Here is a 144,179-nt window from a genome sequence, read left to right on the forward strand (position 1 = left end):
ACGGAGTATAACCTTTAAAAATTGTGAATCACTGTATTGTACACCTGTAACTTATATACCATTGTACAGCAACCATACTTCAATTTAAAAAAAAAAAAAAACTTTTTTAAATAAAAAATTTGAAAATGAAAGAAGCATGGGCTCCAGGCTCAGACAGCCCTGGTCCGAGGTCCTGGCTGGCCACCCTCAGTGGTGCGGAGCGGCGGCTTCTCCAGGAGGAGTGAAAGGCATTTGACGTTTCGCCTCCACCCAGGCCGGCCCTCCCTCCACAAAGAATAAACAGACTCTTTCTGGTCTCCAAGGTCTGAGTCCTTCTTTTTAGGCTCTAAGACCTTGTTGTAGCAGGAAGGCAGTAGGATACACTTTTCTTACTTTACACAATGTCAGGGTCTGGAGATATGAAGACAGACCTATAGGGAAATGAGAAAAGGACTCTGAATCTAGGGGACTGGCCTTAGAGAGGCCAGTGGACTAGGGCAATGGCTCTCAGCTGGGCGGCCCTGCCCCCAGGGGACATCTGACCTTGTCGCGAGACACTTCTGGGTGTCACGACTGGGGGCTGCTACTGGCATCTGGTAGGCAGAGACCAGCGATGTGGCTACACATCCTACCATGCACAGGACAGCCCTCTCCACAATGAAAACAATCCAGTTCAAACTGTCAGTGCCGCGGAGGCCGAGAAGCCCTGGGCTGGGGCGGGGGGCGGGGTGGGGTGGGAGGCTGTGACAGGCAGCTTGTGAGCTCCCAGGAGCGGAGGCCAGGGCCCCGGTCTGCTCAGCCTGGAGGTGGGTCTTCGCTCTGCCTGGGCTTCAAGACCTTCTCCGCTACCTAGCTGGTCCCCAAGTCAGGATGTTTCCCCAGAAACGCCCCCAGGGCACAAACAAGCTCCGGGAGACAGGGATGGGGACAGACCAGGACACCTGAGCACACTCTGAACTGGGAACAGTGGAAAGTGTTCAAACAGAGTTCCCTGGCAAGGTCTGTGGCGACAGAGGTTGCTGGAAGATTGTCGTGACCGGCTGGGACTCAGCTGATGTCTCGAAAAGCATCAAAGCAGAAGTGACTCCAACCAGCTGCTCGTGTCGGTGATTATTTGGCTGCCTATGAGACAGTTTAAGAGATGATTTGTGAATTTAAATTTTAATTAAGGCAGACGCCCTTGGGGACCTCTGGAGTTCAAGCATGAAAAAGAAAAGTCTACAGCTGGAAGGAGAGGGCTCAGAGGGCCCCAGGGCCTGGAGGAAGTGCATTCGTACCTGTCCCGTGGTCTGGCAGCCTAAGGCCACTACTCACACTAGGATTGAGAGTCAGGGCTGAACAACTCAACGGAACTGTGCAATTTGGTGTTCTAGAAATTTCTGTAAGTAAAATAATAAAAGTAAGGAAAGCATGCAAATTTTCCACCTCTTTCTTAAGTTCTAACCTTTAAAATGAGCTACACTGCCCACTTCACTAACACTGGACCCAGCATTAGAATTTCTGGGATCTGGTCTCCACTCCATCACCGATGCCCCAAATGATCTTGGATGCCCCATTAATCATGCTGAGTTTGGTTTTTCCATGTAGGATGAATACTGCCACCCCTGCTTACCTCACAGGGCCATTTGCAGCCTCCATCCTAGGGGAGATGAATCCATTTTGCAATAGGCACTCTCTGGCAGGTCCACCCCGCTCACCTGATACCCCTTGAGATCTGGCAAAAGCACTCTTTTATTTCTCAAAGATGCTAGGGCCAAAGGAAAAAAATTTTAAAAAAGCCCAACCTGAGACAAAAGTACAACCCTGGCAAAAAAATGTGCAGACAGCATTCTCCCTCAGGGCTAACTACACTGGATCATAGAGACATGTGTTCAAGTCCTAAGTCCACCACACACAGTTTTTTTGATTATGCTAGCAACAAACATAACAGTAAATTTTTCATTTTAACCATTTTTAAGTGTCCAGTTCGATAGTGCTAAGCATGGACACACTGTTGGGCACCACATCTCTAAGACTTCTACATCTTGCAAAACTGACACTCTGCACCCACTGAACACTAATTCCCATTGCTCCCAGCTCCCAGCCCCTATCTCTCCATCTCCTGTTCCTATGACTTGGACAGCTTCAGATACTGCACGTGGGTGGAATTATGCAGTATTTGTCCTTTTGTGGCTGGATTATTTCACTGAGCTTAATGACCTCCAGCTTCAACTGTGTTACAGCAAGTATCAGGTCTTCCTTCATTTTTGAAGGCTGGATAATATTCCTTTGCATGTATGTATCACTTTCTCTTTATCCACGCATTTATTGATGAATATTTGAGTTGGTTCCACTTCTTTGCTATTGCCACTATGGCTACAATGAACATGGCTGTACAAAGACCTCTTCGAGATTCTGCACTTTTTTAGCATTTTGGTGTTTTATTTATCCTAAGTTTGTTTTCCATGCTGTATGATTCTATTTATTTATTTTCCCAGCTTTACTGAGATATGATTGACAAATGAAAATTGTATCTATTTAAGGCATACAGCGTGAGATTTAATGTACATATACATTGTGAAATGATAACCACGGTTGAGTTAATTAACACATCCCTCACCTCACATAGCTACCATTTTTTTGTGGACACTTTAGATCTGCTCTTTTAGCAAATTGATAACTCACAGAGAAAAAAATGTGACAATGAGTGTGTATATGTCCATGAATGACTGAAAAATTGTGCTGAACACTGGAATTTGACACACTGTAAAATGATTATAAATCAATAAAAAATGTTAAAAAAAAAAGTACGCAATACAGTATTATTAACTACAGTCACCAGGTTGTATGATTCACCTTACAACGGAAAGTTTGACAAACAAGCTCTCCTTTAATCAATATCTCTCCATTCCCCATCCCCCAGCCCCAGCCCCTGGAAACCACAATTCTGCTCTCTGGTTCCATGAGTCTGACTTGTTTAGATTGCAAGAAAATGTGGTAAATATATACAGTGGAATAAAAAAGAAGGAAACTTTGCCATTTGTGACAACTTGGAAGAAATTGGAGGACATTATGTTAAGTGAAATAAGTCAGACGCAGAAAAACAAACATCGTATGATCTCACTTCAATGTGGCATCTAAAAAAGTCAAGGTGCCGCCTTGAATTTTGAGTAGCACGCATCCAGCGGGGGGGGGGGGTCGCTGGATCACGTGGGAGATCTATTTTTTATTTTCTGAGGCACCCCCTTACTGCTTTCCATAGTGGCTGCCCTATTTTACATTCCCGCCAACAGGGCACAGGGTTTCCGATATCTCTGCATCCTCGACCGCATTTGTCTTTTTCTGTTCTTTTCAAAGTGGCCATCCTAATGTGTATGAGGTCACTACAGAGAGTTTTGAGAAACTCAGCATCCCTCTCTGGGTCAGGACAAGGGAAACCAGCCGAACTGGTTCGGGAGATCCTTCATCTTGCTCTCAGCTCTAAAAAAAATCTCAGTTGGCAAATCAGTTTCAGGGTGGGGGGTCAAATGAGATCATGGACATGACAAAACCACCTTTGTCAGTGGAGAAGGGCTACAGAGCTGTTGGAGGCCAGATCATGTAGAGGCTAAGCGAGCGGGTTTGATGGTCAGACTACCCAAGGTTCCGTGCTCAGACATGCTGACCACAGCCGTGCGTGACGTCGTCCATTTCTCAGCAGTGAGGTGCAGGCGCTCATCACCCCACACACACGCCAGAAGGGTGCTGTTCCTTGCTCAGAGTGGGAGCTGAAACTATTCCAATAACAAATGAGGCTCCGAGAACTGCACACTTTACATAGGCTGATTATACAGCCTGTGACTTATATCTCAATAAACTGTTTGTTTGTTTTTTTTTAATGAGGCACCTACAGTTTCTTCCATAAGGTCCAGGTACTTACTGTTAAGGGAAACACAGAATCCCAGAAAGGACTTGGCCTCCAGGATCAGACACACCTGGACACTTTTGAATCTCAGCTCAGCCTCCTGGTTATTGGGAGATTTTAACCCTCTCTGAGCTTTTTCTGGTTTACTCAGCTGGAACACATGGATTTTTTAAATTACTGTTCAAGATTGTCCTAACACATATAATGTATCTGCCTGCCATGTGATAGATGTTCGAGACATGATAACTACGATTTTTGTGTTGCCATCCTTCCCTAAGAAACGTGGTCCTCCTGAAGGTAACAGTGTAGCCCAAGGGCCTCCAGATGTAGGAGGAAGAGGTGGGAGAAAGCAGGGCGAAGGCTGGGTTTTGTGTTCACAAACACTCCTTTCCCAGAAACAAGGCATTTGTCAAAGTGGTGTACCAGAGTCTTATTTACTGTCAAAACACAAAGGCTAATTACATTTGAAGAACAATGGGCTACAAGAGCAGGCGACAAGCCTGTTCAATTAAAGGGGAGAATGGAAGGGCGGTGTCTAGCATACAGTTTTTTGGACATCGGATTGGAGTGGTTTAATTAGCCATCGCTACGGACTTTGGATCATCTGTTGTTCTAGAAGCCATTAGTCATCTGTAGCTTTTAAGCGTATCATTTCGGTTCTCTCATTGAACAAATGCTTTCTGAGCGCCCGATCCACGCCAAGCACTGGGCTCAACACTGGGGACACAGCACAGTGTAGTGGAAGACAGATGGCTTGGCCCACCGATGCGCATCTTGAACTGATTCTGTCTCCAACGGAGCTCTAGTTTTTTCCAACCCCGTGCCCCTCCGCCGTCTTCCATCTTTCAGTAAAAGACCTCTGCCTCTGTCCCGCTGTTCATGTCCAAAACCATGGAGTCATCCTTGAGTGCTCTCTTCCTACGTGACCTCACCTGCAATCTATCAAGTCCTGTTGGATCCAGCACCATGAGAGCTCTTGATTCCATCCTCTGCTCCGCAGGCTCATGGCCACTACCCCCAGTCCAAGGTACCAGCTCAGCAAAGGCCACCCTTAAGAAAAAAAGTGGCTTTGTTTTACAATAACTATCAATGGGCCATAACCTTTAAAAATTGTGAATCACTATGTGGTACACCTGTAACTTTTATGACCTTGTACATCAACTATACCTCAATAAAAAAAAAAAAAGAAAAAAAAGTGGGTTTTTTTCTGTGTCTATACCTGCATCCCATTGCATTGCACACAACATCTGGGGAGATCTTTTAAAAGAATCACATCACGAATCATGAATCACATCATGCCGGTCCTCCGCTGACAACACTTCACATCTTCCCACTGCTCTGATACTGGATTCCAGAATCCCTGATGTGGCCTCCAGGTTTCCACATGCTCTGTCCCCACCTCCTCCCATAACCTCATCGCAGAATTCACTCCTTTTTTTTTTTTGACGGAGGAGGGAGGTAATTAGGTTTATTTATTTATTTTAGAAGAGGTACTGGGGAATTGAACCCAGGACCTCATACATGCTAAGCATGAGCTCTACCACTTGAGCTACACCCTCCCCCCAGAATTCACTCCTGATTATTGACTCAGCTCATCAAGCCTTTTCTTGCTTCCAGGTTTTTGCCCTGCTGTTCCCTGGGCACTGTTCTTTCTCCATTTATTCACAAGCCCGGTTCCTTCCCATCTTTTAGTTGGAATGTTACTTCCTCAAAGACTTCACTGTGTAAGCGACTTCTCCCAGCTACTCCCTAGCTCACACCTATTTGTTTCTTACACAGCATTCTCTCCACTGATAACCATCTGGGGCATCTGTTGGTTCATTGGACATCATTTTCCCGCCAGTCCCGATGGAAGGGCCTTTGTCTGTCTCATTCACAGTTGTACTCCCAGTGCCTTGAACAGTGCCTGGCACATAAACTCCCAACAACTAACCATTAATTGGCCGGATGAATGGAGGTGATGATGTGCAGGGCAGTCTAAGAGCTCAGGAGAGGATGTAAAAAGCTCCAGACAGGATGGAGCTGTCAATGAAGAGGTGCTATGAGCTAGGCTCAAAACGTTGAAAAGGAGTTTTCTTGATGAACAAAGGCAGAAAAGCAGGAGCAGGATGAGGACAGAGGACTGACAGAATGGAGGGTAAAATGCCTCACAGCCGAAGATCTACTACTGAACGCGCCCCAAGGCACAGAGTCACCTGGAGAGAGTGAAATTTACAACTAATTCCAAGCTCAGTCACCACCTCACGAATAGGGGGACGGAAATGAGAGTCAACGCTCCAGCACCTGGGAGAGAGTGGTTCAGACTCAGAACATAACGGAGTCCTGGGACCACTTCATGGGGCTTAAGCTGCAAGAGGTGATGAGTCACATTTTCTGGTCCCAGGGTATCGCGAGGTGAGAATCTCATTCTGCAGCTGAGCCTTGTGGAAGAATAGGATCTCACCCCATCCCTCTACAAATGGAGTGTCTATGATCCTGGCTCAGGTTCCCTGGGACTTGCAATCAGTTCTTCCTCAATTCTTGCCTACACTGCAAATCTCAGTGGAGATGTGAGCATGTCCTGAGTCCTGCCCCCATGTTAACCTGGTTAATCTGTAACTCGGCTGGCCAGCCTTGGATAACTACATATTGAAAGCAGGGTTGGGTGCAGGCTGGGGAGTAGCAAGAACTGAATCTATAATATAGGAGACAAGAAGTAGGGCATTTTATCCTGGTATCTGTGTAGGGACTTTAGGCAGGGGAGTGACCAAGAGATGATGTGAGTACAGTTGCTCTGGCCACAGAGCAGCACTTGGACTAGAGAAAGAGAGACCAGAGAAATGGGGTGCAGGAAGGAAAGCTGGACTTCTAAGTTATATTTGAGAAGTAAAACTGATAAGGACTGGGGTGGTCACTGGATGTGAAAAGAAGAGACAAGGGAGGAATCTGGGATGATGCCCGAATAGCAAGCTTATATCATTGGGTAAATTTAGCCGTTGATCAAAATGGGTGACTTCATCAAATAAGTAGACTCTGGACACTTCAGAGACTTTCTAGGTAACACTTTTCTCCTTGGATTTCCATCACAGCAAGGATCTCTACGTCTTCCAGTGGTGGGCTTCATTATTTGTGCACAACGATTTGTACCCTACCCACTCTTACCAAGCTTTCCCTGCCCTGTTGTCACTGGGCCTGGCAGCCAGGGGACCTGTCTTGACCAGTGGAAGGTGAGCAGATGTGAGGCACACCATATCCAAGCAAAAGTTGTAAGTACACTCCTGCGGTTTGGTTCTGCCCCTCTTGAGCTTCCATCACTCAGCAAGAGATCAGCGCGCCCCAGACGATGGTTGTTCCTTGAGAAAACACATGGAGCAGGGCCAGCCTGGCCCAGCCCAGGAGAGCCAGGGGCAACCTGCAGCTCTGACAGAATATAAGCTAGAAACTTACACCTCTGGGATTGGAGGCTGTTTGACCAATTAGAACACTGCAACATTTGGGCCATAGAGATTGGTCTGAGGATAAACATGTGACCCAGGTTCAACCAATGAGAGTCTTCCCTGAAACTTTTGCTGGCATTATCAGGACAAAGGAAGAGAAATTCTAATAACTTACCATGAATAAAGCAGGAAAAGCTGACTATGACATTTCCAAAGTCTCAGTGACCTCCTGCAAATGACTTACTTTCTCTGGTTTCTAATTTCCTCATGGGTGGATTTGCACTAGATGATTCCAAACTCCTTCCTAGTTAAAAACTGTGGGGTTTTGGTTAAGATTGTGTCACTTTTCTAGAGTATAGTATTGTTTGGGGGTTCAATCTTTTTTTTTTTTTTTCCTTTTCCAACTACACAAGTTAATTAGGCAAACTTACAAAACTCCAGACAGGCAGTTAACAATGCCAAACTAGCTAGCACAAGAGCAGAGAGCAAAGGCCTGGGATGGTTTAAGCTGCTGCAGCAGAACTTCTATTCTGAAGTCCCAGAGATTAGGGGAAAAAAAAAAAAAAAAAAAAACCTATAGAGCACAAACCCGCCGCATTCAGCGGCCCTGGTTATTTATATGAGCATCTCCCAGTTCGAATTCCATGTTCAAATCAAATTTCACTGGTTTATGCCTTCTTCAGCAATTACTTAAAGGCAGTTTACCTCTCTCTGGAGAAACATAGTACAAAGGCCTATAGACAAAATCTCGTTGACTCAGAGGAATATACACAAACTCCAGGCCTGATGCTGCAGAAGTCACTTTGCCCATGGAAGTGAACACTGATGGGCCCCCTGGCTGTTTTTCAGCCTCGCTGATGAGAAAGCATTCTCTAAAGAGGAGGGTGAGGCCCGTGGAAATTGAAGGGGAGGGATAAGCATGGGGGGTGGCGAGGAAGGGACGGACCACCCTCTCTTCACAAAGTTCCTTCTGTGGGGGGTGAACAGACTAACAGCCAAAGCTGTCCCCACTTCAGTGGGATTGAGAGAAGTCAAAGGGGGACTGGGAGACCGTGATCATTTCTGCACCAAAAACTTTCTGGGTTCTTGAAAACTCACCCTAAACAAGATAAGCCCCACCAAAAAAACTATGCCATGGGCAAAATTTATCTTCATTGTACCATCATCTTGTCCTTGTTCACTTTTCACCGTCTGGACAGATTCTCCCATCCTCCACTAAAGCAGCATCATTTGTTCATTCATTTACTCCAGGGAGGGTTCTCATTGGTTGGGCTTGGGCCACATGATCACCCTCAAGCCAATCACAATGGCCCAGGACAATGAAGTGTTATGAGTGGTCAGGTCATGCTTCCATTAACTTGTTTCCCTAGTCACTAATTTTATCTTACATTTCCTTCCTCACTCAGTTGTTCAGTGTGATGAACCTTATCTTGATTTGCCTGCCTGACACCTACCAACTTTTCTTTTAGTAACAGCACTTTGGATTTATAGAGAGGGTTAGTTCCCCACTGTTCCCGGCACATAGAGTAGGAGTGAATGCTCTGCTCACACCCTCTACTCCATTTCCTCCATGCTAGAGTTAAACACCTGACACAGACCTGACCAGTCAGAACACTGCAATATTTGGGCCATGCTGATTGGTCTGAGGACAAACATGTGACCCAGGTTCAACCAATGAGAGTCTTCCCTAAAACCCTGCTAGAATTATCAGGACAAAGGAAGAGAAATTCTAATAACTTACTGTGAATCAACGGATCAAGACAGAAAGCAGCAACATAAATAAAATATTCTAGTTGTACAAAACATAACATAAAGAAGAATGGGAGCTGTGATTTTTGGTGTGGAATCTACCACTTACTAGTTTGGAAAACCTTGAGCAAGTCATCTTAATGAACATGTCTCCTCATCTGAAAGATGAAAATGATAATGACCATTCTTGTGCCTAATAGTCTATGAATATGCCACGCCTGCTCTCCCATCCAAGTGGCTGGAAGCAAAGAACTTTGGGATGGTAGACTTGCAAGATGGAAGCATCCCGGACCTCTGAGTCACTGTTCAATGAGAAAAGCCAAGGAGAGCCGCCTGAACCACTCCGATGGTGATGCGAAAGAGATGCGCATCTTTGCTGTGTTAAGCCAGAAATATGGGGTTTATTTTACTGCAGCATAGCCAAGCCTAGACTGACTAATGTAATAGCCAGGGGTCCAGTTATTCACAGATGCCTGGCAAGTCTATGATATGAGGCCATTTTGCCCAGAGGTGACTTTGAATGATGTGTTCTGAGGCAGGCATATGGTAGCAAAGGAAACAGATACTACTTCTGCAGCCCAGTATCTATTTCCAGGACACCTCAGTGGTTTGTGAGAATAAGAATATTTGAAATTGGGGCTCTCTCTATAGTCCACCCTAAGTATGTGGGGATTATGAAGTAATTTCAGTGTATCACCAGGAAAAGATAAGGACCAACCATTGAAAGGGACACATTTGAACAACCCACCTAAGTAAAATGGCACACTGAAAAAGGAGGCAGGCAGAGGTGAGGCAAATTTGGAATCTACAAGATTCTTAATATCTTAATTGGTAATATTCTCGGCAGTGGAGGAAATATACGCACAGTGATTGAAATCATGAGCTTCCGAATTAGCTTAATGCAATGAGGATTAAATGCAAAGAGTTAATGGAACAAGGTTTGAATTCCATTTCTGCTACTTGACTAGTCGAGCAAGTCGCTTTATCTCTCAGCCTGAATTTTCTCATCTGAAATACGAAGATTGAGAGTCCCTACCTCTTGGTGAGTTGTAAGGATGAAATTAAATGATCCATATAAAGTGCTTAGTACACAGTCAGAGCTCAATAAATTATCATAATGATATTATTGGCATTGTAAAATGAAGACTGGACAGAGAGGAATATCTGGAGGAGATGAAGAAATTAAAGGAGAGAGATGATGATATGGTAGTTGGGGAGGGGAAGCCATTAGCAATAAACAGAAAGGGCAATTAGAAGATGACCCTTCCACAAGAAGAGGCAGGAAGCCCTCCATGCAGAGGCACGACTGTCTGAAATCCAGAGGAGCAGAGGCAGCAGGGATGAGAGCCCAGAGAGAATGTAACAGAAGGAAGAAAAAAAAAAGTGAAATGGGCTTTATGCCAGTGAGCCCCAGAAAGAGAGGAGAAATCCAGGAGCAGATAAAGAACAGAGTCAGAGATGAGAGGACGAAGTAAAACAGGATTTTGAGGGAGGAGAGCTAAGCCTTCAAAGGAATCCTTGAAGGATTAAATAGCAGCACAGAAATGCAGGCGAAGCACAGCTTAAAGCAGAAATGGGTACTAGAAATCGCTTATAAACACAGAACAGGAGACATTACAATGATTGCACAGGTCTCTGAATTTCAAAAAAGCTCAGGCAGCCAAACATTTCTTTATTAACTTTGGCACGAACTCATCTGGCAGCAAAACTGGACTAGAGCGGACATGAGGCTTTATACCCTTTATCCCACGTCCCAGTTAGCACGAGCATTCACGTGTGTCACCACAGTGGTGAGCCGATCCCGAAGGGCAACCGCAGACCCCGGGCGGCGGTGGGTAGAGGGGGGAGGAGGGGAGGGGAGGGGATGGGCATTGCAGAATGCATGGTGTAGGCACCACATTCCCAGATCAGGGCTTGGGAGCTTGTATTGGAAGACAGAGACTGGAAATGAAAAACTTGTTTCTAATAGCAGAGCTAATGAAAACTACCATCTTTTGAGTGTTTACAACATACTGAATGTCATCTATTCAATATCTCATTTAATTCCCACAACATAGCAAGGGCCCGTCTTACTCTCTGTGTGCAGGCATGGCAAGGGGGCTTACAGAAGTGAAGTCACTTGCCACCGGTTTATGCAGAAGGCAGAATTTAGGACCCAAACCCAGCTGTATGACTTCAGAGCTTGCACACTTAAGCACTAGGCTATGGGCTTCTCTCCTTAACTGTAGGGGAAAAAAAAATGGAATTAAGTGTTTCTTGAGCACCCACCATAAGAGAGCCCTTCCCAGACATGATCTTGTGTAATCTGTATAATAACTCAGTAAAGTCATAGCATGACCCCCCACCTAAGGAGCTAAGCAACTTGTCCAGAAAGTCTCACCGCTAACTGACCAGATACCAATCCATTCCACTCTCCATCCATTGTGACAATACCCAAAACGAGCTGGTGAGAGTCTTGTTCCAAAGAACGGACAGAAGAAAGGGACCAGACCCTGTAGAACAAAAAAATCTCTGGGATGATAACAGTCATGGTGCTGAGGGCTGGTTTTGGAGTAAGGAGGGCTTTGTTCCCCCATAACCTCCATCAGCAACTCCCGCATCCTGATATACACAACTGACACCTTCTCATTCTTAAGTGCTGTAGAAACGTACCTCTAGTCCAAACCTTCCTTCCAACTCGACTCCTAAACCCATCCTTCATAGAAATTCTGACCTTGGATAACAGACATACAAACACTACAAAGTATATCATAAAACGGGGAGAAAAATGTCCCAGGAGGGTAAAGAATCTAATAAAAAGAAATGAGGGGATAAGACAGAGGACGGTCAAATAGGGAAAATTCAACAAGGAAATGATACGCAAATGCTGTGAAAATTCTACCAACTGTGATGATAGGAGAGACTGAAAACACTCTTCATGGTTTTATCAAATTTGGAAGCCTCGAAATGACAACAGGGGACACAAAAGGCCGAAGATCTGGGTCTTTGCGTGGCCTCCACCATGTCATAGTTTGATCATGAACAATTAATACAGCTTCTCTAAATTTGATCAAAGGCTCTCTGTTTCTTGCAACCACACAACTCTTAGCTATATGCGTGTGCGTGTGTCCACGGGTGCAGGGCTTGCGACGTACAAAGGGGAACACTGTCAACTTTTCTACTTTGTTACTGTTTCCAATCAGGCGATTAGGTGGGCCATTTTGAACATGATTTTGAGCATGTTTGTCTGAACATTCCAAAATAGTACATTTGCTTCATGCTCTAAATACAGCAACATCCACTTCCTCCCGGACATGTTCGCCAAGCCGAAATATTTTGTCTGTAGAGATATGCCAATTCCAATGTTTTTGGGTTTTTGGGTTTTTTTGGGTTTTTTTTTTTTGGCTTCAACAGCTTGGCAACAGTGTCTTTAGAGAGTAACATGTGGGTATCAGCCAGGATAAGCTGGTTGAGGTTGTGATAACAAAGATGCCCAAATCTCACTCACTTAAAACAATCAAAGTTTATTTCTTGCCCAGAGTTCGACCCCTAGCTTGCTAGGGGCAGCTCTGCTCATCTTAGTTAATTCAGGGCAGGCTGACAGAGTAGCTCCCATCTCAGACACTGCCAGCGCCATGCCAGCGAGGGGGAAGACTTCCGGAGAGTCGTGGACTAACCACCCCATGCCAGATCGGCGAACGTCACGTCCACTCACAGGTCATTGGTCAGGATGCCTTAGCAGGTCTCCTCCAACCACAAGAAGCCAGGAGAAGTGTTCCAGTCAAGTATCCAATAGGGAGGAGAACTAGAAATCTGCACTGATCAGCGGTAATGACTACCTCCCTCTGGGGAAAAAAAAAAAAAGTGGCTTGATAAACCCACAATAACCAAGCCTTGTCCCAGGCAGGTGAGCAATTCAGAAGTGTGATCTGAAAAAATGAACAACACAACAAAACGCAGAAGCAAAAACCAAGCTACAGTGTTTCCAAAGCATGTTTTTCTAACTTCACTGTACTTTGAGGTATGATTTTTAATTTACATTACAGCTAGAACAAGGGTCATGTTCTAAAATTAATCGCATAGTGTGGCTCTTCACTTTTTCACTTCTTTCTTACATAGGAAGAACCTATGTAACTTATTTTGGCAAAATAATGTTAGGTAAATATGGAAAATATTGAATTTTTAAAAATTTGCATCTTGATAGCACTTTTTTTTTTTTAGGGCTTACACTGAGGGAAAAAATAATTTTAGGTAAATATGGAAAATACTGAATTTTTTTAAAGTTTGTATCTTGATATCACTTTTTTTTAAGAGCTTGCATTTAGGGGAAAAAAGTGTGGTCTGAGAAGGGAACTTGCTTCCAGTAACTGAAGGATTAGAGGAGCGGGTTAGGAAAGGAAGAAAGACACGGGGAAGAGCAGATTTGAAAGCTGTCTAAAAGGCCACCTTACCAGAAACTGGATTGTCTCAAGTTACAACGTGCAGGGATGAACCTGGGAGCAGATTTATTTTATTTGCAATTCTCAAGTCCAAACTTACAGGTAAAGGAAACAGGACTTTCTGTATTTTGCAGTTACAAATCGGCATTATGTGGGCTTTCCCTCCGGCTCTGAACCCCCACCCCTGGAACTGGCAGGAAGGCTAGCCTCTCACTCAAGGCTGAGACAGAGGATACGGTTTCATGTTGCAGGGGCATTAGAGAGTGTCTCCCCAAGCATCAGCCCCCTTGGGTACCACCAGGGTACCAGCTGCTTCAGTCCCCATGGTGCCTTCAGTTCTAAGGGTTCTACGGTTTATAGACCACACCCAGGGACTGAGGACCCTTGGCAGGCTAAGGGCACCCAGTTCCCCTGGGAGCATCAGCATCCTTCCCCTGAGGAACATCCTGAGGGGGCCGGGCTCAGTCCCCACTGCTCTCTGATCCAGAGACCCCTCTTCCTTCCAGTCTCATGGGATCTTTCCTCCGCAGCTCCCTGCTTCTCCAGTACACCCCACCCCTCTGGGACACCTGGCATCAGTGGGCTCAGCTTCTATAAAAACAGGAAACTCCGTTGCCTTTAGACTGCATTTGCTTAGACTGCCAAAAATCCTGAATCATGAGATAATAGAGCAAGAGCGAGGATATCGGGAGGAACGCACATTTGGAGGAGGAAACAAAAGGAAAAAGACATTCAAGCCAGTGTGACTCGAATAGAGTGGGTGAAGGAGGGAGAAAATGAGTGAAAGAGGAGACCGAGTTAGTGCCTGGGTTCAAATCAGCAAAAAAAAAATTTTTCAATAATAATGACTACCACTTATACAGTACTTACCAGCTACCTGCCAGGATAGTTCTAACTCCTCGTAACAACCCTACAGGGTGGCCCTATTATTATCTCCTTTTCACCAGTGAGGAAATGGTGAGTCAGAAGGGAATGATCATTTGCCTGAGCCAGTGGCAAAATCAGGACTCAAACTCAGGCGGCAGATGCCTCCAGAATCTGAATCCTTAGACACTACACTGTACTGCCCCTCAGAGTAGAAAGTCACAAAAAAGGAGGGAGAGTCAAGAGAATGAGACGACAAGCCATAGGCTGGGAGAAAATATTTGCAAAAGACACATCTGTTAAAGGACCGTTATCCAACATACACAAAAACCCTTAAAACACAACAGTGAAAAAATAATAGTAATAATTTTTAAGTGAGCTAAAGACCTGAATAGACACCTCACCAAAGAAAACAGACAGAAGACCAAAAAAAGCATATGGAAAATGTTCAACATTATATGTCATCAGAGAATTGCAAATTAAAGCAACAATGAGATATCACTTCACACCTAATTGAATGGCCAAAATTCAGAACAGTGACACCATCAAATGCTGGCAAGGATGTGGAGCAGCAGAAACTCTCATTCATCACTGGTGGGAGTGCAAAATGATTTGGTTGGTCACTTTGGGAGACAGCTTGGCATTTTCTTACAAAACTAAACATGCTCTTATCATATGAACCAGTAATCACACAGTGTTTACTCGAAGGAGTTAAAAACTTCCGTCCAGACTAAAACCTGCACATAGATGTTTACAGCAGCTTTATTCATAATTGCCAAGACTTGGAAGCAACCAAGATGACCTGCAGTGAACGGATAAAGAAACTGGGGTACATCCAGATAACGGAATTATTCAACACGAAAAAGAAATGAGCTACCAAGCAATGAAAACACACGGAGGAACCTTAAATGTATATCACTAAAAAACAATCTGAGAAGGCTACATTCTGTATGATTCCACCTGCATGACATTCTAGAAAAGGCAAAACTATGGAGACAGTAAAATGAAAGTAAAAGACAGTAAAAGTGGTTGCCAGAAGTTAGGAGGGAGGGAAGGGTGCATTTGTGGAGCGGAGAGGATTTTGACGGCGCTGAAACCATTCTGTACGATACTATAATGACAATATGTGTCATCTGTCAAAATCCATAGAATCTGCAGCACCAAGAGTGAGCTCTAATGTAGACTCCGGACTTTGGGTGATAACGATGTGTCAGTGTAGGTTCATCAGTTGCAATAAATGTTCCATTCTGCTGCAGAATGTTGCTAATAGGGGAGGCTGTGCGTGGGAAGGGGCAGGGGATATGCGAGAAATTTCTGTATCTTCTGCTCAATTTTCTTGCGAACCTAAAACTGCTCTAAAAGATAAAATGTATTTAAAATAATAATTAGAAGTGTGTGTGGTGGGGGTGGGGGGCTCCTAGCTCCCTGGAGGCAGAAGAAAAAGGTAAAATACAGGAAGATGGATGCAGATTCATTTTTTGACAAGAAAATACTGCTACATAAGGGCCCATGCACTTGATTTCTTTCGCAAGTATTCACTGGATGTACCTATACTCTGAGAGACAATGGTGATAAGTCAGTAAAGAGACAAGGTTCCTACTGGCATGAACTTACACCTCACTCCTTCTGAGAATGTCTCATATTCAGATCCTTCAGAAAGAGAATCTAATTGGGCTAATTAATCATAATCCTGTACAGAGGCAGGATTCTCACAAAAGGCCACCTCGTAGGCTGTTTTTGGCTCAGGTGCCAGTCGCTGCCCAGCTACCTGTGGTCAGGTGGAGGGTTCACCTGACGCTAAGATGGCATCTCAACAGGAGCCTCTGAAGGGAGCTGTGCTCTGAGAGTCTTAGAGACACCATTCCAGGAAAACTGTCGTCTTAAAACTCAATCTCGGTTACTCTACTCAGATTTCTATTTGACAGGAGCTCAGAGGAGAAGCATTAAATTTGAGGGGAAGAAACGCAGACAAAGAAACACGTAGTTATATAGAATGGAAAACCCAACCCCACAATTAGATTCCAGCTCTTTTATACCCAAGACAAGGCTCTGTGAACACCAGTTATGGGAGATGTATTCCAGCCCCATCTCCAGCTTTCAGTACCATCTGCTCCCTTTGTGTGAAGGATTGTGATTTTGTCCAAGTAAAAATATAAACAGATTTCTAAAAGCGCCCATTAATAAAGGAAACTAAAAGGCAAGAGAAAAATTCGTCTGATTCCCTGGTTCTGATGTATTAGGTGTCAGTGAAAAACCAGGGCTCTTTGACGCCAAGCGGAGGGAGAGGTTTTGAAATTGCTGCCCTGCCTCCCCATCCCCGCCACACACACACCCTGAAGGACAACTTTGCTGGACAGTGGAATTGATTGGCTAGTGTTTCTGGCTAAAGGACAGTCTCTTATAACTCTTTGGCTAGTGGAAATGACCAGCTAGGACCTAAAACAATTTATGAATTTCCCCAGCATACCTGGAATTCTTCCTTTCCATCTGTTGCTGCTGGGTTACTTTATTGTTGTCCATGATGTCATGATTTTTGCTGTGGTTCATTTGGCACGAATTAAGTCCTTTCCCCCCACCACGTGTGGCTTAGACAACGTCACTAGAAAAACAGCTTGGAGAGCTAGATTGATGGATGTTACTGCGTATAAATCACTAAATCTGTTTAGCGGCTGTTTGATGGCGCATCTCCCCCTGGTGTCCCCTCCCCCTCTTCCTAATAGTAATGCAGGGTCTTCTATGCCTTGAACACAAGGGAGAAAAGCCCAGAGATCCAATCACCCTTTCAGTAAAGTTCTCATGAGCTTTGAGACCTGAGAAGCAATACTGATCTATGTCTCGATGGCTTGAGCCCGGATGGGAGAGGAGAAACTGACACTTGTCTGAGTGGAGAGGCTCTGGACACAGGCAGAACTGCTCCGGGGGCCTGATGGCCCAGTTAAGTGTAAGGATGGGCAGAGGGAAGCTCTCCCCCTTGCAGCAGGGGGACACAACAGCAGGGACTGTGGCACATTTGTGCAAGAACCCACGGTGCCCACAGCGCCCAGCAGAGCGGCAGGGAATCAGACTTGTCGTGGAAGACCTCAGCAGCAGTGCAGCAGAGAGTGGGTGCCCTCAGATGGTCTGCAGGGCGCACTTCGGGGAAAGACTTGGACAAAAGAAACTGAGTGGGGTTGTTTCCTATACACATGACACATTCCTGGAGGGCTTCTGGAAACTCATGGGGGTCCAGCAGGAGGAAGCAAAAGCTATGAGCCCATGTCGCCTGGACATTTATCTTAAAGTGAGTTTCTTCAATGGTTAAAAAGAATCAAGTTGTGGAAATGAAATACAGAAAGCATGTCTCACCATGTCACTCGCTATTCTGCCAAGAGCCCGCCCTTCTGAGGTGCCTTGGGTTATCATAACCCTATATTTAAATTTTAATTATAACAAAAATTGTCTCAGGTCCAGGAGGACGTGTGAAAAACCAATCATAAACACTTGCCAACTCGGTGCTGGAAGTTATCTGCTCCAAGAATAGACTCTTTGGCTCAATCTTGGAAGGAGAAAGTGGGAAGGTTTCATTCCAAGACCTCACACCAGGCTGGTTGGGCAAAGCTAAGCAGATTCTGAATCACCCAGACTGCATTTAGCATCCATCAGATCTTCCCAGCCAGGGTCCTTTGATTCCTGGGTTTCATGGAGCAAATCCTGCAGCTGATAATCTGGGTATGGGTCACGACCGGACCCTTCCAAACGCCAGTTCTGACCTGGAGTAGATGCAAGTTCTCTCCTCAGAAGGACCAGAAACAAGATGAGTACGCATAATTTCTGACAACCCGAACGCAACGTACGAAGGTTCGACATTAATCAAACTAAATTCCTCAGGATGAGGAAATCAGCCAGATGCCAACTAGTAGGTGGGAAACATAAGTTCTCACCACCCGAGAAGCATTAAATTAAGGTTGAGAGGCTGAACTTGGAAAGCCAGCCAAGGCACCATCCCAGGAGGCTGAATTTGGAAATCAATTAGGGGGAAAGAGAGGATGGGAGCCCTGCCACAGCTTAGCTGCAGCCGGGGGAGAGTGCAGCTTGACTGACAGCGTTATATTGGTGTCGTGTAGCATGTGTCTCCACCTCCGTTAACTTCATGGAGAGAAATAGATAGAGAGGAAAGAAAGACCTAGACTAAGCAGGGAAAAAAAAATTGTCCACAAGCAAACTTCAGAGGAATTGGGGAATTATAGATGGCAGTCCGGCTGAACAGCAAAGGGACAGCTCCTGCTCCAGAGGGGCGGTGGCTTTGTACGGACTGACCTGCGTGCTCAGAATGCTTCATCTGTGTCCAGCTGCCAGTACTTTGGGGTCGGATGACACCAGGGGAAATTGCTTGTGGGGCAGGGAGAAATCATGCTGTTTGGAGATCAGTTTTAGAGGCTCCTTCGCGCTCTGCTCTTATTAGCTGAGACAACAGGTCTTAAATAGTATGAATAACTTGCAGGACAGGAGTTCTCTGGATTTGGGGAAGCAGGAAAGGCCTTATGGCTGTGCTTGATGACCCTGCTCTGCCCCTGGCCCCTGCTGAGCAAAGCCTCAGGCAGGCCCTGCACGTGGCTGCCTCGCTCCGTGTCACATGACTTGAGGACGTATTCACACCTGATTGGACCAGGAATAGCACCTGAGGCCAACATAGCCCTCTGTAGGATGGAGCGGGGGAGACCAGGAGCAGCTGGGGAGCCCCGCTGGGGCAGCCGTATTCAGTAGAGGCGGCTGGGGGACCACCCAGGTCTCCCTCCCAGGTTCCCATCTTCCCCGCTACTGGGAGTGCTGGTGCCTAACACTTCTCAGCTGCCTCCTCCCTCTCTGGGAATCGCCCTGAGTGGAATGGAGTCACCTCGCCCAAGGTCATGTCCCCCCACCCCCACCCTGAGGGCAACCCGCATCCAACGATGGGCCGATGTCAAGGTGTAAAGTTGTAACCTGCTTGTCTGAAGGGAACCACTCATCCCAGCTCAAGGCGCCATGGGGTCCTCTGAGGCCTTTGTCAAGACTGCATCGCCGTGCAACTCCTCCTCTACCCTGCTCTGTTTGCTTAACTCCTCCGTGCTGCTTATCCTAAAAGCTCTCCCTCCAAAATTCCTTGAGGCAAATCTCCATCTGAGAGCCTGTTTCCAGGGAGCCAGAACTAAGATGCCAATCAATCAGATCTTCTGTCTTAGGAAGGTTGACTTGGAAGATAAATAGACAGATAGATAGATAGATGATAGACAGACAGACAGGTAGATAGACAGACAGACAGAAGAGAGGGGCTGGGTAGAAGCCCAGAGGCATACAGAGACTGCAAGAAGCAATAGAAGCCATGAATGTGCAGAAGTCATCCATCCATCATAAAAATAGCACGACTCCCAGGTGCATTATCCACTCCCATCAGGGTGACCACTGGAGCTTTTTATTTTCTTTTCAAAAAACTTTGTAATTGTAGTAAGATACACACAGCACGCAGTTTCCCGTCTTGCCCATTTTTAAGTGTGCACACAGTTCCGTTGGAGCTTTCTGTTTCTTTCCTTCTTCGTGCAGCACACCCCCACCTGGAGGGAGTTTCTGTTTCTAAAAGACCCCAACCCCACAGGTCAGAGCAGAGGCCCTCGAGATAAACAGACCTAAGTGCAAGTCCTCATTCTGCAACTTTCTGTTAATGGGACTTTGGGCAAGTGGTTAGACGCACTGAGCCTCGATGTCTTCATCTGTATAATGGGCGTGGGGTGGGCAGGGCGGGGCACAGTGACTGGGAAATGCAGCCAGACAGAGGGGCTCATCTGCACACAGAAACAGGATCCTGGGTGAGTCTCTCCCTGTCCCCGAGCCTCAGTTATCTCACCTGCAAAGCGGGAAGTTACAGTGCCACCCTCGTAACGCCGTACCAGGACCAAGTGACTTAACCCTTGCAGCATTCCTAATACTGTAAGTTCTTTTTTTTAATAGATTAATCAAGTTTTATTTCTTCTTATATTTCTTTTTCTTTTCTTTTTCACTATAGAAGTATAGTTGATTTACCCTAACACTGTAACTTCTTAATCATTGGAATCTACTTTATAATTGAGTTTTTAAACTCTGGTTAAAAATAGCCAGAGTTGAATTAGGAAATTTGTGTGGGTCTTAAAAGGTGTTTCTCTGCTAGGGAGGAATAAGGCTAAGGCTCAACCCTAGGTAGCAGGAAGGGCTCTCCTTGCCACTTGCAGAAAAAACACCACCCTCCCCAGGTTGAAAAGCTGCCATGGTACAGATCAAGGTCTGTCTTCCCACTGCTCCTCCCATTCAGCCGCAGTGACTTTTGAGACCAAGCCCAGGATTTAGATGGAAGCTTCCACCTGAGCATCCCGGCAGCGACTCCTCCTGGCCCCAGATTTCGGAGCAATGAATAAGGCTCCGAGGCAATGACCTGGCAGGGGCGGCCGTCTGGCAGAGTGGCAGGCTGGTGGGGCCGGGGTGGGCAGTCCAAGTCTGCATTTCTGCTTCCCGTTGTAACGGACACACAGATGACAGGAAAAGACTCTGCTGGGTCCTAGTCCTTCCGCCTCCCACCTCACCACCCTCCCCAACAGCCTTTCTCCTAATCCTTCTTTCTACTTTGCTGGCCTTTTGCGGCTCAATCCGTAAACATTGAAAAACACATCCCTGGCACACACTCCATCACCCCTGTGTCACGTATGTGATGACATCACAGAGAGTCAGTCTGTCCTGTATCCACCATCCTCCCTGTCTCTTTGGCCTCTCTTCCGCTCCTTCTACTTCACCAAACAGCAGGATCATTAATTTAATATCTAGTGTGAGGTAGGGTGTTGGGGCAGATGTAATCAAATAACCTAATAAAAGAATACTGACTCAAAAAGGAAACATAAAAAAAACAAAAACAAAAGACAACCTACAGAATGGGAGAAAGTATTTGCAAACAATGAGACTGATAAGGGATTAATTTCCAGAATATACAAACAGCTCATACAACTCAATAACAAAAAAATAAACAATCGAATCCAAAAAATGGGCAGAAGACCTAAACAAACATTTCTCCAATGAAGACATACAAATGGCCAATAGACACATGAAAAATTCTCACTATCACTAACTATCGGAGAAATACAAATCAAAACTACAATGAGGTGTTACCTCACACCAGTCAGAATGGCCATCAATCAAAAGTTCCACAAATGATAAATGCTGGAGAGGCTGTGGAGAAAAGGGAACCCTCCTACACTGTTGACTGGAATGTAATTTGGTGCAGCCATTATGGAAAACAGTATGGAGGTTCCTCAAAAAACTAAAAATAGACTTATCATATACTCCAACAATCTTACTTCTGGGCATATATCCAGAGGTGATGCTAATTTGAAAAGATATATGCACCCCAATGTTCACAGCAGCACTATATACAATAGCCAAGACATGGAAACAACCTAAATGTCCATCAGTAGATGACTGGATAAAGAAGTTGTGGTCTATATACACAGAATGGAATACTACTCAGCCATAAAAAAGAATAAAATAATGCCATCTGCAGCAACATGGATGGACCTGGAGATTATCATATTGAATGAAGTAAGTCAGGCAGAGAAAGAAAAAATATCATATGATATCACTTATACGTGGAATCTAAAAAAAAAAGACACAAGTGAATTTATTTACAAAACAGAAACAGACTCACAGACACAGAAAACAAACCTATGGTTACCTGGGGAAAAGAAGAGGATGGAGGGATAAATTAGGATTTTGAGATGTGCAGATACTAACTACTAATATATAAAATAGATAAACAACAAGTTTCTACTGTAGAGCACAGGGAACTCTATTCAATATCTTTTAGTAACCTATAATGAAAAAGAATGTGAAAAGGAATATATGTAAATATGTATGTATAACTGAATCACTATGCTGTACACCAGACTTTGTAAACCATTGTAAACTATACTTCAATTTAAAACATTTTTTTAAAGATTACTGACTCAAACTGCAATTGTGTCTCTGAAAGAATTCATTCTGTGAATGTGTATCAAAAGGGAATCTAGTCTAGACTGAGGATGGGAGTGTCGTGTTGGGGAAAGTGTCCCCAAGACTTTATCCAAAGTCTGAAGAATAAAGTAAGATAAACCTATGCTAATAGCTTTATCATTCCATTTCACCACTGAGAAAACTGTTTTTACATTGACAGTTCATACATGGCAGGACTAGAATTTAAACCAAGCTTTAACTCCAAAGCCAATTCCGTTAAGCACTGTACCATAGATGTATCTTTGTATTCAGAATAAAATGAGTAGTTCAGTATTTAAGAGCATTATTCAGATTGTCAAGCACTACTCTTGTCAGATGAGACTTTGATCTCAATATTTTAAGTAAAACTGGAATTTTGCTGGGTGTGCAATGTTTCCCAAACCACCTGACCGCATGAGAATGGAGACATGTTCTAAATGTTTGAATAAATACATCTGGGGTGGAGTCAAGTATGCTGTTTCCCAAGTCACTTAGAAAAGAAACAGAAGCAAAGGTAAAGAACTAATGGCAGCATCAGCTACACCAGCAATAAAAATAGCAATTAAAATCAATTTTTGAGCCACAATCAAAAAGCCCCACTCCATCCCCCGCCACATCTCTTCAAAACAGATGATAAGTTAATTTCCAGCTCTTTGCAATTCATATTGTCTGTTCTCCAAAGGAATTCCACAGCACAGCATATCAGCATGGATAATTATATCACGCTTATAAAGCATTTTGTAAGGAAAAATTGCTGGTGGAGGAACAGGCCAGTTGCTAGCAAAAATAAGGAGGCACAAGTTGGAGGATGAGAGAAAAACAGAAATCAAGATTTCCCCCCACCCCAAATTCAACCTTTCTAGACTGTGATTGAACTAATATGCACTCTCATTTAATTCTCGTTTGAAAACACACACACACACACAAAACCAGAAACCTTAGGGCATAGACGCTGATTGGTTGGGGGATCTTTGGCTGCAAGCAACAGAAATTGACACAAGCAGAGAAGGAATTTACTAAAGAGTTCATCAGGGGGAAGACTGAAGAGCTAGGACTTAAACAGAGATGCTCCTGGCAGAAGAAATTGTTCATCATTCTCACCTCAGTGCCCTCCTCCAACAGGACTGAATTGGCACCTACGGAGGTTGCATCTCTCTGCTCAGAATTCCATATCCTAGGTCACATGGCCTGCTCCTTGTCTGTTCCTGACTCTTAAAAGGAAGTGCCTGCATAAGGGCTTTCCAAAGGGAAAAGGGCTTGTGTATTACTGCCCCACAGTGATCGCATCATCACGGAGAGATGATAATTCCTCAAAAGGCAGATTGATTTCTGTAAGGAAGTGGGACTAGAAAACAGGCAGCCAGAAGGAAAGGAAGGAAGGAAGGAAGGAAGGAAGGGGGAAAGGAAGGAAGGAAGGAAGGAGGAAAGGAAGGAGGAAAGAAGGGAGGAAAGGAAGGGAGGAAGGGAGGAAAGAAGAAAGAAAGAACGAAAGAAAGAAAGGAAGGAAGGAAGGAAGAAGGAAATGCTTACTTCCAGTTGCTACTAGTTGGACAGACGGGGGCTCAGGGAGATGCAGCAATCCACCTGCAGAGCCAGGATTCAACCCGAGGTCCAACTACAGGGCATTCCCCACTGTTCCAGCTGACATTCACGCACTGTGCCACTCGGTGGCTCTCGGCTTCTATATCACTTCCTCCAAAAATTAGGTATAAATAGAAGATAGCTGTTCTATCAACTAAATATCTACTATGAAGATGACGTGAGGAGGCTATGAGCCCGGATAATCCACGCCCCCTCTTCACCTAACCATTCTGGTCAAGGAAGCCCATGCACAAACCACCCCATGCTAAACGAATCATTCTGGCCTCTTCCCTTTCCCGGTAGCCCGGGTCATGAGGCGCAGCCACGCGCTCTACACCGTGCAACATGAGCTTTCACGTACCCAGAGCACAGAAGTATGGCACACATGGGTAAGAGGAAGCAGGCACCTCTGGCTCCAAAGTGGGGAGTGTGAATGGGAATGGGTCCCACCTTTCAAGAAGGCAATCAGTACGCCTGTGTCGAGAGTGTTAAATGTTCACACTCTTTCACTCCACTATTCCAATTCCAGGAATCTGTTCTAAGGAAGCAGTGAAGTACAGCAATGTTCAAAGCAGCGCTGCTTATGAAACTAAAAATCAAAAACACTCTAAGTGGTAGGGATGTACAGAAATGTTTAGCAACCACAGCTAACCCGCACGGACATTTATTCCGGATATTGTGTTCATCTCATTTCTGGTGACCAGGAGAAGGCACTTCACAGAGCTCTAGCTAAAGGGACAGTAACTGACCAAGGGCCCAAGTGCTGCCACTGGAAATCTATCACTATAATTCATGGAAGCTAGGCAACCTTGGGCTGCTTCCAGCCAAAGTCTGAGAGCTGCAGGATAGCAAGACAGGACATCCCGGGAGACACGAGACTCCTCTGACAGCCAGCACTGGCTCACAATATCCCTGACAGCCTGTGAACCTTCCTTAGACTGCGTGACAGTCTAGGATGCTTCCACCCACCCTCCCGTCCTTCCCTCCTTCACTCAGGGTCAGACTTGCACTGTGGTCCAATGGTTCCCCCAGCCTTCTCCAGCTCCTCCATGCTTTCCTTTCACGAAGGTGTCCCCTAATAAAATCCTTGACCCTGTCTTGGTGTCTGCTTCTCGGGGCACTGGAACTAGCAGAAGTGAGGCCAGTCTCAGTAGACAACAGGCAGTAGGGTGGGGATGAGACTGGCTCATCCACCGCCTGGTGGGTGGAGATGGTCTCCTGGTTGGTAAGTGAACATGGGTCGTTTCCATCAGGAGGTGGTGGCTGAATCGCTAAGGAAAATTTCACTAATGGTGGCCTGGGAAAATGTCCCAGTGGAGGGAAATGCTGTGGGAAGTGGAGGGACACAAGCAGTCTAGAAATAGGGGGCCAGCAACGCAGAGTTGTCCGGTTACTGCCAAGTTGCACTGATGCCCTGCAAAAGAACACGGACAGGTTGAAGGCTGTTAACAAATAGTTAATGGCAAAGTGTGAGGCCCAGAAAGCCTTTGCCATCAACGAGGGAAGAGCAGACACAGGCTAATAACCTAAGTGCTCCAAGTTGCAGGGCTCCGGAGATGTTCGAGCGCTCAGCCACGGCAGGTCTGTTATGCAAAGGTTAGGGGTCTGGTAGGGGCAAGCTGGAACCCTGAAGCACGGGACGGAGACACCTGGATGGATGCCCACCAGGGTATGGAGGCTATGGATGCTGCAAACTCCGCTGGCATCTCTGGCTTTGCAGGGGGGGTGGCCCTCTATCCTCTAGTAAGAGCTCCATGGTACTGGAAGGTGCTGCGGGAGCTTCGCCCTCACAAGGCAACAGGTGCTCCCCATCAGAACCACCCTCACCTCCTTCCCTGCTGCTAACTAGGGCTGAAGCCCAGGATGAAATGGCTGGAGAGATGCTGCGTTTGACGAAGGAGGAGAGAGAATATATACCTAAAGAACTGAAAGAATTATCGAGCATGGACAGCCCTGCTGCTTCCCACAGGCTGCCCCAGCCAATGCCTGTGCCCGTCCAGGTTGTTGAGACAGACCTGTTTCCTGGGAGACACTGGACTCCTATGATTAATAAGGATACAGAGATAGATATGGAGATAGAGAAATAGCTATGACAGGAGTTTAATTTCCTATCAAATAGAATACACTCACGTGCACACACACAAAAGGAGAGGAATCCAAGAGAAATGAGTGCCTTTCCACCGAAAGACATTTTCAAGGATGTTTGTTCCTTTATTCATAATAGCTCAAGACTGGAAACAACTCAAATGTTCACCTATGGATAAATAAACTGTGGGAAAGGATACAACAGAATCACAGTTAACAGCAGAATAGTAATAACAAAGAATATAGTCACACAGTATAACGAGATGGATGCGTCTCCCCAGTATATAATGTTGAGTCAAAGAAGCTGGACCCACAGGGAATATTCCGTCTGAATCTGTTTATATTAAGTTCAATATCAAGGAATCTATTGTGCGAAGGACCAAAGTAAGGGTTCCCTGGGACTGGGGTCAGGGAAGTGAGTATTGATTGAAAAGACAATGGGGGTGGGGGGAGGGGATTGTTAGAAATGTTACTTATCTTGATCTAGGTGGTGGATGCATCAATAAGTAAGTAAAAATTTATTAAAAGTTGGACACTCCAAATTTGTGTACTTTATCATACGATTGCTATGATTCAACAAAAGTTTAAAATGCAATACAAAGGAGAGAAAAATACACCAAAATGTTAACACTGGGTCTATCTCTGCTTGATGGAATTAAGAAGAATTTTTTATTTCCCTCGTTACAAGTTTCTGCCTTTTCTCAATTTTCTACAAAGGGTGTATTTGTCAGGAAGCAAAAGCAATAGAAGTCATTCTTAAGAAGGGAAATGTATCAGACGGTGATGTGCAAACGTCACCCGGATGTCGGACGTGTGACACTTTACGTGCAAAACTGATACCGTGAACTGTCTGAGTCACAGGAACGTTACTCTTTGTCCTGTTTGTGCCCAATTCATCACACAACTGAAGCAATCACAGCATTGACAGCATAGCTGAGTAACTCTCTCTGGGTCCTGTTCCCTAGAAATTAAACCTTGAGTCTGTAATTTGGAACCCAAAAGCCTTGGTACTTTAAGTATTTAGGCCTCCTGCATAGTGTTCCTTAAAAAAGAACCAGCAACACCTCAAATCAAACCACAATTATAGACCTGTAAGCGTAAAGCCATTATTATGTCTGGGCAAATACCTCAATTTCACTTGCATTTTAATAGTTGTTTTCTGATCCTGAAGTCGCTAATGCTTTTGTCGCCTCTTAATGACTACTCTTAGCAAACAAGCCTTGTGCCTTACAATTAGTGATTCTTTCCCTAATTATGGCTTTTTTTCAATTTTCACATGAGATGACAAAAAATTCATGTTTTGCCCCAAAACTAGCTTATTAGTTAATGAAAATTTGTCTAATAGCAGCCTTTTAGATACCCTGTCAAAATCAAACGCAGCATTCAGAGAAGAGAGAGGTTGCTTTCGTATTAACATTCAAAATTAATTTCTGGGTCGAGGCTGGGAGTGAGATGCAGGAAGCATAATTTCTTGCAAAAAGATTAAAATAGAAATTCTTTCTGGAGTCCATGGAATTTAAAAGCATTAAATATTTTTCTCTCCTTCCTCCCTCCCTGTCTCTCTCTCTTTCTCTCTCTCTCTCTCTCTTTCTCTGTCTCCCCTCCGTCCTTTGTACCTTTTTCTTTGCCTATGATATACAGATCTACACCCCGTCTTTGAGATTCAATCTGCAGAATGGAAAAGGATTCATCTCCGGCGTTAGGGTCTGGTAATTTCAATATTGCTATGTGATCAACTATCAAGGCACCTAATTTTCCACCCAGGGTTAGATTATTTAATTCACTTCCGAACACTCCTTAGATGTATTTGGTATGCCGCAATGCTTTTGCAAGCCAGGACACAGTGACCTAGGACAAATAGCCTACCCGTTCTTTGGGTTTTGAACCATAAACATGGCATGCCAGGAACAGAACAGAATCTAATATTGTCCCCTAAACGAGCATCTCTGTTCTCCCTGGCAGATGCAGTCTGGTTCACTTGGCTGGGTTTGTTAATAATATGGAGGGAAAGCAAACTTTATCAAAAAGTAGTGACTCATTTTTTCCTCATCGAGTAAAATCCAGAAAAGATTGAGGCACGACCCAAACAATTTACATCTTAAATGTTCATGCCCTGGCCCCAGCCCTGAAATGACATTTAAATTGTGCCTGGGGAATCTGTTGTGAGCAAACCACCGAGGCCCACTTTGGAGGGCTTCAAAGGCTGGCGAGCGGGGAGGGAGATGGAGACCTGTTTTCCATTTCAGAGATTTACGAGGAGGCAAATGAAATCCGCTCCTACTCTCAGACGTGGCCCCCTGGGAAAGGGAACATTGTCTGAATCAAGTAAATAAGGCCCTCTGTGTCAGCAAAGGCTGTGATGGATGAAATTAATGTTCAAGTGATCTGGAATTTCTCAGACAGGTTCTTTTACAGAAAAGTTTCTCAACCTCAGACCCACTGACATCTGGGGATGGATAATTTTACTACGGGAGCTACTTGTGTGCTGTAGGATGCTTACCAGATCCCTAGATGCCAGTAGCGTCCCCCAGTATGTGACAGCCAGAAATGTCTCAGACATTGCCAAATGTTCCGGGGGTGGGGGAGAGGGGGAGGGAGGAAGGAAGACAAAAATCTCCCTTGGTTGAGAACCACTGTTTTAAAGACAAAGAAGTCATTGTCTCTACTTTATTTATCCTAAACTCAGCGAGATAACTTTGTTTTGATTTTTTTTTCCTTCCAGCATGTTTTAATTGATCTGTAATTGACCTAGGTAGGTTTACAGTGTACAACATGTAGATTTGAGACATTTATATATTGCAGCATCGTGTCACATAGTTATTATTGCCCTTTGTGGTGAGACCAGTTAAGATCTACTCTCTTAGCAACTTGGAAGTCTATAATACAGTATTGTTGACTATAATCGCTCTGCCCTGCATTACATCTCCAGAAATTATTTACCAACTAGTTGTAAGTTTGTACCCTTAGACAAGAGCTCCCCAATTTCCACACACCCCAACCCCTGGTAACCACAACTTCACTCACTGTTTTTATGAGTCCAGCTTTTTTAGATTCCACATTTAAGTGAGACCATATAATATTTGTCTTTCTCTGTCTGATGGCTCTCTCAGCATAATGCCCTCAAGCTTCATCCGCGTTGTCACAAATGGCAGGATTAATTGATTTATTATTTGCCAACCATCTATTGAGCATCTACTATGTGCCAAACACTGCTCTACACACTTGGGGTACATTAGCGAAGAAAACAGGAAAATATCCCTTCTTTCACAGAGTTGACATTTTTGCAGTGGAGACAACCAACACACAAAATAAGTACAAGTATGGCTTATTAAGTGATGGCAGGAAGGAAGGAAGAGACGGTAGAATAGGGGAGGGGGATCAAGAGAGCTAAGAATGTGGAGTGGAGGCAGGTCATGACGTCTGAAAAGCAACATTTGAGCAAAGAATTGAAGGAGGTAAGTGAAGAGGAAGAGAGAAAGGACGCATTACAGCCAGAGAGAACCATCAATGCAAAGACCGTGAGATGGCAGGGGAGTTGACAAGTGCCTAGAGCAGAGCGAGTGAAGGCGGAGTAATAGGAGATGAGGTCAGAGGGGTGGTGGGGACACATGCAATCCTGGAGGGCCTCATGGGCCATTCTAAGGACTTTGGCTCTTAACTGAAGTCAAATGAGGAGGTTGTGGAGCAAATGAACAACATGACCTCACATTTGAACAGCCACTGCCTGCTGTGTTGGGAATAGATTGAAGAGAGACAGGGGAGAAGCAAGAGAATCAATTAGGACGTCATTGCCGTAACCCAAGTGAAAGATGATAGTGGCCAAGCCCATTGGAGGCAGGGAAGAGGCTGAACTTTAGATATATATCAAAGGAAGGGCAGAAGAGGATTTTCCACAGGACTGGGCATGAGAAGCAAAGGAAAGAGATTTTTGATCTCATTGTTTGGAAGGATGGAGTTGCCATCAACTAACACAAGGAAGGCTAGAGTAGGTTTGGGTGGGGCAAGAGATCGGAAGCTTCATTTTGAATGTGTTGAGTTTGAGGTGTCTATTGGATATCCAAGTGAAGTTTAGATCTATAATTCTGCAGTTCAAGAGAGAGGTCCAAACTAGAGAAATAAGTTAGAGTCTTCACCATAAAGCTGACATCCAAAGCCATGAGGCTGGATGAGCTCAGTATGGACTCATGGGTATTTATTTTATGCATTGGGTTCTAATCCAATACAGCTTGATTTTCTTGCTCAGATTGTCCCAGATTTGGCGGCTGGGAGCTCATTCCGTTGGCTCCTGTACCTCTTGGACACACTCCCATCATTTTGAGGTAGTTTCTTTCTTCTTTTTTCTGTTTCTTTCTTTCTTTTGAATTTTTTCACTTGCTGCCAACCTAGATGCTCCAGGCTTATCTCGTGTATTTCCTGCCCAAGCCCTAGAATCAGAACCTCTAAGGAGTCTGGCTCAAAAGAGTGGGGTTTTTTTTCAAGATGGAAGTAATAATTGTCTGTTTATATAATGATGAGAATTATCTGGAAAGGAAGAAAAAAAAATGATGTAGGAGGAGAGGGAAGAATAGATGGAGTGATGTTCTTAAATAGTCAAAGGGAGGAGGGCTGCAGGGCATCAGTGGAGGAAATGTCTCTAGATGGGAGCACACACAGTTCCCCTATGGGCACGTGTGGGAAGTCAGAACGACTGAGCGCCAACGTCAGAACGTGGGGAGATGAGGTTGTGGGAGGCAGTGTGAGCCCGCTTCTGACCGCTTCGTTTCTTCCAATGAGATAAGAAGCATGATCATCAACTGAGAGCGCGAATGGGGAGGAGATGCGGTTTGAGAAGACAGAAGAGGTATAAAATAACCACTTAAGAAAGGAAGAGAATCAATGGTAAACAGTATGGCTATTCCTCAAAACGTTAATAAGAGAACTACCATATGACCCAGAAATCCCACGGCTGGGTATTTAACCAAAGAATTGAAATCAGTAACTTGAAAGATATTAGCATTCCAATGTTCCTTGCAGCACTATTCACAACAGCCCAGATCTGGAAACAACCTCAACACCCATCAATGGATGAGTGGATAGAGAAAACGTGGTATATACATACAATGAAATATTATTCAGCCTTCAACAAAGAAGGAAATCCCGCAACGTGCTGCAACATGGATGAACCTTGAAGACATCACACTGAGAGAAATGAATCAATCACATAAGGACAAATATTGTGTGATTTAGATATTTTAGGTATTTAAAATAGCCAAACTCATGGAGTCAGAAATTTAAATGGCAGCTGCCAGGGACTGGGAGGAGAGGGAAATGGGGAGTTGCTAATCCATAGGCATAAAGTCTCAATTATGCAAGTTAAATAAGTTCTAGAGATCTTCTGTACAACATTGTGCCTACAGTTAACAATACTACATTGTACCCTAAAATTTAAGAGGGTATATCTCATGTTAAATTATCTTACCATAATTAAATTAAATTACAAAGAAAGCAAGAGAGTGAATGGATGGGGATAAGTGCAGCGTGGTTGCCTGGCAGCGTTAAGGGCCCAGTTGGGGTACCTGGCAAGGTCGCTGCAGTTTGGTGTTTCTCCAGCCATGTTCAGCTTTCTCAAGGGCAGGTGCAGAGTAGACAGAGTTGAATTTAACCAAGATTATGACTTTGCCAAGCACACAATGCAAGAGAGGGACTGAGGAGTCAAGAGCGTGGGCAGGGAGGTGACTGTAATTATCGGCAATGGCTCTGAGCTGGGAAAGGTGGGGGAGAGAGGACGTCAAGGAGCTGGTGAAACAGCAGCGGTTTAGAGCCCCACATAAGTAACCACAGGTAGACGGAAGTCAAGGACAAGGCTTGAACTCTTGGCTGCTCTACCACTTACGAGCTGTGTGACCTTGTGCAAGCTGCTAAACCTCCCTGTGCCCTCACTTGTTAAAGACATAAGACAGCCTGCCTCCTGGACTATTGCGATAAGGACCAAATGAGACAATGCTAGTGAGATGCTTGGAACAGTGGTGGTCCCTGGACCATCAGCCCCAGCATCACCCAGGAATGTCAGGAAAGAAAATCCTCAGGCCTTTCCCCTGACACCTACTCTGAGGACAGGGCCCAGCAACCTCTGTTTTAACAAGCCCTCCAACTAATTTTGATGCCTGTTCAAATTTGAGTATCATTTGAACAATACCACTTACTTATAGCAAACACAGTGACTTACCATTTTCATTATCATCACCATCATTACTGTTGTTGTGAAATAGCTTTCCAGGGCAGTGGAGTGCTTTATTATTATTTTTCCCAGTGAGATAATCATAAATAGCATTTATTAGTCATTAATAAATTTCCAAGCAATAATCTAAGCACTTTACATGCACTGTTTCGGCTAATTCTGTCAACAACCTCTAAGGTAGATTTTACTATTATTATTCCCAATTTACAGATGATGACACTGAGGATCAGATTAAGCAGTTTGCGGAAGGTCACCCAAGCAGCTGGGTAGCAAGATTTCAATTCAAATTCAGGGTTCCCAGCAGCCCTGAAAATCAAATTTACTCTTTGGAACTTCACTTTTAGTCTTTCCAACCAAGGGTAAAGAGAAAGTTGTTGTTATCGACAATACAAGTGATGTAATAACAATTGTGTGAATTTTGAAGAATGTTTAAAAAGCATTATGAGTTTGATAAACCACAGTCTACTAACCAACTACGACAGAGGAAAGCATTTTCAATCAACAGATGTCAACAGAGGAATATGATAGCCCTACCGTGTAATAATAAATGAAGTCACTAAATTTTTCAGTAAAGGAATAATTTATCCAAAAATTTTTTCATTTACAAATACATGTATAAAGTGAACATAGTCATTCTCTAGAGCATAAAAAAAATAGTTGGCATTAACATTTTGAAAGGATGACAACAGTCAATGACACTGGTGAATTTCAATTCAGATTCTTGATCAAAATAGTCATGCTGGTATAGGAATCACAAACAGCTTTAGGTTTGTTTTGCGTCTAGGTTGTTTTAGGTTCCATTTATTTAAGTAGCTTTGTATAAGAGCCATATTTTTATTTCTTTTTGATAAGTTAAAGTTATTTTTGAAACGTTAGGGCTTTCCCCTCCAGGCAGTTTTCTCCTTTTTTTTTAATAGTGGAATCTATTTCACAAGGAAAAGGAGTAATAAGGCTTCCAATAAATCAGAACTTGATGGTAACACTACAGTGCCTCCTCTGGGTCACAAAATCATAGAATTTTTTAAAGAAAAAGAACAAGCACTCAAATTTAATGTAGATGAAAAGCCATCCAACCTCTCCAATTTATTAAAGCAATAAAATGCAAACAACACATATCATGTTTTACTTAACAAAGATGAAATGCCAAAATAGGATGGGTGTGTTCATAGAAAACATTTCCTTGGTTGGCAATTGGCAACGTCTATTAAAATTCCTTGTCACGGTAACTTCAGTTCTAGACCAAAGTCATAGAATCTTAGAGCTGAAGGATAATTAAAGCATCCAGACCAACTCCATCACTTCTAAATGAAAAAACCGAGGCACAGGGGCTTCCCAAGATCACACAGCCAGACGTTGGTAAATTCCTTTCATCTTTTTCAACATTCCCCCTAGAATGTTGGCCCAAGATCTTCTAGTCTTGAATTTAAAATCTCTTATCTTCAGAATAAGCCCAAGATTCCTAATGCCTGAAGTTTTATGTAACATTTTCACCAACTTTCTTCATTCTACCAGAACCACTGAAGGAAATGTCCACCTACTGATTAAGCAAAATGTTTCATGACAATATAATGACAAATTTGAATCTGTCTTATTTAAAACCCATGACTTGTCTTTATCACTAAAACAAACAAAAAGTCATTGAAATAAATAACAAACACTTAAAAACGTATCTGCTACCATGCTGTTCTCTAAAATATAAAGCTTCTGGAATACAAGAACCTTATCTTGTTTTCTATCTTCAGAACCAAGAACAGTGCTCACCACCCAGTAAGTGTTTAATGAAGTCAACCATTGAAGAGGTAGGACTTCAAACTATCATGGAAAAAAAAAAATTCTTGGAAGCTACTCCAGATATAAAAAGTATTAGTGAAAAACAGAATGTAAGACACTATAATCCACCTTAAAGTTAATGTCAGGTTGCTCTAACCCCTGGGCTCTGGAAATTCACAGCCTGGCCCAGGACATCTGTTCCCTGAGCCATGTTGCTCAGGCCACTTACTCAAAGAATCCAAGCAGATTTCCTTCCCTGTGGGGATGTTCTTGGGCTCCGTCCAGCTGCCCATGAAATCCCATATCATAATTGAGGCACCTAAGAATGTTTTTGTCCTTGAGTCAGAAAATTGGCTTTGATGAAGAAAAGTCCATTCTCCTCGCGTGAAGTGCCTTGTCGCCTAAGTGTGAGGAGAAAATGGAAATCGGTGTCTTGTTCTGATATTTTATGGGATGTCCACATTCCAGTGGTCAAATCTTCCTTCTGAAGCCAGAAAAGACCCCAGTCTCTGTTTCTAAGAGATCATGAGAGCATAAACTGATCACAGCTCAATATGCTGGTCACAAAGGCACGGCCATCACCTGTTTATTTCTTACCCATTGAACCCTCTTCTTTATGATACTGCTTGGGACAAAAGGCCATCTCAGCCTCATCCAAGCCCTACAAACACCATCTAAGAGAAGTTAATTAGACAATGGGTGGTGTGGTGGAAACTCCCTCAGACTGAGTCCCAGATCTGCTTCTTGCTAGCTGTGTGACCTTTAGCAAATTGCTTCACTTCTCTGAGCTTTCACTTCTTCAGCAGCAAAGTGAGAATAATTCCAGTACCTACCTCATAGGACTGCAACATATCCTCAATGAGATACTATGTGTCATTTTCATTGCTAACTACTCCAGGCAGTCGGCTATGACTGTTGTCCTCACCGCCTTTGGCCGTCTCCACCTTGATACATTTCATCCCATTTTTCATCTTACACAGAGGGCTCTCCCCCCCTACCCCACCCATAGCACCTCACTACCTCCATGATTACAAGCCTTAAAAAAATCTTTCTCTAAGTATCCCAAATAATAACAATGTCAGGGAATATTTACTGAGGGCCCATTCTGCGAGTGGCATTGGCTAAGCGGGTTGTATGTGCTATCTTAAGTCTTCACACAATCCTGCGTGGTAGGTTGCAATACGGACTCCATTTTTCTAGAAATGAAAACTGAACTTCAAAGAATGAAAGGGCTTTTCCGAGATCACCCAACTAATAAGGGATGAAGCTGTGATTTACACCCAGGTAACCTATCTCCCAGCCTTTTCTTTCCTTCAGTACTCTAAAATTTTCTCTCCTTCCAGAAATCCATATGTAGCGCAACTGGGTTTCACTGTCCTCTAAGTTTCCACGTGATTTAATATTAAATCTTGAATGAGGCTACTTGGTCTTTGAGAGTGGGGCCACCCTCCTATCCGTGGGTCCAGCAGGACCCCTAGTCTGATGCCATATGTCTAGTCAATCCTTGCTAGTTGAATACCTCTAGCCACTGTCTTCCTCTTTCCAGCAGCCACCATGAAAAGAAATTATAATTGTTTAGGATGACCTCTTTCTCCACCACCCTCCCTCTTGCTCACTCTGATCCAGCCTCACTGGCCTCCTTGCTCTTCCTTAAACACACCAGGCACACATCCACCCCCAAGAGCTTTGCCCTTGTTGGTTTTACTTTCTGAAATATTCTTACCACAAACATACATGTGGCTTACTCTCTTGCCTCTTCGAGACTTTGCTCAAAAGTCCCCTTCTCCAGGAGACCTTCTCTCAAACCCTGTTTAAAATCAAACCCTCCTCACTTCCTCAAGGAATCAAAAACAGAACTACATATGATCCAGCAATCCCACTTCTGGGTCTATATCCAAAGGAAACAAAACCGTCCTCTTGAAGAGATATCTGCAGTCCCATGTCCTTCACAGCATTATTCACAATAGCCATGGCATAGCACCAACCAAAGTGTTCGCTGACGGATAAGTAAATAAGAGGAAAGTGGTACCTACTTATGATGGAATATTATTCCACCTTTTAAAAGAAGGAAAGCTGGGCATTTGCAACAACATGGAGGGCGTTATGCTAAGTGAAATAAGCCAGGCAGAGGAAGCAAATACTGCATCGTATCACTTCTATGTGGGCTCTAAATGAGTCAATAAGTCAAACTCATAGAAACAGAGAGCAGAAAAGTGGTTGCCAGGGACTAGGGGTGGGGAAACTAAGGAGAGTTTAGTAAAAGGATACAAACTTCTGGTTACAAAGTGAATAAGGTCTGAGAATCTAGTGAAACAGAATGACCGTGGTTGATAACACTATATCATGTAATTGAAATTTGCTAACAGGGGAGAACTTAAATGGTTTCACTAAAAAGAGGGAGAGGATGAATATGTAGGGTGGGGGATGATGTTAACTTGATGGAAGAATTCTTTCACAAGATGTACATACATCCAATAGTCACATTGTACATTTTAAATATTTTAAAATTTTGTCAATTATACTCCAATTTAAAAATTTTTTAATTAAATAAAATTGTTCCCTCCTCCACTCCCTCTTTGCTTTCGTTATTTCCCTCCCCTTGCTTAATTTTATCCATGGAACACATCACCTTCCAATATACTGTATGCTTTTCTTTTTTGTTTTGCTTAACATCTATCTCTCCCCACTAGACTATAACTAGCGAAAAAAAAAAAAAAGAAAGAAAGAAAAAAAAAAGAGCAAAAACATAGAAGCGGAACCCCAGTCCCAGTGGTCTTTCTACCACACCATCTTAAATGACCATTTCTGTTGCCCCCAGAACAGAGGCCTTACCCCTTCTGTTGCTTGCTCTCTCCCCAGCACCCACAATATGACCTGGGATACAGTAGATGTTCAATCAATGCACGTTAAGTATCCCTGCCCCGCTGCGTGGCCTTGCCTCCTCCCGCAGCAGACATTCTGCAAAGAAAAACACAATTTCTCTTCCACTTTCTGGGTCTTTCAAGCAGCCCTGAGGAACAGCCCTATTCTTCCGCCAGCCCAGAAGTTACTGAGAGGTCCATCTTCCCCACGAGGCAAAGTCAGGCCTTTGGTTGTGCGTCCAGGCCAGGAATAATGTCTCACAAGGCAGCCGAGGCCACGCGGCCTTCATGGAGGACAATAAAAATCAGCGGGAAAGCCAGCCAGCCTCAACCGGAATTACACAGTTTGTGACTGCAAAGTACGAGCCTGTTTCTCCCAAAGAAAAACAGCCTGGAAAATAAGCAGACCTGCAGTCGGAGGAGTATTACCCGTTCAGCAATGAGCCCTCCCAGCCTTCGCACCTGGACAGTGACCGAAGCCTGCAGACCACACTGGCCGGGACCCTGCACTCGGGCTCTCGAAGCTGAACGCAGCATGCTACTCATTTTTCCAGTCAACCATGAAAGTGCCTTTTATTTGCAGCACGGTGCCTGTTTCACCTGGAAGCGTCAAGGTTTTAGAAGCCTCTCCCCACCATCAATGTCCCCAGGGTTCACGGAGGGTGGATGTAACCTCACTCAAAGGGACATCTTTATCCTCATGAGAAAAGAGACTCTGCCGTCTGGTGACCTCCCTAACTGATGTCTCCAGGGACCCTCCGGTGCTCTCCATCCTGGCAGAATCGGGGTGCAACGTTTCAGATGGCAGAGTCCCAGCACTGGCTTTTTCACTTCATCATTAGACCTTTGGCAAGTCAATCAACCTCTCTGGACCTTCCTTCCACTGGGCACTTATTATTGTGCTAAGAAGAAAGAAGGAACGTCCGTTGAAGGCAGAGCCAGAACTCAAACCCAGCTCTTGAAGCCCCTCGAAGCCTGTGATCTTAACCGCTGCATCCCGTTGCTTCCTTCATTCATCTCGGCAGCCCGGTTCTCCTCCCCTAAAATCTTAGTTTCTCTTCTCTCGAACAAGGATGTTTTCTTTTCAAGTTATGTGGATGGTTTTGGCATAACAACACATTTCCTCTTTGATACCATCCGAAATAACCACAGTCACTACTGTGCATCGTGCTTCAGATTAAAAAAAACAAAAAAAAAGGCAAGGGTAAACATTCTGTGTTTCCAAGACTCAATTTACACAAATTGCATCTTAGATGAAGCAGGCCCAAGAAGGCATTGTGTCTGGAAAGAGTAAGATGATGAAAGCTTCAGAAAACAGCCCAAGCACAGGTCGGAGAGCTTTAAAAATGGAATTAGCAGCAAGGGGGTGGAGAGTGTCACCTGTGAAACATTCTCCTCTTTTACAATGTCGCTATTCTCTGGTTTAATTAGAATCAGATAGTGTGCAATATAGTCATCACCTGATGACATAATTCCGTCAAACACGGAAGAGTAATGTTCAAGTGACTGAAGCATGAACATAATTCACCTCAAGCAAGGGAGAGAAATTGTATTAGCAAAATGCCGCCAGATTCACCAATTAATTTGCTATATTATGCATGACAGGAAACAGCATAGCACAGGGGGAATTAAAAAACTTGATTTTTCTGAGTTAGGGAGGTAGCAGTGGACATGCTTCCCCACAATTTATTTCTGCAACAGGTTCATTATTTGATCAAGAATTGGCTAAAAGGGGATTCCTCAGGGTAGAACAAGAAGGCAGCAATGAGCTGGTGGAGTCGGTGTACTTATCCAGTTAGCAGATGTCAGAACCACTCTGCTTCACCACTAGCTATCTTCATTTATAGACTTCTTTCTCCACTGAAGCACTCATCTGTATCCTGCTTCAATACAAACTCAAGAAATGGGCAAATTAGCAGATGTGTCCCTTGGCCAATTCATCAGTACAAGTTAATAGTCTTCAACTCTATTGTGTTTCCTTGTCTCCCATAAATTACTGGCTTTCTAATTGCCTTCTAGGAAGGCAAACAAAATAATAACAAATTTTTATTGCCTTACCTTGAAGAGACAGACACTCACAGGGCTGAAAACTTAATTACACCCTTCAGCCTATATATATTGATAACAATTTGGATTGAGATCAATAGTGCACGCCTTCAAATTATTATGCATAACTTTTTTACATGGTGATTAAGATTTTAAACTCTGGATTCCGATAAACCTGGGCTCAAATCTTGGCTCTGAATAATCATGGTCAGGTCACTTACAAGTCTTTCTAAGCTTCAGTTTTCTCATACTCTGGAGGTGTAACAATTCTATCCACCACACTGCGATAATACTCATCAAGGATTTTGTTGAGGAACCTGCCACCTTGTCATTCTGCCATATTGCTGCTTCTGTGGCTTGAGACCCGGCTAGCGGTGGAATGAGCTGAGCACAGCTGGCCTCTGCTGGAGATCCCACTGTCCTGAATGGAATAAGCTCCTCCCCTTTGTTCACTACAGCTCAGCAGAGACCATTCTGAGAATTGGCAGGAAATTTGAATGGAATGGAAAGAAAGCACAACACCAACTAGTAAGATGTTCTATTTTAATGCAACTCAATCAATAATGACATTAAACGTAAGTGGTCTAAATACACACATTAAAAGAAAGAAGTTGACAGACTAGATTTAAAGAAGTGAAACCCAATGATATGCTGTTTACAAGGAACCTGCTTTAAATATAAAGACATAGATAGGTTAAAAGCAAATGAATCAAAAAGGATACGCCATGCAAGTGGTATTCAAAACTATATATTAATTATGTGTATGTACTTAAAAGAAGAGCTTCAAAACTCATGCGACAAAAACTGAAAGGAGAAACAGACACATTCACAAGTTCATTTGGAGACTTTACAGCTTCTCTCCCAGTAATTGCTAGAACAAGTAGACAGATAATCACTAAAGATGTATAAGACTATCAACCAAGTTGGTCTAACTGACACTTACAGAAGACCCTATTCAACAACAGCAGAACACACATTCTTCTGAGGTTTACGTGGATCACGCAACAAGTTACTCTGGGCCATTAAACAAACGTTACCAAGTTGAAATGATACAAAGTATGGTCTGTGAGCATGATTGAATTAAATTAGAAATCAATAACATAAAGATATCTAAAAATTTTACAAGTACTTGGAAATTAAACAGCACCATTCTGAATAACCCAGGGATCAAAAAAAAAAGGCATGATGGAAATTAGGAAATATTTTGAATTTAATAAAAAAGAAAAGTTGACATATCAAAATGTGTGGGACAGAAAAAAACAATGTTTAGAAGGAAATATACACCATTAAATACTTATGGCAAAAAATAAGAAAGGTTTCATATCATGGTCTAAGCTTACATCTTAAGAAACTAGAAAAGAAAAAAGGTAAATAAATCAGACTCAAGGCAAGCAGAAGGATGGAACTACTAAAGTTAAGTGCAGATCAATAAAGCTGAAAACAGAAAAGCAGTAGGGAAAAATCACTGAAACCAAAAGTCAAGTCTTTTACAAACAAATCAGTAAATTTAATAAGCCCTTAACCAGACTGATCTGGCTAAGGAAGGAAAAAAGAGAGATGATGTAATTTATCAATATCAAGTATTGAAGGGACAGCACCAAAGACACTGCAGATGCAGACCCTGCGGATATTAAGACGATAGCAACGGAATATTATGAACAGCTTTATGCCAATACCTTCAACCACTTAGATGAAGTGGACAAATTCCTTGAAAAACACAAGCTACTGAACTCACTCAAGAAGAAACAGAAGATCCACACACAAAAACCCGTTGCATCCTGTATGCCAGCAAGGCACAGTCTGAGAATGAAGTTATGACAACTCCATTCACAGCAGCATCAAAAAGAATAAAATACTTAGGGATAAATTTAACCAAAGAAGTACAACTGAAAACTATGAACACACTGCTGACAACAATTTTAAAGTATTAAAATAAATAGAGAGAAATTCCATGTCTCAAGGATCGGAAGACCTGAAATGATTAAGACAACAGTTCTCTCCAAACTGAGCTACAGAGTCAACATCATTCCTATCGAAATCCTAGGAGACTTTTTTTTTCTGAGAGCTGATACTAACCTGCATATTAAAAAGGAGAGGACCTAGAATCTCCGCAATAACTTTGAAAGAGAAGAACAAAGTTGTATTACTTGTACTTCATAAGCTTTAAAACTTACGATGAGCATTTACAATGGCATCAAAGGACATGAAACCCTTAGGGGAAAAAAAAAAGTATATGCAAGATCCGAATCCTTTAAACTACAAACACTGATGAAAGAAATCAAAGATAAGCCGAATAAATAGCAACATAACCTGTGTTCGTGGGCTGAGGGACTCACTGTTGTTAAGTTGCTAGTTCTTCCCAACTATAAATTCAACGCAATTCCAATCAAATTCCCAGTAGGAATTTTTGGTAGAAATCGACAACCTGATTCTAAAATTTATACAGAAAAGCTTAAGAACTGGAATAGCCAAAACAATTCTCAAAAAGATGAACATGGTTGGAGAACTCATGTTACCTGATTTCAAAACTTACTACAAAGCTACAGTAATTCAAGACCGTGCGGTGCTGCTGATGAGATAAACACATAGATTAATAGAACAGAACAGGGGTCCCAGAGATAGACCCACACTATATGGTCAACTTATTTTTCATAAAGATGTGAGACCAATTTAATGGTACTGAAATAATTATCCGATATTCATATGCAAATACATCAGTCTTGACCCATACACCACATCATCTGCAATGATTCACTCAAAATAGATCATAGACTTAAATACAAAACCTAAAATTATACAACTTCTGGGAGAAAACATGGCAGAAAAATCTCTGTACTCTTGAGTTAAGCAAAGATATTTTAGATTTGATACCAAAAGCATAATCCATGGGGGAAAAAATGGTGAGATTGACTTGACCAAAATTTAAAACTTCTTTTCAATATCCACTGCAAAAAAATGAAAAGGCAAGTCACAAACTGGGACATACAAAATACGTATCTGATATTTGGACTAATATTCAAAAATATATAATAAATGCTCAACATCCAATAATAAGAAACAAGCAACTCGGCAAAACATGGGTAAAAGAGTCGAACAGACACTGCACCGAAGAAAATATGTGAATGGCAAATTAGCTCCCCTAAAGCAGCTCAACATCATTAGCCATGAACTAAAACCACGAGGAGACACCACTCCCCACCGATTAGAAAGGCCTTTGTTTTTAACTGACAATACCATACGGTGGCGATGCTGTGAAGCAACTGGAACACTCATACGTCGTAAGTGGGAATGCAGAGGGCCACAGTCACTTTGGAAAGCATTTTGGAAGTTTCTTGCAAAGTTCAGCATACATTTATCATATGATTCAGCAACCCTACTCCTAGGCTAAAGCAAGTGAAATAAAAATGCATCTTGTCACAAAATCCTGTGTGCAAAAATTCTGGCAACCTTTTCATAGTCAGTCAAACCTGGAAACAACCTAAATACCCTTCCGCTGGTGAATAGATAGATAAATTAGGACATAGAGCTATACCGTGGACTCTGTAGTGAAAAGGAAGGAACTACGGATACACGCAACAACTTTGTGAATTTCAAATGCTAAGTTAAAGAAGGCCACGTGCCATATGATTCCATTTAAATGACATTCAGGAGGGGGAGAAACTATAGAGACAAAACAGATCGGTGGTTGCCAGGGGGACGGGGCAGAGGGAGGGGCTGACAACAGAGACACAGGAGCCAGTTTGTGGGGGTGGATCAAACGTCCTAAATCTTGATTGTGTTGGTGTATGCGTGTGTTTGTCAAAATTCACAAAAGAGCAGAGTCGGAGGACCAACACTTTCTGATTTCAAAACTTAACTACCATTTACAACAGCACCAACAGACATGAAATAGTCATATCTCAAAAAGGTTGAGTTTTACAGTATATGAATTGTATCTCAATTTTAAAATGATGAATTTTCTTATGTGTAAACTATACCTCAATATTTTTTAAATGTGATGTCTATTTCTCATCCTGTAACATAAAGTAGTATCTAGAACCCTGTCTGGCCCATAATAGATCTTAACAAATATTTATGGATGGACACAGTCATTGTTACTAGAACTGACTTTTCATCACTGCAGTGGCTGTGGTTCTTGTCTGCTCAGCACCTCACTCCCTACTCCTCTTCTGATAATAGGTCCCACCTCCTTGGCCACAACAGTCTGGCCTGCTGTCGTGAGCACGTGACACAAATTTGAACAGTGAGAAAATATCCTCAGGACTTTTTCCAACTGAAACTAGTGATAAAAGTACATTTTCCTTCATGGTCACAGACAGTGTGTCAGATCAGCCAGAAGCAATGCCTTCTTCCAGCGGAGAAGCTGGTCCAGAGCTTGAAGCTGACATGAAGGAGAGAAACAGAAACAAGAGCAAGAGCGAATCAACGATGTGAGTCCTTGGACCCTGTCCTGAAGCCAGCATCACTCCCGCCTTTCCCTAGGTCTGGTGATATGAGTCAGCAAATATCCCCCCTTTTTCAATAAAACTAGTTTGTATCACCCACTATCAAAGATTTTGAAAACCAGGACTAACAGCAATAATAAAGCCAACATTTATGAACTGCTTACCCTCTAGCAGCTGCATTGTAACCACTGACTACATTCAATCCACCCTACAAGGCTATGAGTTAGGCATAATTTTATAGATGAGAAAACTGAGGACACTCGGAGATCAAGTCATTTGTCCACGGTCTCACTCCACGCAGGAGGTACAGTTAGTGTCCATATGGCAGGTATAGCACTGGTTTTTCTATACTTTAAACCTCTGAAGGGGGAATGCCGAATCTGAAAGAGGTTTACAGCCACGGTTCTCAACCACAGCTGCACTGTAGAAATGCCTGGGACACAAAACACAATCCCATCAGGCAGGCCAAACCAAAATCTCTGGGTTAGGACCTGAGCGTCAGTATTTTGAAAAGCTCCTCAGTGATTCCACCGTGTGGCTAAGGTCAAGAACCCTGGCTCAAGGTTTAAATTTGTCTTTACCACCAAAGACGTGCCCGCGTCCCTCCCTGCCCGGTAACAGAGAGCATAGAAATAGACTTGATCTTCCGCAGAATTAAACTGGAATCCAGCACTGAATTAGGATTTCAGGAATTTCCAGAGTTAAATGGGGAGCTCAGATCAAAAACTTTTTTCAAGGCAGAAAAATAAGACTTCTGTGCAGGGACTTTTAGAGAAAAAAAAAGAGAGAGAGAGAGGTTTTCTACGTTGATTTTTATAGTGTTGTTTATTTGGGGCTCTAAGGGAGGTAGTCAGAACAGTATAACCCTAAACTTTATTACACCCCGAGTGATGGAGGGCTTCTGCCAATACAGGCAGCTATCAAAACAGGAGAGATGCAGGAAGGATATTACCTGAGCCTCAGCGAGACCATAATTACTCCATGTCTGGGTTTTAACACCTGGATCCTGGCTCTTACATTACAGCAGTAATAATAACATATGTTGCCCAGGCAGTGGGCTTTCTGCCATATTTTCACCCCATTTTCAGAGAATGTCTAGAAGGACAAAGCCCTTTTCTTTGGGGGAGGCTTGCAGAAAGATACAACTGGGGATCTGTCACTGCGTTTATCCATCAGTCTGCTAGTGGGTTGTGAGGAACTAGTTCAACACTCCATTTCCCTTCTCTTTTCCTGCAAGGAGAGTTGCTACTGATGCTCTCAGTTTGGCCTTTGAGACAGAAATAAAGCTGTCCCTTTCCCCAGCCATGAGTTTTATTGTGTTCTCTTGATGAGACGGAGCTATGTGGGGTTCTAGCCCATGGGACAGGATCCATCCTTCCAAGCGGACGTGAACTTACACTAGCCTTCCAGCTTTATGACTCCAGGATTCATCCCAGCCCTGCTGAGGAGGCAGCCCCACCCTCAGGCCACTCTCTGTAAAGGCCCCTTTTTCATGTGTTAAATGTGTGTGCACTGGTGGGTGGGGAGTCTGGTGGTAGAAGCCAGTGGGCATGGGGGGTGGGGGCGGGTCCAGGTGAGATCTGGACGCAGGCAGGCTTGGCTGGGTTCTGTCTTAGTCCCCTCTGGCTGCTATAATAAAGGAGCACAAACTGCATGGCTTCAATGAGAGAAATTCATCTTTTCCACTCACAGTTCTGGAGAAAAGAAGTCCAAGATCAAGATGTCAAAAAAATTCCGGTTTCCAGTGAAATTTCTCCTCCTGATTTGCAGAGAAAGCTGCCTTCTTTCTGTGTCCTCCAGCGGTGGAGAGAGAGAGAGAGATCTCTAGTGTCTCTGTTCTTATAAGGACACCAGACTCAGACAATATTGCCCTCTGGCCTTATAAGGACACCAGTCCTATTAGACTCAGGCATCACCCTTATGACCTCATTTGACCTTAATTACCTCCCTACCTCCAAATACAGTCAAGTCACATTGGGGGTTAGGGCTTCAACATATGACTTGGTGGCAAAGGGGAGGAGGGTGGGGGACACAGTTCTGTTCATGAAAAGATCCGTCCCAGCTCCAACTATCTGTGTGACTCTGAGAAAGTCAATCAGCCTCTCTGGGCCTCATTTTCCTCATCTTGTCAAATAGAGATAATAGAACTAATTTACAGGGTGGCTTTGATGTCTGGATGAGGTGATGCTTGTAGAAGGATTAGCACCGTGCCTCTCACATAGTAAACACTTCAAAAAATTGCCACTTTTATTTAGATTGGCAACTGAAGTTCAAGCAAGAGTGGACTCAGTGAAGCAACGAAGTGATTTTGGATGTATTTGGGGGGGTCCCGTGTTTCCTCCCAGCCCCTGGTCCCACTGCAGAACCCTCAAGGACCCAACCTTTCTTCTCCAGGCTGAAAATGAAGTCAGGATCTGCTCCATCCATTCTCCTCTGTTGGAGCTCACATTTCCACTGAGACATCATGGACTTTGGAGTCAGGGAGACCTGAGTTCAAATCCCGACTCTGCCACTGTTTAGCCTGACACTACACAAGGCGTTTATTTATCCTTTGTCTTAGCTCAGGCTGCCACTAAAAAAAAAAAAAAAAAAAAAATCCAGACCGGGAGGCCTAAAAAACATTTAGTTCTCACAGATCTGGAGGCTGGGAAGTCCAGGATCAAGGTAATGGCCCATTCAGTTCCTGATGAGACCCTCCTGGCTGGCAGACAGCCACCTTCCCTCTGTGTCCTCAGATGGTGAATTGAGAGCGAGAGCTCTGGCCTCTTCCTCTTCTTCTAAGGGCACTAATCCCATCCTGGGGGCTCCACCCTCACGATCTCCCAAAGGCCCCCAAAATACCTTCACATGGGGGTTTAGGGCTTCGACGTGCAAACTTTGGGGGAAGCAGGGGACACAAGCCTTCGGTCCACAGGCTCTCTAAGTCTGTATCCATCAGGGCTCTTTCCATCTCAAGAGACAGAAAACCCAGATCAAAACTGGACCAGGCACAGAAGCGATTTTGTTGATTCACAAACAGAACAATCCAGAGATACTCTGGCTTGAGGCGTGTCTGGATTCAGAGGCTCAAATGGTAACAACTAGAACCATCCCCTCATTTTCCACCTTTTTTTTCGGTGTTGGTTTTATTCTCCCACAGACTAGGATGCCTCCATCTCCCGTAGTCTCACATTCTATAGACTGAGCCGCCTGACCCAAGAAAAATGACAGCATGTTCCCTGAGTCTCCAACAAAAGCCCACATCTGGCTCTCAGTGGCTTCACACATCCCTCTCTGAGCCCATCACAGGGGCCAGAGGGGTAGAATATTCAGATTGGCCAGTTCTAAGGCACAAGGAGCTGAGAGAGGGTCCATTCTACTTGAGCTGCAGGCTAATAACAAAAGAAGGGGGAAATGTTGGATAAGAAAAGACATGACCCCTGCAGCATATGACCTCCACCGAGACCCAGTTCCCTAGTCTACAAAATGCGAAAATGGTATCAAACTTCCAGGTCTTCTGTGAGAACAGAATTAAATAATGTATGTTGATAGAATACCACGTGGCTCTAACAGCCCAAGAGGGACTAAATAAATTATTTATTGCACACACACACATACACACACACCCACACACATCCTTGTGTTCCAACATTTTAATTCCATGAGGCCATGCCCTTGACATTCTTGCCTTCCCCTTCTGTGACGATCATACATCTCCTGTAAACCACAGTGGAAATGAGCGGACGAAAGTACTGCTCAGGCATACGGGCGCTCCTGAGGCAAGATGTTAATTAAAGAGACCAGAGCAGGGATGAATCACTCTTCCAAAGGGATATCTCCAGAGCCACCCCAGAGAGAGAGACCAATGCCCTCTAAATGCTTTGGAAGAGGAAGCCACCAGGGTCTCCAGAATTCCCCCTTGAAATGCAAATGGACCTACGAAGGGCTTTATCTTAAACCCCAGCTAATAGCTCCGTTATCACTTAGCGCAGCAGCAGGGATTATCTGAAATCGGGCCGGATGGGGACTCTGGAGGGAGAAGGGAAAGGGGGGCGTATCAGGTGACAGCAGAGGGAGGAGAGGGTGCCTAATTTCTGCTCTCAGTTTTTCCTGGGGCGTGGTTTCCATACACATCTCACTCAAATCTGGGCTGATGAGCCATTTAAAAGAATAAACAGCTTCGAGAACATTCCTGAAGTGCCAGGCTCCATGCTAGGCACCCAGGAGCATGGCTTTACTCAATCCTAGCTCCCACTGTGCCCCAGTGCATGGCCTTGGGCAAGTTACAGCAGCTCCATGAGACCCCCTTTTTTCAGCCAAAACATCTAACAATACGTGACTAACGTGCATTGAGTATTTACCATATGCCAAGCATGTTTTACATGTATTAACTCATCTAAGCTGTATACAATCCCTATGCAGTACTACGATCCTTTCTATTTTATGGATGAGATTACTAAAATTCAGAGAGATTAACTAACTTACCCAAAGTCACACAGCCAGGAACTGGTGGAGCCTACATTTGAAAACAGGCAAAGTCCAAGCTCTCGGCCCCTCCCTTGCCTCTTAACACTGAACTCAGCGAAGAGAAAGCTTTCAATCACGTCAGCCTTTGTTGCTATTTCTCTATGTTAATAGGGAGAGATCAATAATGGAGAAATTTCCATCATCAATACCATCATTGTCAGAAGATTTGACACGAATATTTTCATTAGGGAAAATAAAATTAATAGAATGAACTATCTTGTATTCTTTACATCTGTATCACTTAGAGGTATTTAAAAGCAAGCAGTAGAAACCTACCCTAACACAGTCAAGAAAGAATTAATGTTTATTGAAAGGATGCTTGGAAGATCACAGAAATGAAGGAAAGACACAGATACAGATGAAGATATAGATATAGGTGGATATGTTACCCGGAAAAGGGGCTCCTTCCACAATGTTTACGTGTATCAAACCATCATGGTGTACACTTTAAATATCTCACAATTTAATTTGTTAATTGCACCTCAATAAAGCTGAAAATTTTTTAAAGAAATGAAGGGGAGCAGAAACTCATCAACAGTCTCAAAAGTAAATGACTTTGGAGGGGAGGGTATAGCTCAGTGGTAGAGCACGTGTTTAGCATGCACAAGGTCCTGGGTTCAAACCCCAGTACCTCCATTAAAGATAAATAAATAAATAAACCTAATTCACTACCTCCTTCCCCCATCCCCCCCCAAAAAACCCAAAAAGAATTAAATAAAAATGTGCAGAATCATTTAAGAGAATTCAAAAAAAATTTTTTTAAGTAAATGGCTTTGCTTCAGTCACCTCCCAGCTCTGTATGTCTTGGTTCAAGACTCAGATTCCCAGAAAAGGGAGCTTGGATTGACCAGCCAGGGTCATGGATCCAGCCCTCTAGCCAGGGGGCGGAGTTCCATGATTGACAGCCCCATCAGAGCCCTCGCAACGCAAGAGGGGTAGTTCCTGGGAGAAAGCAACACTGAGCAAACAGAAACAACCCATGCCACACAGAGCTGCTCCCATAGTACCGGGGTTCTTTCCAAAAGTGACAGAACCTCCTGGGAGGAGAGGTTCTCATCTAAGCTTTAAGATCTATCACTGGAAGAGCTTCCAGACAGGCACAAAGCGCTCAAATAACAAAGATAATGATACACTCGGCTAAGAGTCTGAAGTGTCTCAGACCCTCTGTGAGATTCAAGGCCAGAGCTGGGTAAGGACCTTCAAGGTACTTAAGCAGTTTCCCATGGTGCAACACCTAGAAGAAAATACTAACTGGATTGATGGGGCACGTTATTGATAAACCCAATCTCCATGTGTCACAATTCAATACGCTGAAGGAGAAATGAATGGCACTGAAGGCTCTGTATTCACTAGGCCGACCCTGAGCCTGATTTATGTGTTGAGTGCAAATTGCTCCCAGCGGTACCCAGAATGATGGGTCTAAACTACCTCTTGTGTCTTTGCTTCTTGACTCCTTCCTCTGCGTCTGAAAGGATTCACTAGGCAGTACGACCTCTGCAGTGTCATCATTGCTTGTTACATCTGTGCTGAGAGCTGGACATAATGGTGTACCGGAGAGGGAACCACACCCCTGGCATGGGACACGGCCATTGCTGGACAATATTAAAACACTTTGGAAGGACTAACAACTGTCCATAAAATAGATAAACAGTAAGTTTCTTCTGTACTGCACAGGGAACTATATTCAATATCTTATAGTAACCTATAATGAAAAACAATATGAAAACAAATATATGTATGACTGAACCTTTATGCCGTACACCAGAAATTGACATGACATTGTAAACTGACTATACTTCAATAAAAAAGAGAGAGAGAGGACAGATACCAAAAATAAAAAACAAAAAACAAAAAACCCACTTTGGAAGGAGAGATTATTTCCGTCTTTCCATCATGAGGGTGGCTTTCAAGAAATGGTGAGCCATTTATTTATGTGTGTATTCTTCTAACATTTATTGACAACCATTAAGAAATAGACTCTGCTAGGCACTATAGTTACAAAAATATGTACGAGGTAGCTCCCACCCTCAACGTTACTCACAGACTAGTGGAGAATGAGGATATTAGGGAAGGTACTAAAATAAGAGGAAAAAGACCCAGGCTCTCACTGCATCTGGACCACCTATCTGTTCAAACTCAAGCACATCCCTTACTCTTTGATCCCCAGTTTTCTCATCTGAAAGCTGCAGACAATAGTAAACCTATACCTGGACCGAAGGCCGTTAGGAAGCTCAGACCATCCAGAGCACACAGAATTGTGGGCTTCACAGCACTCTGTGAATTCAGTATGAGTCTCACATTCATGATCATTATCATACATTTCTTGAGCATCAGTTATTCGCAGGCTCATGCCAAAGACTTAAAAGTTGCATCCGCCATCGCGCTTTGGTCTTCAAGCAAATATATTCCCACTCCGCTCCGGCTGTAGAACAAGATACCGCACCAGGTGGCTTGAACAATGGGCATTTCTTTTCTCACAGTTCTGGAGGCTGGAAGTCCAAGATCAAGGTCCGGCAGGGTTGGTTTCCGATGATAGGTCTCTGCTTGACTTGCAGGCGGCACCTTCTTGCCGTGATGACTTTTCTCTGTGTGCGTGCAATCTTGGTGCCTCTTCCTCTTACTAAAAGGACACCTGTCTATTGGACTAGCCCCCACCCCCACCTTATGATCTCTTTCGATTTTAATTACCTCTTTAAAGGTCCTATCTCCAAAAACAATTACCTTTGGGGATTAGGGCTTCAACCTACGAACTAGGGAGAACACGATTCAGTTTGTAAAACTATTCAAACTGACTAAATCAATAGCAGCGTTACTTATTATGACCTAACAGGAAGCTCACAGGGTACTGGTGGGAACTTCAGGTTTGGCTGATGCAGCAGCTCAACACTGACATCGGAAACCCAGAATTTCTCTGCACACTGTGCCCCTGCCCAACTCCACAGCGTGGGTTTCACCCCCTAGCCTGGCTTCCCTCACTGACAGGACTGACCACAGAAGCCGGGCAGTGGGATGCTTCAATTCCAGTACAGTGAAGGAGGAAAACTGGACTTCTTTTCCCAGAAGCCCTCAGTAAGGCTCTTCTAGCATCTCATTGGCCTAGATTGGGCCAATGGCACGGGCCTGCCCACCCCTGAGCCAATCACTGACGAGGAGGATAGACTGACTGTGGTCTGGATAAACCACCTGGAGGGAAATGAATGTGTGGGGTCCATCACAGTGCCCTCCATGCTTCTTGTCCTCAAGGGGTTTATATTGTTAAAAATGCAAAGGCAAAGGTACCTTTGAAACGGGGATGCTGGTAGGGTAGATTTTTCTTTTTAATTTTTCATTTCTCTGCATATGTCTGTATGTTCTCTGTGACCATATGGTCAGAAAAGGCAACGGTTGGAAGTTGACTTCAAATGAGGAAAAGAAGATTGTTTGAGATGGTGCAACCACGAGAAAGTTTTTAACCTCTTCAGAGAAGAGGAAAGGAAGCCCTTTCTGAGCTTTCATGCACCAGTCACTGTGTGTGTTACCAGTCTGTAGTAACTGGTTTATCCTCACACCCTGCCTAGAATACTGGTAGGAAAATCATTACTCTCGCTGTAGAAGAAACAGGCCCAGAGGTTCAAAAAAATAGGTTCAAGGTCACACAGTAGATGGTGGAGTCAGAACCAGAACCCCAGTGTGTCTGACTCCACATCCACATTATTTCCAGCACATCATGATGATTCCTAAAGACAGAATCTTTCCCTCCACAATTTCCTCCCCTTTTACAATAGCTACAACAATAAGTATGATTTCCTGAGCGCTCGCTATGTGCCAAGCATTGTACAGAATACTGAAAATACGATAGCAGCCAAAAATATCATTTGTGAAAATTTAATAAACAGAAACCTCATTTATAATAGAGTCAGGAGACCAGAAGGGGGAGCTCTCATACCCTACCACTCAACCTCAATTGCAGACCCAGTGGGAAGAGCCAAGCCTTGCATCTGTGACAGGAAGACGGCTACTATTTTACTACTCAGCCCAGGGAAGGAAGAATTTCTCCTTGCCTAGCAACAGCCCAGCCAATGAGAGACTGTCACAATTCAGCCGATGAAAGCCGCTACACTCTGAACTCCCAGTTTCTTCCAATGGACTCTTTATAGCATTTCCTCCCAACTCCCCCTTTTCCTTTATAAAAGAATGGTCCACTTCTTTGTTCTCTGGACTTGCCTGTGGTTTGCTATACATTGCCTGTATTGAATTGCAATTCTTTGCTGTTCCCAAATAAACCCAATTCACTGATAAAATAACTGACTTTTATTGCTTTAGGTCAACACATGGATTTAACCCCTTCCCTCCCCCCAAAAAAAAGAATGCACTAGGGCTTCATGGAGAAAAGTAAAACTCTTATAAAGACCCTTTAAAAAAAAAAACAACCAACATTAACCCATGGCTTTAATACAGTTCTAAAGAAAATTCCAGCAGAAATTTTTTAGAAATTTGAAAAATTGATTCTAAAATTTATACGGAAATTTAAAAGCTGTGACTATCTAAGGTAATTTTGAAAAATGGGAGTAGAGCAAAGGTTTATTTTACTAAATATTAAGACATATTATTAAATCATAGTTTTTTTTCTTGCTTTTTGTTTGTTTTAATGAGGGGGAAGTAATCAGTTTATTTATTTCTATTAGGAGGAGGTACTGGGGATTGAACCCAGGACCTCATGCATGCTGAGCATGTGCTCTACCACTTGAGCTATACCCTCCCTCTTAAATCATAGTTTAAGTGTGGTATAAATAGATCAAAGAAGCTGCATAGAGATTCCAGAAACACTCCTACATATAAAGGAGATTTGGTGTCATACCCCATTTAGGAAAGAATGAATTATTTTGTAGAATTTCATGGTTCACTATATGGGAAAAATAAAATTGGATTCCTTCCTTCCCACCTGAATGTGAAAAAAAAAAAAAACAAACTATAGAAGTAACAAAATGGAGGAGATAATCTTGGCAACTTGGAAGTGGGCAGGTTCCAAAGCAAGATCTAAAAAAAGCCAGCCATAAGGGAGAAATGTGAAGTGTGTGACTACATTAAGACTGAGATTTCTGCTCAGAAAAGGACAACCTCCACGCATTTCACAACTCGTGGACTGTGAGAAGATGTCTAAAACGGGGCTGACATTGATAGCCAGAGAAACGTCTACCCACAAAAATCAAGAAAATTTTAGGAAACCAATAGAAAAATGTGCAAAGTCTATGAGAAGAAAATTAACAGAAGAGGAAACACTAATGGCTAATAAATATATCAAGAGATGCTCAACCTCATGAGTAATCAGAGAGAAGCAAATTAAACCAACAATGATGTATCACTTTACACCCATCAGATCGGCAAAAATTACAAAGTCGGAGACCACCAAGCGCGAGGGACAAGTGTAAAGTAAGCAGCCATTCCAAGTAGCAGCCCCTCAGTACTCAGTGCAATTCACTAATCATCTGTCAACAATCCCTTGCCTGGATGTGCACCGCCGAGAAACTCTCCCACAAAACCACGAGGACGCATGCATAAGGATGTTCACCGTAGCTTCCTTTATGATAGCAGAGACTTCGGTGGCCTTCATCACTAGGGGAATGGATAAGCAAATAGTGGTCTATACATATGTTGACCCCAAGGCCACAGTCAGATTTTATTTCATTCGATTTACATAGAACAAATAAAGAGAGGTCAAAATATAGTGCTGAGAGGGGAGAAGTAAGGTCTGGGGATCCAAGCCATTTATGTAAATTATTCAAAAACATACAAAAACAACTCTATACAGTTTATCAATTATGTACATTTATCTGCACTTGACATATGAAAGGAGAACTGAGAAAGTGCATGTTCTGTATACTAAAATGAGTGCTTATGCAGTTATAAAATTCTGGCTTTTGAAATGAAAAGAAAAAAAAGTGAATGACGGGCCACAAATGGCAAAATATCCTTCTTTCTTATGGGTGAGTTGTATTCCATTATACTTATATGCTGCATCTTCTTTATCCATTCATCTATTGAGATGCACGTAGGGTGCTTCCATATCTTGGCAATTATAAACAATGTTGCTGTCAATAGTGGGGTGTATGTATCTTTTTGAATTAATTCTTATTTTGTGGTTGGCTTTATTCCTTTGATAACTATGTAAGTTTAAAAAACTAAAGCTCTGAACGTTCTTAGAAACAATGAACAGTACATAGATGTAAATTTTAAAATATGTGCAGTGTATTGTGTGTATGTAGTTACATGCAATACATTGTAAATGTGCAGTCAAATTGTAACAATTCTACCTAATAAAACTGAAAAAAAAAAAATGAGTGCCTATGGGATGGGAGGAGAGAGTAAGGAGGCCTGGGGATGGAGGAGAAAACATAATGAAAGGAAATAAAAACGTGAGAAGCTTGCTCCGACCAGTGAATGCGACCCAGTCTACTCTGTGGCCCTGCGGTACCAACCATGCTCACCGGAATGGTGGGGAAATCGCTTGATGTGCATTATCTCATTTAACTCTCACAAAAATGCTAGGAGGTAAGTATCATTGTTTGTCCCATTTTTGCTTTGAAAACTAAGTCTCAGAGAGGATGAGGAGTTTGCCCAAGTCCACGGAGTGAGATTCGAACCAGAGCCGTGTGTCTCCGGATCCTGCACTCCTAGCACCACTGTCTACCACCTGTGTTCAGAGAAGGCCTCTATGTTCAACGTGATGGAACATAATAAAGGCAAGGATATTAAATTACTTCTGATACGGGCTTATTTTTAGTCAAGTAGCAACACCTGATCCAGCAAAACAACAACTTGAGCCCAACAATTTCACAGCTTCTAATGAAAAATAAAGCCTAAGCAAAAACCATTTCCTGTGGCCCATTTTTTTTTTGTGTGTGATGCAGCAGCTTGTACCATGGACCATCATTTCCCGAATGAGTTGCCTAAGATTTTCAATGCCAAGTGTACAGTTGTTTAAGAGTCAAAATCCGGATAAACTCAGCACAACACTTTGCTTCACCTTAATGAAAACCCCAAGGGCAAACTTCCCTTCCAAAATTATATTATAGCAGAAAATGCAGTCTTGGAACTCCCTGAGGACCAAATATTGATAGCCTTAGATAATACATGGCACATTATCGATGCTTGATAAAGGTTGAGTGGATAGGTAAAATGAGTGGCTTGTCGGGTGGAGGATGTGTGGATGAGAGAGTGGATGGATGGGTGGATGGATGGGAGGATGGGAGGGTGGGTGAGTGAGTGAGTAAATTATATGCATTCTTGGCTCCACGGCAGGGATTTTTAACTAATGACATAACCAAGATGTGTCCCTAGGTACATCAGGGTGATTATAGTATTTCACCTTCTTCCAAAAAAGAAAAACTTGTCCTTGAAAATAATAGCGCTATTTTAAGCTGGTATTTCTCTTAACTTTCAGAAAACTCATTAATCTGCCAGCAACTCCTCCAGAAGTACAAGCAGCCTGGAGGGTGACAGCAGTGTGGCTTAGTTCAAAAACCATCCTAGAGACCCCAAAGGCTTTAGAAACTGCTTCTTGCGTTTTCTTCCCCACCATTTTTGCCTAGTTTTAGTGTTGAGAGGAAAAATAAAGAGAAAACTCACCATTAGTTTAACAGAACATCAGAGCTTTCAAACAGGGAGAGAGCTCCAGCAGACCCTGGGCTCAGCGCTCGTGTTCTTAAACACCTTGGGAGTTGTCTTTCCTTGAGCTGTCCTTTGGACAAGTTGGTTCCATCTAAAAAAGTCCCAGCTTCTGCGGCTCCATATCTAACTCACGCCTCTCAGCACACACTGAGCGTGTGTGCCTGCCTTTACGGTCTCCGTACACAGCCAGAGTCACCAGAATTCCATGTCACATGTGTCTGTGATATGGACCAGAGCTCAAGAAACCGGAGACCAAAAGACGTAAAAAATTACAATTCAGATTCCTAAACCAGTCATTTCCGTTTCCATAAAAGATTTCCCCACCGCGGTGATCTTCACCTGAGCTTTGTCCGGCGCCGTTAAGCAAGGTCCTGCCTATAAAGAACAGATTCAGTAACACAAATGCAGCTTCCTCCCACACAAATGTCTATGCTGTTTTCTGCACGGTAATCCAGCCTAAGATAACATTCATTAACCCACCTACATCGAAATGTACGAAAATGCCAAAGACTCCCCTCTTCAACTTATGTCTTTCTCAATTCTCAATTGAAAGAGGAAATTTCAGGATTATAGGATTATAACTTTATGAATGCCAGCTAGTTCCTGGCCTCGGGGAAGTTCCTTAACCTTCCTCAGTTTAAATTTGCTCATGTGCAAATGGAAAGAAAATACTCATCTTACAAAGCTGTTGTAAAGATTCCTTTTTTGGGAAACAGTTCTTGAGAACCGACCCTAGGCAAGGCCCTAGGGTGGGGACTGGGGATCAAAGATAACACTGAGTGCACGAGGTCAGGAAGTTCACGGGCAAGAGGGAGGCTCAGACAAGCAGTTACAGCACAAGTGCTGGTGCAGGAAGGAGGAAAACTAGACTCAGAGCCGTTCAGGCTGCGTTGAAATCTTGCTCCCCTGCTTCCTCATTGTAGGACCCTGGGGAAATGACTGCACCTTCCTGAGTCTCAGCTTATCCACGGAGATAATAATGTCTTTCCCCTGATTTTATAAGGATTAAGTTAGATACTACTTGATAAGACACTTAGCACAGTGTCCAGACCATAAAAAGTATGGAGTAGACAATGACCTTGTGTTATAGGAGGGGGTGGGGCGTATAGTTCAGTGGTTGGGCACATGCTTGGTGAGCGTGAGGTCCTGGGTTCAACTCCCAGTGCCTCCATTAAGGAAAAAAAAAATTTTTTTAAATAAAAAAGAAAGCAAATCAAAAAAATGTTATGGAAACACAAGACCGTAGGAGTGTATGTAAGCCAAGCACAGCATTTGATATGCAGAAGACTCACTATAAATGTTAGTCCATTAGCCCTTATCCCGGTCCATGTCGTCTCTTCTCCCACAAATAAGGTCATTACCCAGTTGGAGCAAGGCAAGGGAAGAGCTAGAAAGGGACCCAAGATCTCAGCGGTCCAAAGCTGGGAGAAGATGCTAATAGCTGACTGCCTGGAAATCTCAGGCGGGACTCTCCCTGGGGCCGAGAGAAGTACAACTTCATTCATGAGGAACCACTGAAGTACTGGGCAAGGTAGAGAGGACAGGGCAGAGCACAGGCGAATACCACAGCTTCAGAGCATGGATGTGGGACAGCTATGCCTAATTCTAGCAATGGGAATCCTTGGAAAGACAGGAGATCTGCTGGGCTGAGACCCTCTGCTGAGCTGTGGACTAGAGCAGTCGCTCCAGCCTGAAGACTGTCCATCATCCCGAAGTGACCACTGACGGCAGAAGGAAAGAGAGCTGATACCACATCATTACCTCGGATATGAGTAATGTTGGTGCTGAGCACACTCTCCTGTGCATGGAACTCTACTGAAAGCTGGAAAACAGAAGTGTTTAAGCCCCTGTTGGCGGCAAGTGGCAGAAACCCAACTGAAACTGATTTAAGCAAAAATAAATAAATAAACAAATAAAATTGATCAGCTTGCCTAATTGATGGGTAGGACTTCAGGCAGAGCTCGATTCAAGCATTTAAGTGGTTATTACCAAGAATCTGTCTTCCCCCATTTCTTGCCTGTTTTTCTCTGTCTTGTCTTCCTTCAAGAGAGTGCTTCCCATGGAGAGGAAAGATAACCCGAAACAGTTTTCTAGCTTATTCTTCTAAGAATTCCAATCAGAAAGTGTCCTCTACCCCAGTCGTTGTAGTAAAAGTCCCAGGATTCTCACTGCCTCTGCTTGGTCCAACCTGAGTGACGATGTTTCGATTGGCCAGGTCTGGGTCACATGCACACCTCTAGCACGAGGAATAGATCAGGCCCACCTGAGCCACCTGCCCTGGGGCACGAGTCTGTGGACAGGTGAAAACTCCAGAGAGCCACTCTACTTTCCCACTGCTCTTTCTCTAGGCATCCTTAGAACATCTGCGAACACATTCAGAAGTCAACCAGTCTCAGATGATGCCAGCAGGGGTAAAACAGAGCAACAGACTCAGAAATGCCATTACGGCAGTTAATTATGTGAAATTTATCACCACGATTGATCATGCAGCATTTAACCTCAAGAACACCAAGCCTCCAAGTCTTTTTTGACAAACGCGAGGCAGGGTTTATAAAGACTAGCAGATAGGACTGTGACTTACAAAATGAAAAAAGTAAACAAGAAACACAATTTGATACGATTTAATAAAAGATCTGTTCCTACCCCTTCTCGTGGGAATCTCAGCACATTTTCTTTCCACTGACAGTTATTATCTCTACCTTTATTGAACAAAGGCACTGGGACACAGCTGCCGAGGATCAGTAAAAAAAAAATCATTCTTTTATTAATCAGACTGTTATTAGCAGGAAAAAAAAAAAAGTCCATGTTTGGGGGTTTGCTTTGAAGTTACAGGCCATTTCAAAGAAATGTGGCTGACTCGGGCCAGCTTTATTTCAGGCAATTTCATGATCAAACGTCCTATTAGGTTGTTTAAAATTTTTATAGAGATTGTAAATCAGAACTATTTTCTATTTGCCCTAAATATGTAGGTGCTACAGGGAAAGCAGATCAAATTAAAGGGTATTGTGCGCATTTTTTTTACTGGGGTCTCGCAGGGATATAAATCATTCCACTCGCACCACGGAGCTCTTCAGTAACACACGTTTGCGAAATCATCTAGTGCTTCTCCAGTGCCCTCATGAAAGGGATGCTTTAGGTTACAACAGCAGTGCCCAGTTCTTCTTCAAATCAGGGACCACGTGCCAAGATTCAAAGAAAACTCAAAGTTTCCCCAGACATCCTAGAGGAAGAAGTTTTGAGCTACTTTATTCCATTGCTTCAGCCCCAACTAACACCGTGGGACAAGAATCAGAAGACAGGAGAAACAAAGATCTGTAGACGTGTTGGAAAGAATCCATCTTTCTTTTTAGAAACAGAGGGTCAATATCCATCAAACTTTAAGATGCGTATCCCTCAGTCTAGCAATTTCTGTTTAGAGGTTTAACCTACTGATAGACTCACACATGGGCGTAAAGATTGATGTTCCAGGATGTTTAATGCAGCCTTGGTTACAGTAGCAAAGGATTGGAAACAATCCAAATGCCTTTCAACATGGCTCTGATTAAATAAATTATGGCACAGCCTCACAATGGAAAGCGATGTAACAGTGAAACAGAATGAGACAGTTCTAGCTAAACTGAAATGGAATTACCTCTAAAATATGCTGTTAAATAGGAAAAAAGGGATGGCGCCGGGGAACAAGCATGGTAGGATGCCATTTTGTATTTTTTTAAATGTATGCAAATATTTGGTTGTACACACAGAAAATATCAAAAAAAAAAAAAAAACAGAATTTGCCTCTGTGGAGGGAAAGGGGGGTCAGCCTTATTTCATCTGTTATGTCTTTTAGTACTCCTTTTTTTTTTAGCACTGCTTTTTAAAGCTCTTACCATGTATGCATATGTAATTTTTTAAGTAAAGTTTTAAACAAAAATAAATGCGATGCCTTACATTAAACCTAACAAGAAACAAAAGATTTCTTGAAAAAAAATAGTGAAACTATTCAGACGTATTTGTACAATTTCTTTGGGTGGTGTGATAGATTGAATTTTATTTTCCAAATCTTCACTCCCTCCTTGAGAATGGGCTACCCTGTATATTTCAGGCTACAGGCCACATTCTTTTACAAAAGGTGCAGAACCAGCATGACTGAGTGCAGGAAACAGAGCCCAGGGTTGGAGCTAAAAGAACACATCTAGTCCACTCATAAGCCTACACTTAGCTGGTCTGGCTGACCGGCTGGCTGGTCTCGGATGACCTCAGCTAGGACAGTGTGTCTCCGATCCAAGTGGGCTGCTGTCCTCCAGCAGGTTAGCTCGGGCTTGTGCACAGGATGGCTTAAGCAGAAGTCCAAGGGGTTGGATGAAAGTGTGCAAGGCCTGTGGAGGCCTGCGCCTGAAACTGACACAACACCACTTCCATTACATTGTATTGACCAAAGCAAGTCACAGGTCTGGCCTGGATTGGAGTGGGGACAGAGACTCAATCGCTAAACAGAAGAGTTTACGAAGTCATATTGCAAGACGATATATGCCTACAGGAAGGGGAGTCATTGTAGCCATTGTTACAAGCAGTTTTCCAAAGAACTGTAGTCTTTATTCTGTGTGTGTGGCAGGGGCAGTGAAGACCCAGCTAAAAATTAGGGATTCTACTACTGTGGAAGTAAAGGGGAACAAATTTTGGGGGACAGCCTGCATTCTCTAAGCCCAGTTCCAAATGCACTTCCTCCCCCTGGGAGCCTTCGCTGAATCATCGGCTAGAATTCCGACCCCTAAGGCTTTTTCCCTGTATGTTTCATGGTCCTTGCATGACTACCTGGGGGGATGCTGGCCCGTCAGTGTCTGTGCGGGGTGACAGAAGGGGAGCCCTTAGTCACCTTTGAAGCCACCGTGAGCTTGGATGCCATCTTCACTGAGATACCAGCACTTCTGTTGAAACAAGTGCCTTTATTATTTGAAAGTAACAAAGCTCTTGTTTAAACAGCGGGAGTATGGAATTTTTACTCTTGTTTTCAACAGACTCATAAGAGATACAAAGAATCCACATGATCCAAGGACAATAGGTCAAATACTAAAATCTGGAAGACGTCCCCTGGCACCCAGTGCATAAATAGACATACACACTCCTCATCAGAGAGGGCGTTGGAACCAGTCCATGGATTCGTTGGCATTTTCTTTCTCCCTTTGTAATTTTTTTTTTCTCTCGGTATGACTGGAATATAAATCAGTAGCCTGGAGTCTTTCTGGTTAACAAGGTTCTCATTTGGGAGGGTGCAGCCTAGGAGGCCATTAAAAAGAGAAAGAAAAGCTTCTTCTATAAGCATTTCCTGCCAGCTGCTGAGGGCTGGAGGGGAGGGAGGGCGGCAGGGTGACAGCCCAGAACAGGACCATGAAGGCAAGAAAATCTGTAAAGAGTGAGAATTCTTGGTCCATGTCTCTGGCAGATGATCCATGAATAGAAGCCCACTGTGTAAAAAGAAGATCCCTGGAGGAGGAGGGACAAGGGGGAAGAGAACCTTCCACTGATCCAAGTGGGCCACTGCTGTCCGAAGTGCAGCAGGAAAGCGAAGTCCCTGCAGGTGCTTGCAAAACGTTTAATACTAAACACCTGGACTTTAAAAGCTGGAAGAGGGGTGGCCTCAGGCCTCGGCATCCTCCGTCTACTCCTAGAAGAAGAAGAGCATACGGTTGCTGGGCTGTCACTACGTGCCAGCACCACGCGAAGCATCTTACACGCACTAGTTATCTCAGTTAACCTTCGCCGCAGCGTCACGAGGCTGGAGCTATTATTATCCTCACATTCCCAGTGGGCCTGGGGATGCTCCTAATTTGTCCAAGGTCATTTGGTTCACCAGCAGAAGAGCTAGAGTCTGCACCCAGGTTCTCTGACTGCATAGACAAGACTCTTGGACTTCTGCACCGTCCTGCCCTTTTACACCGTGACAGAGAGAAAGAGGAAATAAGGCAGATGGTATCATAGAATCATCTGTCCCCGAGATGATCCAGGGGTGGAGACAGTCTCCTTCAGAGAAGAGCCCCCACACTCTGGGAGAAGACACCGGAGAAGCTACATGTAAGAATTAAGCAGCAACACCAACAATCATAAAAGGAGTAATTATATTGTGCCAGGCATATATATATATATATTTATTACATAATATATATTATCTCACTTAATCCTCTGACATAAGAATTGTTGTACCCATTTTAGAGATAAGAAATGTTAAGTCCCATGTCCGGGATCTCACAGCCAAGGAGCAGCAGAGCTAGAATTCAAACACAAATTTGAAGCAAAAGAGCAAGCCTGTTTCCAGACCTGAGGTGCGTCTCTAAGTAAGTGGGTGATGTAGTCACTGCTTTATTTATCTTTCAAATATAATTAATATTCACTGTGTTTGGGGACTTTTTAAAATTTCTGAGATGGGGAAGGGCTAGAAAGAAACCCTTTACATTTCTGTTTGACTACAGGAGAACAGATGCTGAGATGAGGAGGACGTCAGGAAGGGAGTGGATTGGAGGGACAATGTGAGAAACGTACACGGTCCCCGTCTAGGCACTTAGATCTGACGTCTTTGATGGAAGTTGGTCTGTGAGTGGGTGAGATGGGAGGCAGGCCAGGGTTGAAAGGGGGAGAGTACAGAAAAGAAGAGGCAAGAGTGGAGCTAAGGAGAAGGGTGGAGCCATGACCACGTGTGGATGGCTAGGGGATGCGGGTCTCCGAGGCATCAGGGTGGTGTAATGATGGTCAAGACCTGGGACACTGGGCTCAGACTGCCTGGATGCAAACCCCAGCTCCTTCCCCTATGACTCTAATTATCTTAAAGCCCTCTGCCTCGCTGACATTTGCTTTCCTGGTCAGTAAAAGAGGGATAATTACCATTCCCTCTCATAGAGTTGTTGTGAGGATCAAGTGAGGAAATGAAAGTAAGTGCTTGGCAAGGTGCCTGGCTCCACGATCAGTACATGGTGATTATTTCTATAATGCATCCCCAGGGCTCCGCTAAACCTGGGGTTGAAACAGGGAGGAGTAAAGTTCACGGTAGTGATACGAATAATAATAATAACAATGTATTCTTGTATGTGAGACAGGAAGGAAGAGGTGCAGGGCACAGCCATTCAAGGAATGACACAGCAATTAACACCAAGATGGTGGAGATTCAACTCTCAATAGACCTTGAGGTCCAAGACGGCGGGAGATTTGACTTCCAGTAAACCTCAAGCTTCATTATACGCTCATTGTAATACATTAGCATACAAAATGGCACACGCATGGGCAACAGGACAGGGCCAAGGCTGACCATAAAAGGTCAAAAAGTGGGCAGTGGCTCAATTCCTAGGAATTCCAGCCCCTTCCCCAAAGTAGTTGGAATAACCCTCCCACTTGTTAGCATATGAAGTTACCAAGCCCGTAAAAGCTAACAGCCCCCTACACCTTGTCGCCCGCTCTCCCTTCTGAGTGAGACGGCCCGCACTCTGCCTATGGAGGGTGTATCTTACTTTAAACTGAGCACCCAACCCCATACCTCATGGCTTTTCTCTTGCTTCCTGAGACAGCCTGCACTCTGTCTATGGAGTGTGTATCTCTCTGAATAAATCTACCTTTACTCAACTGTGGCTCACGCTTGAATTCTTTCCTGAGCCAAGCCAAGGACCCACACTTGGTGAGGCACACCCCAGAGACTCAGTTGAGACCTGGGACGTGGCCATCCCCTCATCCCACATTTTCCTGTATTGTATGTATTAGTCACCTATTGCTGCCTAACAAGTGACCCCCAAACTTAACAACTGAAAACAATAAACAGTTATTATCTCACAGGTTTTGTGGATCAGGATTCTGGGTTTAACTTTTCTGGATGCCTCTGGCTCAAGATCTCTCATGAAACTGCAGTTAAGCTGTCAGACTCCATGGTCCCATTTGAAGGTTCAACTGGGGGCTCTTCTTCCAGGCACCTTTACGTGACAGTTGGTGGGCTTTGACCCCTCACCACATGGACCTCTCCACAGGACTGATTCATGATACAGCAGCTGGCTTCCTACAGGACAAAAAAAATCTAAGACAGAGCATCCAAGAGAGAAGTAATAGTTTTTTAATAACTTAATCTCAGAAATGACAGCCCATCACTTCTGCCATATTCAATTAATTACAAGTAAGTCAGTAAGTCCAGCCCACCCTATAGGGGAGGATGTTTCACAAGGGCACAAACACCAGGAGGTGAGGGTAACAAGAGGCCACCACAGTAGGACACCTGCCACCTAATGTTTTCACAATCAGGTCACAAGAACCTTCAGTCATCATATCACCTAATCTCTTAACATATGACCTGCTTTCGCACTAAAAATGATGGTGTGAATTGAGTTCTCCATTACTCTCAAGAATGTGGAATCAAGCTAAAAATGTGATTTTCAAGCTTTTTGGTGACAGATATTTTCCCCGAATAAAATCTTCTTCGAGAGATGGATGGATAAACATTTTGTTTCATATTTGTAAAATCAAATATGACTCAGCCAAAATTTGAAAACAGAAAAGAAGTGCTGATACACACAAGAACACAGGTGAGCAGTCAAAGCATTATTCTGAACGAAAGACACCTAACCCAGGAGTACATACCACATGATTGCATTTGCAGGAAACTCTAGGAAAGAAAAATATAATGTATTGTGATAGGGATGGATCAGTGGTTCCCCGGGACCAGGGGTGGAGGTTAAGAATTATGTGGGAAGAGGAGCGAAGGAATCATTGTGGTGATAGAAATGTTCTGTATCCTCATTGTTAAATCTTATTAGTCTATACTCTTAAAATGGGTATTGGTGATTATAAAGTGTATCTCATAGAACTGAAAAATATTGACTGACCTGATCGCAATAAGGATGCGTATCTATCCTGTTATAAAAAACCAATGAGAGGGCTACGGATAGTCAATGCTCACGATGTATACTGAACCACAGAGGACGATTAATTCAATGCTGGGAACCTGCTCTCCCAGTGGAGGACAGGCAAGGACTCAGTCTTTCCACATGGTGCCGTGTAAAACCACCGCACATACCCCTTTTATACCTGCCATAAAAATCTGCCTTCGTTCTCATGGTTTCTGGAGTAACTGGTGCCTCTGCAAAGGAAAGATACTTCTCTTCTACCCCTTTCTCTTTCCATCTCCTTCTCTCTCTCTCTCTCTCTCTCTCTCTCCTCTTCTTCCTCACTCCCTTTTCCCCTTTATTTACCTCTGCCACGCCTTCCCCACTTCCTTCCTTCTTTTCTCTTTCTATACATCAAATCAGACCCGAGTGACTGTTCTGCAGCTTTTCTCCCACTTTGTTTCTCTTGGACAACATTCTAGACCGATCTGCCTTATCCTTTTTAATGGCTACGTTGCATTTTGTTGTATGGATATTCTAAGGTGCATTTAGCAAGTACTCTGTGGATAGAAATTTACCCTGTTTCCAGTTCGGGCTATTTTTTTCCCCTTTCTAAATTGTTTTATTGTCATAATTGTTTGAGACAAGAAGGAATATCTCCCACTGGTAAAGAGATGCCACTGCCCCCTTAGAAAAGTCCAGCGTCCATCCCAGTCGACATGGTATGCGTATTACTCATCCTGAGTACAGTTGTGCTGCAGCCACCGTTGAAACTTTTTTTCTCAGGATCCATGGAGATGGAAGCAGCCTATCTGGCCCTCCTGGGATGAACTTCTAACACCCACGTAAACCTCCTAGAAGTGAGAACCCAGCAAACATCTTGAACATCTCTGAAGGCTGTGAAAATATATTGCACTTGAGCTGTTATTAACATGTGATAACTCATTAAAACCGACTAATTATCAATAAGCAGCATGTTCCTTTCACACTCCACATGAATCGGCTCCATTCCAAAATGATGGCTGAATTAAACCCAGAGAGTCAGCCAATGGCCTCTTCCTATAGCCTTGCACATTCTTTGGGCTAGTTAATTCCCCTTTCTTCATCAACTGCTCGGGAAAATAAATGAGCAGGTGATACACTTCCTCTACTTGACATGCAAGACTTTCTGTGAAATATGATGGTAACAATGTTGATAATAATAATGGCCAATGCACATTGAACCACTTCCTATAGGCTACGTGCCTTACACAGATGATCCCATTGAATTTTATTAGTATAATATGAAAATAGGCACAAAGAATGTAAACAAAGAGTGATCATTGCTCAATATGATGCAGCTGGTATGGGTGTCCAAGGTCTGCATACTCCCAAACCCCAGGTTTAGAGTGAGAGGAATTGGACCTGATCACCAGGAGAGAAAGAAAGAAAGAAGAAAAAGAGAGAGAGAGAGAGAGAGAGAAGGAAAGAAGGAAAGAAGGAAAGAAGGAAAGAAGGAAAGAAAGAAAGAAAGAAAAGAAAGAAAAGAAAGAAAAGAAAGAAAAGAAAGAAAGAAAGAAAGAAAGAAAGAAAGAAAGAAAGAAAGAAAGAAAAGGAAGGAAGGAAGGAAGGAAGAAAGAAAAAAGACTTCATGCTGGCATGCCCCGAAGTTGGCTGTATATGTTTCCACTGTCTGGTACACTGCTTATGTTCCTGAGTGCAAGCCCCTACTGCTCGCCACATGACAGGTCAATAAATTAAGAGGTGAGGTGTTAGGGCAAGGAAGAGTGACTTTATTTGGAAAGCCAGCAGACTCAGAAGATGGTGGACTGGTGTCCCAAAGAACCATCTTGCCCAGGTTTGGATGCTAGTTTCTTTTATAGAACAAAGAGGAGGAGGTAAGGAGGTAACATTAAAAAGGAGGTACATTGTTGCAAATACTCGGTTCCCACCAGACTCCTGAGGGGATGTGTTAATTTCTTCTTTCCTGTAGGCATTCATGGGTGGGTCTGGTCAGGATGTTCCCTGTGAGCTAAACAAAGGTGTTTTAGCTTAACCCTTAGGCATGGGAGATGGGCCATCATGCATACTTTAAGCTACAGGCAACATCCCTTTAGTGATTACTTGCAGCAAAAGCAATAGAATACAAAGGTTAAAGTAAAAGAAACGGATCCAATATGGAGTCAGCTCTGTTCTTCCCTATTACACTTAGCACATACTAGATGCTCAATAAAATTTTTTTCACATGAATGAAGAAAAATGGGACTTCTTATGGATTGTTTTGAGGGTTCCAGGAAATGACATATGTACAAAGCATTGTCCCTTGGCTGGAGTAATTGACTCATTTTCTACCCCATAAGTAGTCAGGTGGGATAAGTCAGCATCGGGAAATGCATGTTTATATAAGATGATCCATCTTTCTTCACAGGCCACGCCTTTCAGAGAAGGCTGAATGGGAGCCCAAATGCATAGAGGAGACCTAAGGAAAGAGCATGTTCCTCCCCTAACACCACAGGGAGCATCTTGTCTCACACAGGGATGTCATAACTAACCCTCCAAATGAACATACCCTGCCCCGCAAAAATTCCAAAATGAAATAAACAGGAAGCATGACAGTTCATGAAATTATGAAACCTAAGTCATGGGTTGATTTATCCTGCAGTCTTGCAGACATCACAAACCTTTCAACAGGATCAAAACAAAGATGTTCTTTCCATAATGGGTAAGTTAAATTGATTGTGGTATAACTGTAAAATGGAATATTTTTAAACTACTAGAAAGTGCAATCAACATGTATTTAAAGCCACTGAAAGATTTTTTTTTTTTTTTGGCGTATAGTCAGCTTACAATGCTGTGTCCATTTCTGGTGTACAGCAAAATAGTTCAGTCATACATATACATACATATATCCGTTTTCATATTCTTTTTCATTATAGGTTACTGCAAGATATGGAATAGAGTTTCCTGTGCTCTACAGTAGAAACTTGTTATTTATCTATATTATATATAGTAGTTAGTATCTGCAAATCTCAAACTCCCAATTTATCCCTTCCCACCCTGAAAGATGTTTTGATAATTAAATGAACAAAGCCAATAAAACAGAAGATGTGGTATAATCCCAGTTTTTCATAAGGCATAAAATTTAAGAAAAAGAGGCTGGAAGAACATAGAATAGAGCAAAATGTGAGCAGATTTTTAATGTAGTTAAGCTTCTAGGTGATTTTTAATATTTTATTTGACATATCTGTGTTTTTAAATTTTTACATAATAAATCTATACTGACTGGTGGATTAAAACTAAACTTAAACCTATTGAGATGGTCATGTTTATTTAAAAAGAGGCCTATAGGGCAGAATTCAGTCCTAGCCCAAAGCAAGCCCAGAAAGGGCATTTGAAACTGAATATTCAGCCAGGCTGTGCCAATTACCAAAGGATCCCAGAGAACTTGGGTAAGAATCAGAAATTGTTGAAAATGGTGGAGAAGTTTTTAAAATTCCACTCTGCTGAGAAGCATAATAACTCCTCTCCCAAACTCTATTATAACTAATTTCAAATATGTCAGTGAAACGCATGTCACTTCTGGATATTTAAAAGCATCCAGATGCCCAATACCGGGTAGGAAAAAAAAGAAGAAGAAGAAGAAGATAAAAAGCTAGTGTTTGTCCACATTTTCCAGTTCAGGTGGCATTTCAGCAGCCTTGCAAAGAACTTTCCTTGGCGTAGGAGCTCTTGTCTAGCTCTCTTTGGGCAATTTGATCTCCCCAAAGACTCTAGTACCATGGTATGGGAAATGACCGAGTCCGGAAGTCAGGAGGGGGTGCCCAGCTCTGCTGTTAGGGCTGTGTGACCTTGGGCAGGTCCACCTTCATGTCTCATCTGGTTGATCTATTCAACCCAAGCACTAAGATTTTCTCCCCCTGGGATTTTGAAACTTGGAAACTGAGTCTGGGAATTGAGGCACATTCATGGCAGAACTCGAGAAGTCAACCATGAATTCCACCTGCTACCGAGCTCTCCAGAGCTTTGCCGGTATTTCCCTCCCTAAACAACTCTCCCTTCCTTCCGTGATAGCCCCTACCATCCTAACAGTCAATGACTGATCTTCCTTGTAGTAGCCAGAGTCCATTTCTGTTGCTTGGAACCAGCTGAGACTTCACTACTGTGGCTCAGATGGAAAGAAGTCCTCCCTGCCCAGCGTGGAGGCAATTGGTCATTCAGGCAGAGGAGTCTGACCCACAGGAAAAGGCTGCCACAGAGAGCAGCTGTCATCCCTGTGCAGAGAGGCAGGGACCCAGCAGGGCAAGCTGTCACACTCAGTAAAGATTCTCAAGCCGCCCAGCCGCACGCTCTGAGTACCCAGGCGTGAATCCCCCTGGGGTGAGGGAGCAGAAAGGAGTGACAATGAACATGACTTGTGGTCTACATCGCCCAGCTCTGCACGCCCAGCTGACTGTGTGCCCACCTGAAGCCACACCTGGTGGTAGCAATCAGGGAGCAATTCTGCTCCCCAGGCGACATTTGGCTATAATGTCTGCTGACATTTTTGGTTATCCCAACTTGGGGTGGGGTATTACTGGCATCTAATGGGTAGATACCAGAAGTTCTTGCTTCCCATTATTGCTGTAACAAGTTGCTACAAACTAAGTGGTTGGAAACAACACAAATTTATTTTCCCACAGTTCCAGAGGTCAGAAGACGAATGTGAGTCCATGAGGTTCCCCTCCATCTGGAGGCTCTGGGGAAGAATCTATTTCTTTGCATTTTCCAGGTTCTCGAGGCTGTGTGCATCCCTTGGCTTATGGCTCTGTCCTCCCTCTTCAAGGCCAACAGCCCCAGCATCTTCTCCTCCCTCTCTGCTTCCATCATCACATCACCTTGTCTCTTATAAGGACACATATGATTGCATCAGGCCCACATGGATCAACCAAGATAATCTCCTGCATCTCAGAATCCTGAATTTAAGTCATATCTGCAAGGGTTTTGGTTTGGTTTGGTTGTTTACTATGTGTAACGTAACATATACACAGATTCTGGGAATTGGGAAACAGAAATCTTTGGGGGCCATTATTCTATCTCCCACACCAGGGGTCCTGCTGGACATCCTACAGCCCCCACAACAAAGAATCATCAGGTTTGCAAAGTCAATAGCACAGAGGGTGAGAAGCCTGGATGCTCCCCGCCAGCCATGTGAGCCGATTCCCAACCTAAATCTCCTCTTGTGTAATCTAATGGTTCTGTTGCTCTGGCAAACTCTGACTAACATGATAGACGTTAAAAAAAAAAAAACAAACTTTAATGATAAATACCAAATGTTTATGGTAGATATTTCTGGGTAGTAGGATTTTAATTGTTTTTTATTGGTTTGTTTATTAATCTTTGTAGCTCCAGTGCCACTCAGCTCCATGCTAGCACATACGAGGTGCTCAGGAAATATTTGCTGTTGAGGTGAAAAAGTACCACCAGCGTGCGCTTAAGCTAAAGCATCAGGGGATTCATTGGATATAAGGAAGGCGTTTCTACCATAATAATGGGCAGTAAAAACAGGAAAACATAATTAAAACAGCATCTAGAATTACCTTTCTTGAAGATATTTTTTAAAAGAGTGGAGCCATCTTTAATAAGTCACAAATCCATGAGCTGTAAAAATATATATATTTTATATGTATATATATATTTGATTATATAAAAGTTTTTTTAAAAAAAGTCTGCAGACCCAAAACTATGATAAGCAAAGTCAAAATACAAATAACAAACCAGGAAGTAATGTTTGAGATGCTGAGCGTAGAAAAAGGCTAATTTCCGTAAAGTATAAAATCAGTAAGAAAAAAAGCAGACCAAAAAAAAAGTGAGCAAAACATAAGGACAATTTGTAACAAAAGAAATGCAAGTGGCTCCAAACAAATGGAAAAATGCTCTATTCGTAAGTGAAATGCAAATTAAAACTATGCTGAGATATCAGTTTTCACCTATCAGATTGACAAAATTAAAAAGAACCTGATAACCCACTGTGGTTGATGCAGCTGGAGGGAAACACTCTCAGACATGGCTGGGGTTGGGGTGTAAATTAGTACAGCTTCTGCAGGGAACATTTTGACAATATCTATTAAAAAGTGTATCATTTGGCCCAACCATTCTACTTTTAGGAATCTAATCCACAGACGTATTTGCACATGAGCAAATTACACAGGTATCAGATTATCGACTGCAGCTTGTTTATAATTGCAAGAGTGGAAACAGCCCGAACATTCACCAGTAGGCTGCTGCTTAGATAAACTACAGCCTCCTACACAGTGCACTCTGTCGCTCCAGAACAAAGAAAAAGAAAGTTCTCTGTGTACTGAGGATGGGAGCATCTCTAAGGTATGTATTTAAGAGAAGGGGGTGGGAAGCACATAACAGAAAAGTGGGCATCTTCTATGATTAAAAAAAAGAGGGAGAAAATATATGTACGTAATGGTTCATTTGTTGCCTCGAGGATGGAGGGGTGGAAAATAGAAAAGCAAGAGACCTTCCACTGTTCATCCTTTTGAACGTTTTGAAGTTGGAACCACGTGAAAATACTTCCTACTCAAAAAACCAATGGAGCCTCCTTCCTACTTCACAATTTTCTTCACAGTGTTCCTAAAGTCAGAGGTGCTCTGCCTTACACACACACACACACACACACACACACACACACACACAGAGGCACAGTCTTCCTCCTGGAAATGCCTTGTTTTTCATTAAAAACTCTGTTCAGATGTAACTTCCTCCAGGAAGTCTTCCCTGACCAGCCCGAGCTCCTCCACAGAATGTGAGCTATCTCTGTTATACCCATTCACAGTACCCTGTGGCATTTATCACAATTGATGGCTATTAGCAATTATTTAACACCTGTCCCCCTCATCAGAGGTACCACAAGGGACTAGTTCATCAGTGAGTCCCCAGCACCGAGCTGAGCATCTACCACATAGACATGCTTCTGAAAAAGGCCTTCTTCCTTGGGAGGGAGGTGTTATGCACTGCATGTTTGAAATCCTAACCCCTGTGTGATGCTATACAGAGATAGGGCCTTTGGGAGGTGATTAGGTCATAAGGGTGCAGCCCTCAGGAAGGGGATTAGTGCCCTTATGAAAAAGAGGTCCCCGAGCGCCAGCTAGCTCTCTCCTCACTATGTGGGAACACAGGAGAAAATGGCCATCTGCAACCTGGCAGAGGCCTTCACCAGAACTCAACCATGCTGATGGCAGACTTCCTCCAGAACTGTGAGAAATACATGTTTGTTGTTTCAGCCACTCGGTCGGTGGTATTTTTCATAGCAGCCTGACTAAGACAGAAGGGAAGAAAAAGAAAGGAATATGAACAACAACAGTTATTTCACATTGTTGAGCCAGACAGTGGTCTCGGTGCTTCACGCATAGTCACACGTATGATCCTCGCAACGAGTGGGTACTAGCACTTTACAGATGAGGAAACAGAGGCTCGGGGAGACTAAGCCTCCTCCCCATGGTCACCAGGCCACGCCAGGATGCAAATGCAGGCAGTCTGGTTCCAGAGCCCACGACCTCAGTCCCTGGAGGGAAGGATGGATGGGGAGAAAGAGGAGGGAAGGCAGAGGGAAGAAGGCTCCCACCCAGCAGGAGGATGGAGCATCAGACCAACCCTCCAGTGCGGGGCCTCGCCGGGCCAGCAACAGCTGACCTTTGGGACGTTACAAGGACACCATTTATGAAGATTCTATATTATACATAAAACCCTTGCCAACTTGAAGATATTGGACCTCAACAAAGAGACAGCAGGACTGAAGTACAACAGCTGCCTTGTCTAGAGGAGCAGGTAACCCACACTGTAGATAAATACACTATCTGGTGTGGGTTAATATGCTTCATTGAATTAATGATGACAGAATAATTACAGCGACAAGCGAAGCAGCAGGGAGACTGGGGGTGCTAATTGGGGATAATTCCCATGCCAGGCAAGATCAGAAGTTTTGACTTTAGGACTATGGAGACTTCCCGGCGATTGGAGCTTGATCATTTTTATTATTTTAAGTCGACAGCATCCACCATGACTTGTCTGGGTTCTCAGCAAGGCAACAGGAACTGGTAATAAGAGAAAGAGAAAGAAATGAGAAATCAGAAAAACAGAGGAGTTCCGATACCTGCTGTTTCTTCGCAAATAGGATTTGTCTGTAATCCTTAAGGTTCAGACTGGATCCTGGAAAGCATAAGTAAATGAGGATTACATTTGCAGTAAAAATAGCTATCATTTATTGAATCCTTACCTCCAGCCAGGCTCTGTAATAAGCCCTCTTTAGGCTTTGGCCCACTGATTGCCCAAAATAATTTGTGGAGTAGGAACAAACATATTCCCTCATTTTATGAGTAAGACAACAGAGGCTCAGAGAGGCAAAGTGACTTGTCCAAGGCCACACAGCCAGTAAATTACAAAAAAAAAAAAAAGGGGAATTTAAGCTGGAGTTAAGAAAGCAAAGCTTTAGAATAATGCCCAGAAAAGAGTCACTTCTGAGGGAGGAGGTAGATTAAAGAGCACATCAGAAGGCTACACCTATAGGTATAATTTGTTGGTGAGAATGCATTCCGTTCGATTCAATATGGAGGGGTCTACTGGATACCTACCATGGGCCCAGCACAGCCCTAGTCTCCTGTTGTTAACTTTTTTCCCCAAAGATGGTCAAGACAGTAGCTCCCTTGCCTCGTGTTCTTATAAGGCAAACTTGATATTCTTCATGTTGAATGACGGAGTCCGTGATCCCTCTCCCTTGGACTTTAACAGCTGCTCTAATCAACAGACTATACTAGGAAAGATGCTCTTTGACTTCCAGAGACAGGGTGCTCACTCTTGGACCCCAGCCACTATGCCATAAGGAAGCCCAACTAGCCCATTTTGGGAGACTGCATGAAGAGCCCACATGCAGATGTTTTAAATAACTGGCTAGCTGAGGTCCCAGCTAGCAGTCAGCATGAACACTGGGTGTGTAACAAAAGATGCCTCCAGATGACTCCAACACCTGGCCATTAAGTCACCCTCAACTTTTGAATTTTTCTCAGCTGAGTCCCCAGACATCATGAAGCAGAAATAAGCCACCCCTTCTGCACTGAGTCTGAATTCTTGACCCAGGGGATCTGTGAGAATAATAAAATTATTGTCATTACCCCTAAATATTGGTGTGATTTGTTACATAGAAATAGTAACTGGAGGAGCCCCCAAAGAGTGATTTTTTAAGTGTATGAAACAGAATCTGCCCTTCCGTCTACTTTAAAAAGACTCCTATGACAGAATTTTAATCAGAAGACAATGTGCCTCATCATAGCCAAAAGGTGAAAATAATCCAAATGTCCATCAATTGATGACTATCGAACAACCAAAATGTGGTAAAGCCATACAATGGAATATTACTCGGCCATAAAAAAGGAACAAATTATTGACACCTGCTACAACATGGATGAACCTGGAAAACATTATGGTTTTTTTAGTTCTTATTTTTTAATGAAATGTAGTTGATTTACAATGTTAAGTTCAGGTGTTCAGTGAAATGATTCAGTTATACATATACATACACACACATATATTTTCAGTTTCTTTTCCATTATGGCTCATTACAAGAAATTGAATATAGTTCCCTGTGCTATACAGTAGGTCCTTGCTGCTTATCTACTTCACATATAGTAATGTGTATCTGTCAATCCCAAACTCTCAATCTGTCCCTCCCTCCCCCTTTTCCTCCCTGGTAAACACAGTTTGTTTTCTATGTCTGTAGTCTATCTCTGGTTTGTAAATAAAATTTGTATCTTTTTTTTTAGACTCCACATATAAGAAACATCATATGATATATCTTTCTCTGTCTGACTTACCTCACTTAATATGATGATCTCTTGGCCCATCCATATTGCTGCAAATGGTATTATTTCATTCTTTCTTTAAGTCTAAGTTATATATATATAACATCTCCTTTATCCATTCATCTGTAGGTGGACATTTAGGTTGCTTCTATGTCCTGGCTATTGTAAATAGTGCTGCTGTGAACATTGGGGTGCCTGTATCTTTTTGAATTACAGGGTTTTTTTCAGATATATGCCCAGGAGTGGGACTGCTGGATCATATGGTAAGTCTATTTTGAGTTTTTTAAAGAACCTCCACACTGTCCTCCATAGCGGCTGCACCAGTTGCATTCCCACCAACAGTGTAGGAGGGTTCCTTTTTCTCCACACCCTCTCCAGCATTTATTGTTTGTAGACTTTTGAATGATGGCCATTCTGACTGGTGAGTATCTTAGGAAAACATTATGTTAAAGAAAGAAGCCAAACATTGTATGATTCCATCTTTCTTAAATTTTTATTTATTTATTTATTTATTTTTAATGGAGGTACTGGGGATTGAACCCAGGATCTCATGCACGCTAAGCATGTGCTCTACTCTCCCCCTTGATTCCAGCTGTATAAAACACCCAGAAGTGGGCAAATCCAGAGAGGTAGAAAGTAGATTAGTGGTTGTCAAGGATGGGGACAGGGCCAATGGGGAGTGACCGCTTAATGGGTAGAGTTTCTTTGAGGGGCAATTAAATACATAAGAATTAGATAGTGATAAGAGTTGAAAAATCCTGCAAATATACTAAAGCCACTGAATTGTACATGCTTAAGGGGTGAATTTTATGGGGTGTGAATTGTATTTCAACATTGTTTTAAAAGCAACATGCCATATGAGGGGCTTCTGCAAGAGTGTGAACTCATAAGCCCTGGGGTCAAGTAAGTCTGAGTTGTCATCCAGGAATTAACCAATGTCTAATTGTGTGGACTTGGACAAGTTCCTTGATCCCCCTGGGACTCGGATTACCCATCTGTAAAATGGGAATAAGAAGACTCAGTGGGCAGGGCTGTTGTCAGTGTTAAAAAATTGCCTGGTCAAAAATTTTAACAGGAACTCACTCAAGCAGCACAAACCAAACCAAGGATTTTATTAAAGGAACCAAGGACATCTCACAGAAGTCCAGGTCACTAAGAGGGACTTGGCCTCATAAGAAATTTGAACCAGAAATTGAAAAGCTATCAAAAATCAAGGCTGCGATTCTTTCTGGCATACGTGTAATGAATAAACGAATTTCTTTAAAATTTGCTGATTTGTAGAAAATTGAGATTTTTGCATCGTATTTTAAAGGTAATCCATTAGTGTCACTTAGTTATTTGCAAAATAACATTTTTGTAAAGGAGACTTAATTTGAATACCAAATAAGAAGCAGCTCAGTATCCTAGCTAGAAGACTCGAAAAGGAGTTAATGATCACAAGATTGGAGCACAAAATCAACCTCCTGTGACTAATTTAGTCTATGACCTTAGGAGGACAACTGGACTTTTTCTACAACAAACATTCGAATGAATAATAGTTCACATTTATTTTTTAATCTCAAGGTTACAAGTTAACAGTCCTAGGGACTTCTAAAACAAACTTTTTAATCATATGGGGAAATGCTTTCCTATTTTATACATAAAATTAGGAAGAAATTGAACTCTATGCTGACAAGAGACAAAATTATACATAGACTTCACTAAATTCTTTATGGCAGCAGCCCTGATAGTCAATGGTCTTCTTTATTAATCTGAAGGGCGGTTCTCAGCCTTAGCTGCACCTTAGAATCACTGAGTACTTTTTGTTTTAAATATCAGGACCCTACCAAAAAGTCTGATTTAATCAGTGTAAAATAGGGACTGGCAAGGCGAGTGTGTCGGGAGCAGAATGAGTGATGGCAGGAGGGATAGAAGATGAGGTCACTGAAGCAAAGGGGCTGGGACATGTAGGTTCTTGCATGTCAATGTAAGGACATTAGATTTTACCCTAAAAACACAGGGAGTCACTGCAGAGGGGGAAGGGCTGCATGCAACATAAATTCAACTCAAGTCAGCCCAAGCGAAACTGGAAAATTCCTGGCTCTTCTAAACCTGTGGATGGGACTGATCCAAGTTCCAACATTGTTCTCTCTCTCTCTCTCTCCATCCTCCTCCTCCCCACAACCCCAGCTCACACACTTGCTTTGATGAGCAGGCTGCCATATTGTCTGCTGCCCTATGGAGACAGCCATCAGGTAAAGAGCTGACCAACAGCCCACGCGGAACTGAAGCCCTCAGCCCCACAGTTCTCAGGGAACTGAATCCAGCCAGCAGTCACATGAGCTTGGAAGTGGACCCACCGCCAAGTCCTTCCTGGAGATGGCTGTAGCCCTCACAGACACCCTGACTGCAGCCTGTGGGAGACCCTGAGCCCAAGGGTCTCTCCCAGGTTAAGTTGCACCCCGACTCTTGACCCACAGAAACTATAAGCTGCTAAATTTGGGGGTAATTTGTTACACAGTAATAGAAAACTAGTATGGTGACTTAGACCAAGGTAGGGATGGTAAAGTTGAAGATAAGGGAGTTCCAAGCATATTTTGGAGGTTGAAATGAAGGGTTTTAGAGATGGGTTGAATGGGGAGGAATCAGTTTGAACATCAGAATTCTGTCTCCAGAAACTGTGTGGATGGTAGTGCCATTTGCTGAGATGGAGAGGAAAGGAAGATGAACAGGTTTGAAAGAAGGAAAGAAGTGCTTTCTTCTAAACACCTTAGTTTGCCTGTAGGACATCTAAGCAGAGGTGCCAAGGCGGCGGTCAGCTAGGCAAGCCTGGAGATCAGGGGACAAGGGGTGCTTCTCTGCTCACAGAGCTTCAGTGACTCAGTTCAGCACCTTTAGCCACGTGCATCCAAAACGTTGCCAAGAGAGAATCGAATAGGTGTGCCAAAGAGAAGCAGAGATGGTGAACACATCACCCAGAGAAAGAGAAATGTCAAGAGGCTGCCTTGGCCCCTGCCTGCCAACCTGAGCTCCGGTGCCTGCGGTTCCCATCAGACGTCCACGTTTTCTTGGAATAAATCCCCTTTGGTTCTTAAGCTACTTTGATGGTATCAGCACCCTGATAAGACAGTGATAAAAACAGTTATATATTTGCACCCACAGATCAGGATTGCCATGATGACTATCAAATAAGATGTTTTTGGAAATCCCCTGTAAACTAAAAGTGCTATGAGAAAAACAGCTATTGTTATGACTTTGGTCTGCCTAACGCTACCCTTTTAACAATGTCTTTAGGTTCACTGAGTAGCCGTAATGTCCAAACGTCAAGCATCAGAAAAGCTACAGAAGACTAGACCAGAGATCCAGAATTGGGCTGTCCGACACCATAGCCACTAGCCATAAGCAGCTATTTAAATTGAAATTAAAACAAAATAAAAATTTTAACTGCCTGTTGCACTAGCCACATTCAAAGGGCAAAGTAGTCACATGTGGGTATGTGGCTACCAATTGGATAGTGAGAATATAGAAAACTCCCAGCATCACAGAATGGATGGTTTCATTGGGGCCAGAAACTCTCACAGAGGAACTAAGGACGCATCGGTAAAAAGCAATTCCAGAACCTGACTTCGAAAGAATGAGATCATGTCCTTCCTCAAATCTCACATTTGAACATAATTCTTTTTTAAAATATATCATTTTTGAGCTTACCTGGATAGTTTTAATTATATTTACATAGTCAGCCTGTATCACTGGTTTGAGTAAAAATCCTGCATAGGTCCTGCCCAACGTGTGAAATCCCTTCTTTCGTTTTGACCTCATTCTATTTTGTTTTCCCAGCTCAAACCACCATCATCTCATTCCAGGTTTCTATCTACACAAGACTTACTGGCCTCTGCCAAGTGGCATCTGAAGTTGGGGGTAGACCAAAATTGCACTTCTTTCGGAAATTTGATTCCTGTTTTTACCAAAAGTAAGCCTTCTTCCGCACCCTTTCAATTGGGGGAAATGAAGGCTCGCAGGGAGAAACGCCGTCACAATCACAGAGACAAGGCAACAGAAATGACAACTCCAGGAACTGACAGTCCGCCCCCACGGAGGTGCTGGGGGCTCACGGGAGAGCCGCGTTTCAGGGAAGAACTCTCAGTTTTGATAAGCATCACACCCTTTTCAGAAGAAGACGGTACAAAACGTTAGATGCTGCCTTTTACGGAGCACTTCCTCCACCAGCGCCACCGTGTTAAGTGCTTTCTGTGCGTTATCTCAGTCTTCACAGCACTTGTGGCCGGTAGTTATTGTGATTTCCATTTTAGAGATGAGGAAACTGGTGTCAAAAGGCTTCATAACATGTGCAAATTCACACAGTAAGTGGAAGAGCCAAGAATTCCACGAAGCATCTTTGATCCCAGAACCAGCGTGGAAAAGTCACTAAACCAAACTAGCATACCCCTCTCCTGGGGCAATGGTAAATAAAGCCCAGATCACAAAGTCAGAGGCTCCGCCATACATACACTTAGGTAGTTCCTTACACTGAAGTTCTTTCAAAGTTTAATGATCAAGCAAATTATCACCATTGGTAGCATTTTCCCTTCACGGAAGCCCCAGCGCTAGCTTCCACAATAAAAAATTTACCATTAAGGCTCCTTTTAGAAAAGCAGGTGGCTCTGATTTTCTTTTTTCTTTCCTTTTTTCTTTTTTTCCATCCTGAGGGGAATTAGCTAGAAATGTTTGGTTTAAAGGTTCAAAATCAACATCCATGACTTTGAACAACGGGTTAAAGGGGTTGTCCACAGACGAAATGAACAAAGGAACAAATGACAGAAGAACACTCCAACAACAAAAATTCCTTCCGGCAGTTTTCTTGGGAAAAGTCAGTGCTGTGACTTAATCTGTCCGCCCAAAGCCTTCTCTTTTACCATTTTACTTCTGTATTTGTGTTTTACATCATTTTCAAATTGCTCTCGTATTCAACATTTCTTGGTATCTTAATGCCTCCATTTCCTTCTCTATAAAAAAGAGGCAATAAAGTGTTTATCCCAGTATCTGGTACATAGTGAGAGCTAGAGATGTGGCGCTTTAAGGGTAGGACTGTTGTTCATCTTATAACATATTCATTCAACAAACACCTAAGCGTTTGCAAAAGGAATCCAATATTCCATCTACCTATGGCTCAAAAGATGCAGTGGAAGATCCAGGATGTCTATATACGGGAGTAGCAACCTAGCCAGAAGGAGGAGACGGGACTCTCGTCTAGAAACAGTTATGGGAGGGGGCAGCTAACGGGCTCTGGAGGGAATTAAAACCATCTTTCTGCTGCTGTTGCTCTGTTCTTTGAGACAAGGCAAGTATTCTTACCACCATTTGACAGATGAGAAATTTGGAGGTGGCAGAATTTAAGTGGCTTCTCAAAATTACAAGACCAACGTATGATGGAAAATCAGACCCCTTAGCGACGGAGCTGCCCTGGGGAAAGGACTTTGCTCATCTTGTTTAACGTCTGTCTCCAGGGCGTAGACCCAGAGCCTGGTACACAGTGGGTGCTTGTCCTAGGTCAGGGTCCCATGAAGCAAAGCCTCAAACAGGGATTCGTACGCTCTGATTTATTAAAGGCACACTCTCAAGAGAGAGGGAGTGAGGGAGGTGAGATAGGGGAGCAGAAGACGGTGGGCGAAGATGTAGGTTCTTCAGGAGCCTAGCGTCATTCTGATCCCTGGGGAGTTCTGGAGCATGAGTCACACAACTATCCAGTCTGCTTCAAGGGACCAGCCTTTTGGATGCCCGCTCCATCGGCAGAGGGCGTCCCCAGCCGAGGGCAAGGTATAACCCCCTGGGCGTTTCTGAGCACCATCAGTGGAGCACACCCACAGCCGCCGGGGGATGGGTACCTCGGCCTCTGCAGAGGCATCCGGGTGGGAAACCAATAGTGTCCAGCAGCGCTCAGTAAATATCTGTTGGATGAATGGCTCAAAACTGGAACACAATTCTACTCTCTCTATGTGCTCTCTCTTTACACGAGACAGAACTCTCACCCTACAAAATTTCTCGGTCATTGTCCCTCATCAGGGAAACTTCCCCAGCACAATTTACCAGCATCGAGCACAACTCAGCTGGCAAGGGTCACATCTGACCGGGTTTAATTACCACTTTGGAGGAGGAACGACATAGCTGTTGAGGTTTTAAGCTACGAAATAATACCTTCAGCCATCAGCCGAGGCCACTATAAATGAACGGTTGCACTGGGGTTTTGGCTGACAGTTGGAGAAAGCCAATTTATGTCAACGGACTAGAGACCTGACATAAAAAGTCCACTAGAATTTTATCTCCTAAAGAGGGTAGTTGCTTCTCACATTTCCATACCACCCCTGGGCTGAGAACTCAAACTGGGGACTAATTCACCTTTCACACCAGGTCGGTGTTAAAAAGGAATATGTGGTATAATCATTCCTGGCAAGAGGAACCAAGCCAGCGCTTTCTATCTTTTGTCTTTTAATTACACCCATTCTCCACGGGGCTCTCACATGCCCTGCTGTTCTAGTTAGAGCTGCTACTCGCCTCCTCCTGCCACCAGGCTGTTTTTCCTGTTTTCTATCCCACAAACAAAAGTGGCCCTAAGTGGGAAGGAAGAATTGCAGAAGGGAGGGTTATGATGGAGTTCTTTTCAGAAAGGAGACATCTGATCAGTTCTCCACACTGCAGCGGAGTGTGCATCTATAAAACTGCTGTCACTCTCCTGCTTAAAACTCTTCAACCTAGGGACAAAATGAACCATCTTTAATAGAGCCTGGTAAAGTGGTCCACACCTGTTCTCCCTCATGCACTGCTTGCCAGCAACACCGACTTTCTTTCAATTCCACAAACATGCAGCTCTTTACACTGCCACAGGGCCTTTGCACATGCCGATCCCACTGCTGAAATGCTCTCGCCTCTAGCTGCTCACTCAGGTTCAGGTCATAACTGTTAGTTCTGTGGCTTCACTGTCTAATGCAGATTTGCTCTGGGTTGTTACAGTGCTTTTTCTTCATAGCACATCACGGTCGTGACTATAGTTTCGTGCTCTCCAATGCAGGTGCATCAGAAGAAAGCTCTTGACTATCAAATGCCTGTACTGATTCTTCAATTAGGTTCTTGGCTTAGAGGGATAAAAGAGGTCCATCCTCTCATTTTAAGGTCTGAAGCTCATGCAGAAGTGAAAAGGCTGGAAACAGTTGGTTTCGCGCCTTCCAGCATCCATAATGAGGCAGGCGCAGAGCCCCTCCTACCTCGAACCCCTGACCAGTTCAGGTGTGTCCTGTTCACCTTTCATTCTGTGGTATCAAAAAAAAACATGTATTTGCCCTTATCCGTGTTTGTGGGCTCAGAGCTCCTAAATCCCGTGGCATCTCTTGAGTGATAGGAATGTCTTCCCTTATTCATAAGTACCCCTTTGACCACACCTGAATTCATGCTAATGAAATGACTCATGACGGGGCCCCTGGAGAGCTACAGGGTGAGGGCTGGTCCCCAGAAAGGCCACGCACCTGATTAGCGAATGGAACTTTCAGCCCCACCCCTGGACTTTGGAGGAGGGAAGAGGCCCTGGAGACAGAGTTCAATCACCAGTGTCCTAGGAAACCAGATCTTGACAAAAACCCCTAAATAACAGTGTTGGGGGGGGTTCTTCCACGTTGGTGAACACACCCACATGCCAGGAGGGCGGTGCGCTCCAATTTCACAGCAAGAGAGGCTCCTACACTTGGCATCCCCAGACCTCACCCCCTGTACCTCTTCACCTGGCTGTTCGCCTGTATCTTTTATAACAGACTATGAGTAAGGAGAGCGCCTTCCTGAGTTATATGAGTCAAGATGGCACAGGGAAATGGGGTGTGAGAGGATGATGTCCCAGGTCTCAGACGAGTCCCTGGGACGTGCGTGCCCAGCCAAGTGCAGGTCCTTGGCTTTGCTCAGGAAAGAATTTAAGAAAGAACCATAGTAGAGTGAAGGTAGATTTACTCAGAGAGATGCACACTCCATAGGCAGAGTGCGGACCATCTCAAAAGGCCAGAGAAGCCACAAGGCCTAGGGGTGTTTAAAGGAAAAGTCAGTGCACACTCCAGAGACAGAATGCAGGATGCCTCTGAAGGCAAGACAGAGTGACCACGAGGTGCGGGGTTGTTAGTTTTCATGGGCTCAGTAACTTCATAGGCTAACACATGGGAGGGAAGAGGCTGGGATTCCCAGGAACTGGGCCATTACCCACTTTTTGACTTTTATGGTCAGCCTTGGAACTCCTGGCACCTGTGGGAGCACCATTCAGCAGCTACTGTATTTCAATGAGCATATGCTGAAGTTCAAGTTCTACTTGGAGTTGAATCTTCCACCATCTTGGTGCTAATTGCTGCCTCATTCTTTTAATGGTTCTGCCCTGCCCGCTTCCCTCCTGTCTCACTTCTAGCAAATTATTAAACCTGAGGTGGGGAAGGGGTTCACGGGAACCCCAGAATTTGTAATCCGCCAGGCAGAAGTGTGGGTAGCTTGGGCACCCCATTTGTGGCTGGTGTCTGAAGTGGGGCCATTAACCTGTGGGGTCTGTGCTAACTCGGGGTGGCTAGCGTCAGAACTGTTACGAGTTCTGGGATGCCTAGTTGGAGTCAGAGAATCAAACTGGTGTTGGAACAACGTACTTGGTTGGTGTTAGGATAAACATCACATGCGTGCCTATTTGGGACTCATTTTCTTGCCACTGAGAGAAGTGTGAGAGCACAGGGGCTGGACGTTCTTAAACACCGTGGACGCAGAGCGAAGTCTAAGTGCTGGGTTTGTCCCTACATAGGTAACTATGGGCAAATCACACAGCCTCACTCGGGCTCAGTTCCCCCATCAGTAAACTGGGAAGAATAATAATAATACTGATTTCAAAAATAGGTAAACAACAAGGATGTACTGTACAGCACAGGGAACTATATTCAACTTCTTGTAATAACCGATAATGAAAAAGAATCTAAAAATATATATATGTATGTATATGTATAACTGAATCATTTTGCTGTACACCTGAAACTAATATTGTAAATCAACTACACTTCAATAAAAAGTTAAATTAAAAAAAATACTGATTTCACAGAGGCGTTTGAGAGTTGAGAGTTAGTCCGTCTACAGTGGGCGCACAGTAAACCTTCGAAGTAGGTTGTTGTTACCAACATTGCTCTCATTTCTTCCAGTTTAGTACTTCCTTGTTTAAGTTTGGCAGAGTGGGTTTCTTCTGCTTAAAGCTAAAAACACTGGGGATACTTCTGCCTTTTTTCTTTGAGCAGAGGAAGTCTGTTTGGCAAGGAGACTCCTGGGGGAGGTGGCTTTCTTCAGACAGAGGAGGGTCCCACAGAGGAGATAAAGGGAGCAGGAAAGGAGGGAGCCCCAGCCACGCTGTGGATCCACAAGGAGAGGAGAGACCCCGTCCATCCTCTCCTGGACCAGGAAGCACACTGTCCAGGCAAGTTCCTGGGCTCCGGAGGAAATGCTGCCACACGGCAGTGCCCACTGGAATCAGCGGGGCAGCTGCAAAGCATTCTGGTGCCCGAATCCAGCCCCAGAGACCTGACTTCACTAGCCTGGGAGGACGCCCAGGGCAGAAGGATTTTTTTTTTTAATCCCATCATTCGAAGGTGCTGGCAAGGTTGAGAACCTCCATCTAGCTGGAGAGAGGCAAAGGGTCTCCCCTCCGGTATTCACCACCTCTTTAGAACAAGGCCCCTGAACGTTGACGTGCCTGTAAATCACCGTGTCAAATACAGATTCCGATTCAGTGGGTCCTGGGTGGGGCCTGGGACTCTGCATTTCTCACAAGCTCCCATGAGGGGGCCAATGTTGCTGGCCCACGGACCAGGCTTTGGGGAGCAAGAGCCTAGGTGATGCTGTGGGAGCTCCAGGGCACCCTGGCACCAACGCCTGGCAGCGCAGGCCCCTCACCCATCACCCTCAAGGGGGCTGGGCCCCAGTGCAGGATGCCCACCCAGCATCCGGGCCTTCCCACACCTGCAAGGCACCACTTCTGCCCGCCTGGATAGCGGAAGGTATTATCAGGGGCGCAGAGGGAAGCGGGCTGTCACTCAGACCACCGTGGCTCCCCCAGCCTCAAAGCCGGTCAGTCTGAGGTCCCCAAGCCCAGTTGTTCTCAGTCACCCTTTTCTATCCATAGCCCAACCCCTGTGCACGGAGCCTCCTCTAAATAAACTCGCTGAGCCACCCCCCACCCACTTCCTTTGCACCTGAGGCCATTACTACTTGTCAGAAACAAGAACTGCCAGCTGTGAGTAGCATTCAGCTCTGTTCTTAAAATGCCTTCTAATCCTTTCTCTCCGAGAACTCGCCAGCCCTGCGATGGTTCTGCCCGGCCAATCACAGAGTGGTCCCCGGCCCCTGTTTTGATAAGGTCGTCTGTCACTGTCAGTCAGAGAGAGGCAAGGCTCTTGCTGCAGGGAGGGGAAGCGGGGCAGGGAAGTGCAGCTGACTGCTGAGTTTCCCAGGGGCCAGGACAGTCCCTGGACTGGCCTGGACACGTGTCAACAAACAGAATGAAACCCACGGCTTCTCAGACACCTGCAGGCCCCACCCCGGCCCAGCTTCACACACACCCATTCCCTGTCTGTCTCTCAAGCGCCATTCAGAGAGAATGAAGATGTCTTCTTGGACTGAAAGTTGAAGCCAGGACGAAAAAGTTTGGGGGCATTTGGAGGAGCAAGGAGGCCATCTGTGGCAGCCAGCCTCGAAGATGGCCCCCGAGGGTACTGGCCCCTGGTACTGACACCCCTGTGTGATGTCTCCCCTGTCCCCGCGGTACCAACACTGGTCTGAGCAGTAAATACAACACAGGTGACCTCTCACTCTCCCTCCTGAATCAGTCACTCTGAGGGAAGCCAGCTCACCCACATTGTGAGGACATCAGGCAACCAGTGGAGAGAGGCCGGGGGGAGGGGATGTGGCCTCCAGCAGCCACGTGAGTGAACATGGAAGCAGATTCCACCCCAGTGGGACAATAGCTTAACTGCCATCTCGTCAGAGGCCCTGAGCCAGAGTCGCCCAGCTAATCTGCTCCTGCATTCTCGACACACAGAAGCTGCGAGATAATTAATGTTTGTTGCTTTAAGCTGCTAAATTTGGGGTGATCTGTTACGCAGCAGTAGATATCTAATACATCATCCACTCCAAACTAAACTACAAATATAGCGTGGGCTCCTTCTACAGTAAGATGCGATACCAGTCATTACAAGAGACACAGAGATGGTGATGATAGTAATACTAATGCTAGTAGTAGTAATAATAGCAGCTGGTATTTATATAAGCCTTACTTGGAGCCAAGCACTGTTCTAAGCACTTTGCATTCATTTGCATGCATCAACTCACCTAATCCCATAGCCACCTATTGCTACATTATCATTATCCCCGCCCACATGCACCAGCCAGAACCCACCAGGAACGTGCCTGTAGTGAAACAAAGTTGGGGTTGGGGACGTGTTGCAACCAGGGAGACCGCACACCAGGGGAGACTGCGGTGTGTCTCAGTTAGAAGGTGTGAAGAGGGGCTTGTAATAGGTTTTGGGTTTGCTCTGGATGGTGCATCTTAGCCATTTTTATCTAGGAAGCAGGAGGAACAGAGTGGGGCTAAAGATGTAGTTGGAAAGAAGCAGCACCCATTTATGTTAGCAGGAAAGATAAAACATTTGGTCATCTGTGTGGTTTGCACGGTATTCTTACTTACGCACTCAGACGTGATCACAGAATGCTCTTATTTCTGTCTCGTTTCATCACAGTCAGCGTGAAGTCTTCCCATATACAGCTGTCCAGTGAAGTCGCTCTGGGTGGGGGTACCATGGCCAAGCTGCTAGCACCAGGCCAGCTACAGCTGATGCGGTCAGCACTGCATTCTCCCTTTCTCGTCCCCATTTTACAGATGGAAAATCTGAGGCCAAAGTAAACAAAAGAGTTACAGTGTCATGGTTGTAAGGGGCTTTTTAGAGCAGAGCTTCTCAAACTCTCTGTGGTTTCGGACCAGTTTTGGCCTTTCTCTTTTGTTTTCCAATGCATTGTGTGTCACTACTTTTATATCACACAATATAAATAAATTACTAGAATAATGATCATGCACTTAGATGTTGCACCCATGTCAAACTGCTAGAAAAGTTTCTGAACATTTATTCTCAGTGTCTGTATTAGCTAGTCACTGACAGGTAGCAAACTGTTCTCAGGCCAATACTGTCTGAGCACAAATGAACTTATTTAGGAAACAGAAACAGACTCACAGACATAGAAAACAAATTTATGGTTACTGGGGGGCAAGGGGTAGGGAGGGATAAATTAGGAGTTTGGGATTGGCAGATACAAACTATTACATATAAAATGGATACACAACAAGGACTTATTGAATAGCACAGGGGATTATGTTTCAACATCTTTTAATAAACCATAATGGAAAAGAATATGAAAAAGAATATATATATATGTATAACTGAATCACTTTGCTGTACATCAGAAATTAACATAACATTGTAAATCAACTATACTTCAATTTAAAAACATATATATATATGTTTTTTATATATATAGTCTGCAGCCTACACTTTGAACAGCTTTACAAGTTGTCTGATTGAGCATGTCCCAAACTTTATGCATTGGTTCATTGTTGCCATATCTGTGTAGTACCTCTCCTATAGGTTACTTAATGTTAGCTTTAAACATCCTTGTCCTCTATCACCTCACAGCCATTAGGATGGCCACCATCAAGAAAAAGAGAATAACGTGTCAGCAAGGATGCAGAAAAAAAATGGTAATATTGTGCACTGTTGGTAGGAGTGTAAAACAGTGCAGGCATTATGGAACACAGCATGAAAATTCCTCAAAAAGCTAAAAATAGAATTATCATGTGATCCAGCAATCCCACTTCTAGGTATATACTCAAAAGAATGCAAAGCAGGTTCTCAGAGAGCTATCTGCTCACCCATGTTCATTGCAGCAATAACTAAGAGGTGGAAGCAACTTAAATGTCCATCAACAGATGAAGGGATAAACAGAATGTAGTGTATACACACACACACACACACACACACACACACACACACACACACACACACACACACAGAGGAATATTATGCAGCCCTAAAAAAGAAATCAGTCTTGTCACATGCTATGATACAGATGAACCTCAAGAACTTTATGTAAAATGAAATAAGCTAGTCACAGAAGGACAAACACTGTTGTGAGGATTAAATGAGAAGATATAAATAAAATATTTAATCCAGTGCCTGGCATGGAGCAAGCACTTTCTAGATTTCATCTATTACTGCAACTGCTACAGCTGCCACTGCCTTCTGACCTTGGGAAAGCCACTTAATTCCCCCAGCCCATAGCATCCCCTTTCCTAAGAAGGAATAACTATAGTCTATGTCCACAGAAAGTTTGATGCCTCCCACCCTTATTTCCTTCAGTTTCCTTCTCAAATATCCCCTTTTCAAGGAAACCTTCCCTGACTAGCCCTTTCATATATAAAATGCACACTCTCTTTCCATCCTGTTAGTCAACTTTATTTTTCACCTTAGTACCTATCCACTCAATTTATATTTACTTGTTTAATGTCTGTCTTCCTGATCAGAAGATTAAGTCCAGGGGAATTGGGGGCTTTGTCTGTGGTGTTCACTGCCTATCCCCAAGAGCCAGATCACATAAAAAGCCCTCAGTGAATATTTCTTGAAAAATGAATGAATTACTGAAATTCAGTAGCTCCTGACCATAGCTGGCCAGCCCTGAGTTGCTGCTCAGTAGCTTTTGGTTTCCTTCCTTCCTTCCAAGGCCAGAAAAATGAATGGCTCTAGATACTCTTTCACAGGAAGGGGAGGGAGTGAGAGAGGAATGCCCACAGATTGGCTTCCCTCCCTCTTCTCCTCCAAATATCATTCAAAAAATCAAAACAAGAACGGGCTGCAGGTGCCAAGAAGTTTGGTATATCTCTCATCCCCAGTAAAGCCTCCCTGGTTGCAAAATATTCGCAGAAGCAAGAAGTTCCTTGGAGCTCACTGCTTGTAGAAAAGAATCTGGGCAGAATTTAGACAGCTACTCCATCGCCCGTAACCCCAGTAAACGATGTCTGGTCAACCTAATGTGGGGCCTCTGAGGGTTAGGTTGTGCTGCTCTTGGGGGTCCCAGAAGCAGAAAGTCAATGTGTTTGATCTCTGGCCCCATTTATGGCACCCAAAACGGAACATCTGTTACCAGGTTGGCTGCTGTCAAATCCACCTTCAAATGACAGTGCAAGCCATCACTGCGTCTTGAAGATCGCTTTACACAACCAGTGGTCAGCTAGCAGAATTGTCTTTTCCGATAGCAACCAGCTGAGATGATCGCATCATTCTGCTGAAAACCCTCCACTGGCTTCCCATCACACCAGGAATAAAGTCCCCACTACCCCCCAGGACCGCACCAGGTCCAGCTCAGTCTGGCTGCAGTTGTCTCTCCAACATCATCTCGGGCCATCCTCGTCCTCACTCAACTCCACTCCAGCCATGCTCACCATCTCTATGTTCCGACAAGAACAAACATGTTGTCCCACAGGGTCTTGGCACTTTTCACCTCTTTTACCTGCACTGGCTCCGTCTCCTCATTCAGATCTTAGCCCCTGATGTGCCCTTCTAAAGTAGCCCCACCACACAGCCACCCTCCATCACATCAGCCCTTTTTCAGGGCATCGTAGCACTTGGGCGCCTGGGCAATCTGCTGTCATCGTGTTGGCTTATTTATGTGCTGACTTCCTCCCCTCCCCACCTTCCACTTCACCATAAGGTCCCTGCATGAAACAACTTTTCCTGTCTGTCTCACAGCTGTGCATCCCAAGAAGAGTCCCTGGCACATAGTAGGTGCTCAGTAAATATTTGTTAAAGGAATAGACGTGTTAGGAGTGTCATTGAAGCCAGGAGCCGGCAGACTTTTTCTGTAAAGATCCAGATGGTGAATATTTGAGGCTTTACATGCCATATGGTCTCGGTCACAGCCATTCAATTCTGCCCTTGCAGCACAAAAGAGCCAGTGACAATATGTAAATAAATGGGCGTGGCGTTATTCCAACAAAACGTCATTTAAAAAATCAGGCAGTGGGGGAGATTTGGCCTGTGGGCCATAGTTTGCAAACTTCTCTCCTAGATCAAGACTCTGAATTCAAGTAGACTATCCACACAGTTACTTGGCACGGTTCCTTACCCATATGCTACCACATCCACTGTGTGTTGTATAAACACTGAATAAACCACTCTGCATTGTGTTCAATCCTCTATCTATAAATAGGCTTCACTCAAGTAAACAAATCTTAAGTGCCTACAGTGTGTGAGACTTCCTGACTTCGTCAGGACTTCCTCAGGACTTCCTGAGATATAGCACTGCAAAAGACAGACCCAGGTCTTATAGTGTGTGGTCAAGGGGCCACACATGTGAAACGATGACAGGAGAACATGATGAGGGCACAAAGTTCATCAAGAAGGGGTTATTTGGCCAATTAAAAACGGACAGAGAACCTAAATAAATATTTTTCCAAAGAAGATACAGATGACCAGCAGATACACGAAAAGATGTGCAACATCACTAAACATCAGGGAAATGCTAATCAAAACCACAATGAGATATCACCTCACACCTGTCAGAATGGTAAGACTGTCCATCATCAAAATGACCACAAATAACAAAAGTTGGTTAGGATGTGGAGAAAAGGGGACCCTCATGCTGTGCTGGTGGGAATGTAACCTGGTGCAACCACTGTGGAAAACAGTATGGAGACTCCTCAGAAAAACTAAAAATAGAGCTATCATATGAACCAGCAATTCCACTCGTGGGTATTTATCTGAAGAAAACAAAAACACTGATTCAACAAGATGTATGCATCCCAATGGTCATTGCAGCAATGTTCACAATAGCCAGGATATGGAAGCCACTTTAGAGCCCATCAATAGATGAATGGATAAAGAAGATGTGATATATGAATACACATGGAATATTACTTAGCCATAAAAAAAGAATGAAATCTTGCCGTTTGTGGCTACATGAATAGACCTGGAGGATATCATTCTAAGTGAAATAAGTCAGACAGAGAAAGACAAATACTGTACAATTTCACTCACATGTGGACTCTGAATAACAAAACAGACAAACAAACAAAACAGAAACAGACTCATAGATACAGAGAACAAACTGTGGCTGCCAGAGGGAAGAGGCTGGGGGACAGGTGAAAAAGGCGAAGGGGATTAAGAGGTACAAACCAGTATGCATAAAATAAGTGACAAGGATGTTTTGTACAACACAGGGACTATCAAAATGTCTCCCCAGATTTGGGAAGTTCTCAGGCATTGTTTTTTAAATAAACTTTCTGCCACCTTCTCCCTCCCTTCTCCTTCTGGGACTCCAATAATTCACAGATTGCTTCTTTTGAGGGGATCCATAGATCAGTAGGCTTTCTTCACTACTTTTCATTCTTTTTTTTTTCCCCCAAAGTTCCTATCTTCTAATTCACAGATGCTTTCTTCTGCTTCATTTATTACGCAGCTGATGCTCTGTGTTGTATTTTTCATTTCATTTATTGTCCTCTTCAGCTCCCGAGTTTCTGTTTGGTTCCTTTTTACAATTTCTACCTCTTTGTTGAACTTCTCGTTTTGTTTGTGTATTGTTTCCCTGATTTTGTTAAATTGTCTTCCTGTGTTTTCTTGAAGCTCATTGGATTTCTTTCAAAGAGTTATTTTGAGTTATTTACTGGGTAAATCACAGATCTCCATGTCTTTGTGGACAGTTACTGGAAGGTTATTGTGATCCTTCAATGTTGTCATGCTTCCCGTGATTTTTCACATTCCTTGAAGTCCTACATTGCTGTCTCCATGTTTGCAGTAGCCGTCACCTCCGCCAGTCTTTACTAACTGGTGCAGCCACCATGAAACACCTCCCATCCGCCCTGCTGGGGATTCTGAGGCTCTCCCAGATTGTCTTCGGATACACCTGCTCCATGCTTGTTGCTCCCTCTTATGGCCAAAATCTTAAGCTTGAATGCCTTCTCTGAATCCTACAAAGCACCAGGCTGGGTGCTGACAGCCTCCCTTTTGCTTTCCCAAAGCCAAAGCAAAAGCTCAGGTTTTAGATCTCCCTGGCCTACAGATTCTGGCTGGTTTTCTGTGCGCGTTCACTAGCCACCTGCCAAAGCTTTTTCTCCCGTTCTCATCAGGAGCACGCACAGAGAGCCTGCTGCAAGGTGTCAGGGCTGTGGGGGTGAGGCATGCAGAGCCCTGGGAGGTACCCACATAGCAGTTGCAGGGATCCATGGGCAAGGAATTTCCAGCAGCTCATGGGTGGGCTTCTTGCTGGAGTCCAGAACACAGAATCTGCATCCTTTTAATGCCTTCCAAGAGTCCTCTCTGCTGCTGTCCCAGCCTCTCCCCACCCAAGTCCTGCAGCTCACAACTCAGTACTTTGGATGAGGTGAGAGAGAAATGGGCCTCTTTGACAATGTCCTGCACAGCTGGATGCTGCCTCACACACCCTCACTTTACCCCACAGGAGAAGTCACAGGCTGAGAAGATCTCGCTTGACACTGGGGGGCGCTGCCTGGGCAAAGGAGTGAAGCAGCTTAAGTCAGGTTCTTCCTCTCACCCTCTCCAGGGTGTCTAAACTTGTATTTTTTTGCTCCACTAGGGTGCCGGAACTTCTTCACTGGAAACCTGGACTTCCAAAAGGCTCCCTGATCCATGAGTGATTGTCCGTGTCATTGTTCTGCAGGAGCTCCTGGTCCACGGCCAAGGGAGGCTGGAGCCAGTTCACGGGCCACTTCGGGGTCCACAGTCAACTGAGGTCTGTGTGCCTGTTACCCGACACACACTCCTCCCGGTTCCCTGGCATATGGTGCTGGGTCCCTCGGCTCCCACAAAAGGACTTTTGTCCAAGGATGGATGCCAAATGGTTGTTATTGAGGGAAATACAATGAGAGACAGCTTATTCAGCCATGTTGCTGACATCACTCCTGTTACCCAATTTTCTGGACCACTTTTTATACACGACCTTGTATTTCATACACCCTTTGCTAAGGAGGAAAGGGTACCCCTGTGCTCACAGTACATGGTAAGGCCAGAGGTGAGATGGCTTAGTTTCTCTGCAAAACCAAAAGACATCTAACATTGGGCTAAAGAGGGGGGTGGAATGAGGGGGGAGAAGGCTGAGCAGGAACATAAGAGTCACAACATGAGGTCATGTTAAGATATTTGGATTTTATCCTGAGGGCACTGGGAATCCTGTCTAGGTTCTTCACCAAAGGAGGTGGAAAACCAGATTTGCTTTTTTTGGAAGCATGGCTCTCAGCGTGTACACATGACAGATTAGGAGGGAAAGATACTAGAAACCAGGAGAGGTTTTGAAAGAGAAAATAAAAATTTTTTTGGAATGACTTACAGCACCCACATAGAGCTTCCAGGCAATTTCTCATGGAAAAGAAAAGGTGGCCTGTTGGAGGTTTTCCACATCAGACAGACTGCTCTTTCAAATAGGAACAAGGGTTTTGTTTGTTTGTTTTTCCAAAAAGTTCAAGAAAGACCATCATTAAGGTTCTAGCGGCCAGGCCTAGAATGAGCTGAGCAAAGCAAAAATGATAGGGAAAAAAAAACATAAAATGAGAATCTATTTTCCACTATTAACTGAGGCCAATATGGCTGGAAAGGAGCTTGCTGTTTTCCATGAATAACAACAGGAAACAATGCTAATTATTATTATTATTAGCATTATTATTTATGTTAATAACAACATTCAATGGGACTATTTAAACAGAGGGTGCCTTGGGAGGCAGACAGTCCAAGGAATTTCATTATCAAAATTTCATTTGCAGCTCATAGTCTCCTTAGCATCACTAATTAATATTCTTTCCCTAAACGAGTAAGGATCGAGGAGGTTGGTGAACTACCGAAATAGCGCTTATCACAGGAGGAAACGATGGAGAATAAACAGAATGAAAGGACTGGGGGTCACACTTGTGATTATTATCATAACAAAATGCTTCTGAGGAACAGCTTGGCAAAATGCACCTGCATCATAATGCCTGGCAGATTAACGGCTTCAAAACAATTGAAAATGAAAGCAAATCTCAGGTTCAGTCACTGAATTTAAACATTGGGAAAATGCACATTTTTGCTCCAGCCATCAATCTATGAGAGGTTTTTGGTTTTGGTTTTGCTTTGCTTTGTTTTTGTTTTTCATGCCAGCATTGGATTCTCTAACGGGTTTCCTTGCGATCTATTTCAGTACACACCTATGGGCACTGGATTCCTGGCGCTGTCAAGGCGGTGGTTCATAGGAACATGGGTTTTGGAGTCTGAGAGATGTGGGTTCAAATTCTCATTTTGCCATTAACTACATGTGATTAACAGCCATTAATCGCTCTGTGTCTCAGTTTCCATATCTGTAAAATGGGGATAAAAACACTATCTAAAAAAATACTATCTAGACTTCCAGAACTTTAAAGGGTGATGGTTCTAAGGCAATGCGCAGCACCTGACATACATTTCAACAAGTGGCGGTTGTTGTGGAACGATTATTATACGGTATCCCTTCCCCTGATCGTGGGAGATCAAGGAAACAACCCACTCCGGGTCAGATCCTGCATTGAGCCCACTGGCTTTCAATAAACATGTGTTGTTTGAATGTGAATGAATATGTGATCCTGGCAACTGATCACTCCGAATTCCCATTCAGTTTCTTGAACCCTCTTACTTTCACTTAAAAGGCCAGTAGATCTTCTGATGTGTCAGTTACGACAAGCCCTGACTGACAGAGAGAGATGAAGTCCTTGAAAGGGAATAGAGATGTCACAGATCCCCAGACCATTAGCCTTGAGAGCAGCAGTCAGAGACAGTGGAAGTTCCAACTACATGTGGTCCACAGAGCAATTTTTAAATCTTGGGTAGCAGAGGTCTCTTCTGGACTCAGTAAATACTGCCAGTTATTACTAATGATAACTACCACTCATCAAGTGATTACTATGTGCCAGATAATTGGCGTAGCGCTTTTTTTTTATTTTTAATTTTTATTAGGTAGAGTCATTACAATTCGACTGCACATATACGACTTAGCGCTTTAAATACATTATTAACTCATTTAATCCTCGTGACAGTACTATGAGGTCTAAGTCTCTATAATTCCCCATTTTATTCTGAGGAAACTGGAAACCTAGAGATAATAAGTAATTTTCCCAGATTACCCAGCTGGAATTCAGACTCAAGATATCTGGTTCTGAAAATCCAAGTACTCAACACCATACTACATCACCTCCCAAGCAAACACAAACCCTTAGACAAATATCATAAACATATCACTTGCTTTAGTTGCCTGTGGCTGCTGTAACAAAAGACCAAACAAATCGGGTGGCTTAAACAACCGAAACTGATGGTCTCACAGTTCTGGAGGTACTGGCAGGGTTGATTCCTCTGGAGGGCTGTAAGGAAGATCTGTTCTGTGCCTCTCTCTCAGCTTCTGATGGTTTGCTGGCAATCTTCAGCATTCCTTGACTTCTGTCTCCACCTTTGTCTTCATGTGCTGTTCACCCCGTGTGCATGTTTATTTCCAAATTTCCCCTTTTTATAGGGACACCAGTTATACTGGATTAGGAGTCCACCCTACTCCAATATGGCCTCAACTTAACTAATTACACCTGCAACAGCCCCAGCTCCAAATAAAACCACATTCTGAAGTCCTGGAGGTTAGGGCTTCAACATATGAATGGTGGGGGCCGGGGTAGGAGGGCACAACTCAACCCATGACACCACTCAAACCCATTTGTCTTAACTGGTTATCCTTTCATCTTCTGACCTAGGAGTTTGGGGGAGGGGAGCAGGATTTCCTCGCACTCACAAACATCCTGCAAGATGTAACTCTTGCTCCAAACCCCACAGAGCTATTTATCCTGTGTTAGAAAGGAGGGCTGAAAAGGGGTACAGTGCAAAAGATGTCAAACCAAAAATAAATGTTTCCTCGGGGGCAACGACTTTCAGAGATGTGAGTAGTAAGTTTTTGAAAAATGGACACATGAGAAACAAAGGTTGAGTTTTTGTAAAATCATTGCTAACCCCCAAGACAACACCCAGCTTTCCCCCACAATTATAAATGGGGAGGTTTGAAGTGGAACTTCTATTGTGTGGCTTTCAAAGTCCTCGGTGGCCCGGGAGTAGTGAATCATTTCTAAAGTAAAGCGCTTCCTTCCAACCCAGGGGAAACGGAAGTAGGCAGATAAAAAATGATAACGTAGGAAGCAGATTTATGAGCAACCTGAAATCTGAACATGGCTTTTTTATATTCCATAAGAGGGAGCTGTCCTGTGGCCCAGGTGGGAATAAGAACCTAAAATTGAACACCAAAAATAAAATCTCTCAGCATTTTCCAGACTCATATAGGATGTCTTACACAGGCCCCTCCCCAACAAATAATGAATATAATGTAAAATGCAGATTCCTTTGTCTAAGGATGGACATAGGAGGATGAACATTTGTTCATTCTTTCAGCAGTTACTTCCTAATTGCCACATGCTGAGCACTGTCCCAGGTTCTGAAAATAAATACAGCAAGGGAGTTTACAGGTTAGGTGGGTCCCAAACCCTGAGTAATTAAAGCATAGATCTACAAGGGATTTCAGGAGTCACTTATGCAGACAGAAGGGAGGTAGGAGAGAGAGGAAGGTGTGTGTCTTGTATTTCTGTTGTGTGTCAGCTACCTCATCACAGCAGCCTTTCAAGATGGTGTCTTCCCTGTGAGCCAGTATTACCAGTCTCATTCCTACCATTTTGTAGGAACCCACAGTGACTCAATTCCTCTCCTTTTGGTCCAGTATAATTTATAGATACACCACTAGGAACCATCATTTTGCTTTTGAGCTAGCAGAAAATGTAAGAGTCAGTTTTGTTCACAATGTGTCCAAGGGTATAGAAGAACATTTGAAATGGGAATGGAAAATGGTGTGGCCCTGGGGAAAGCACTTTGGCATTTTCTCAAAGAGCTAAACATAGAATTACTCTATGACCCAACAATTCCACTCCCCAAAGAATCAAAAACAGATATTCAAATAAGTGGTATATAAATATACAGCATCCCTTTCACAATATCCCAGACAAGGAAACAATTCAAATGTTCAGCAGTGGATGAGTGCATAAACAAATTGTGGTACATCCATTAAATGGAATATTATTCAGTCATAAAAAAGAATGACATATTGATACACATTACAGTGTGGATGAACTTCAGAAACATGATCCTCAGTGAAAAAGCCAGAAGCAAAAGGTCTCATATTACATGATTTCACTTATATAAAATATCTGGAATAGGTATATCGATAGAGATAGGAAGCATATTGGTAAACACCAGAGGCTGGGGGAAGTAACCGTTTAATGGGTTTTTATTTGTGGGTGACAAAATGTCTTGGAAATAGAGGGAGGTGGAGGTTGTGCAACATTGTGAAGGTACTAAATGCCACTGATCTGTTCACCTTAAATTGATTCATTTTGTGTTAAATTCATTCAATTTAATCTCAATAAAAAAAGAGCATCTCAAAAAAATGTCTTCAACAAATATTTGTTGAATGCATGAATGAATGAATAACAAATAAATGAATACATATGGTCCTGAAAACAGCTCATACAAAAAAAGCATTTCAGGAAATTCTGTGGTCCTTTACCAACCACATATAAATTACCTTGTTTGGAGGAAACATAAGCATTGGAGCAGATGTTGGCCTGGGAGTCTGTGACCATTCTTGGTGGCCTCAGATGAGTTTTATTACTCTGCTCATGGAAAACAGGAGAAAAGCCTGGGGTCCTATCAGAGAAAAAAATCTTCCTGTTTCAGAATTTTTAGAACTTACTGTCCTTCTGCATAAAGACACATCTCTGACTGCCAAGAGGGAATAAAGCCAGTGGGAGTTTGTCCCATCTGCCTGCAGAGAAGCAGGAACATTATCTGTCTAATACTTCTTCATCAGAAAGTCTTACGGCTGGGGGCCTTTCCTGGCTCTCACTGTGACCTCAACCTTAGGACCACATTAAAGAGCATTACCATGCTGTGGAGAGGGGGTGGGAGGGAGGATATAGGCTGCCAGACTGGAACTAAATTAAAAATAAAGCTCCCCTTATTAAATTCATAATTATTGTGAAGCTGTGAAATCTTATTTTAAACCTCCAGCTCCTTTCTTTTGTCCATGGTACAGGCTGCCTGCTTCCGAATCCCTATTCTGCTTTATGGACAATTTCTTTTTAGCATTCCGAGCATTTAACCTTGAAAAATAGTGTTGTTTTGCTGCTATATTTTCTGATTGTTAGTCTCCAGGCATCTCCATGGCATCTTTATAAATCTGCAGGAGCTGGTAAATATTTCTTGCCGACCAGCAGCTGAAATCTGAAAATACCAGCTCACTTTTTAGCTGTCAGGCAATTAATGTAATTCAAAGGAAATGAAAGGTATGGGCAACTGGGACTGCTTTTAATAACAGGAGGGTTCCTGGCTCAGGCTTAGAAAGACAGGAGAGAAGAATCAATAAAAGGCAAACAGAAAATGTAGAGGGGGCATGGAGTTCTCCAGAAACATTTTGTCAGCATCCTGGCAACACCACATCTGTGCCAAGAGAAGCTGATAAATGCAAACATTGATGGTCAACTTAGAGCTGGGTCAACCTTCAAGGGTAATTCTATCAATGTCTGATAGATATATATATCAGACAAGGTGGTTAAGGTTGCACAATGCATAGGGAGCCAATCACATGCTACTCTATGTAAATGTTGCCTTCCTTGACTACATCTTGAATACGGCCCCTGGTGGTATAATATGGAAACCCTGAGTCCCAGGTGCAGTGCATCTGGGAGGCTCAGAGAGATACATACTTCAACCTTCCTCCCAAGAGAAAACAACGTGTTCAAAACCCAGTCCGTCCAGATAAATACAAAATCATCAAATGTATTTTTATATACCAGCAAACATTTCAATAACAAAAATGTCTGCTTATAATAATATTTTAAAATATCAAATACCTAGGTATAAATCTAGCAAAAGATGTATAAAACTGGTACATAGGAAACTCTAAAATATCACTGATAAAAAATTTTAAACACTTCAATAAATGCATACAAATCATCGCCATGGATAGGAAGCTCTATACTGTAACAATGTCAATTCTCTGTAAGTTTATCTATAAATTTAGCATAATTCCAGTTGAATTCCTAGTTGGTGTTTTTATGGAAATTGAGAAGCTAATTCTAAAATTTATATGTAAATACAAAGGGTCAAGACTAGCCAGACAATCTTAAAGAGGATAAACAAAATAAAAAGGCCTGTTCTCCCAGGTATTAAGACTTACTGTAAGAATAAAAATTAAGACAGTAGTGTTGGCACAAAATAAATAAATGAATGGAAGAGAACTGAATTCAGAAACAGATCCATGCAGCTAAAAACACTTGATTTATGATAAAATGGCAGGACAATGAGGAAATAAGTCTTTTCAATAAGTGGTGCTGGGTCAATTGGATATCTACATGGGAAAAAAAAATAAAACTTGACCCCTGCCTCACACCATACATAAAAATAAATCCCAAACGGTTTGTAGATATAAATGTTAAAAGTAAAATAATAAGATTCTAGAAGATAACATAGAAAGGTATCTTCATTACTTTCAGGTAAGAAAAGATGTCTTGGACAGGTCACAGAAACCACTAACCATAAAGGGAAAGACTGATAAGTTGCATTTTGTTAAAATTAGGAGCATCTGTGCATAAAAAGATACCATTAAGAGAGTGAAAAGGCAAGCCTCACAGTGGGAGAAGATAGTCACAACACATATAACTTGAAAGGGATTCATATCCAGAGTTTAAAAGAATTTCTAATAATCAGCATGAAAAATAATAATAACACTATAGAAAATGGGCAAAAGACTGAGTCTTTTACCCCAAAAAAATCTTTTTAAAGATATCTAAATAGTCAATAGCAGATGAAAAGATGCATTTAGCTAATAACTAACATCATTAGTCATTAGGTAAATGCAAATTTAAATCATTATGAGACACCGCTACATACCCACTAGAATGGCTAAAATTAAAAAGACTGACAATATCAAGTGGTGTTGACAATGTAGAGCAACTGGAATTCCTACACACTGCAAATGGAAATTTAAATTCATACAAGCACTTTAGAACACTATGTAGCAGAATCTAGTAAACTTGAATGTATGCTTATTCTATGATCCAGCAAGTTTACTCCTAGATTATATACCCAACAGAACTATGAACCAAAAGATCATGTACAAAAATGTTCTAGCAACACTGTTGCTAGAACAGGAAATAATCACAAAGGTCCAACAACAATAAGGTGAATAAGTAAATGGTGGTATATTTATTTGATGGAATACTATACAGCAATGAAAATTAACTAACTGTAACTACATGGATGAATCTCACATTGATTTATTGCATGGATATTGTTTTTAAAATGGCAAAAACTGATTTATGGTTTAGAACTCAGCATAAAAATTACTTTTTAAAATTTTTTTGGTTTTTTTGGGGGGAGGGGGTAATTAGGTTTATTTATTTATTTTTAATGGAGTTACTAGTGATTGGACCCAGGACCTCATGCATGTTAGGTGTGCAGTCCACCACTGAGCTATACCCTCCACACCAAATGAGGTCTTCTAGAAGAAAACATAGAAGGCAATTTTTTTTCCTGCACATGTTAAGCAAAGATTTCTTAGATATGACACCAAAGGCATAATCCATAGAAGAAACAGCTGATAAATTCGACCTCATTAACTTTTTAAAACTTAACTCTGTTAAGATAATGAAAATCCAAGCCCCAGACTGGGATAAAGTATTTGCAAAACACATTTCTGGTAAAGGGTTTGTATCTAGAATATATAAAGAACACTGAAAACTCAATAATAATAAAACAACAACAATATAATTTTATATAATATTATGTCATTTTATTGCCTCTGGAGTTCTATGTTGTTTTGCATACTTTAGATTTTTTACAATTAGGGTCCCATTATGTTGTTATTATAGTTGTTTCTATTCACTCAAACTTGACCTATGAGAATTTTAGCCAAGCATTGTGTTTATCCTCAAAATAGAAAAGAATACAGTTTTTTTAATGGGCAGAAGACATGCACAGTTTACCAAAGAGGTTATATAGATGTCAAATTAACACATAAAAAGATAACCAGCATCATTAGTTATTAGGAAAATGCAAATTAAAACCACCTAGAGCTACCACTGCACACCCATTAGAAGGGCTAAAGTTGATGATACCAAGAATTGGTGCGTATAGGGAGCCATTGGGACCCTCATGCATTGCTGACAAGAATGCAAAATGGTACAGCTATTTTGGAACAATAACTTGCCAGCTTCTTATAAAATGAAACATAAATTTACTAAATGACCCAGCAATTCCACTACTAGGTGTGGAATTCATTTTCACCATTTTATAGTCACACACACACACAAAAAAAGCCTATGTGTGAATGTTTATGGTAGTTTTTTTCATAGTTGCAAAACATGGTAACAAGACAAATTTTCTTCAATTAGTTAATGGGTAAACAGATTTGTGCACAACCATAAAAGGAACTACTACTCAGTAATTTAAAAAAGAATGATCTACTGATACATTCAGTGACATGAGTGCATCCCAGAGGCATTATGCTGAGTGAAAGAAGCCAGGTTCAAAAGGCAATATACTGTGTAATTCCACTTAAAAGCTATTCTGAAAAGGCAAAACTGTAGGTACTAAAAAGAGATTCATAGTTGCCGGGGGCTGAGAGTGGCTGGAAAAGTTGACTAGAAAGAGACAGAAAGGGTTTTTTTTTTGGGGGGGGGGAGTTCTATATCTAAATTTTGGTGGCAGTTACATAACTGGATGTGTTTATCAAAACCCACGAATTGCACACAAAAAAGGGTGGATTTTGCCATATATACTAAGCCTAATCCAAAGAATAAAAATAATAAGCAAACAAATAAAATACATTGCTTTAAGCCTCTGAGACTTATTCTTGGGTGTTCTAGTTCCATAAGATAGTAATTCTCTCTTTTCTTAAGCCACCTGGGTTAGATTTTCTGTTGCTTGCCATTAAGAGTCCTAACCATCACATAGGCCCTGTCTTATCCAGCACACAGATTTGATGAGAATGAATGGTCTCCCTTCAGTTCAAATTTCCCCAAAAGAAAACAGGGTTTTGAGGAAGAGATGGAAAGTGTGCAATATGGGCACATAATCCCCTCTTCTACCCATGACAGTCACCAATCGTCACTCAGCCTTCAGAGAAATATGGCTTCGGAGAACTTCCCAGCACGGAAGGTCTTGTGCTCATTAAGGCTGACATCACTGCTCCTCCTTCCCTGTAGCAAGTAGACCCTGAGATGTCTCCCAAGCGTCCCCACCCCCCGGGACTCATGTCCTTGTGTAAACCTGTGTGCTTTGGCCTGGGCAAGACCTGTGACTTACTTCCAATCAGTAGAAAATGGCAAACCCAATGAGATGTCACTTTCATAATTAGGTTGCATGAGATTGGGAGTTCATTTCGCTAGGAGATTCTATTGCCTTCTTGGTTTACATGCTCTGATGAAGCAAGCTGCCATACTGGAGGTGCCCGCATGGCAAAGCACTGAGGGTGGAATCCAGCCAACAGCCAGCGAAGAACTGAAGCCCTCAGTCCAACGATCCTTGAAGAACTGAATTCTGCCAACAACCTCAGGGCCTTGGAAGTGAGTCTCTCCCCAGCTGGCACTTCAGAAGAAACCCCAGAGTGGCTGACACCTTGTTTGCAGCTTGTGAGAGACCCTGAAGCAGGGAGGGCAGCTAAGCTGTACCTGGGTCCCTAACCATGCGCTATGATACATGTGCATTGTTTTAAGCTGTTAAATTTGGGTCTAATTATCATGCAGCAAAAGATAATTAATACACCCCCTCCCCCACAAACTGTTTCAAAAGATGCAGGCGACTATGCACCTCACAGAAAGGATGTCTCCTGGCATCTTCTTAACTGCACATTTATCTGATAAAGATTAAACCTCACTCTGCTAACCTGCCTGTGGTCTCTTCTGCAGACTGATTTCTTCAGACTAAAGCAAAGCATCTCTAAACACGTTTTCTCTTCTTTCTGCTTATTTTTAAAATTGCCTAATAAAGAAGCTAATATCTGGGAGCAAGGGGAAAATTCTCATGCTATAGATTAAAATTACTTGATGGACCCTGCAGCCAGACCCCAGGGCTGGATCTGGGCCAGCAATAGCCCAGAACCTGGCTCCACCCACCAGTGATTGGGCACCAGCCCTGGGAGCTCTTGGACCCCAATTCCATCCACCAATGAGCCAGCACTAGCCCTGGGGCTCCCTGGAGATCTCTGTGACCCAGCCTTGCCAAGCAGCAGCCAGTAGCCCCTGCACAAGGCAGAGCCTGGCAACCAGCTGGACTGGGTGCCATCCATGACTATGAGACTGCCCAGAGTAGCCAGCCAACCACAACAGAAGGCCCCCACAGCCTTGATAGGGGACATCCCTAGAGCATATAGCTCTGGTGACCAGAGGGAAGGACACTGCTCGGATGCATAGGAGGTCTCCTACCAAAGGCCACTTCTCCAAGGCCAGGAAACATAGGCAGCAAGTGGAGATAATCAAACAACCTGATAAAGAGCTCAAGGAAATAACCGTAAAGATGGTCAAAGAACTCAGGAGATGAATGGACAAACCAAGCAAGGGGTTAGAAGTTTTAAACAAAGAGTTAGAAAATATAAAGAATAACCAAACAGAGATGAGAAATACAATAACTGATATAAAAAAATACACTAGAAGGAATCAACAGTAGACTAAATGATACAGAAGAATGGCTCAGCAAGCTGGAAGATAGGAGTAGTGGAAATTACTGATGCTAAACAGAAAAAAAAATAGTGAAAAGAAATAAGAACAGCAGCATTTTTTATAATAGTCAAAACATGAAAGCAATCTAAGTGTCCATCAACAGATGAAAGGATAAAGATGTGATATCTATATCTATCTATCTATCTATCTATCTATCTATCTATCTACACCATACACACACACACACACACACACACACACACACACACACACACACACACAGGAATACTACTCAGTCATTAAAAAGGAATAAAGTTTTGCCATTTGCAACAACATGGATGAATCTGGAGGGTAATATGCTTAGTGAAATAAGGCAGACAGAGAAAGACAAATACTGTATGATATCACTTACATGTGGAATCCAAAAAACATAAGGAGCTAGTGAATCTAACTAAGAATAAGCAGACTCAGGTACAGAGAACAAACCAGTGGGGAGGGAAACAGTAAGATAGCAGTGAGGAAGTAAGATGTACAAACTACTATGTATAAAATAAATAAGCTACAAGGATATATTGTACAGCACAGGGAATGTAGCCAATATATTTAATAACTATAAATGGAATATAACCTTTTAAAATTGTGAATCACTATGTTGTACACCTGAAACTCACATAATGTTGTACATCAATATACCTCAGTTAAAAACTATATATAAAATAAATAAGCTACAAGGATATATTGTACAGCACAGGGATATAGCAAATATTTTGTAATAACTATAAATGGAGTGTCATCTATAAAAATTTTGAATCACTGTGTTGTATACCTGAAACTAATATAATAATGTAAATCAACTATATCTCAAAAAAAATAAAATTAAAATACTCCAAAAAAAGTACTTGAGTCACACTGACAGATAAAATTTGCCCTTTAAAATTTAGAGTTTCTGGTAAGTTGTACCAGGAATGCCATCGTAACCAACACCATTTTAGTGAATTTCTCCCTTAATTTCATTTGTTAACGTAGAAAACAATTGTCATCTCTATCTTCCCTCTTTTAAAAAAAAATTAGAAGTAAAAAGAAACAGAGGTAGGTGGGTTTACTATCAAGCTCTTTACAAAAAAATATTTGTTGACCACTGTCACAGAAGAAATCAGAGATGCTTCAAAAAATGGCTGTATTTCTACACTTGTCTGGGGGGCAGTGCAAGGAGCATGAACAGGCACCGGGACACAGGTGTTCAAGGTCCGGCTCTGTGTCTGTGGACCATGCATTAGTCAGTTCCTTTCTCTGAGCCTCAGTTTACCCATCATAATTTTAGCAAATGGACTAGATCAGGTTTTTTTCCAGTTTTGAGTAACATATCAACTCAAACAACTCTAGGCACAGCATTCATAGGATCAGCCCTCCTATTTTAACGTGAAATGTAATGATTTTGTTTTTCTTCCCTTTGTTGATTGCACTCGACAATAAACAAGTCTAAGCTCATCTTGCCTCAGAGGAGAAGAGCTAATTTCCATTTGGATAGGACTTTTTGTCATCAACTTTTCATGGGAAAGAACCAGAAGAGAGGAGGGGGGTTGTGTAGAGTAACTTTAACCATTATCACGGTTGTCATCCTCCTCCTCATCATCACATACATTGTACCTACCATGTGCCAGATAGTGTGCTACCCTAATGCTTTAATTCTTTTAAGTTCTTATAAAATCTCATGAATAGGTGTTGTTACTAACCCCAATTTACCAGTGGGGAAACTGAAGCACAGAGATGAACATCTTGCCTAAAGTCACAAAGCTGGTAAGTAGCAGAGCCAGGATGTGAACCCCGAGAAGTCTGGCTCCAGAGTCCTTACTGTTAATTTCCAAGGTATAAAAGAAAGAACGTTCCTGTTCTTAACAAAGAGGCATGAGCCAAAGCAAGAGGGAGAGAAGAGAGTCTCTACCTCCCTCCCCCCTTCCCCACGTTCAGACTAGAACAATATTCCCCGGGGCTCTGGGGCGAAGAGAGGAGGAGAAGGAGGAGGTGGGAAGTATGGCCAGACCGTAAGCAGACTCCCTAAGATTCACGTTTCCTGGTGGGGGGGTGGTCTCCCATCTGTAAGGAGCAGTTTTCGAGCATCCTGGAGTTGTGGAGATGGCCTCAGCCAAGTGACTCTACCAGCTGTTCATCCAACAATCACCCATCTGTGCTCAAAGCTTTGCTCAGTCTGACTGACATGAATGTAGGACACACTCTCTGGACCTCGAAAGGGTAAAGGTAGATGAATGAGACTCTGCACTGTATTTCTGGGGGGTTGAAAGGAAACAATTTGGGGACATGCTCTCCCAAGATGGGACTGTGGTCCTTGCATCGCAGGGACCTCAGCAAAAAATGAGAGCTGGGTTATTGACAGAGTCCTGAAGAATGTCATGAGCTGGAACCCAGAGCTGAACTACAGTGGTGGGGACTTCCATAGCAGGAATGCATTCTTACAACAAATGCTTAGTAAGCGCCAACTACGTGCCACACTCCGTGCAAAGACTGGGCACGTGGAGATGACGAAGACTCTTGTGGTTCCCCAAAGGGCAGCCTCTCTCTTACCCCTAAGACTTACGCCTGCTCCGACCACCTGGAATTCCTTCCCGGTGCTCCATCACCTGGCCAAAGCCTTCTCATAGTCATCGTGTTGACGGGCTTTGCCTCCTCCAGGGAGGCCTCCTGACCCTCACCAGACACCAATCTGCAGCACCTTGCAACCAACTATGTTCTTGGGCAACTTCTACTTCCCTTCTGGCACATGCTCTTCAGCAGTAAAATGAGAAAAATAACAGGTGCCTCTAGGGTTGTTCAGAGGATGAAATGAGGGAATTGGGTCACGTTAAGCTCAGTGCCTGGGTCTCTAATGGCTCCCATACTGTGTTGAGATCTTCCTTCTAGACCAGGAACTGTGTCTAATTCATTTCTGTACCCACAGATCCTGTCACAGGGCCTGACACGATACAAGTTTGAGGGACTTGGCAAGTAGAGAAGGAGGAATGCGATCTTTGACAAAGATTTCCCAGTTGTGGGAGAGACAGACATGCACACAAAGAACTAGAGCCCAATACACAAAAAGCTACAAAGGAAACATCAACAGAGCCCCCGGGGGATCGGAGAAGAAAGGGCCACTGATGGCTGGTGAGACTGAACACTTCACGAAGAAGGTGATAGCTGGTTAAGAGTAGGAGCTTGCAAAGCAAGCAGACAGATTAGGGCTTTCGGATGAATCCCAGACACAAGGATTAAGTTCTTACAGAGAGTGGTGGGCTGAAAAAAAAAAAAAAAGTAGAAGGGTTAGAAGTGTTGAAGGAGCGTTATGTCCTTAACATTAAAATGAGATAAAGGGACAGTGTATGGAAAAGTCTGACTATTTCACCTTCAGTAAACGACATAACCAGGCAGAGAGCAGTAAAGAGATTATCCGTGATTTTTCTATGTCTTAAATAAGCAGCAGTCTGCACCATACAACTCATTTTCCATTTGCTGCCTCAAGACTGCAGGAAAATTTTCGGATCTCCCTCCTCTGCATCCATAAGACTCTTACAAATTCGTTTTGCTTTGTTACAAATAACATGCATGCTAAGAGGCATTTTTTTTTCCCTCTGTATAAATGTACATCTATCCGAAGGGGCTTTTCTTGATTTTCTGACTTGAATTTGCTTATGTTCACCCCCTCAGGGACTCTCTTCTGCCACAGAGAGACAGAGCTGGTAAAGTCCTATTCATTTGATGTCCTTAATCACTGCTAATGTTGATTAAGTGCTTAATGTGTGCCAGGCGTGGTGATCCGTGCCTTTGAACTATTACATCATGGAAATCTCACAGCCTCCCTGTGAACATACAAGCAGCCTGGGAATGCCCATACTGTGGCTTTTATTTATCCCCAGATGACAGAGAAAGAAAGTGAGGATCAGAAATGTGAATTCCCCCGAGGCCGCCACCGCCCCCACCATCAAGCGGTAGAGCCAGGATTTGAACCCAGGGCTAGCTGACTCCGGAAATAGAGCCTTCAACCACAGAGCTATGCTGCCAAGTCCACTTGGTCCAAGGAAATAGCTTCTTCTTCAACTCCTCCTCGATGCTCAGGATTCTAGAACTGTGGCTGTCCTGGTAAAACTCCAGGCTAGACAGTGCCCTGGGGCACCCGGCACCTGCTACACATTTCAGATCCTCCTCAGGGAGACGGGGTTTTGGTGCCTAAGTACAGGTTTGCTTTTCTTCTCCAAGGCTCACTGCAGAATCTCTGCTCCTGCTCTATCACCCATCGCCTCCCTCTTTCACTCCCAACCTCCAGTTTCCTCGTCTCCAGTTGTACCCAACAGAGGGGCTCATGTTTGCTTACCTAGAACCAAGATTCCTCCTCCTCCAAGAAAATGTTCAGTGCCTCTGCAGTTTTATGACATAAATGTGAACACACCATCTCCTAACGGAGGCAGAGATGGGACAGTCTCTCAGTGGTATTTATTTGACCCATATAAAAACTGATGGCATTTTTAAGCACTCACTCTGTCCAAACTGTGCTTAGTGCTTTGTGTGCATTAGTCCATGGGACTCTCCCAACCACCAGACTGTAGGGACTCTTACAGCCCCATTTCACAGATGAGGAGGCTGATGTGCTAGAGCAATTCTCTCCTACAAAGCTGGTGCTGAGTGGGACAGTCTCCACTTGAGCTGTTCCACAAAACATGAGCAAGCCCTGGGGAAGCAGACATCTCATTCATTGCTCCTGGGAGCGTGAATGGCTACCCTATCCTCATGGAGGGACAATTCGGCAATTATCTATCAAAATCACAAATGCATATCCAGTTTGACCCAGAGTCCCATTTATGGAAATTTATCCCAAATATATGTAGCATCATGCATATACAGCGTTATCCATTGCAGTGTGTTAGCCTAAGAAAATAGCTGGAAACAGCCCAATGCCCGTCTAGTGTAGACTGGTTAAATAAAATACAGTGTAACTTATAATAGGGAGTCTGTGGGTAGAAATAAAGAATGAGGAAGCTCTCTGTGTGCTGATACGGAATGATCGCCAGGGTATATTAGCAAATAAGATCAAAAGCAAAAACATTCAAGGTGCAGAATGGTGTGAGGTAAGAGTTAAAATTATTACTTGCTGATATATGCAAAGGGACATTGGACAGATACATTAAAATGATGGCCATGATTTCTTGTCGCAGGAAAGGACAATGGAGACAGAGACAGGAATGAGAGGAAGAGTTTTCACTGTATTTTTTTCTTTTTTACTTTTTAGTTTTTTAACCATTCAAATGAGTTGTCTGTATTCCAAAAAATAAATAAAAGAAAATGTGTTCACAAAAAGTTGTCCTGAAATCAGCCAGTAATGAAGAGTGTGTAGATCCTGTATTAAAGGTGAACTTTGGCTTTGCAAGAGCCCTAAGCCCTCAAAATACTGCTCTTACTGGCATAGCTTCAGCAGATGTTGCTACGTTAGACTGGATTTCACGCCTCTCCCAGTCACAACCCCCACTCCTAAACGGAAAATCTGGAGATAGATCCTCCAAAAACTTTGTGCCAAGGGACTGTGGTCTTACTTCGCACATCAGATGCTTTTTTTTTTTTTTAACTAGCTTTACATCCCACCTCCGAATGCTGGTGCTACTGAAATGTAAAGGATTACATTAATGCAACTGCCTTTTAATAATTGATGATCTGTTTATTTAACACTCAGTTATTACTCGATGTAAGAAGTCTCTAGTGCAAAATATTCTCTGCTGATAGCTCAAATAAAATTGATCAAGAGAGGCTGGGTGGCTCGCTGTTTTTTTTTTTTTTTTGGTTTTTTTTCCATCCAAATACCATAGCGTTTGCCTAGTTCTTTATCTGCAGAAAAGAATACTTAATAATAGGTACTTGTAGCAATGCTTTTGGTCCACAAAACCAACAGTTATTAGGAAAATAATACTTGCATCTTTAAATAAAATGGTAATGCTTACCACTCTTTGACCCATAAGAGTCTCAGCCCCTCAGATTATTCACAGAACAATCAAATCAGAAGTGAGAAAATACTGCCCAGATAAGAAATATGGAGAGAAGTTCCCATGAGCACCAAAAGGAGATGGTTTATGCACTCCAAGATGCTGTCCAGATGTTAAATCCCTGAAGCTCTTCTTCAGACCCCTCTTCACCCACACACACCTGCAAGATTGCCCTCAGACCTGAGCAACAGGGGGTCCTGTCCTGGGCACCTCTGTCACTAGGGGTCTGCACCTAGCAGTCAAACCATGCATGACCTGAAGCATCCACTCACATGAGCAATACCATTCAGGGCTAGAGATGCTTCTCTAAGACCTTGACCTCTGTTCTCAAAACTGAAGGCAACTGCACCAAACGGCTGGAAGGTTTTGGTGTGGTGCCAATGCCAAAGCAGAGACAGGCACTGCTGGGGAGTGCCGGGGTGATCTGAGTGGCAGGAGCGTTTAGGTAAGAGAGAGGACAAATTAATTGATTTGTTGAATATGCCTTCTCAGATAGAGTCATTGCAATAGGTTCTTGCATAGCATAGTACCATTTCCCTGTGATGCTGACGCTTATTTCTTCCCTCTCTTTGTGTTCCAACTTGTGGTTCTGGACCTTGGCAGGAATCAGTAGGGCATCTGCAATAGCTGCATATTGTGGCTGAGAAAAATGCTTGAGTATTAAATAATTCACATTACTCTTAATTTTATATACATAGAAGTCTGGGCACAACGTAGGACCCATAATACTGATTCTTGATGTTGACAACTGAATGGATATAGGAAATTAGTAGTAGGGATAATTTTTAAATAAAAATATGTAGTAAGATCTAACTCAAATGTTAAAAACTAAATCTCAAATATTTCGACTGGACGATGGAGTTGCCATTAACTGAGATGGCCACAAGAAACTGAAACATCATTTTCAATAACTGGTACGGTAACAAGTGGAATTCTATGTGCAAGAGAATAAACTTTGACTCCTACCTCACACTACACACAAAAATTAACTCTGAAAGGGTCATAGATCTAAATGAGATCAACTATTAAAACTCCTAGAAGAAAATGTAGAGTAAATCTTTGTTAAGCAGCCTTACTAGATATAACCCCCAAAATACAAGTGACAAAAGAATAGATATATTGGACTTCATCAAAATTGAAAACATCTGTGCTGCAAATGATGCCATCAAGAAAGTGAAAAGACAATCACAGAACAGGGAGAAAAAGCTTGCAAACCATATACCTTATGAGACTTGCATCCAGAATATATAAAGAACTCTCACAACTCAATAATAAAAAAGACAACCCAATTACAAAAGGAGTTAAGAATATGAATAGATATTTCTCCATAGAAGATATATAATCCTTCATGTGCCAATAAGCACATGAAAAGATGCTCAAATTCAAGCCATTAGGGAAATGCAAGTTAAAACCATAAGTAGACACTGCTTCATACCCACTAGGATGGTGATCATCAAAAAAAAAAAAAGAGAGATAATAACAAATGTTGGTGAGGATGTGGAGAAATACAGTGCTGGCGAGAATGTTAGACAGGGCAGCCACCTTGAAAAACAATCTGGTAGTTCCTCAGAAAATTAAACACAGAGACATCATATGACCCAGCAATCCCAGTCCTGGATATATATCCAAGAGAAATGAAAACACACATCCACACAAAACCCTGTACACAAGCGTTGATAACAGCCAGAAACTAGAAACAATCCCAGTGTCCATCAACAAATAAATGGGTGAATAAAATACGGTTTGTCCATACAATGGACTATTATTCAGCCATGAAAAGGCATGAAATACTGATGCATGAGCCAACACGGATGAATCTTGACACTACTCTGCTAGGTGAAAGAAACCGGTCACAAAAGACCATATATTACATACGATTTCAATTATATGAGATATCTAGAAAAGATAAATCTTTAGAGACAAAAATAGATTCATGGTTGCCCAGAGCTGGGAGGTTGGTGAGAAATGAGGAGCAACTGCTAGCAGGCATGGGGTTTCTTTTTTGGGATGAAACTTTTCTTGGCACCTGAGAGCAGGTGCCTAATGTCCAGTGAGAGAAGGTGACACTTGAGTAGAGGCCAACACAGATTGTGGTGATGGGCGCACAACTCCGTAACTATGCTAAAAACCATTGCATTAGACACTTCAAATGGGTAATGGATTATATCAACACGGTTTGAAAAAAATAAATAAGAAAAGACAAAGATCAGAAGGAAAAACAGGGCAATCAGATGGCCTTGTCTTTGTTACAGCCTGGTGTCCTGCAGCTTTGTCCTTGGCCTGTCCCGTCGGCTGGCTGGCTGGCTGGCTCCCTGCCCCCACGCCAGCTCTAACCCCCACAGTTTAACAGAGAATTAACCTGACACGTGTGTGTGAGCGTTAAACCCAGCCCAGCACATCATCTCCTGCAGATTAGAAAGAGCCAGCGAAAATGAAATATTATTCTCAAAAGCTAATATGTAATCTTCACAGACACCGTCTCATTAAAGTCTGAGAAGTCGTGCCTTAGGACGAGCGCACCTGTCCATTCAGGGGCCTGGCGGCCCCCCTGCCATCAGAGCTCTCCGGTTTGTTTCGCTCAGCGCCAGCACCGTCTGCCTCCCCAGCGCTGGTCCCCTCTAATTCCCTGAAATCCCCCTGCGTGGACGGGGTGGGGACTGCTTTCCCTGCCAACCCTAGGCCTGTGTGTATTAACGGGGCCACGTCCTTGGATTTGATGGAAGTGACGGCTTAGCCACGTAAGCTCCTCACATACGGATGAATAATCACAGATAAAAACTACTTTCAAATATGATTAGGCTCTAAGGGAGACAGACAGAGGCCAGAGGGAGCACAGCTCACAGAGAGTGAGGAGCTAGGCTTCTGATGCCTAGAATAGGCGATTAAGGCCCCCGCAAGGACCCCTGGGACTTTCCTAGGGAAAATATTACTGTGACGGAGGCATCCCCCGCCTCTCTTTTCCTCGGGCCACCGTCTCCCCCTCCCTAAGCTTTGTGCCACTTCTTTCTGCAGATTGTCATTTTCCTCTGGGAACAAGGCAGCTCTTCCCACTGTGACTTCTCAGATCTTTAATCCAGGCTGCTGTCCCTGACACGCCTGTGGAATCCAGTAGGGTTTCCATTTGCCATGCTTCCTTCCAACTGATAGTAACTTGCGCTTTTTTCCTGATGTACGTGGTTGTTGCCTGGGTCCCGACCACATGCAAGCACCACAGTGACAGCTAAAACCCAAGTCAGATCAGGTACCAGCCACTAAGCATCTCCCCTAGGTTAGCTAATTGAAACTTCATAATAATCCGATGAGCTAGGAATTATTATTATTCCTTTTTTACAGATGGGGAGACAAAGCCCTCAGCCTCCAACCCAGTCAACTGTCTGGCCCACAAAGCTGACAATATTTACTACCTCACCCTTTCCAGAAAAAAATGTGCCAACCCCTAGTCTAGAAAGTTCCCAGTACCAAGTAGGACCAGGCTCCTTCAGGATGTCCTTGACATAGGGTCTCACGGAAGCCACTCAATCAGTGACCATTCATTCATTCATTCATTCAACAAATGTTTATCAAGCACCTGCTATGTGCGAGGCACTGTGCTAAGTGTTTGGGGTTTACAAGGATGAACAAAATTAAGCAGGTGCCCTGCCCTAGTGGAGCTCAGCTTCTGAGGGGAAGACAGAAATTAGTACAATAATCACACAAATAAAATGGAAAATTCCAAGTGAGTTGAGCACTGCACTGGAAACTTCCATGGTGCCTTGGGAACATTCGACAGTGGGATTTTACCCAGACTGGATAACATGGGGTGGTGTGCATAGTCCGGGGAGACGTCCCTCAGGAAGGGACCCTCGTTCACCCTAGAAGGATGAGAAGTGGGTGACTGGGTGAGAAGGAGAGCCTCGTGTTCCAGGCAAGGCTTTCACAGAAGGGAGCATGGTGCACTCCAGGCACTGAAAGATGGCTGGGCTGCAACAGGGAAGGAGGTTTGTTCAAGATGAGTCCAGGAGCCAGCCAAGGCCAGAGCACACAGGGCCTTGCAGGCCACCTGAGAGCAGGTGCCTAATGTCCAGTGAGAGGAGGTGACACTTGAGACCAGAATGATGAGAACAGGCCAAGTACAGGGAGGCCATGGAGAAAGCACCACAGATAAAGGGAGCAGCCCACGTGTGTTATGTACCAATCTTCCAGAGGGGGAAACGCCCCTTTACAATGGAGTGGTCTGGCGTTACGTCTTTAAACCAAGGCTCAAACTTGGCATAACCTGGAGAGGAACAGGGAGACAATTATGCACCTCCTGGTATGATGCAATGTGCAACACGTGTCATCACACAGAAGGATTCTTGTCAGAATGTTTTGCCTCAATCTAATCAAGGCTCTGAGGGAAACTTCCAGTTTACCAGAAATGCAGGGGATGGAAGAACAAGTTAAACACCACCAGGAGGAAACGCCAGGCAAGTCCTGCTGTGGGACCTTCGACAAGACTCCTGGCCAAGGTTTTTCAAAGAGTCAACGCTTAAACTTCAGTTGAAAAAGAAGAATTTTAAGCCAAGGTCATTTAAAAGGGGAACCCTGTGAGACTTTCTATATAAAGACATCCACAGATCAGGAAAAAACACTTTGTCAGACCGCATTCTTCCATTTTTCTCTCAGAAAATATCATCTCTGCATAGATAGATGACCAATCCTTGCCCTCTGCTCTTCGGGCAGCCAGGATTCCAATGGGGACTCGATGTACGATGCTGACTTCCAGATCAGACTCTGCCTGGGAGAATGGAGATGGCTTGGAATGGGGCCACGGCTGATCAACTCCATGGTCCTTCTGGTCCTCAGCTGGGGGCTGGGAGACCGAGACTGCTACCAACTCAGTCCTTTTAAATTTAGTTCCTTCTTCTATATTCTTAACAAATGCAAACTTTTGAAGAGGATATTGCTTTGAGGAAGTTTATAACAGCTGTAAAGATCTCTAATAACCATCCTTTATCAGTGAGATAAAAACCAGCTGTTTCACTAATTGCCCTTAACTGCTCAGGCTTGATTATTAATGAATGCCCCTGCCTTGAGTTCAAACAACTTAATTAGCTAAAGTTAAGTGTTCCCAATAAATTTACTAACCTATGATAAGCTTTTCTTTAATAGGAAAGGAGCAGTTCTTAATTAAATAGAATAATTTACAGCTCCATGTCTATTATAAAGTAATGGCTGCCCAGTTACCGCGTTACCTAATTAGATGATACTGAAACTCTTCCGAAGGGGAACTGAGGGTACAGTCGAACATGCCCTTGGACAAACCAATTTGTTAGCGGCCCATCAGTGATGTGCATGTGGGTTCTTGGACAGATCATGGCATTGGCTTCTGGGGAGCAGTCTCCTTCTTGCCACTCACAAGGCACCTGCTGCCTCACCTGTGAAATGGGAAACTCCCCGCTGAGCCTATGAGGGGGTAGATTGGAGAGCATTTGCAATCACTTGAAGAAAGAAGAAAAAACAAGTTAATGCCCTCTTTAAACTCCTGTGGGGGGGGGGGGTCACATCTTTACAGGCAAAATTATCCCCAGCGGAGATCTGTCTGGATAACATGCACAAAAAACAAACGCCTCCAGTGTAATCAAGAAAAAAAGCATCTGGTAAACCCAGGTCGGGGACCTTTCTACAGGATACCTGGTCTGTAGACTCGAGACTGCCAAGGTCATAAAAGTAAAGAGTGAAAAAGACCACAGGTGACAGGATGCATGACAGTTAAATGCAGCATGGTACCCTGGACGGGACCAAAAGAGAGTGTTAATGGAAAAATTGGTGAAACCCAAATAAAGTCTGCAGTTTCGTTAAGAGCAATGTGCCGTGTCTGCTTCTGCGTTTTCACAAATGTGCTCTGGTGATGTCAGATGTGACCGATGGAAGAAGCGGGGGGCAGGGTGGGGGAGTGTAGTTTATGAGAACTGGCTATACTGTCTATAAATCTAAAATTACTCCCAGGGAGTGGGTATAGCTCAGTGGTAGAGCACAAGCTTAGCATGCATGAGGTCCTGGGTTCAATTCCCAGCACCTCCATTAAAAAAATAAAATAAAATAATAAATAAACCTAATTACCTACCCCCAAGAAAAATTTTTTTTAATTTTTTTTTTAAATAAAGTATTTTTTAAATAAATAAATAAAATAAAATTATTCCAAAATAAAAATTTGTTAAATACTGCTTATCTATGGGGTAGGAGAAGCTTAAAAATAGGCTTGTCCAACTGATGAAGGGATAAATAAATTGTAGTACATCCATACGATGGAACGTTGTTCAGCCACAGAAAAGACTGAAGTACTGATGCACGGATGAACTTTGAAAACCGTATGCTAAGCGAAAAAAGCCAGACACAAAGGTCACATACTGCACAATTCTATTTATATGAAACATCCAGAGTAAAAAAATCTGTAGAGACAGAGTGCAGTTTCGTAGTTGCCAGGAGCTGGAAAGAGAAGGAACTAGGGAGTGACTGCTTACCGGGCACTGGATTTTCCTTGGGGGATGAAAGTAGTCTGGAACCAGATAGAGGTGATGGTTGCAGGATACCGTGAAGGTACGAAGTGTCACCGAATTATACATTTTTAAATGACTTAAATGGTAAATTTTATGTTATGTACAGTCTACTACAATATAACAATTAAAGTGAAAAATAGTTGTGTCGTGATTACTGACATGATTGACACAATTTTAAAGACTTTTCCTTGAGGTTCTCATTGTGAAACCTCACTTTTTGTTAACGGGGGCCTTGAGTACATCTCAGCAGGTCCCGATGGACAACTCTACCTTTGTCTGGTGGGGAGGGGACAAGACTAACAGACACTGGCTCTAGGTAGGACCGTCGCCGTATCCAAGACCCTTCCATGAAACCACCAGCTGATCTGTAGCAGGGCGTGTGTACTGTCTGGAGGTCCTTGGCAGAAAATTTGAATTTGTTCAACAACTATGCTGTACTGAAAGGATTTTTGTCCCCAAGTCTCTCTTAGTTTTAGAATTCATGCCTGTTTGTTTTTCACGTTTCTGTAAAAATTATGGAAAACTTTGCTCATTAGAGTACCAAATAAGGTCAGGAAAAATGGTGGCTGGTTATTGCCAGAGGTCGATAACTCCTGCCCAAGGGCAACCGTAACAGTCCCCACCCCAGGAAGGGATGAATTAGGAATTTGAACGTTGTACCTCTTGGGGAGCAATGGAAATGTTAGCTATCTTGATCGTGGTGGTAGTTTCATGGGTGTATACATCTATCAAAATTCATCAAACTGTACATCTTAAATATGTGTAGTTGACTGTACAGGAAACCAGACCACAATACAGGTGTTTTTAAAAAAAATTTCCCACATCCCTCCTCACAATGGTGGCTGGGTCATGCTGGAAGGGGCTCAGCTACAAATCTCTAGTAAAACCCACTGAAATTCATCTCAGATTGGGCAATGCCAGCTCCAGGGCTCCGTGAGAAGACCACCTTCAGAAGACAGGAAGCAGAGAATGGAGAGGGCAACCCCTCTTGTGTCTGTAACTGGGTTGAAGAGTATCCCCCAAAACTCATGTCTTCCCAGAACCTCAGCATGCGACCCCATTTGGAACTAGGCTCTTTGCAGGTGTCATTTAATTAAGATGAAGTCATACTGGAGGAAGGCAGGTGTCCTATTAAGGAAGAGGTTTGGACACAGAGATGCAGGAGGAAAGGTCACATGACAACAGAGCCAGAAATCAGAGTGATGGACAGGAGCCAGACAGCCAAGGACCGCCAGCAACCACCAGAAGCCGAGAAGGCGGATCTTCCCCTAAAAACTTCAGAGGGAACATGGCCCTCCTGACACCTCGATTTTGGACTTCTGGCTCCAGAACTGGGAGGGAAAAAATTTCTATTGGTTTAGGCCACCTCTTTGAGGTAGGTAGCTTGCAGCAGTCCTAACAAACGAATCCACTGTGTGTATCCCACACAGCCTGGCCACCCCCATTTCATCATGATCAAAAGAACCCAAGGATGGCGTGCCTGAGAGAGCACGCATCTCCAACGGTGGTGGCAGACCCAGCAGTACTGTTTTCAAGGTGATGTGGGTGAAACACAAAAGAGGGGAATGATTTAGCAGTCAGGCCAAACAGGTCATACTTCGAGCCTCATTACGGCTGAGGACTGGGAACTCAGGAGTATACAGACGTCCAGGCATCCAGCAGGGTGGTTTTAGCAGTCACCTGGAAGAACAGCAGCCATCACTTAGGTTACTTTTTATTGTATCTGTCTCATAGATGAAACCACCATATTAGACCTAGAACAATAGAATTATTGTCTCAACACCATATCATTATTATAAATATCATTTGCACATTATAATAAATCCCACCATCACACATTTGGGCAGAGCCTTGAACATCTTCCAAAAAGCTTTTGCATCATTTGTGAAATCGTCACAGAAGCCCTGGGACAAAAATTAGACAGGAATTTTTCTCCCAGCTTCTCTGATGAAGGAACTGAGACCCAGGTCAGTATCTCTCTTTTTTTTTTTTTTCTTCCCTTTTTGCTTGCCTGTCCAATCCTCCCTCCCTCCCTCCCTCCCCATCACACCATCTGGCCCCTCTCTGGTAATCCCTTTTGACAACAAAGAGTATATTCTTCCAAATTTGTCTCCGGATTCATAGAGTCACACGCAATTATACGTATTTACACACGCTGTACGACACACGGGCATTTGTCATTTTGTTCACATTCCTGGTTCCTGTTTTCTCCTTCTGCAATATGCCCTGGAAATCCCTCCAAGGCATCTGGTATTACTCTAATTCATCGTTTTTAAATGGCTGCACAAAATTCCATGGCGTGGATGTCCTGTAATTTACTCCATCATTAACAAGCATGTGCTTATGTCCCCTCATTTCCAGCTAACAACAATGCTGCAATAAATAGCCTTTCTACAAATGTCCTTATGTCCTATGTATGGCTTTTTGCTTCTGTGAGATGGAGTCCCAGGAGGGAGGCTGCTGGATCAGGGAGTATTTGTGTTTCTTTTTAACTATTTTTAATAGACCAAGGCAAGAGAGTAGAATTGTGGTTATCTAGGGAGAAGCTTGCGGGGGCATCAGCAGCATTGGGGGTGATCCAGTTCTTCGGGTGGAAGTGGGCTCACGAGTGCTTATTCCATCATCATTCTTTACAATTTGCATGTAACGTTATTACGTATATTATTTGATGTGTATCAAATATGATTTAATAGTTTTAAATAATCTGCACATTTTAGTTTGAAGCAATGTGGCCAAAACAGGTGAAGGAATTTGTCTCCTCACTGACAGAAAAAGAGCAACCCTTTCCCTGCTCCCCGACCAGTAATAGTTGTGATTAGCCTTTTCCGTTTTTTGCCCAGCCTGAGAGACACATCTCATTGTTACCTTAATTTACATTTCTCTGACACTGGTGAGTTTGAGCGTTTTTTTCAGATGTCGGTCGTCCGTTTGAATGGACACCCATTTGAACGGCTGTACGTGGCATTTCAAATGCTCTGGAAACCCTTCCGAGTTAAGTAAAAAGGGGAGGCAGACGCCCAGCGCTTTCCACCTCGCCCCTCTGAAAGATCAAGCTCGGAATCCTCAAACGCCACAAACGAGAAATTAATCAGCACGAATTTGTTCTCTCTCATCTAAACACCAGATGCTGTGATGACACGAACAACCTACAGGGAACACCCCAAACGACACCCAAGGCCCCTGAAACACGAGACACACGTGTTATCTTCACATGGGAATCAATGAGACTAACAGATGGCGGCCACTGCCAAGGTGCAATGGCCTGGATGACTATGTCCCCCCGACATTCATATGTGGAAACCATAACCCTTGCTGAAAAACCAACCCTTCAGGAGACGGTATTTTGAGGGGAGCCTTTGGGAGGTGATTAAGTCATAACGGCAGAATCCTCACAAATGGGATTGGCGCCCTTATAAAAGAGAACCCAGAGAGCCCCTACCCTCCCCCTCACGTGGGGACACGGCGCGAGGACGACCACCTGCGAACCAGGAAGCAGGCTCCCACCAGACACGGCATCTGCTGGTGCCTTGACCTTGGGCTTCCCAGCCCCTGGGACTGTGAGATACATTGCTGTTGTTTGTGAGCCACCCAGCCTGACGGACTAAGATAGGAAGTGCCTGTGTCCTTTCCTGAATGAGGGGCTACCTGGCCAGCAGGTGAGCGCTATCACCTCTGCCCCCACCCCTCTTGCCACGCCTTTCTCCTCGTCAGTTCGCACTTTCATGGGGAGGGTGCTTTTACGAGACCTCCCGACTCATCACTCCATCCCTTCCTTTTCTCACTTCACAGCACACCACGGACATCTCTCCAGGAAAGTAGCTAGAGATTCCATTTATTTTTAATAGCTACAAAACAGCTCATAATTTAGACGTACCAAATTGTATCCGATCGTTGGCTAGGGGTGGATATCCAGGTGTTCCCCATGTTGTTTTACTTCTCCACTGTCACGAACATCGCTGTAATAGATTTTCTTGTGTGTGTATCTTTGGTAGTTCTAGGTCAGATTCCTCTCCGCTGCATATGTATGCGTTTAACTTGTTCACCATACCCTTGTCCCCGCCCAATGTCATTAACTACTGCTGCTGTTTGTTTGATGAAATCCGAGGAGTTATGAATGACAAAGGAACGTCATTGAGGTATCAGATTCTTTAGCCATCTTCTACATAGAGAACACCTCTCATTTTATAGCTAGAACTTAATTTTTAGAGTTCCCCATTCCTTTTCATTTATTTGCTTTTTTTTTTCTCCTGGCATCTAGCCAGCATTACATACTAATGACAGCTAGTACAGATTAGAAGGTACATTGATTTTTTTTTAATTTCCAACCCCCTTTGAACAATTGATGTCTTGTTATTATTTGGAGGCAAGAAGTTGAATCTGATATGCGTCCTACCTGTGATTAACGTACAGTCTTACAGGAGCATCATGACTTACTCAAATAAGTACAATTAAAAAAAAAATAAGTACCACAGTGTAAACGTAAGTGCAGCACTCGCAGGATTCAGAGATGGGACAGGAGGATAGAAAGGCAACGTGAAGGCAATGACATTGGAGTTAGGTCTTGAGACCCAGGTCCAATTTTGACACTTGGAAATGGGTGGAAGGAAAAGAACTGGAGGAGAAGGGGGAACAACACATCTTTCTTTTTCAAATCCCTGGCCAGGAATAAAAACAAGGAACCTTGAACTGCAAATATGCATCGATTACAGGTGGCTGCTGGTGAACTGCACGCCCGATAGTGCACACACGATGCATGCACTGCACACGTCCCCACCGTCTGAGATCCCAGCCAGTCCATAAGGATGGAAAGTCAAGGCTGTGCACGATTTCTTGATCCAGCTATAGGACAGCATTACACGACCATAAATTTAGTGGCAACCTTGAAAGAAAAAAGGAAAAAGCTAAAATGTGTTCCAATAAACTTTACTCATTCCACAGATAACTAATATTTTAGTTATAGGAGATAATATGGTGAGAAAGACAGCAAGCCCAAGGTGAGGATTCTGCCTAATGGGAACATGGGAATGTTTAAAGAACAGTGAAGTTTGTCATCTGCCTGCCAGTCTTGCTTTCTCAATATCATTCCTATAATAGGAACCAGGGTTCCCAGGAGAAATAGCTGATTCTCAGGCTGGAAAATACAAGATGAGCCAGGAGCATCTTATAGAGAGCAAAAGTAAGGAAATGCTCAAAAAAAAAAAAAAAGAGCGAGTGACATATCAAAGGGACACAGGAGCCAATCTGAAAGAGCCCCCAGTGGCCAAAGCTGGAACAATTTGAGAACAATTTGGAACAATTTATACCCAAAGTATAAAATAAATATACATGAGTTTTCATACTTATGTAAATAAGTGGTTGAATAAATAAATGCATTGAGGGGGAAAGGGACAAATCTTCTGTGCAAAAAAGTTTCAAATAATAGCTACAGATTCCCACCACCACCAATTCCGCTCCCTCTGGATGTGGACTGGACTGAATAACTGGCTTCTAACAAATATGGAGACTAGCTTGAGTGCGAAGAGGGAAGACAGAGGCTGACAGCAGAGAGGCCTGGCAGACACAGCCATAACTACGTGATCAAGGTTGGCTGACATCCCTACTGATGTCCAGTGGGTAGTGCTATTCCTCCACCAAAATTCCCCAGTCTGAACTGTGAGAAAAAAAAGATTCAGACAAACCCAGATTGAGGGACATTTGATAAAACACCCAACCAGTCCTCCTCAACACCATCAAGTTCACAAAAACCAAGGAAAGAATAAGAAACTGTCACAGGCCAGAGGAAACTAAGGAGACACCAGGACTACATACCATGTGGTGGAAAAAGCCTAAGTGTCCATGGACAGATGAACGGGTAAAGAAAATGTGGTATATTTACACAATGGAATATTATACAGCCACAAAAAAGGTGTAGATCCTGCCATTTTTGACCACATGGACGAACACTGAAGGCATTATGGTAAGTGAAGTAAGTCAGAGAAAGACAAATACTGTACAATCTCATCTATATGTGGAATCTAAACACACTGAACTCATAGAAACAGAGAGCAGACTAGTGGTCACCAGGGCTGGGGATTTGGGGAAGAAGGGAGATGTCAGTCAAAGGGCACAGCCATGCAGTTGTAAGATGAGTGAGTTCTGACGATCTAAGATGCCAGAGTTAACAATACTGTGTTGTATACTTGAAAATTACTATAAGAGTAGAGTTTAATGTTCTTCCATGACAACAACAACAAAGTGGTAATCATGTGAGGTGATGGAAGTGGTAACTCACCTTACTGTGTATCACAATATACATCACAGTATATATGTGTATTGAGTCATTACATTGTACACCTTCAACTTATACAATTTTTGTATGTCAATTCTCTCCCAATAAACCTGGAAAAATAAAAATTGATGCAATGTGGCATCCTATGTGGGATCCTGGAACAGGGAAAGAACATTAGTGGAAAGAATGAGGGAAATCCAGATAAAGTCCGAAGTTCCATTTTAAAAACATAAACATAAAGTTGGATATGTGATATTTAAAAATTTCCAAGGTGCAGCAAGAGGACACACCAGGAGCCACTAATCAGGACACAAAGATTTCAAAGCAGAAGAAAACTCTGGATAGAGTTTTTTCAGTGAAAAACCCAAGGTACCTGCCTCTAGAAGCAGGCAATTATTATTAAGGTTAACTGACTTATTTTATTGTTTTTGTTGTTGTTTATCATTTTTGTCTCTTCCTTGCTACACACACACACACACACACACACACTAGAATGTAAGCTTCATGATAAAAGGGTCAAGTCTGTATTATTCACTTCTCTAGAAGTGAATTGTACCTAGAAAAATGCCTGGCATATATTAAAACAATGTCTGGCTCAAAAAATACATGGTGAGTGAAGGAATGAGTCACGGAATTGGAAATACCATGATGCAGTCAACCATTCTTGACAGACTTTCAGATGGTCTCCAGTTCAGACTGGTTTTGTTACTGATGCCTCCTGTTATACACAACGTATCTTTAGCTACTGAAGTATATCCTTACCTGCTAATCCCATTGGTCCTGTAGTAGGACTCCTCAAGGTGGAATTTCCGTCACAGCTTATACCCCCCCATCTTTTTTTTTTTTTAACAAAAAAATGCCTTTCCTAAAAGGTTGTGATGATTTGCAATCACACCAGCAGTGTATAAAACTTCCTTATTTCTTTCCCTACTCTAGATAACATCAACGATTTTAATATTTTCCATTGGTCTCCTTTGCCTAATTTCCTATTGGGTTGTTTTTATTTTGAGCTTGTGCTGTTGTTTTAAATCCACTTGTAGTGACTGTGGGCATTAGGGATAGTAAGTCTTTGCCACGAGTTTCGAATATGTTCTCATTATTTATAGTTCACTCCGTCTTGTGCCCCAAGAGTTTTTATGAGAATATGGTCAGATCTGTCAGTTTTTTTCTTTTGAGGCTTCTGGGGTTCCCATCTTGCTGACATAAATTGACTTTCAATTCTAAGACTAACCTTCACATCTCAGAGAACTCACTGGGCAACTCCTGGAGGGCGTGAGTCTATAAATTCACCGCCAGCCATTTCAGAATCCATCTTCCCAACGTGTCTGTTCATTTCTCTCTCCAGTTGGGACTTGGTGACCTTATCCTTTGGACACAGTTTGGTCACTCTTTGGTTAGCCAAGAGCGCCAACACCGTTTACCATGAAAATCTGAAAAAGAGGACCATCACCAGTGCTGCTGTTTGCGGAGAGAGAGATGGGGCCCCAAAAAAGGCTGAAAATGAACCAAAGACAGGGACCACACTGATGCACTTTTCTCTCAACTTGCAATATTTTTAAATTTCCAATTTATGGAAAAGTTGTAAGAATGATACAACAAAAGACCACACATCCATAATTTAGATTTGACTGTTAGCATTTTGTCCCTTCTTAAAAATCACTGTCTTCACACACAGATAAATAAATATCTATGCATAGATCTAATATTACGCTAAACCAATTGAGAGCAAGTTGCAGACACCTGAATCCTAAAAAGCTTGCCGTGTATTTCCTAAGAACAAGAACACCGTGCTGCAAAATTACAGTACAGTTATCACACTTTGGAAAATCACTATCAGTACAATAGTGTTACCTAATCTTCAGTCTATATGCAAATTTTCCCATTGTCTCTATAATGTCCTTTAAAGCTGGATTTATTTTTTTGGTCCAGGACCCAATCAAAGATCACATATCACATTTAATTGTCCTTTCCTTTTATTCTTCTTTCATCTAAAACTGTTTCCAAACATGTTTGTTTGTTTTTATGGCATTGATTTTTTTAAAGTCCAAGCCAGTTATTTGGCACGATGCCCCTCGACTTGGATTTGTTAGATTGTCTCCTCGTGGTTACATTTTTGGCAAGAACATTGCGTAAGGACTGCTGCGACGTGGTTAGTGCTGTTGTCCCAGGAGGTGGATGATGATAAAATTTATTACCCAGGTAAGGTGGTGCCTGCATCTCTCTCCATTCAAAAGGGACATTTACTTTAAATTGAAAAGTGATCTGTAGGTAGGTAATTTGAGGCTTGTGCCACACCCTTCCCCACAATATTTCATCTACTGGTTCTTAGATTTGTTATGGATTCTTGCATGAACTGAGTATTCCATTGATGGTTCCAAAACAAGAGCTTCTAAGCCTACCATTCTTTCCACATTTATTAGTTGATATTCTTCAGCACGTTCTCATTCCCCTCTCTTGCCTTTTTTCTATCTTAATATCAGTATGGACTCATGGACTTGCCATTAATTCTATGTGTTATAATCCTCTACTATCATTACTAATTTAGTTGCTCATATCACCCCAGATTTGGCCAGTGGGAGCCCCTTCAGGCTAATTCCTGTTTCATTGTGACATGCCTCCTTTTTTTTTTTAAGAACACTATATTCTCTGGTTAAAAAAAAAAAAAGTTTCAAGTATACTTTGTACTTTTCCTGCCCCAGCCCTAGAACCAGCCATTTCTCCAAGAAGCCCTGGTAACTTTTAGTGGAAAATGCTATTTAGAAACCAAGATGTGATTAGGGAGAGTGCTCATTGCTCCTGGGATGTCATGCTTCAGTAGAGCAAATGCACTTTTAACAACCCCGGCATGGGAAGTCAAAGCCAAAGGCATCAGGCAGCTGCAACAGCAGCAGAGGCTGAATTCAATGCTGGAATCAGGTACCATCCAAGTACAGGACGTACTTGTTTTGTTTTGTTTTGTCTTTTCAGATGACCAGCACCCACTCCTCATTCATCTAACAACAGCAGGAAAAAGGAATTACCTCGCCTTCCTGTGGACGGTCACAGAGGGACTGTAAACCAAGGTGTCCTAAACCCCTCCTCAAATCCAAGAGGTAGGTGCTAAATCTCCAAATCAGACAGGAGCCCCTGGACCCAGGAAGGAAGCTGAAGAAGGATACTGAGACAGTATGAGCATAAGGGGTTTGACCATATATCCAGAGGTGACAAAGTTACATGCCCTACAAGGTGAAATTCCCCCATTGCAAGGTCTGATGGTTTCTCATTTAGCGTGAGCCTGAAAGCTTCCCTGTCTTTGTAGAAAAGTTCTGGCACAACAGAGCGCGTGGTGAACTTCTTCCCCTAATATTGGGCCTTTTGTTCACCCTTCCCACTTCACAGAATGTAGTTGTTTTGACAAATGTCTAGATGGCTAGTGATACATTTTCATCTCCTTCCAAATCCACACAACCAACACCGCTGCTTGTAAATCAGCATATTTTTTTTCCAGAGGAAAATCTTCTAAAACTTTGTTCATTTTGTGTCAATCCCTGCAGGGCTTCTTTATCTGCCTGCCTGCTTGCTTTGTGAGGAGTAAAAGAAAAGCCTGAAATCTTTTTTTTTTTTTCTTTTAATTGAGAGAAGCCTGAAGTCTTGATACTCATAACTTCAAAAATTATTACATTTATTTACCTTCCATTTTCCTTTTTTAAAATCCTTTTCCCCTTCCTCTTCCTTGTTATTCTTTAAAGAATAATCTTCGATATACGAGTGTTAACAAAGTGGTAGATTTGGGTGAAAGGAAGGGAGGGAGGGAGGGAGGAAAGTGAAGGAAGGATCAAAAGGAAGGAAGATTCTTATACTCCCCATGCTTCATAATGTAAAGACACAAGTCTTCTAACTTCTGGTGCATAGGGTTTTTTTGAGTCACCCAACCCTTGGACACTGAACTCGTTCATGTCAAAAGGATCTGGTCATCATGAGGTACCATTGCTCTGGGGTGGATGGGGAGAAGCAGAGATGCAAGGGTGCCAATCTGATGGGGGGGGCCCTCATCCCCTCTAAATGAACACCAGGCTTGACTTGCAAAGTGAGCCCTGAGACTAAAAGGCATCACCGTGGTTATTTCAGGGTTGCAGGAGACACTAGCTGTCAGAGCTTGAGGCTCCTCTCCCTGCTCTGCCCTCATGAATCTGATCTTACAGGACAAGATGGGAGGAGGCTCAGTGTTGGGTGATGAGTTCAGCTATCTGTGGAAAGTAGTAAAACAGCCGAGGGGAGGGGAGGTTCTGTAGACATTATCGTCCATTTTTCTGAGGTTTGGAGCACAGACAGCCTTCCAATGGGGGAGTGGGGTGCTTAGTTTGCTACTCACTGAAGATAACTTTTTAGCTCATCCAACATTTATTGAGAGTCAATGCCATTTGGGGAGGCATGCTCTCAGGGTTTTGCTCATAAAGGGGGAATGGCCACCCCTGCCCTGAGCAGTGTGATAGCTTCCATTCATGTTGTGCTATGTTGACACCAACGGTGCCCTGCAGATCCTTCAGAGTGCACTTCCGAGTCGGTCCTTGTGCAAACTTCATTTGTTCTTTTCCTACAGCTGGACCACTTACTGTTAACAGTGATTTCTGTTGAGCTGAATGGGCCATGCAAGACGTTCAAAGATGGAGTTAAACTTGAAACAAGTAAATCCAAGTATAGCCAAACATCAAAGGTACGCCAAGACAAGATACCATACTTCCCAGATACTTGATACTCAGAATGTGATTGTCACGCCAGCAGCCTGGGTGTGACCCGGGAGTTTGTGGGAAATGCACAATCTCCAGCCCTACCGCAGTCCTATGAATCAGAACCTGCATATTAACAACATCCCCAGTGACTTGTGTGCATGTAGAAGTTTGAGAAGCAGAAGCTTCGACCACAGAAGACCTCTTTCATATGAACGTATAAGAGACCTTGGCCAGCACATTAAGCAAGCCAAGTGACATCCAAGGGTCGACCAGGTGATCAATGGGTAAAGTTGAACAGTGGTAGATAAAATGCAACCTGTTCTGTGTGCTGCCGTGGTTTCTGATGTTCTGGGAACAGGCACAGACTCAGACAGCTGAGAATGACTGCTTGCCCTGCACTTACATCATATCATCCTCTTTGACAGTCACCACAGAGCTGCCAGGTAATTTACAGGTGGAGAAACTGAGGCTCTCAGAAGGTGAAGTGGCTCGCCCAAAGCCACAGGACTCCAGTGGGGTCCAGCTGGGACTTGAACGCTGACTGCCTGGTTCCAGGAAGGTGGTCCTTCTACAGCTGCTTTGAACCAGTGTTGCTAAGGACCAGGCAGGTCATGTGATTGAAAGGAAATCAGTGTGACTTGGGCATGAAAAGAAACAGGATGTCTCCACTGGGGAGCTGGGGAAAGTAGGTAGGCTGACACCATGCTGAAAGCTTCAGATCCTGCATGTCTGGCTCCGTGAAGACCCCGCCTTCGCATTCATATCCTTCCTGGGCACGCTGGGGTGAGATGATGTCAACAGTCCATCCCGCTGAGACCTAGAAACCATCCAGGACAACGTGCATCCCTCAAATCTAGGACAGGTGCCTTCTTTGGGCAATAATGATCTATTTTTCTCCTCAGCAGGGTGACCAAACTCTTCCCTTCATCTCCAAGTGAGGCTGAAAAAAAACAGACTTAGGGCTTCTTGCTGATATGAACTAACCTGAACAGAAAACCCCATTGTTCAGCCTTGTTTCCTCAGCCACCCGCCTAACCTGATTGTAGTCACTTAGAGAGAAGTTCCCCGCAGAGACACTGAAGAGCTCTGCTTCAAGTAATCAGCCAAGGCCTGGGCGCTCTGCAGACCCCAGGAGACGTTCTCGCAACTGTGCCAGGGTATGTTTCTCTCACTCCTCCTGACAGCATCTATAAAACTCTGGGTCCTGATGGGTTTCAGTAAAAGGGACCTCATGGATTCTGAGGAACAGGGAAGCTGGGGAAAGGCTGGAAGTCTACGGGCACTGGGTAGGAAGATCACCACTGTGTGGACAGTGTATCTTAGCACTTGGCTTACCTGCCTCCGACAGCCACTATCTTCATGTAGGAGGCCAGGGTAGGAGAGAAAAAAAGCGGAATTCCTGGAATAATGCTCCATTAAACTAATCCAATAGATCACTTGGTTCATTTCGAGCTATCTTCAGGATAATGAGAAATCAAAAGTCCCAAGAAAAATCTCAGCATCACTGACTAGCTCAGTTCAATGCATTCTGATGCAAAAAAAAAAAAAAAAGAAGAAGAAGAAGAGTTAATAAACATAGCTTGGAAGTCCTCCTGGACCTGTACGATGAGGGTTGGCCAATGTTTTTCTCATACACGGAAATGGACAACTTCTCACCACTCCCTGCCTTCCATCCACCCCATGATCAGTGGTTTCTTATGCTTGTGTCTCAGAAAGCAATCGCATCGGCAAAGCAGGTACCACTCTAGGTATTTCAAGTAAGTGAATTGATTATTTAGAGATCAGTGGAAGATCAATTGAAAAAGGGAGTCTGAGAAGCAAAAAGAAGAAGGGATGATAACCAGAGATCAGAAGCTGCTGACACCCCTAGGCTGGCTCGATGGGCCTGCACCTGATGCTGCACCAGCAGAGATTCTGCTGCATCACTTCTGGATTTACCAAAGAGGGGCCGCCTCCACCAGGTTCTGCCTCCACCTGGGATACTGGTGCTGGAATCACTCCCCTTCTGCAGCTGTTACATCTACAGAAATCTCCCTCCACTCCTGCCTTTTGATCTCCATCCTGTGCACCTCAAGAAAAAGCCAGGAGGCAGAGAAGCCAAGGAAATACAGTTTGCATATTCCCAGCCCCAGCACTACAGAGCCCATTACAGAAGGGCAAGTGTTTACTACCAGCCCAGCAACCAAGCTGTCCCAGGTTGACAGTGCCACCTGGTGGTCAGCAATGGAAACAACATGACCCACCACCTTTCTTCTTTCTGTTCAGTAAACAGGGAAACTTCACTTAGCTTTGAGCTGTGAGTAAGATTCAGATCCACATATGCCTGCTCTAAGCCTCAGGCTGAAGGAGCAGCAGCTACCCGGGACATGCTTTTCCAGAGTGGATTGTAAGAGTGCAAGAAGGTGAGCCAAAGCACACAGCACATCCGAGGCATCTGTTTACATCATAGCGGCTGCTAACGTTCCATTGGCCACAAAAGATCACAGGACCACAGCCAATGTTTCACGATTCTCTGGGTGGTCAGGCTGTGCCTCAGGTTAGACTATATACCATGGGGGCAGCCAAAGTTAAAGGCAGATGAGGGTCAGCCAAGGAAGAGACCATGTCACTAAAAGCAGACCTGCGGTGCACACCAGGTTCAAGTGGTCCAGCGTTTACTTGCAGCACGAGAGCAGAGGCAGCCCGGTGCAATGTGTCAGTCCACATGGCCAGAGGATCCACAGCTGATGCAACACATACCCCACGTCACACTGCAACACAAGGACTCCAACCCATCCTCCTGGGGTCTGGAACGCAGAAAGCTGCAGCATGCTTGAGGGCCACTGGTGCATGAGCTTAAGCAGAACAAAGAAGTGCACACCAAGCCAGGAACAGGGAAAGACACTCCTTCCCAAGGCCATAAGCCCAGCACGGGCTGTGAGAGTGCTTTATCTCCCGGTGAGAGGACATTCCAGCCTCAAGCTCACTCGTATGTGGCCAAGCTGGGGGCAAAGGACTGCACACAGAGACTGCCTTTCCCAACGCCCAACACCCTGGGTGAGGAATCCACTCCACTCCACAGTGCAGTAGCGCTGGGAGGTCATCGGGCAGAAGAATTGTGATTAATAATCCAATTGACCACAGACGGCAGAAAACAAACTCTATCTCTTTCATCTCTCTGTTCCTACCAACGAGTACCAGGATCCGTGCAGACAGACAACAAGCAATGATTGCTGAAACTGATTATGAATGGCATGGAACAACGTGAGACGAAATATGTAACACAGTGGTCAAGAATTCGGGCTTTAGACTCACAAGGATCTGAGCTAAAAGCAAAATGAAAGAGCCACTTTAAAAGCAGTTTGGTAGTTTCTTTTTTTTTTTTTTATAATAAAGATTGACATAGGGGAGGGGACAGCTAAGTGGTTAGAGTGTATGCTTAGCATGCATGAGGTCCTGGGTTCAATCCCCAGTACCTCCATATAAATAAATAAGTAAACCTAGTTACCAACCCCCCAAAATAAAATCAAATAAAAATTTAAAAAAAAAAGATTGACATAAACTTACCATTAAACCCAGCAATTCCACTCCTAGGAATCTACCTGAAAGAAACATACACGTCCACCCAAAGACTTGCACGTGAATGTTCAGAGCAGAATTATTCAAAACAGCCATGAAATGGAAATAATCCAAATGTCTATCAGATGGTAAACAGACGAACAAAATGTAGCATACCCATATGACGGAATGCTCGTCTGCAATAAAAATGAGTAAGCTACTGATACAGCACAGACATACCTCTGGGTAAATAAAAGAAGCCAAATGAAAAGACCACTTATTGTATGGTTCCACTTATATGAAATGTCCAGAAAGAGGTACATTTATAGAGACATACAGTAGATTGCTGGGATGCCTGGAGCTCCGGATGGAAAGGGAGATTGACTTCAAACGAGCACAAGGGATTTTGAGGGATGATGGGATATACTGATTGCACAACTTTTACAATTTACTAAAAATCATTGAAATATACATGCAAATGGGTGAAGTATGATAAAAATTAAAGAAGATCCGGGTTCAGATCCTGGCTGTACTTACTATCCTTGTGACCCAGAGTGAATTATATAGCGACATAACCTTATGAGCCTCAATTTCACCATCTGTAAAATGGGGACAAAAGAGAGGACTATTGAGGGATCAGTGAGATAACGCCTGTTGTGCACCCAGCAAAGGGCCTGACACGTGTCTGAAGAGCTGTTGTGACTTCTCAGCACCCTGTGCTCTGGGGGAAATCACGTCATTCCAAGTCCATCCCAAGACCAAGGTCCAGTCCCTGTTTGTATTTAAGTTGCTGGTTCCCAGATACCCTTGGGAATATGTCGATCACTGCCTTGTTCCAAAATCCCAGATACAAAAATTACTTAGAATATTTCTGGGCCAGAAATTAAAATATATCAACTTCACTCACATCACAGCTTCAGAAACGGAGGCTTTTCCAGAATGCTATACTCAGATAAAAGAGCCTCTGACCAGATACAGGCATTTCCTCTCCACTTTTTATTTTACATATTTTTAATGGAAAAAAAAAAAAAACCCTTGGCTTAGCAGGTCTGGGCTGCCTAGAGCTGACAGATTCTATAAGCAATTTGCAGGAAACATTCCAGCCTTTACAATGAACCTTGGGGGACAGAGCGGCCACTGAGAAGGGTGATTCACTTCGATGACAGCCTCCTGATGAGGGCTCGAACCGGCCGGAGGGTTGGTCAATTTACGACTTCACAAAAGACTCAATAAAAGTCATAAATAAAAGGGCACATGGGTGTGAGTGCACTGCACGGAGTTGGAAGGTCCCAGATGATAGAACACAAGGCTGGTGACTCTGATTTGATTTAAGGTTTATCACCGACGCAGTGAAAGGTACAGATCCCACATGCCAGTGGTGCTCACAGTCCAGTGCAGACAAACTGCATCCAAGGACTAGGGGAGCCATTTCTTAGATTCCTCGGCTGTGAATCTGTGGGCAATGGGGACGAGGAAAGGCTGCCTTCCCTAATATAAAGATCTTGGTGCCTCCAAGTTTGATCCTAGATAAGGACTCTTCTGGGAGTAACTGGATGTCTCCTCTTCCAAACTGCCCAACTTTCTACCATTCAATCTGCTCTTAGAGCTAAAGGCTTTGTCTCCTGATACAACACAAAACCACCTCAGAACAGGCCACGTGCACTCGCATGCAATCATCTAATAACCCTTCTTCCTATGATTATAAATATTCATAAAATTGATTCTGTGCTCACTCCCCCTCTGGAAACAATACAAACTTCAAGATGTGGCTGTGACGGCGAGGGTTAAATGAGCTGGAGTTAAAAATAAATAAATGACCCTCAGCACGTGCCTGGCACAGAGTCATCCGCCATAAACTGTAGCTATATAATTTCTCACAGTCTAAATCCTTTCCCATGAGAGGATTTAAAGCTCACACGGTGGTGTTATAATAATAAAATTAATAGTAATAATTACCACTATTAATCACAGCTCTTAGCCTGTTTTGTGCACAAAGTGTTCTAGAAGCTCTGGTCCTTTCTCTCACTTGGCGAAGGTAGGATTTGCATTATACATATTTCTGTAGATTTTATATATAGCATGATACATATAGTCTGATAACACATGGTAAGAGGACCGGTGTGATATGCCAAAGGGTGGTCAGGAAAGTCTTCCCTGATAAGGTGGCATTTGAGCAGAATCTTGAGTGAAGTGAGGGAGAGGACCACGTGGCTACATGGAGGAAGGGCATCCCAGGTACCGGGAACAGCAAGTGCAAAGGCTCTCAGGTGGGATCAAAGCACAGAAATTTTCCTGAGACGTTTCCATTCTGAACTATCTCGCCTGGAGTGACAGAGATCTCCGATTTGGGCATAAGTGCATTGATTATGTTTCAGAGTTAAACCCTCTTCCTGGAGGAAAAAAAAAGAAAAAGAGGAAATCATTAAAACTGAGCCTGAAAAAGAAAAGACTAGCACGCAGGCAACGAAGGTGGTGTCAAAACCGTCGGAGATGGAAATTACGTAAACAGCAGCCTAGACTCCTCAAATGTAGATTTCTCCCATCCAAGTTCTTCACAATTTCCAGACGCTTTATGCTGTACACCAGAAATTGGCACAACATTGTAAACTGACTATACTTCAATATATATATATATATATTCAAAAAAAAAAAAAAAACCTCCAGACGCTTGAAGGAAAACACCCATAGGTAAACTGCTATATATTTTTCCCTCATTGCCTGTGCAAACCCATCCTTCTAAGCTACATGTTTCCTTATCTTCTTTCTCCATTCTCCATCACACCGGTTGCCCGCAGCCCATGTTTGTCCATTTTTCAGCTCTCAAAATTGCACACAGAGTTTCCCATTGCCTTTGGTCTGTCAAGACTCATACATAGTCTGACATACTGGCTAGAACGGAAAGGGAGATGGGAGGCTGAGAAGGCAGAAGGGAGCAAGAGCCTGAGTCTTGCCCAGAGAGGCCAGGAATATGAGCATTCGCTCAGGTGGGTCAATAGGGTGCGGGTTGCATGAATCTTAAGGGCAGTACAATGCCTCATTCTAGGAGAACACAGTGTCCAATAGTTCTCCCCCACATATGTGAATGGAAAGCTGCTCGCTCTTAGGGCAAAAGGAGATTAAGGGCCAACACTTACTGAGCACCTACTATGTACCTGGCACACATCTCCCTAATCCCTACAGCAGCCCTGAGAGAGGGGCAGCTCATCTCATTTCATAGGTTAGAATAATAGGATACTGTGAACTCCATCAGAGCAGGGAGTTTGCTCATGTGCCCACACCGTCAGAAGAATGCCTAGCACCTCGGAGGTGCTCAGTAAACATTTGGTGAATGAGTGAATAAGGAAACTAAGTCTCACAGAAATACAGCACATAGGAGTAGTGAAGAACAAGACATTGGAGGTGAAGAGACTTGAGTGAGAGCCCAGCTCTACTATTTACCGGCCGTGTAATCGCTAATCTTTGCCTACAAAATGGATCTAACAGTGGAACCCACCTCCTGGATCTGAGGGAGGATTGGAGGAGAAGTTCTTACAAAAGTACTTGTAATCAAGCCCTCGATAAATGGTAGTTATTTCTATTATGGAATCATGATGGTCAAGCCTACACTTGAATCAATGTTTGATGATGATGAAGATGAAAGAAGAGGAGGAGGAGAGAGATCAGGATGGTCTCAGGAGCATCAGTTGGAAAAAAGATCCTGGTTTGAAACTATGTGGAAGATTGTTTGGGTAGATGAAAACTTCCCAGTATATTCTTACTGAATTGGCGCAGTCTCCGTAAGAGCCACTATCTGTCTTGAACATTCTAAGGACTCAGAATTTAAGCTTCGACTTTCCCTAGTCCAGACAAGTGGAGTTAGATGTGACTTTTTTTCCTTCCACTGTCCAATTTGGGAATGACTTTTCAAGTTTGACATTTAGTCCCTTTTAGGACATTTCCCACAGAGCTTATTCAAAAGGCCTGGATTGAATGTTTCTCAAATATAGTGGTTCTCAAAGTGTGCTTCCAGGACCAGCAGCATCAGTGACACCTAGGAACTTGTTAGAAATGTGAATTCTTCACCCACCCTAGATCTCCTGAACAGGAAACTCTGGGCGTGGGGCCCAGCGATCAGAGTTTTAACAGCTCCTCCAGGCGACTGCTGTATGGGTAAGTTTTGAGAATTGCTGCTCTAATGAAAGCCGAAGAGGGCGGCCACAAACTGTCCTCTCCAGTTAGCCCCTGAGAAGCTTCTGGTGTTCAAGTGAGAAGAATGGGGCAGAAGTAAGACTCCCTGGAGACTGGGCATCTTCTCCAGCAAATGGCAAAGGAGTTTTAACATGGGGAACCATAAAACTGTGTTGCTCAGTCAACCAAAAAACACTGAGTGTCTACTATGTTCCAGGTGCTGTGCTAAGTTCCAGGGGTATCAGGGCAAACACAACATGTGATTCCAGGTCTCCAGGGATGAACACTGGGTGTGAAAGACCTGCATTTCACATGCATCAAACTGGTAAGGATGGAAAGTCTGACAAAACCAAATGTTGGAGAAACAGGAAGTCTCATGTACTGCTGGTAAGAGTGGAAATGGTACAGCTGCTCTGGGGAGCAACTGGGGGAAATCTAGTAAAGCTGAAGACGTAGAGCTCCTAGTAATTTCATTCCTAGGTTTATATCCTAAGCCTGGAGAAGCTCCATCGGTTTTCACAAAGAGAAGTGCACAGGAATATTTACTGCAGCGCTGTCCACAAAGCAGGAATACAGGAACAACCTAAATGTCCACTTACAGGAGAATGGATAAACAAATCGTGATAGAGTTGTACAGTGGAACGCCATCAGTAACAAACTAACACGAAAGAAGTGGAAAATGAATGAAACACAACTTTGATCAATTGAAAAATCATCATAATTAACCAAAAAAGCAAGTCTAGGAATGATATGGATGGTGGGATTCTATTTAAAGTTTTAAAATACGCAACATAATACTATATGTTAATAACAGGTGGTACATATGCAGCGGAAGTATTAAAATATGCGTGGAATAAAAATACAACTGGAGGGTGGAGGTCACCACTGGGAAAGGAGGGAGAGGGGAAGGGACACAAGCTTTAGGTGGGTCCACAGTGGAATCAGATTGCATCTGTGATGTTACATTTCTCAGACTGAGTGATGGGTAAACGTTTGTTCACTCTACTCGTCTTTAAAGTTTTTTGTGTACCTGAAACATTTCATAATAAAACTTACAAAAGCCATTGCAAGTAATTAATTAATAATGATCAATATGTCCAGTACTGCAAAGAAGGACTATAGGTTGTCATAAGTGGAGACATAACAAATTCCTCTATTTCAACCCTCCTCTTAACTTGCCACAAAAGTCTTACTTTCAGCTCCAGCCAGTCATGAGTGATATGTCACTTTAGCTTATCTATATTATTTAATTTTTCTACCAAGAAAATAGACCACTTGGATTTCAAGGTATCTAGCTGACAGTTTTGAACAAAGCAGTCAAAATCAGTGTACAAATGTTTGCATAGGCTATTCCAATGTTCTATATGTCTAATATATGCTTGTAAGTATAGACACATAAGGGAGGGAGTGGAGAATTCTAGAAAGCTCTACATAAAGAAGTCAGAAGTCATTATTTCTGGGAGGTAGTAGTATTGGAAATTGGTGGGAGTATTTGCTTCTTATAGTGTTTCATCCCTTTCTCTTCTTTCTTCTAGAACAGAATCCATCCTTCCTCCGGGAAACCTATTTCTTGTATGTCAAGTGAGATTTGCATTGGCTCCACCTCCCTGGGCCATTGACTCACTAAACTGACCAATCAGAGCACTTTATTTGTAGCCACAGGGAATGGCTCAAGAATGTACATGTGATATACTTCCAACCAATCAAGTCCCTCCCTGAGACTCTTCTGAGAAAAGACATTTCCCTTCTAGTAGATTGTTCAATTGATAGGGATTAACCTGGGGATAATAGTGTCCACCTTTTCCCCCATCTGGAGTAGGCCTATTAGAGAAATGAATAGAGAGAGAGCAAGAGTATCCCTTTTTGAGTATTTTGAGCCTCGGACACAGCCATGCCTGATTTATCCCTGGAACATCCTTGTTATCTGAGCCAATGTATTGTTTTGAATCACCTAAATCAGTCTGAGATTGATTCCTGACACTTAGACTGAACAAGTTCTGACTTTTATACTTTTATTTTGTTCCCCTCTGTTTTCTACATTTGTCCACAATGAGGATGTATCACATGTAAAACATGTTTCAGATGCAAAAATTAAAAAAGGAAGGAAGGAAGGAAACAGCAGATCAGCATTTGTCTGCAGAGGGCTGGCTGGTGGACACACCTGCCTAATTTGGGGGAGGAGGCCATGGTTTGCCTCTGGCTCTGTGAGTCTATTGGCCCCTTTGAGGTCTCCAGGCCTGACTCACTGCTTTCAGACTAAAGACTTGACACCCCCAAATCAAGAGAACTGCCAAATCCACCTTTTCCAGCACCCCCACTGGTCCCTGCTTTAAAGTGATAATTAGCATAAAGTTGGGTATCTTTTCCCTCTGGGAGAAAATTCTTTAATGGCGTGAAGTGGAGCAGAGTGTGGGTGGATTTAACAAGGAGGTAAGGAAGCTTATGTAAGTGGCATTATTATATATGATTATATCACCGGGGTAAGAGAGACTCATTCCTACTTGGGTGTTATACCGATCATTAAGTTTTAGGCTTACATGAAATAAAGTGATGAAGAAAAAGCCATGCTCTCTCTCCTTCACCCAACCCCAAATAACATCAGTACTTATTCAGCCTTACCCTGTTCCCAGCACCATTCTAAGCTCCTTCCGTGCATTAAATCCTCATAGCAATCCCTTGAGGGAGTATTATTATTATACCCATTTTACAGATGAGAAGACTGAGTTACAGAGAGATCACAGAATTTGCCCAAGATCCCATAGCTGGAAAGTGGGCAAGCCAAATTTCCAGTACACACTGTTCAGCTCCCTCCATCCACATGCTAAACCTCTTGGACAAGCCAACACCAATGCCGTGTATAAAACCAAAAAGTAACAAGTCAGATCTCTGTTTGGTTGAACACACCATAAATTAGGCAGTGAGGGGGGAAAAAATCAATTCAGCTATTTTTGTTTTCTTATATTTTAATTAAATTGACCTCCCAGCTTGTGCAAAGCCACCAAATCAGGAATTACTCTAAACAAAAACCTCTGCGTATAAGGCAGAGGTTTCAAAGTGGAGAGCCATCGACCAAATTCGGCCCACAGGTATGTTTGGCTTTGGCTGAATCAGGTTGTTTTTCAAACTGTTTTACATGGAGTATGTGCTCTCTAGTTTACCATAGTCCCCACCACTCCCTAATGCCTTCCATCTGGCCCACTCATTTACAGGGAATCTAAATTAGCAGCCTCTGATGTAAGGAATGCTTGGTAGCAGAAGGAAATGGAAAAGGAAACTCTTTTTTTGTTGACTTCAAAAGAGTATTTGGGTAATAATAATAGTTTAAATGTGTTAAGGGCTTACTCTATGCCAGATCTTGTACAAAGTGCTTTGTCTCATCTGATCATAGCAACAGTCCTGTGAGAGGTTAAGTGGTGTGGTGACCGTGAGAATGCACTTACTGGATTTGAGATCCATTGCACCCAAGAATGATGAGTGCAACAGGGACACTAAAGCAGGCCCGCTGCTAGAAAACACAGGCTCCTCTGACAGCCCACGTGGATGCCCCAGCCTTCCTCAGGCGGCACAGTGCGGACACTCCCAGGCAACCTTCTCTCTCTCTCCTCTCCTTCACTGGAGGTTGGACTTGCATAGCAGTCTGATTTCTATCACACAAGCACCTCCCCTAATAAAGTCCTTGCACATTGCTTCTCAGAACACTGCTTCCTGGAGCTGACACTGGGGCTTTCCCAAGGTCACAACTAACAAGTGACAGCCAGGATTTCAGCCGGGCCACCAGACCCCACAAGCCAGAGCTCTGAACCACTACCTCAGCCAACCCCAATTTTTTTTTTTTCCTGCTATAGGCTCTTCTTTTCTCAAAACTCTTTCTGGTCCAGAATAACCAGAAATCACCATCTGGACCTAAGAGTGAGCCAGAGGCAAGAGGGAGTTTCAGACCCCAAAGCCAGGCATGATGCACACACCGGGATTCCTCACAGTTGCCATGGTGACCAGGAAAGTGTGTTGGCTACCCAGAGCCCAAGGAAGGAAGCACAGGCGACTGACGAGGGCACATAAGTCTATGATGCGCCTTTCCCAAAGCACTGAGGGCCAGCCAGCCCCCTCCCTCAGGGCTGCAGGAAAGCACAGGCCATACAACACGAGAGGGAGCACTGAACTGAGAGTCTGGGGGTGTCCCCAGCCTACCTCCAAGATGCATCAGCAAACAGGATGAGTAACAAGGGCTCTGTAGCCCATGAAGTGTATCATGTCTACCGTCATCACATTTGATCCTTAGGTACAGTCATTATACGTATAAGGACTTTTACCCATTAAAACATTTGCATGCTTAATCTCACCCTTGTGAACTGAGGTGAAATTCACCTTACTCATCATCACTAAATAAATCCCTGCAGCGACTCCCCCCAGCACAGGCTATGGAGAGCCGCTGCTGTGAGAAGCAGCTCCCTTTTACACCAATTCAGTGGCAGTGTCCTCACGACTTCTGTTGTGGGGTCGTATTTAACACTCTCCTTTGACTTCTCTGGCCAGAGTACATCTCTCTTTACCAGCATCACACGTGCTCTCCTTGCTGCTCAAGCATCAGCAGCTTGGAAGAGCGACTGCCTATCCCCTCCAGTGTCCCCCAGGACCCTCCAGATTACTGCATGTCTGCCTCGGAGTCAGACCATCCTGATATACACTCCACATTCGGTGAAAGTCCATCCACCCACACTCCTGTGATTTGGTGTCACTTTATCTTAGGACTTCTTGTATGTTACAAGAGAAATTATTATGTGCCTTCTTGAACCAATAGAGATATTTAGGCCCAAAAAGCTTACACCACTTGACCAAAGAGATCTCCTAACCATCCACCCAGAGTCCTTCCCTCCAGTCCTTCCTCACAGACACCAAAAGAAATACTCTAATGCCCAAATCCTATCTTCTGTTTAAAATCCTCTGATGCTGCCCTATAACTTACCCCAGACCCTGATCTTCATTTTACCCAACTGGACATACAAGACAGGTCACATTCACATAAGCAGGACCATCTTTGGACACATGGTGGGGAGAGAGGGGTGTCATTCCCAGCATGCCAATCCTGTCTCTTTCTCTCCCACTCAAAGCAGCACATTCATAGGCAAGTACAAGAGAGGGACACTATTACTGTCGGGAAGCTTCTTTCCAGGAACCATCACCACTTGTAAAATGCTTCCCAACGGAATGCTGTGAACCAAGGTTGAGACTTTAACCTAGAAAATAGTAGGTGCTCAGTAAACGTAGGTTGAATAAATAAAGGCATGATCAGCAGGCAAAGGGAACTGATGAAGTGTAGTGGGCTACTGGAGACACTGGGCACTGCCTGGGTTTATGAAGGGCCCAATGATGTCAGATGCCAAGCTTCAGAACCAAAAGAGAATCCAGATTTAGGCCAGCATTTCCCAAACTGCAGTCACTCAAGAACCGCCATCTCTAGTTGTGTGTGTGTGTATATAATATTGTTTCTCCTATACTATTATTTGCTTCATCAATTTATAATAAAGCAACTCTCACCTCTAAAAAATTAAATACACTTATTGAAAATGGAAGCTTTGTAACATTCCTGTAAATGGAAAGCCAGTATCATTTGTCATAAGTTGCCGGCAATCATAAAAAATAAACACAATGAAGATCTCCCCCCAAAATCCAATTTTAACTAGTATTCTCTGCTGAAAGCTCTATGCTATGAGGCCTGCTCTCTCTTTATTAAAATAAAAGGGGGTGGGCAGAAAAATGTCAGAGCCATACAGGTATCAAATTGAGATATTCCCCTTGGTGTAACCAGGTTAAAAGAGAACCTAAACAGGACTGATAGTTCAAAACACACCCCAGACACAACTCCTTCTTAACTTCAGCATGGATGCCACCTTAGTGTAAGTCACCATCATCTCTCTTCTAGCACTTTGCTACTCAAAGTCACCTGGAACCAGCTGCCTCACGTCACCTAGGCGCTTGTGTTTAGCAAGCCCTGCAGGAGATTCTGATGCAGACCTGAGTTGAGAACCACTGCCCTCAATGACAACAGCCTCTTCTGAGGTCTACCAGATGCCATTTGCCTCCCAACATATACCCACCAACATTTCTTTCTCCTCACAGCAGCCAAAGTGACATGTCTAAATTCATAAGTCATACTGCTTCATTTCCCTGTTTAAACCTCCAAAGACTTCCACTGGATTTAGAATAAAATCAAATGTCTTCCTTTTCCTGCAAGGGTCAGAGGCTAGCCCCATCTTCCCCTTTGAAACCTAACTCCTGCTTCCCCGTGCTCTGCTTCATACACCCTGGCCTTCTCCAAGTCCTTCCAAGGTCCCCAAGAATGCTTCTGCCTCAGGGCCTTTGCACATCCTATTCTCTCTGCCTGGAAAGCTACTCTGCCAACAGGCCCAGAGCTCACCCCCTCGCTTCATTCGGTTCCTACTTGAATGCCCCCTCCTTAGAGAGGCCCTGACCACCCACGAAAAGGCTGCCCTTCTTAGGGTGACCAACTCGTCCCAGTTTGCCCAGTTTTAAAACTGGAAATCCCCAGAAGGGAAAGCGGGTGGAAAGTGTTAATAAATTGGGGGTTTGAGATTTGCAAATGCTAAAATACTGTATATACAATAGATAAACAGCAAGTTTCTACTGTACAGCACAGGGAACTATATTCAGTATCTTGTAGTAACCTATAATGAAAAAGAATATGAAAATGAATATACAGATGTATATGTATGACTAGAGCATTGTGTTATACACCAGAAGCTGACACAACATTGTAAAATGACTATATTTCAAAAAGAAAAAAAAAATTTTTTTAACCAAAAACCCCCTGTGCTGGGAACCCTCTTCAGTCCCCAGTAAAACGGAACAGTTGTTCATCCTACAGTCCCCACCCCTCCCTGCCACAGAACCCTGCTTTATTCTTCTTATCATATCTCATGTTCATATTTTTGCTTTTTTGTTTTCTTTTTCCTTCACTAGACTATGAGTCCCATGAGAGCAGGCAGTTTGGGTATTTTGTTCACGACTGTATACCTGACACAAGGAACAGCAACCCGGCACACAACTGGCATTTAACAAATATTACTTGACAAAAATATCAAAGGAATGACCCTCGTGGCTTATTTAATCTATTGCTTACAGTTCAGTTGCCTCTCCTGTTTGGCTGCAATGAGCAAAGCTTTCTCCAGATTTAGAATGATATCCCTGGGCTAGGTTACCAGAAGTGGATTTATTGAGCTGAGGAGAATACCATGTTTAAGCTTTGGATACCCAGCGCCAAATTGTTTTCCAAAAGGGTCAGACCCCCTTCTACCAATTCCCATTGCATCCTAGGTTCCCATGTCGACCTCACTCCACCCTGGCCAGAGCCAGCATTATCATTGTTAAAATCCTTCCTGGGTGGAAGTGTAGCTGTTGTTTTAATTTGCATGTCTTTGATTACGAGATATAAGCTGATCATTTCCCCGTGTGCTTCGCTAATTGCATTTCATCTTTTTTGAGTTGTCTGTTCATACCCCTTTGCTTGTTTTTCTACCCAGTTGCAAGACTTAGATTATTGATTTGTTTGAGTTCTTTGAAAAAGAAAGATATTAGCCCTTTCCCCTCATACATGAAAGGCTTGATTCTTTGCATTTTCTGACGCCTGCAGTCAATTCTGGCCCTTTTATATTTCCTTATTCCCTATTTTTGCGTCTCTCTTTTCACTTAAGCTTAGATTTTTTTTTCATAATTATTGACTAGATATTTAGTAAAAGCCTCTAAAAGCTTCCCATCTCTCAGAGTATAAGATGCATTTTTTAAAAATCACCTACAAGGCACTCAGTGATCTGTGTCCACACCCCCATGTTACCTCTCTGACCTCAGGTCCTACCCCTCTGCCCCTGGGTCTCTCTGCTCGACTTTCTGGCTCCTCTGCTGACCTTCAAACATACCAGCCTACCCCTACCTCAGGACCTTTACACGTGCTTCTCCCGCTGCCTGGAAGGCTCTGTCCCCAGATCCCTACCTGACTCCCTCCCTCACTCCCTTCAAGTCTTTACTCGAATGTCATCTCAGTGAGTCCCTCCTTGATCACCTTATCTAGAATTTCAGTCCCTGTGGCAGACAGAATGTCCTCCTGCAAACATGTTCACATCCCAATCCCTGGGACCTGTCAATATGTGACCTTATCTGGCAAAAGGGAGGTCACAGATGATGCCGATGTTTTTAAGTCACGGATTTTGAGATGAGGAGATGATCTGGGTGGGCCCAATCGAATCACATGGGTCCTTATAAGAGGGAGGCGGCAGCGTCAGAGTCAGAGGGGATGTGACAACCCAGCAGAGGCTGGAGTGATGCAGAGCCAAGAACCGAGGAACTCGGCAGCCTTTAGAAGCTGGACAACACGATAAGGAAATGGATCTGCCCCTAGAACCTCCAGAAAGAGTGCAGCCTGGCAGACTGGCCTAGACTTCTGACCTCCAGAATGGTAAGACAATAAACATGGATTGTTTTCAGCCACTCCACATATAGTCTGTTACAACAGCCATCAGAAACAAATACAGCCCCAGTACCTCCCCTCCACCGCCTGATCGGTTTCTTCTTGTCATTCATCACTGTCCAAATTCCTGTAATTTTGTATGTCTTTTTTTTTTTTTTTTTAATTCTTGCCTCCCCTAACAGAAGATAAACTCCGTGAGGACAGGAGTTGTCTCTTTGGCCCACTGTCACACCCCCGGTACCTGGAACGGTGCCTGGCATGCATCGGGAATTCTGTAAGCCTTTGTTGAATGAATGGACGCAGGAATGAGAATGAAGGGGGCTTTTGTTCGCCTGTCAAATAGAAACCCTCGGTCAGCTGAGGTTGCTGGAAGGTCATTTCATCCGAAGGGCCGCTCTGGGTAGAACAGGGTCTTGGAGAAGAAACCAGGCACTGGAAGATGATGAGTCTGACATTCTAGAGAACTCCTGGGGTCGCTCCATCCACCACCCTCCAAACAGGACACACCTGTGCAATCAGTGGAGGACACGATGTCGTGGTCAAGCCTGCGCCCGAGACTCAGACTTCCCGGGTTCATACCCTAGCTCAGTGCTGTGTCCGACAGAATTACATTGCAAGCCTGTTACATTGTTTTAAATTTCCTAGCAGCCACATTTTAAAAGGTTTGTTAAAAGGTGAAATTTTAATATGTTGTATTTGGCTTAATGTATTCGGGACACTATAATTTCAACATGTAATCCATTTTTAAAAATTATTGGTGAGATATTTGTTTTCTTCCTCCTTCTTTTTTCTGTATACTAAGTCTTTAAACGCCCATGCATCTTTTATGGTACTTTCAATGTGGACATTAGATTTTCAGCAGTTAAAGTGAAACAGAATCCCACTAAAACCATCAAGCTGTTTTCTCAGAAAAATACTTCACATGGCTTCAGTTTTTAAATTAAACGTAAATGAGTTAAAGTTAAATAAAATTTAGAATTCACTCCCTTCTCTGCACTGGGTGAGTTTCCAGGACTCAGTAGCCACATGTGGCCAGTGGCCCTCCCGTCTTGGGCAGCACAGCCCCATGGTGCAAACTCTCCTGAGCAATGTGACCTTTTGCATGTTATTTAAGCTCTCTGAACCTCCTTCCATCATGTACAGAACAGGCGTGATAATAGTAGCTATTTTTGTGGGTTAAATGAAGTCATGCGTGGAAAGTAACTGGTCCACAGTAAACACTTTATAAATTGTAGCTATTGTTACCCTGGGGCAATTTCTTGTCTTTCCAAGGAGGAGCCCATGGTTAGAAAGGAGACTGGACTGACATTTATGGACCACCTATTGTGTGCCAGCCCAGAGCTGCAGGTGTTCTGTCTCCAACTGCCCAGCAAACCTTCCCGGTGGGAGTTGTCACCTCCACCTGGCCCGCCCCCCTGAACTCCCAGGCAGCTGGAAGGAGCCCATCTCCTTGCTGGCAGTGGGAGGATGGCTGTCCAACAGAAACCACCCTGGGAAATACAGCCGTGCTTTTCAGTTATCTTCAAAGACTGGTACTTTCTGCCT

At 43.4% G+C, this 144,179-nt stretch overlaps 1 long non-coding RNA gene across 1 annotated transcript; it reads right to left on the bottom strand.

Moving 5' to 3' along the window:
* Positions 1-4,220: 4,220 nt before the first annotated feature.
* LOC116147210 (uncharacterized) lies at positions 4,221-113,170 on the bottom strand. The gene is made up of 3 exons (XR_010377667.1): positions 113,128-113,170; positions 85,828-86,028; positions 4,221-4,912 (listed from the first exon to the last, which is right to left on the bottom strand). It is a non-coding gene; the product is annotated as an uncharacterized LOC116147210 (long non-coding RNA).
* Between the last annotated feature and the right edge of the window lie 31,009 nt (positions 113,171-144,179).

Source organism: Camelus dromedarius, chromosome 24 (genome assembly GCF_036321535.1).
Source record: "Camelus dromedarius isolate mCamDro1 chromosome 24, mCamDro1.pat, whole genome shotgun sequence".
Lineage (NCBI taxonomy): Eukaryota > Metazoa > Chordata > Mammalia > Artiodactyla > Camelidae > Camelus > Camelus dromedarius.